The sequence below is a fragment of the Asterias rubens genome, chromosome 6 (genome assembly GCF_902459465.1).
Source record: "Asterias rubens chromosome 6, eAstRub1.3, whole genome shotgun sequence".
NCBI classification, from domain to species: Eukaryota; Metazoa; Echinodermata; class Asteroidea; order Forcipulatida; family Asteriidae; genus Asterias; species Asterias rubens.
Genome location: NC_047067.1, coordinates 10,095,235 through 10,222,173, shown reverse-complemented (window position 1 = coordinate 10,222,173; position 126,939 = coordinate 10,095,235). Strand labels below are relative to the sequence as shown.

Here is a 126,939-nt window from a genome sequence, read left to right as displayed (position 1 = left end):
ATGTGTAGCGCCACCCCTTACTAATGTCAATACCTAGCAAGGTACTATAATTTAATTTGAGTGCAAAGTTGCTGCACCGCAGCACCCATTCCCAAACGACAGCGTAGCAACACGAAAGCAAATCTTCACCTCTAATGTAATGAATGAGACGACACGCTACCGCATGACGTGATCGCAAAAAGCCAACCAATTTAGAGTGGAATTGTTCCATGTGTGAGGTGCATGCCGGCCAAATTGTCGGACAACCTTAAAACGGTCTAGCGCAACCTGAAATTAAATTACATGTTCATACAAAAGTCTCACAAGAATAGCTACTGTGACGTAACCATGAGGCGATATTGACGTAACGCTGCCGAAGACTCACCTAGTTTTAATGAAGAACAGAAATAGATTCTTTTAAAGAAATTGACTTGCACTTTGGGGGTTTCAATTAAAGTTTTAGTTGAAATATCACGCAGTTCATTCTATACAGCAGTTGCAATTTAGGTTCTTTTGTCAATGTTTCCCATTGAAGGAGAACTCAGAGAGAATTGAGAATTAGACCTTGAAATTCCCATCGGGAGATAAAGGGTCTTTGAAAAGGGACTTATAACTGACTAGAATTGCATGTTACATCGAGTAGAACCTTAAGTAATTCAACATTGTCCGTATAAACCTCGTAGTTAAGTCCTTTATTTCGACGAGGGATCACAATTTATCCCTATCTCTAAGTAATTACTAGGTAACCCTGCTCCCGGATCAATTTAGGTACCCTCGTAAAGCTACTGGGAGGCTGAAACAATGAAATCACAAAAGACTGGATAAAAGATAATATATACAGAATAGCAGATTTTTTTTTTTTGAAGTTAAACATGAAACAAAAAATATGTATATTTATAAACAATTTATTACAAATTAATAAAAGTTGAGACACTGTTTTATAATTCGACAAGCTGTAAAAATGAAAAAAATGTAATTTTATAAAAGAAATATTGATAATAGTCTAATTATTAATAGTTACAATGTTAAAGATAAATGTCAAAATTATACACTAAAAATGAAAAAGGCTTAATAAAAATACTTGATTATCTTATAGTATTAATGCCTGTAATATTTCACGATCAAGGCCAAATTTCATGGCTCTGCTTACCGTAAGCACAGAATCAGCGCTTATGGAAACAGGGAATTCTGTGCTTACGGCAAGCGTATTTCACGGGTTAGCGGCGAATTTTGGGCTTCTGCACGTGCGTACTCCACGTTACTAGGCATTTTGCGCTTACAAGACTAGCGCAGAAATTTGGCACTTGCACGTAAGCGGGGAATCGTGATTGTAAGCGCGGAATTCGGCGGTAAGCAGAGCCATGAAATTGGGCCCAGGTGGTGATACAATGTCAAACCGTTTTTAGAGAGACTATCTGGTGGGAACCTGGAGGATCAGGGAGAAACGAACGGCCTGCGAAAATATGCCACCTGTTGCCAACGGCTACCTCAGAAGCCAAGAGTTTCTTGAATTGAACCGATAAACAAGTTCTAGGTATATAGTTAACCAGATGCAATACTTAACATTTCCTAATTAAATGCGTTCGATTGTTGTCTGAGAAGCTTGTTTGTGCACTCTTGCCCCTCTTCGTCGATTGCCCCTGTCCAGCCAACCTTATGGCGGTATCGAAGCCATCCAAACCAAAGCCTCTGGTATTTTCTTTACCCAGGATAGTGAACCATGAAGTCCTCCTGTTGAGGCTAACCCTTGTTTTGAGACTCACCAGCGATTTTGAAGTGTTGGGAAGAAAGTCTCCAAGAACCCAATCGTTTAATTTCACGCCAAAAGTCACCCTCCCGGGTTCAGTTCTAAATATAGAATCGGTCAATGAAAAGCCATTCCTTTGTGAATATTCTTATCATAAGTAGGCCTACATCCACTTGGGAAGGCAAATGGGTCCTTATGTAAAACACCTGTCAATGTTTAACAAAAATGTTAACTTCAACTCACTGCTTATGAGACAGCACTTTTTTCTTCCTAGTTGAAATCTTTGCATATTTATTTTAATGAAATTGATGTCATATCTCAGAATTGAAAAACAAAAAATCATACTCGGAAAAAAGTGCAACCAATTCTTGAAATGGGAAGAACTAAGGTCAACCCCCAAGATTACCCTCGTGATCCAAGATCGATTACTTATTTGGTTAACTAATTGAAACTGGAAGCCGGCTCCATTTACCCGAAAACAAAAAAAATTGTGGGAAACCAACCCACCGCATGCTAACCGTTTTACTTAAGATATTGTTTGGGCGCGTGGATGACGTCACGATAAAGTCCAGAGGGGGGAACGCTCCTTATTGGTTCATTTGTTATTTGACGTCATTGCTTCTGTCAATTTAGCATAGGGACGCCAATGTGCCAATGGAGAGAGGAAAACGTCTTGTTATTGGTAGCGTATTTGAGCGGAAACTCTGGTTTGTCGTACTAATCGATTTAAGTCGATTCAGATGACAGGCCTGAAGCGTAATGTAGATGTGGATGACGTGTGGAATCAACTGCGTGTAACTGTTGAGCCGCGCCGTGTACTACAGGCTGGCATTATTGGCACAGGGATAGATTTCAATCCGATGAGTGGCTAATTTAGATTGACACCTGTAGAACGTTCTTGCACTTGAATGGAAACAACCGGGTACTCCATAAAACTTTTAACATTGAAACGTTTTTGATTTAAACAATTATGGAGAAAAAACTTTGATTTGTAACATTCCCGTCTTTTTAATTACAGATTATGTATCATAGTGGCTGGAGAAGATAGATTCGAAAGCTAAAAGGTTTACGTCTATCTGAGAAACAATCACTATTTGCTGAAGGCCTATGTACGTGTACAACCATTTTAACAAGCCCCTTGGAATAAAATGTGTCTGATTTGTTATGCTGAGCATTAAAATCAATTGCTGCGGGGCGACACCTTCGTTATAATCGTTATGCCACATGATTGCCTGATTATTTTTTGTATAATAGGTAAAAAACACTAGACACGGGATGTTTTGCGGGATGATATGAACTGCGTTAGCACTTTACCCTAAGCTTTCCAGCTAATTTAAACTGATAGTGTTAAAAACATAATGTGATCTATATGATGTATAGTCCTTATTCAACACCTTGTCGCATGCCAATATTGGATAATAAACACCGCTGGTTAAAAAAAAAGATTAAGATGAATAAAGAGAGACCATTTCTGATTATAGCTTCTGGGGTATGCAAACACTTTATGAATAGTAAATACTGCTGTTGTTATTCGAGTGGCTGTGCTTTACCAAAGACGTCCTGTGGGCGATCATGCTGACGTATATTGCTTCTGAATTGTATTAAAACCGTTTGAGGAAGAAAAGCACAGCATCGCAGGCCGCAGGTTTTAGAGGAACCATTTTTTGTTTATTAGAAATTTGTATTTATTTATTGATGAAGTGTTGTATTCCAGAAAGTGCCTGAAATAGATCAGGTGTTTGCTGCCTGGTTTGGTATAACAGAAAGAACTGACAGGCAAGGGTATCGGATGTGTAGTGCTTTGTAATTAAACAGCTCTTGTGAATAAAGATCTTGTACAGGTAAATTAGACGTGGGAGTTTCCAGTCTGATATCATTTTTTCATCTTTTCGATTTCAAGAACTTAGATCTGTGACTGGGTATTATTCCCAAACAGGGGAATATCCGCCTGAAATGATCAGTGTGTGGTTTATGTGTATTTGCAGAAGGCTGTATATTTAGACATAATTGTACATCTCTCAAAGGGGTCTGAAGATCCTTGTAATAGGACAAACTCGACATACAATTCTCGCGGTAGCTTGTGGGGGTGGGGCGTGTATGGGGAATTTTCCCCAACTGCGACTGAAAAGAAAACCCCACCGAAGTTCTGAGGAAGGTGGCGACCCAATAGAGGAAAACTTTTTTTTACAAATCTTGAAAGTGGAAGGGTGAACTCAGATGACATTTTGTTAGCCAGTTTGTGTTGTTTTGATTATTGGTTGCTAATTTTGTTTTTCCCAACCGGTATCATATTTTTTATGCAGCCCCCCCCCCCCCCCCCACACTCTTTCCCTGTTCACAACAACTGCAACTCATCAACAAAACACGATCCTGTTGTCATATAAAATGTTTTTATTTTCGAAAGGGTGACAGAGACACGTAATCAGGGCAATCTCCAACAAAAATTGCTTTCATTAGAAGTGCGCAATAGCATATTAACTTGGGCACGATAAGTGCATCCTCTTCCCCTAGTTGAGCGCAAGAGTCCGTGGGTGGACACTGCGTAGAGAGCGGTCGTGTTCTCGTTTACTCGGAGACCTGGCGCTTCCATACCGTGTCCAAATCACTGTTTACCTCGTACATTTGGGTTAAACCAGTGTCACTATCTGGGACACATCAAATTCAATTTTTCAGACCGTACTGCTTGTACTTGTAATGCTCTTGTTTTTCTTGTGAGTGGACTCTGACTCACAACAAATTCAGGGTTGCCTTGAGTTATTACGCGACTGTAAAGTTCAATGTCGGTCCCTGTTATAGTGATTCTATATATAGGGATGATATAGTAGTTGACGCTTCTTACATCTACTGTGATTTCAACATACAGAGCCCTTATTGAACCCTATAATTAAAATATCAAGGGTATACACTACAAGGATGCCTGTTGGTGTGAATCTGTATGTTACATACATCCTTACATCAGAGGCGATAACATTGCAGTTAACCTAATAATGTAATAAGATGATAACGTAAAAATGCATGTTTGTTATTATACGGGCTAAGGAAGTATATACCTATCTTAAATTGAAACTCCAGGATGAGGATTAGACTGACCCAGAATGTACTGACCTAAACACTGACCTAGCAATCCTGGTTAATCCGACCCACGGGTCAAGGTTAGACTATAATTGTATTGACCCCGTATTTCAGATGGAATTGAGCCAGACTCTAGGTCAAACGCAACCTCGGACTGACTCCACAGTTAGGGTCAGAATCGCCCAAAAGTGCAGGTTAGACTGAATCAATCAGAAGAAAGACCAATTTGTCTTGAAGTCGGTGTTAGATTGAATCCAGGTTAGACCATGGAGGTAGAAATAGACTGATCCCGTAATCCAGGTTAGACTGGTTTCGGAATCAAGGTTAGACTGATCCCGGAATCCTGGTAAGACTTATCCCGGAATCTGTTTCAAAACCAGGTTAGACTGATCCAATCAAAAGAAAGATGAATTTGTCTTGACATCCGTGGTAGATTCAGATCCCGGAACCCTGGTCCCAAATTCCGGGTAGAATAATCCTGACATCCATGTTAGACTGAACCCGGAATCCAGGTTTGACTGATCCCGGAATCCAGGTAAGACCGGATCCCGGAATCCAGGTTAGACTGATCCCAGAATCCAAGTTTGACTGATCCCAGAATCCAGGTTAGACTGATCCCGGAATCCAGGTAAGACTGATCCAATCCTGGTTAGACTGATCCCAGAATCCAGGTTAGACTGATCCCAGAATCCAGGTAAGACTGATCCAATCCAGATTAGACTGATCCCGGAATCCTGGTTTGACTGATCCCAGAATCCAGGTTAGACTGATCCCGGAATCCAGGTAAGACTGATCCAATCCAGGTTAGACTGATCCCAGAATCCAGGTTAGACTGATCCTGGAATCCAGGTTAGACTGATCCCGGAATCCTGGTTAGACTGATCCCAGAATCCAGGTTAGACTGATCCCAGAATCCAGGTAAGACTGATCCAATCCAGATTAGACTGATCCCGGAACCCTGGTTAGACTGATCCCAGAATCCAGGTTAGACTGATCCCGGAATCCAGGTAAGACTGATCCAATCCAGGTTAGAATGATCCCGGAATCCAGGTTAGACTGATACCGGAATCCCTGTTAGACTGATCCAATCCAGATTAGACTGATTCTGGAATCCAGGTTACACTGATCCCGGAATCCAGGTTAGACTGGTCCCGGAATCCAGTAAGACCATGGAGCTCCATGGTAAGACTGATTCCGGAATCCTGGTTAGATCGATCCCGGAACTCAGGTCAGGCTGACCAGAATACAGTTGTTTGACTGAACTTCGAATCCAGATTCACAGATTCCAGCTTAAACCGACCCTTCGGAATCTATACTAGACTTGACCAGTATCAAGGTCAGACCGACCCCAGATTCCCAGAATGTCATCGTTCCCCTATACGCGTGTTGTATACCAGCTTCCCCGCAGCTAAACGAAGGCAAACTTTTCAGAGAATGTATTTTAAAAGAAAACCATGAAAACTTTCAACGTTTATAACTCAGTGCGAGAGCTAAATAATTTCTGTGACGTAGGTGTAAGACATACACACGTACAAGGTCGAACCTATAATAAATTAACCTATAATAAAAGTACATGTGAGTAAATACCTCGATACAAATCGAGCCCGTTATCAATGTCACATTGATGGTTATCGAATTGTTACAACTCAGTACAATGACCCAAACTGTAATAAACAACCCCCTAGTGCGAGATGAACTTTACCTTCTCTTGATGAGAAACATTGACTCATACAAGAAGACGCTGTGGATGGAGAAGCAAGATGTAATACTAAAGCAAAAACAACGTCATTTGTTGTATCATCCTCAAACTAGAGATTCATTTGCAGTCTCTATCCTGTTTATCCCTTAATACACGCAGACAATTCTAGTGTGACTCATATTATTTGTGTCTTCTGTCTCCCTCAAGAAAAACCTCTTTAGCCGTAATTAATTGGGATGACTAGTTCCTGTCGTAGTTAATGTCAGCCAAATGATTGATTCCTTTTTGAAATATGCATGATAAGTCATAGAATGGTGTAGTACACAAGTTGTATTGTCTGATATGGGAAGAGGGATCGGATAATAACAGCTTCTTGGGACTTGTGTTAGATCCAAATGTTGTACAAGCACCCCTCCCCCACATAATCCACCTGTTGTGGCAATAGACTCGCAGCCCCCCCCCCGTAACTTACTCTCTTTGCATCCATTGTCTCAGCTCATAAAAACAGAATGTACCTCAAGACAATACCACAATGGATATTTATAGGCCCTCTCAAGTTGTTTATAATGTTCGTCTTGTTTTACATTGCCACCATGACAAAATGACGTAGGAATTGAGATGAACAAATACTAATTTTAAGAATCATACGTGGGTATAGGCGAAGAATTGTCATCATTAAAATCATCATCATAAAAACGTATTCTGAGGGACTCTGTAAACTTCTTATTTTTATCCCATCGTCTTTATTTCGTAAGGGCTGTTTCCTTGAATTTAGTCGAAACCCGTGCCCACTCGGCAGACTGAACAAAAGTTACAACCTCTGTACGATAGCAATTGTGCTAATGGTTCTCGAACATTGTTAGAACAAGTTTGATCTTTGGAAGTTTTCTTCCGGGAGTAGATCGCCTCGTTTGGTTCATGAGGGGGCGATTGAGACGCACTGTCATCTCTTCTTCTGTCTCCCGAGGACTAGTCCATTCTCATAGCTATAGGTCAGCCCATACAGCCTTTCAAAGACCGGTCATGTAAACGTGGGCTATATGTACACCAATCGGGACACGCACTTGGGAGGTTCATTTAATAGTGTGTGCGCTTTCTGCCCATTTTCCTGCCTGTTGATTTTGCAAAAGAGAAACAGTACTCATTGAAGTTCTTATAAGGTTCCCAAATTTGCGATGGTTTGGGCAGGCGGGGTGTCTCAAGTCCCCCTCAACCAACTCAAACCCTGACATAGCCTTTATCCATACTATCATGCCTTTTAAGAGTTCTAAAGGGAGTCATTGCTTCGTCCTTCGAATGGGACGTAAAGCCGTTGGTCCCATGTGTTGTGCAACGCATGTAAAATAACCCAGTGCATTTATCGAAAAGAGCCTTACCTTACAAAGTGCTACATAATTGGGTCTCAGAATTTATCACTGCATCTTTCTGAAAGTTTGTTAATAAAAATATACTCAGCACCTTGAGTACCTTGTTGGGTAGATACGTGTGCAATGTAGGACTTCGATTTTATTATTATTATTTGTCTTCATATTTAATACTACTGTTCAATTAGTCATAACAAAGGGTATACAGATCGAGATCGGAATTCCGCGCAAATCTCTCTAGGTCAATGTGGTGTCTTGCCCCTTTAACACAATCAGGACATTGGTCAAACCACACACATCACCATGTTACCGCATAAAACGCATATTTTCGTGACAATGGTCTGAAGACGATAAGGTTCGTGCTCGCATGAAAGGATGCGTTCATCCTACATCCCTCTTTCTTGAAGTATAAAGACAACAATAGTTGGGTATGATAGCCGTGTAGAGTAAAGCTCTGCATCCTCCTCAAGACATGACCGTGCCATTGATACTAAGATGGTCGAGAGCCCTTGAACTTTACATTCACGACTCTACCGCGCTAATGATTGAAAATAGTCTGAGGGACAATCGAGTATCCCATTGACATCCCCCGTGTATACCCAGTGATCCATTCAACCTCGTTGTATTGCACGAGTGTGTTTGGATGCCATTTTGGAGCTTAGGAGACTTCGTGGGTCCAAGTACGGTACCCAGTGAAGTGGGTGATTAATGAGAAGGTTTGCATTGTGTCGATTTCCGCAAAATAAGGCGTTGAATGCACATCGCCCTTTCAGATAAAAAAGAATATTACAAAAATTGGCTCTGATAAACGGCTTGATCTACCTACGGCTTGGTATACCTAGCGATCCATCCAACCTCAGGGCAGCTTGCTCTATAGGTACAACCTCGTTGTAAGGCACAAGTGTGTTTGGATGCCACTTAAGCCTCGGAGAATTCATTTACGGTACCCAGTCAAGTGGGTGAAATGAGAAGGTTTGCATTGTGTCGATTTCCGTAAAGTAAGTCGTTGAATGCGCAATGCCCTTTGCATTTTTTTTTACAAGAACCGATAACAGGCTCTGAGATTGTTTAAATGGTCTTTCAGCGATATATCTTTCAACTCATCTCATTGCTTTATTTAGTAATTAAACATTGCCGGATTGATTGATTTAACCCTAATCATTTTTACAACACCCTTATTTAAAGGGCGGTAGGCAGCTTGCTTTAGTATCAAAATACTGTGCCAATGACCTTTGGTCTTATAGTCGGATCAAATTAACCCGGATCACGGGCCTCTGAGGGTCTGATAAAATTTAAGGTCAGGCTGACTCAAAACCGTGTCAAGCTGACCCGAAACTGTGTCAAACTTATCCGAAACTGGGTCAAACCGACCCGAAACTGAGTCAACCTGACTAAAAACTGGGTCAAACTGACCCAAATCTGGGTCAAACTGACCCGAAATAATCTAATTAACCTAACTTTTAAAACTAGTTTCTGAGTTAGGATCCGAGTAAATTCTGGACCAGTAGTTTTTAGATGGTATTTTGCATGCATTGGTTCGAATCTCGATGCTGTCCACGTGCCCGAATTGGACAAAACGCGTGATAACTGCACAGTGAGGCGACTTTGAGCGTAGTTTAGAATATTACAGCACTGAGCCAACCTGATCCCTCGTCATGGTGTGGTTTTACATTCGTTCGTCAACTCGACCTTTCTTAACAGAGCCCGCAAAACAACTGTATGAAATTAACTCTATGGGCCATATAGTCAAACTTTAAGAGACGAGATCATTGTTGCCCTTAAACCCAGCCTGACTAAGAAATGGGTGAAATTGACATCAAACGCTAACAAGCCAAAGCAAATGTCACCACCAGTGGTTGTCATTAGATTTTTCCAACCTACTTTCTCGTAATAAATAACTTTCCCGCGCATTTCGTCTGCATGCGGTGATCAGTGTGAGTGCAATTAACACACTTTGTACAACGGCTTGGAATCACAATTTACCAAAGAGACACCATTGTGTACGAAAGGTCAAGAATATTCAAGTTGAACATTAAAAGGTCCATGTGTCTTTAATAGTAAAGGATTACACGAGGTGTCACTAATGGGCGCTCTTCGCAAGGTGGTGGGTCCAAGTTCTTCGATTGTCAAGCTCCCTTTTCTTTCTCTCTTACTATCTGAGCTGGCTTGACATTTGAAGAGGGGGGACTTTCTGTACCGGTCCTCAATCTTCGACTTCCTCAATCAGCCGTAAGCCAAGCAACCTGAATGGGTGGATACTCAACCCCGATATCATAGCAGTACTCGGGAGAACGTGGGTGGCTTGAAGAACGTGGCGCCACAAACGTCTTCTCTATTTAATATAAACATATTCCTTTTCAAAAAAATCGCTCCATTTCTGTTTCTTGGGCGAGATGAAATTAATTCCGCCACTGACACATACAGCATGCGCAGAATTGGCACGGCGAGAATATTGAATGTGACGTCATCCTCTCCAGTCTATTTTTAGCCATCACTCCGTTTCTAATATTAAAACAGTCACGATAATTTGGTTGTATATAAACGGCTGGCATACGGCGGGCAGCGCTACAGTTGATCATTGAATGCAATCAGCATCGTCCAACTCACTCATTCATACACCGTGCGATTAAACCCTCTGTCGATACACAAATCTTGTCATTGGGGGAAAAAGAGCCACACACCACATGTCTACTCTCTGTTTGAAGCCACACGTCGCCAAGGTACAACTGATGCGTCGTTATGGCAACGTTATCAGCCAATAATATTGCTGTTCCTTTCCTTTTTGTTTTGTTGCTTAAGACAAGTCGGTGATGGACTTTGCTGGTATGCTTGGTGGTGTTGGATCTGCTCCTTTAATAGAGTGCTTCAGCCAGAGTGGTATCTCCCGTAGAAAAGAAGTACACCCTCACTTCAAGCTGTGAATTGTACGTGAGGTAGACGAGATGGCTCCGTGTCGCCACATACGACTGGCTGACTTGATGGGGGAGACTGGCCAACAGGTGAGCAAACTTTACTCAATCTATAGTCCTAATCTAGTCCGTGTAAATAGTACCATTTTAACCAATACGCATACTGCTCAGTTCAAACGTATTGAGAGAAAAACAGGGGGGCAGTATGAGTAGAGGAAAAACAGTTCACTGTACTTGTCCTATTTGAAAGAAGAAACAAAACCTGAATTCATTTCGTATTGCTTGCGGGGAAATTCGTGTGAAGACGGACATATCCTATAAGTTGCCTGCTTTCAACAAGTCTGACAAACATTGTCAGGGTCGGCCAAGTTTTTGATCTTGATATTCATTTTATACATACACTGGCTGTTGATGAATCTGATGTACACATGTTACACATAGTAATAATGATCATGATGATGTTCGTAATATAGCGTGTGACACTAGTCACGCTTGGGGGAAAACAAGTTATATATTACAATCGACAGATTATGACGAGGGCTTCCTTTTCAGTTAAACATCTGGGCTTGGCTGGTGAGTAGTGAGACGGTTTAGATATTACTGATTGAAACGTTGTCAAATTCAAGGACACTGTGATTCCCCTATCCCCTTACTACTGCAAGAGGCTCAGCCTGTATGGGATGTATCTGGAACAGCTCATCCCTATAATTTACATTTTCTCTGCACGACCAGTCATTGTTTTTTATATTTATGATATAGAACTGTAATTGAAAACCGAACAAATCCATACCACAAGAACTGCTTTTTTTTTGTTGCACCAGGGGTTGAAACTGGGTAGGGAATAGACTTGTGGACAAGTCGTACCGCGGCATGCAGGACATTCACGACTTGTCTACAAGTCTAGGTATAAGGGAACAATAATTGACTTGTTAACTGTACGATAATGCAATTTGTTTTACCCTTAAACCGATTTGTATTAAGCACTGTAAACTCAGCACTTCCGAGTGTGAAACAAACACAGGCAAGTCACTCGGGTGGGTTTCGAACCTACGACCTTTGCATTGCTAGAGCAGTTGTCTTACCACTAGACCACCTGGTGGCTAGATGATAATGCACGACCAGAAGCGAAACAGACAGAGCGTGAACAGAAATATACGTTGTCGTTCGTCAATGCCTAACCACACATGTTTTAACGATCATTTTCACAAGTCAACACGTGTTATAAGATTGCATTTATTGGATACATCTGCAACCGACTTCACGAAATGCAAGAATTGATTCTATCTCGAGTTAAGACGAGTAACCCATCTTAAATTTAGGATGGGTTCAATGCGTCCCAACATTTTCGGATACGGAACTGATCTCGTCCTAAGTTAGGCAGAGCTTGGTGAAATCGACGGCAATAGCGATTGAACTTTTGTGTATGTATCTTCTTTCCTTGACGCGATATCCCCTTTAGTACCCCCTGAATCACCCCCTGATTCTCTATTATACGAGCCCCCAGTGTTGAACCAAAATCACTCCCCAGAGTACAAGTAGTTATCTAAATTGTACATAATATATCTCAGTTTCATCACTCATGTTGCGTGCAGAAACAGGATGGATCTTGCCCCAAGTTGCTTTCTGCACATAGGTCAAAGCGATGACTTCAAATTGATAGCTTGGGGGTAAGGGCCGGAAGGGGACGGGTGTGTGTGTGTTTTCCACTAGAGAGTTGTAGGACAGAAGTATAGCAAATTCACGGTTGACACACAAAATCAAGATAACAAGTGTTCTCTGTAACCTTAACGCAAAATACCAAGTTATACCCTTAGAAGTCAACTCGTTTTTCAGGAAACATTTCCGACAGGCCTAAATCGCTTTAGTTTAATGTCTTGATCAGTAAAACACTTTAATCTCTTATCCATGGCCGACGGAACATCCCCCCACCCCCGTGTTTGACATTGAAGCGTTTAGTTTCGAACGAATAGAACAGCCTCGTTCGATATAATCGCACTTCAGTTCAGTGTCTGTGCTTGAGGCTCGTTTAATAAATCAAATGGTACTTTACTGCAATCAAAGTGGCCTGTCGCATGGAAACTAGAATGAAACTTACAATATTTATAATATGTTTAACATTCGTTATTAGGAACAATTTACGTTTATGGGTTCAGTTTTGTTTTCTTCGTTGCATGTCTTTATTAGGACTGTTATTTCATGATAGCAGTTCAGTCAAAATGTTGTTATGTATGCATTCGAATTGCTTTTCATATTTTCATTTCTTTTTCAATAACTATCTTTCTTGACCGGCTCTTGACTGATTAGACTTAAATAACTGTAATAGTTTATAATTATCCCTTTTTATTGAAACAAATAATATTGATGTTGATTGATTTGAATTGAGTTTGAAGTGCTCCAAATGCGATTTTAAGTGGAAATGGAGTTTAAATACAAGTGTATTGATTATAAAATAAAATCTTATAACAGCAAAATATTGAGCTTTTGAGAAAGAACTATGATTATAAGAATTGGCGATGTGCTTGATCTCTTACTTGCACCATGCAGACATTGTTCAAAATACTTGGTTAATTTGTTTGGTCCGGAAAAGGGTCAACAAACTCGTACATTCTGTGTTTAGGCGGGAACGTGTCAAGGGCTTCCGGGTCTTCAGTGGAAACCAAATTGTTGTTTTCGAACCCCACCCTCCTGCCTGACGCGTTGACAGCATATCCTATTAGGCTTTAGGTAACACGGGATAGTGTCTGTCTACACCCTGGTCTGCACCCGCTTCTTAGAATCCCTAGTGTAACTTACCCTCATGTGAATACACCCTAAAAAGTTGAACAGGCCCTGTTTTGCAGTCACTGTTTGGGCATTCCTTTGTGCCATATACCCGAGGAAAATCATATTTACCAACACAGCAAATCACACTGTGTGGACGTGTTTAAGTCCACATATTGTATCAAAAATCCCTACATTATACGACTTTTGTTCTGTTCTCAAGTTCACACTTCGTATGTAATGCTTGCATGGACTAAACCGTAGTCAGAAATGAGCACGTAATGACGTGCGGTGTGTAGTGGGCTTACGTGAAGGCCCTTGTTGGGTATTTCTGTGCAGTTGAACAATGGACTTCACAAAGTGTTTCTTTGCTCAACTTGGACCACACTGAGTAATTCTTTAGAACAGGGAATAATCGAACAACCCTAGCAGGACCCTACGATCCAAACTGCAAGGTTGTGTAGGCATATCACATCGAGGTCTGTAACAAAAGGAATCCGGGACAACAGGTGCATATAGAGGACGTCCTCGCTTTGCTTTTCCCGTACAAAATCAAAGGAGACGTCGCTGAGAAAAAGCAGCTAGAACAAAGGAATGTCCGGAGTTTACACCATAAAAAACCCTATGTGTGCATGTTGGTGAGCGGGGGGGGGGGGGGGGCAATCCATTGTTAACCTATGATTCCCTTTTCTAATGAATTTCTTTCTGTAGGGTGCAAGTTGAACACAAAAAACCTTCTGTGAAGTATTGTTTTACTGTGTGAATGACCCCACACCTGTACACATTATCAGGTTACTTAGACACAATGGGAGCAGTGTCCAGGAATTCCAATGGCACTGGTATGTACTACACACAGGGGAATTCCTAAAGAATGTTGATGACAATAGAGGAACATTCAAGGGGACCTCATATAAATGATGTGGATATATATGAGTTTTGGTTGACGATTCGATATGAACAAAATGGATCCCTTTGTTTTGAGCTACCGAGAACGTACTCGGAGCTCGAAACCAATGAGGACGTCGCTAAACTGTCTTAACAAAGAGAGAACAAAGAACAGTCCTGAACTTAACGGAGCTGCAAGCATGTGTCTAATAGGAGGGTTGCTGTGTGAGTTTTGCGTATTTTTGTTTGTTACTAGGTTGTTTGTTTGTTGGTTGTATGTTTGTTAATAACAAACTATTAGCTATGTGATGTTCTGAGTGTCATAACTTAAACACATGCTGATGTTTAGAATAAAGTTTTTACAACCAAATTAATTGTGAAAAGTGGATATTTTACTGAAAAACAAACATATGAGGAAAAACACAGCAACTTATGGGGCAAGCACTATCATCAAACACAATTTAACTCGCACTGATGTGAAGAACAAACATAGTGTTTTCCTCCTTTTTTTTTTACTAACCAATTACTGATGTCTCATATCAATAAGTGATCCCTTATAATGCGCAATGGTAAAAGTTATAATCTAAATAATAAATGAAATGAAGTGGGCTATACGCTAATATAAATTAATGGTCTTGAACGACACACGAAACAAGGGCATACCTATAGAGGAGTCTCAACCAATATGAAAATGCAATTTGCCTTCCGTTCTTCCACACAAGCGATATTTGTTTAAAGTCAACAATCGCGATGCCCTGGAGACAAGCTCCTGAATGAAAAGGAGGAACAAAAGCTATCCAAAGAAAAGAAGGTTTCAATTGGTGCAATAGAATCGATGGCAGGCAACCTTTAGTAAGTGCAATTAAGGGTAATTGGACGTTGTTGCTATTTGTGTCGCTACTGATTATACCTCCACATTTTCCCCACCAGTCTACTGCCGTCTGTTGCATGCTTCCCTGTATACGACTCCGTTATGCACAGAAATGTAATGTCAATTACAAACATGCACTAATTTTATTTCGCATGTCGTATCACTGTGTATCAATAATTTATTCACAAACATTGTTTAGTCACGTGCGTGTGGCCGAGTACCAGCTAGGCCAAGTTCACCAAGGAAACCAGTGTTGAAGATGGCAGGGATGCAGCCATGTTGGTCTTGTTCCCCGAATTCCTACCTAAATAGCAGTAATAAATGGCAAACTGCTCTTATTCATTGCACAAGAAAGGAACCAGACTTGTTTTCTTTTCTAGCCTCCATTTAGGTTTCAATTATTTGAATGGAGGATATTCAAGATGGCAACACTATGACACAGGTCTATAATTTGTGCCAAACAATTGCAATTTAAAGGTGTCGAAACCTTTATTGAATAGTATCTATTTCAAGACCACCAAACATACACACCTGTTTTATATCCGGGTCCAAAACGGTGTACCACGACATTCACTGAACGTTGTAAGGGCGAAATTGGAAGACCTGCCAAGCTTCCTATTTTTATACGCATAACTGTGACGGTGACTTAGTTATCTTAGACCAGGTCAGATCAGCTTGTAAACGGTTTACGCTTATAATGAGTAGACACATTTAAACAATGTAGGTGAATGCTTGGTGGATAACTATGGTTTGAAAAGTACTGTCTTCAATTACAGAAAGTATCAAGTAACATGTCTACATAGGGGAGTTTCGGTTGTATATACCAGGGTATCCAATAGAAAAGCAGTTCGATTTAATATTATATTATATACCTTTAAGTAGTTCGGTTTCTCTTATTGATGATATAAAAGGGCATGTGTTACACACACCTTTAATTTAATAATTTCATTTGATTTCTCGTAATATTGCTGTTTTTCCAATGTAACTGTCGAAAAGTTTAAATAGGACCGTTTGAAAGAAACATTTTTGAATAAACAAAACCAAGCATGGACGCCAAAGCGCTAGCCGTGCTCTAGTTCGTTTACATTTTACGCTTGTACAGTTCGGGGAATCTTCGAGAGCCAACAGGTATCTACCAGTAGCGTGGGATGATCCATGCAGCCCCCGGCCCGAAAATGTAAACCCACAATGCGTGTGCATCCTGGTCATTACATCATAACACACTCTCAGGTATCGACCCCTTTTTCATCTTGAAAGGTCGTGGAGAATTAGGAATTGCTATAAGGCGCTTGTGTCGATGTGGAAGACGTTTTTGAAGAAACATGACCATATGCCATATTAATTGAATCAATTGAATTGTAAAGTATACTCTCGCTAGAAATGGACTCGCAAGGGAAGTTTCAAATGTGGTTGAGGTTTATGCAAACGGGCCTTGGCGCGTAGGTGGGTGCTGGATGTTCAACCGTAATTAGCAGACAAATGTTGTTTTGTTTCCTCTCAGGTATAAAAGCCCCGGTTCATCCTGCGACTGCCAATGCGAAAATGTGCAGCAGTTGAACTATCAACTCCTGTGAAACATGTTTTAGTATAAAACGAAAGTGTAAATGCCGCCAGGATTATCGTCACACCAAACATTTTTAAGCACACGCCAGTGACGCCACACTAAACCAATATAATCTCCACGTGTGAACATGCTACGCACTCATCCCACCAAACTTTTCAAACACACACCGCACTCCCCATACATGTACGTACAACTCGCCAAATCAAACCTTTCAAATCACGCGCCACACCAAAGTTCCCGAGCCAACGTACTCGCCACGTATACGCTGGCAAAATCCTTGCCACTGACTACCTGTGCATTACGTTACAACCACCGTACCAAACTTTCCATACCAAACAGGTTGAAACTTATAGAATCTAGCAGTTTACTGGCTGTTGAACCTGTCAGGTACTCAAGTATTGAACCGCCGATAGTGTAGGCTTCGCAGGGGCCATGTGGGGGCGTAGCCTTTCCCCCAACGGGGACCTACTCAAAGCTCATCCAAGTGAAATACAAGGGGGCGTAGAACCAGGTGGATTGTTTGGGTCGTCCTTTACGGGCCTCCCTAAAGGGGATGCGACCCCAAATTTTTTAAATCAACATCAATATTGTCCGGGATTTCTGATGTTGATAAATTGCACCATGCTTTTTAAGTGTTTGCCAAGGGAAAGAAAAGCGTTTTAGGTGCTTTAGCGTGGGCTTAAAGGAACGTTACAGAATTGGTAAGAAACAAAAAACGTGAAGATCACAGATTTACATAAAACTAACACGGTCTAATGATGATGATAGTAGAAAACATCCCTTGAAATATTTCTGTCTGAAATTTTATATTTGATGAGAAATTAACAACCTAATTTCGCGTTTGGCGTTTATCGCTCAGTGAGCGTTTTATTCGTTTTTGTAATCGGCTTTTCACTATTCTCTCGTGAACCAGATGGCCGATCTATCTCAAGCTTCTACAGGTTTGTCAGTTTATGTATACAGTGGATTACATAAAAAAGCTTACACTGCCAGCAACGTTTTTGCTTGAAAAACCAATTCTGTAATGTTCCTCTAAGCTTAAGTACATTTTTGTTTTGCATTTGTGTTGAAAAACCTTTTCTCAACAAAGACTGCTGTAGGCTACAAAAATCAAACTAGCCATCAGTGGGTTCCTGAATACGGAATTCACTCCTACTTTCATTTGGACCATGAAATATTTCGTTTTCTTCTGACACCGTCTTTTCCGGATCTAGTGCGAATTATTTCAGGTCCTTCAAAGATCCAATATTTACCATAAAATTAAATAATCACCCCCCCCCCCCCCCCCCCCAAACCGGAAACTCCGTACCAACTCTCAAGTGTTCTCTTGTCATTCAGCAACCACCTTTGGTATTTTCTGATCGGCTTGTACCCGCCTCTCGCGGCTCGGCAAGCAAGGAAACCGCGAGACACTCTAGGGTTCTATTTATAGCCTGTATTATTGATCTCGCCGTCAATGTGACATTCGCACACAATCTTGCCGTGTTGGTTTATGACGCAAGGATCAGATCCGTGTATGATTTTTGATGAAACCCCTCCAAGCCTCTTGTGTCCAAATGTCACCGGGCGGGGTTACCGTCAGTCATTTCCGTATCACGGGGAAGCACACAGAGAGTCAACCGCGGTGACCATACCACTGGCGTTTAATCTTTCAGTCAGTGCCAGGCTATCCCCGCTATATACTTCCTGCGTAACGACAGCCACTCTTTTTTATTTCATTTTATAAACTACAGCTCGTCTGAACAGATAGGGCAAATTATTGCCTCATTGATACCGATGCCTTTATTGGTTTCTAAGTGGTGTGTGTAGCCGACTAATGAATCCTGGCAGTTATTACGTAGATGCCCCGCGCAAAAAATAGATACAGAAGAATTCATAGTGCAACAAAATGACATCGCAACCTAGTCCGGAAACGCACCCACGCACGTGCAGCAGGAACGCACAAAACACCCATCGCCCCAGGGTTCATCAGGCAACAATATGCCCAATATTTGCGGGAATTACCTTTTCCATACTGGCTTCTAGTTGAGGGTTGTGTAATTGTACATGGCAAGTAATATTCGGAAACAATCAAGGCATGCATCCATTCGCTTCGAAAGATATACCCATAGGTCACGTACCGCAACGCTGCATCTCATGTAGTTCATCAACGCATTGTGCTATCTTCTATAGTAGAAAGTGACAGGAACAGTTTATCAAATCGGGCGCAAACGCTGAAGTGCTCGTCGTTTTAAACGATCTTACAATCACTAGGAGCTGTAGTCTTTACTTCAGTCATCCTCATAATGAAATCTTAAATGAAACTCATGTTTCTATATTGAACTAACGTTACTGATCAAGAAACGTAAAGCGGAAAAAACGAAACAAAGGAACGAATGAGTTAGATAAATTAATCATGGAGCAAAAAGAAAGCGTCGTCCGGAGAAGAATAAGATATACAAAAATCAAGTGCAGATGTCACCGAGTTTTGTTTGCTGAAGAGGGAGATGAAAGGTTAGAGTTGCTTTGTGAGACTTAGTTGCCCTTTCCTTAGGGGGGAAAACCACACAATCCCTTTATCACGTGTTAAGTTCGACACTAAACGGAAAACTTTGTCTTAAGCAGAAATTTTGGAGCAATACGTGAACCTCATGTGCGGTTTGCTAACCTGCTAGTGAAAAGTCATTGAACTGAAGAGAAGAGGACATTGGTAAACAAATGACATTTGCAAAATTTAATTCAACCTTTGTGTCTAATCAGCCATGATTTATGCCTGATAATTTTACGCATTGTTAACTCGAAAGGTGTGTATCGGAAGTACCGGCGTGTTTTGTACACGTGCCTCCTGTTGCACTTAATACACGCGTAGGCGACGAGTCAATAAACGCAACACCCAACACCCTATAGTTGTAAAAAGCCCTTGTTCTATCAATGTAATAACCAATATTAATGACTGGGGGTGTCGCACTGAGCAGAGACGCAAGTACCGTGAAATCAAGGGCTGTGATTAGCCGCTTGGACTGGGAGTGATGATCAATTTGTGCCAAACTGTTGGCTATTATTCACTTACTTCCCAAATCAAGTACTTCGATCTACATTGTGATTATTGATCCAAACACTCTCCTCCTTTCGTAACCCGACGGACGGTATCTGTTTATCCGCTGTGACAGACTCCCGGTAACATCTAGGTGGCGCCCTTGTGATTTATCGCTGCTCATCGGGTTCTCTTGCCTCCCGTCAGATAGTTCATGTAGTGTGATCATTGTTGATGTGAACAGATCATAGAAAAAGCCGGCATGGTCAGATGCAATTAGGGGGCAATTTATACCTGGAGCATGTAAGACACAACGAAAAAACATATATTTTTTGAATAAAATTGATAAGTTAACGCAATACTCTTTAGGGAAGTAAAGACCTGCTTGAACGAAAATGTCAAGTCGTGAACTTTGCTGAATTCCATTTAAAATGTTTTCAATGAATAAGGAAATCGAGTCATATGATTATAAATAGATTTTGATTGTGTAAAAAAACAATCATTTTGAATACCCTTATCCAGTGCTTTTCTGAGAGATTTGCGAAAAGCCCCGTTACGTAATCACTCTTAAAACGTCATAGTTGGGAGCTCCAATTTGTAAAGCCGCTTTGTTGCAGCGTGGAGGTATAACAAAGCAAACTCCCACAAATGACGTCAGCGGCATTGTCCTTTGGCGCGCGCTCTCAACGACAGAAGTGTTTTTAGTTTTTCAAAACCTTTAGGTTGGGGCCTGATTTGTTAATCGATAATTACGAAAAACTCAGAAGTGTAAACATATCAAAATTACATTAAAATGGTCAACAAGTGCATTATAAACAAGTCTAAATACCATTTCCGTTAAAAACCTTCCGCTCAGGTAGCTGTTTAAACCTTTGGTTAGAAGCCTACATCATACAGTTTGAATCTGAGAAGAATAACTGCAGTAATGCTTCTCAGTTAGTGTATTGCTATATTCTACTCAAAAGGGGTGGTAAACCTTAGTTTGGTAATTACTCCAGAAATAAAATATAAATACCATTGGTAACAAGCACTTGGGAGCTGTTGGTGTTACAAAACATTGTGAGAAACGATGGAAATTTAGAGCTCTCGAGAGATTAATTTTTTACCCCAAACTTTGAATAAAAGAAAGGCTTCGGGCGTGCAGCCTTTCTCTTGCGTCCGAAAGCACACCATTTTATGCAACGAGGGTGTGTTTTTCTTTCATTATTATTTTTCTTGCAACTTCGATGACCAATTGGGCCAAACCTGGCACAGGCTGGTTTGTTATTTTTACAGTGAGGACACTGATATTTGACAAATACCCAAAGTACGCTACGACTTTAAGACTCCACAATAGTCTTATTGTGTGAAAGGGCACTGTGGCCACCAATTATGGTTGAATGATCTTTTATATTAAGAATTGTGTACGTGCAGAAAACGATATCACCCTGATTGCCTGTGCTATCATCGCTGCTATGGCCTCATGTAATGATTTTGGAGTGGCAAATATCTTTTCAATAAAATTAAAAAACCACCGCCCCAACCACTACTCCAGTCAAAAGAGGGACACAACTCTCCGCGGGCTTGAGAATTAATTGCTGATAAAACACCGAGCATATCAAGTTAAGCAAACAGAGATGATGGAAGAAGAATCGACGAATACACCCACGCCCCAATCAACAAGGAGGATATTATGCTCCGAGACGGCTCGGCCACTTTTTCTTGTTGGTGAAAAGGTCAGGCAATCTTGGAGTTAAATGTAAAACGCTTGGATATTGGTAGTAATCCGTGGGACGTCTTAACTAAAGGCGATCGTTGACTCGACGGCTCGGTGTAAGACGGATATTGCCGTTTTAGAATTTCAATTAAGAGTTTGTATTGGTTCTTTGTTCAGCTCCCTAGACGCCCACCAGTGGAAGTTTGTATTCGAAACGGCCCAGAAAACGAAGCTGAAACAATAATGTTCTTCTGGCTGTATACATGAATTTGTCTTTTAAAGGTTAGGTTGGTTTTATGTAACACCAAGTCACTGACCTCGGCTACATCTACGTTGCTTTGTCTCCAAAAAATCCAAGCCCGTACCAGTCACAGTTGCTTCAGAGTCTCTGATGTAGGCCTCGTAACCGTTCATCTTGTTGTATCATTGGTTATTCAAGAGGTAATCGTGTGAAATTGACTGGAATCCATACGAATGCAACACACAACAAAACGGAAGTACATTATAAAGAAATAGTCGGATCTAAATCGCCTCAGTTCATTCTGGTATCCAAGCTATACCCTTCCAGGGTTGTAGTAGTATTAATGAAGAAAGAAACACAATCCTCTTATACAGAATTCACTGTGCATTCATTGGATTAAATGAGGTACAATTTGCGGTGGAAACATGGTTGTGTTTTCTGGGGCGGAATAATTCGAGGTTGACTTCGGGAAGGGACTGGTCACCAGCAGTGTGGGTGATAATGCTGGGCTAGAGGCAGAGAGTGGAGTACAGTGATAAAGACATGGGGGTCAGTGACTTAAAAGCATCCAGGCACGGGGTATAATTTGGGGTTGATGTATGAAGCTATAGCGAGGATTTGGGATGAGACAAATCGAATAATCTTGCGGTACGTGCTCAGTGTAATTAATCACAGTCGGTATATCCTAGGTTTACAGCTCTCGTAATGCTTGCTTCGTCATCAAACCATCTTATGCAGGTATAATACAAATGAAATCATAATTGCTCACTGTTTTATCATAACGGGATGGTGAACAATCACATTCGGATAATGCAGGATTTGTGACAAGTGCAGGGAAGTGAAGATATCATATTGGGCATGGTCATGTTGGATCTGTTTTTAAAAAGTAGTGAAATGTATCACCTCGAGCTGGAAGTGGTTTCGTGTGCAAATAATTTCAAAAGTTCTGTCATAACTTATGCAAATCAATTCCCATAAATGGCAACTAGCCAGACCTCTTGGTTTTTTTTCCCGCTGACCTAAATAAATGCACGCCTCTTTTATGGTTATGGATTTCGGAAACTCAAATACTGCTACTGGCTGGTGGCAGTGGCGAGTATTGGATTTCTATGCGGGGGTTGGTGGTGAGTTGGTGGTTTTCTAAACAAATGATGCACTATTTTGTCTGGTTCCCCATGTTAGCAATAGTTGTAGTCAATTATACCAACTTAAAAGAACCAGACTATTCTCAAGTCAGCCTTGGATAAAATCCAAGTGTTCTGTGCTCCGTGTGGTACGGATTCCAAATTAGTCAATTGAAAACTTGCCGCCAGTACAGCTAATTAATATTGCTGCTGAAGAAAGGGTATAATATTTTAAGAGTGGATTCTGGTCCAGATGCCTTAACTTAAATGTAGTACTGGCCGTGTACGAGTTGTCGGCTACGTCTATGCATGCAGCAACGTCGTCATGCATTTAAGTATAGGACAACCTATAGTAACACCCTTAGCGACAGTCGAAGCTGTTTAGATTAATAATTGAAGGCTAACTTTACTTGGTAACAAGTGGTGTCCAGTGCCTTTAAATACCGAGTTGGCTGATGACGTGGGCAGGTGCACAGGAAGTAGTGGACAATATTCACAAGAATTATAATAGACAGTTTCTCAAATACCCATTGCGCAAGCGCTAACTGTTAAATGAGGTGCATGCTGGTCTAGCTAGCGATCAAAGTTGATCGCTAGCTAATCCAGCATGCACCTCATTCAACGCATACAGCGCACGTACGGAGGATTTGCGATAAGGTCTATGGTAGATAGAAAGACTCGATTCCCAATACAACCGATATTTTTATAAATAAATTGAATGTATGAACACAATAAACACAATAACAAAACAAACTATAAAGGAATGGGTCTAAATATATATATTCAAGTATTTTCGATATAAGAAAAAACCAAAGGCAGCCAAGTTAGCCCAGAATTATTACCGTTTCCATGTTTAAAGCCAGTGGACACTGTTGGTAATTGTCAAAGACTAGCCTTCACAGTTGGTGTATCTCAACATATGCATAAAATAACAAACCTGTGAAGATTTGAGCTCAATCGGTCATCGAACTTGCGAGATAATAATGAAAGAAAGAACATCCTTGTCACACGAAGTTCTGTGCGTTTAGATGGTTGATTTCGAGACCTCAAGTTCTAAACTTGAGGTCTTGAAATCAAACTCGCGGAAAATTACTTCTTTCTCGAAAACTATGGCACTTCAGAGGGAGCTGTTTATCACAATGTTTTATACCCTCAACCTTTCCCCATTACTCGTCACCAAGAAAGGTTTTATGCTAATAATTATTTTGAGTAATTACCAATAGTGTCCACTGCCTTTAAATTGATATTATTCTAAAAATGTATTCAAACCGCCACAAATTCGATCCAATTTAAAATGAAAGATGTATTCACCATTTTGAATCAGCTGTATCCCCCGCCCCACCCCCTCGGGGGAATCTGTTTCTGTGACTAACTTTAAGTTTCCCTTCAAATAAAGCACGGTTTCTGTTTGCAGAAAGATTTGGCAAATACATTGATTCTCCTTAGATTAAACCTACCTCCATGATTAAACAGCCGTGCGCTATACATGTATTGTTGACCATGTCATACCGAGTTGCTGAAAGTACAAGTACCCATATATACAGTGAAGGCCCTACAGGCTTCTATAGCGGCCTCTGCACACGTAAAACTATCACATATCGCGTGATTCTGTAAATAGTAAATCGACTCTCACAAGTCTAAACCCCCGTGAACTAATGAGGACATGACCTCATAAGAAGGTCACGTAAGACCCTTTAGTGGCAGGGGTGGAGTGAGCGTATGTTTCCCTGGATGTCTGGTGGGCACATAACTTTTTTTGACCGGCGATGATTTTTTCAATTTGTATGTCAACCCTCCCTATGGAGCGATGACAGCTCTATACGTGGCGTAACTATAGGTATGAGATATCGTTTATTATGCATTTCAGATGAATTTTCTCAGCGTGTATTTGTCTTCTTCTTTATATTGTATGAAGATGATTACCCAATTAATAATGGGCAAATGATGTGCCATCAAGATAGCGCACTGTATGTGAACCAGAAGTAAAATATGAACAGAGGTAGAGCGTTATGATTTTATGGGGGCTAATGTTTTTATTTGGTTTGTGAATTATAAAATTAGTTAGCACATGAAGATTCTTGTTTTGCACAATTGAACTGCGTTATGATGGGTTCATTTATAAGGAGAACTGCTCGAATGCTTAGAATCGAATACCTCCTTTCAATAAACAATCCTGGAGCAGCTCTTTGAAAACGTGTGGTAGATCTCACACCTTCCTTTTAACAAATAAATGAGTCAATTATGAACCAAATGCTCGGTAAACTTCAGTTTTTATAAGTCCGAGGACCTTCACCGGCTGTAGAGGAAAAGACAACCCATTCAACCTCATCCCACAAGTGCATGTTTAACCTTCAGCGTCAATTCATCTAAAAATGAATCAGAAAATAAGCCTTTGTTGTGGCTGTGCTACAAAACACAATGCATCTTTAAAGGGAGACCTATTTAAAGTTATTCATCCAACTTCCTTGTATGTTTTGTACTGAATTGCCTTCGGGACCAACGCAGGGCCAAGCTTCCCCTAACTGGGATACCCGGTTGTAAAGTTGACACACACGGGACCTGCACACCCATTTTTGTGGCACGAGCCATCGTAAACGCTTCCCACATTCGACGTGCCCGCCGAGCAGGCTAAAAATAACCCAAGCTCAAGTCATGGAGACGGCGAGCGATAGAATGTTATAGAAAGCTTTGTTGACAAACGAACAATAGTTGCGAGCGAACTTTTGGACAGGTCTCCAACTAACGAACTATAAGCCGGGACTGGCTCATGTGTTTTCAATATCGGCTTCTAAACTGTCTGGTGCATATTTGATATTGGGTACCAGCATTTATTGTCGTCGCTTAGGCTGTCAGGTTGGCAATGTGTGTTGTGATAAGATTGAACTGACATTAAACTTAGAATAGAAGTTCGCTTAATACAATAATAAGTGAAGAATTCCTGTATGGGAAAAATAAACATTTAAACTATAGGAGAACAAGTTTACTAGTCTAGAGAACTTCCATGTTGGATTTTTATGATGGACGTCTGTTGTTGCGGTCTTCGGTTTGTTCTTGTGGTTTAATTCCCCACGGTAATTTTAGCGGGTTGTGGTGCGAGGAGGCTTTCGTGATTGCAGTAGCCCATTCCGTGTTTCTGGCGAGTTTCAGTAACTATTCCTCCCAGCAGTGAGTCCATGTTGGGGATGAATGAACCCAGCAGGGTTTCCAGCAACAGTTCGTCCTCTCTGAACCTTCAATTACGTGCTTGTCAGTAGCAACTCGTCCTTGTCTTGCGTGCTTTCTATTCAGTGTGGTTGACCAACGAAGGGCTTTGGTAACAAACGTGGAATTTGTTTTTTTACACAAGACAAAAACTGCACGGGGCAGAATGGAAACGGTTCAAAGGATCACCGGTAATCCAAGTCATTGCAGCCTCAGAAAAGGGACAAATTAGTGCTGTTAAAAATCCTCACCATACGGTGACAACACGTGCTGGGTCTCTTGCTAAACTAATTTACGACCAGAATTCTTGGGATGACGATAGCTGGCCGGCGCGGTGCTATTCAATGGTGGCTGAAGAACACACATCATATGGGATGTTGGTAATCTGAAGTATTCCCGGTGCATTGCATACTGGACTATTCAAGCCTGTGTACTCGCCAGACATCACTCATTGACTCATAAACGATGGGGAATTCTCATTGAATAGCGCAACGCAGACGGGATTTTGACACACTGCCCTGCTGAGCTATAAGTTGAACTGTCATTCACTTAGCTATAACATTTTTGTCACCAAATCTGGGATGTTTCAAAACTATGTGATCAATTTTTCTGACACCAACGGCTTGTATGTAGTCGACATTACTGCACTCGGATACAATTTATTATTGCTGAGTTAAATCCATGTGACAGTCTACTACGTTGTAATGGATAGTTTGGAATGTTGTTTGACGATGGAGAGGAGGCATCTGCAAACTCGTGGACAACACATTGACTCGGTATGTAAATTGGAATATAAGCTAAATTATTAAGATGGTTCCAGTTATACTTCATTACCTTTGATATGTTTGTTGAGTTAGACGCTGTTATTAATCACATTTATATTTTGCACCATATTTATATCTTGCACCAATTGGAGAATGCCTTTCATTGCTTACATAACCAGGAGGCTATTTACTATAAACAGCAATGTTATAATGCTTGACATTGATCATGCAATGGAATCTGACACGTGTTGTATAAGCTAATGGTAACCGAAGGTAACTTGGCGGGTAATTCGAACTAAAATCAGTCTCCCCAGCCGTCACATGGCAACATTCCTCTCATGATAACAACCCCCTTGTTCATCGTAGAGGTATTATTGTCAAGGACATTCAAGGGCAATGTGGTCAAAATAAACGTAATTCAGGGGAAGTATTGGCGCTGAAATGCAACCAAACATACTCGTTACATTCCTTCAGTCTTCCCCTGTGAGCATGCTGTGGAATTTGAAGTGGTCCTTACCGCATGCCCCAATATCATGGTTACATCAGTATACCAAACTCAGACAAGTTCGTCCTTCCTTGCATGAAATCGACCATAAATCGAAGGGGACCCTCCTCGAATGTTTGGACTTGGAGACCTTTTTGGAGGGCCCAGTATAAGTATTATTACAGTTTGACTGAACGTAGACTTCGACCCTATGAACCGGCTGATGACATATGTATGTTTAATGATAAATGACCGGGTATAGACAACGGGCATGCCTCTCTCAACTTGTAAAATCAAGTTAAAGGTGTACATTCGTTCTATATTTTGAACTCTTTAAGAATGCACCACCTGGGAATATGTTAGAAATTCAGGCCTGGCAGCCACAGTAGCACCTATCATTGACGTTCATAAATAAAGATGCCAAGTCACAAGTGTTCACAAATTAATAACGTCATCAATGTATTTCTCGGCTGTCCGAATGTCTCTTAGTGAACTTTGGTCTTGTAGATTTTTTTTTAGTCAAGAAAGCCAAATTTAAACTGCTGCAAAATGGGTGTGCCGGTGACCGTAAATCAGAGCAGTGTGCAATGTGGCGAGGTATTTTGTTTTCAACCAGCTTCGTATTAATAGTTTGACAACTTCATGTGTCAGAGTGAAGTTTTGTACTTGCCACCAATACCGATGCCGGTTATAGCTGTATGTTTTTTCTTTGACCAGGATATCGCTATGTGGTTCTTGTTTAAAATTTATTTTTAAGTACAATAATTATTTTGTTTTCATTGCTACATTTTAAAGGAAATTTACTGGATTGATTATTAGTAGCGAAAAGGGGAATTGATCTGTGTTTAGTAAGCATGGATTTCCTGTGAGGTGGATTTCACAAAAAGTTAGGGCTAGTCTAACTTAGGACTAGTTTTCTCGTCCTCACTATAAGGACTTGCCTTGAAGATGCTATTTCTGATTTTTCGCCTATTTGACCCAAACATTTTGATTTAAAATTCAATAGGTATTTAGATGGGAGTCGAGAAAGTTACATGCTTTCATTTGAGCCATTGCTCGAAAAAGTCCGCCAATTATTAGTAGCAGTGAATTTGAAGTGCTCAAAATTATTTTTTTGTCGGGATCCCGAAATATATATCACGTGACCAATTCTTATGTGTTTTATAAGAAACGTTAAAAAAATTTGTCATGGTTCCTGACCATTTAAAGTAAAAGTTAAACTGTTTTCGTTAGAGCGGGTGGTACTCTTTGAAATACCATTCACTCAGAAAAGTCTATTTTTTTTAATGTTTGGGGCCAACAATCTTACAAAGCATCTTTAAATCGTTATACTCCTAAAGAGTCCTAAGACTAGTCGAATTCCTTGTGTGAAATTGACCCTTGAAAGGTTACTGATTACGAAGTTTAAACTACTCTTAAAACTTCCTGGTCATAATTGAGCCGGAACCCTTGTCTCAGGGGGCTTGACCCATTTCCAGGCCAGTCTGATCTGGAAACTGTTTAACAATGGGGAATTTTCATTCAGATTCTGCTTAAGTTTAAAACCTGGATTCGGGTCAGTTTGACGTAGATTACGGGTCATACCCAAAACGGGTCAGGTCCCTGTGGAACTGGAGTCAGGGTCAAACTCCGGAGAGGGAGTTTTAGTTTTAAGTGTTAACCTGTTTCAAACAAAACAAAATCACTTTGAATAGGGCTACTAAAATAGATCATAAAAACACCGTCTCATGTTTCGATTATGAATAGCACATTATCACATTAAACAATATATATTTCTTCTCATTTTGACTAAAACCTGTTCAACAATTTGATGACATTTTGATGTTGTTATTTACTTTTAACTGGTGTTTTCTATAGGTTTTTGTGGACATGGCAGTTTCAGACCGTGTTTATAACACGAAGAGTGAAAGGAGAAGAAAAAATAGTCTTGTGAGCAGAATTTCTAAGTTACTGTGACAAAAACGATCCACTAACCGTACAATCATTCTAACTCCTCTTGGGAAAATGTTAGGAAATTAATACTTACTTTTCGGAAATGATCTCTAATTCCCCACAAAGGTCAACAGAAAATGATACAATCAAATAGTCAAAAAAACAAACCACCACATTACGATCGAAACTGTTTAAACGTGTAGCCTTTAAAGGAAGGTTTCCCAGGTTAATTTTCGGCCAAATTGTAGCCTATTTCACTTTCATCACTCTCGATTTTGAGGCCTAAGATTCAATACAGCAAATCAACCTATACAGTGTACTTTTTAGCCATGCGGCGCTGATTTTGGTGGCCTTCGGTGTAACAGTATTTAAGACGATGTGTCGATAAAACAAGTGAACCCCAAATTGTAAAAAAAAACCTCAACAATCTTAAAACTTATTCCTGTGGTTGGGTTGGCATTGTGGTGTCTTTCCTCGCCTTCCACCTGCGGGACCCCGGTTCAAATCACGCAGGGGCACTACGTGATGGATTGGGTTTTCAGTCCCTACCTGACTGCGTGGGTTTTACCTGAAACTCTCTGGGGGGTTTCCTCCCACAAAAACTTAACCTTCCTTCCTTCCTTCCTTGTCTTCATCCAGTTATTGACTCAGTGACTAAGTTCGCTTTCCTGGGAGTCATTGGCTTCACAACCAGAGTCAATGATATCTGTACCTATCTAAACTATTGACAGATTCTTATTCAACGTTAGAAATACCGGTTGACAGCCATCCTTAAACAACTCTGTCATGTTAAATATTTTACTAATATAAACATGCCCACTGAGCACACAATATAAATACAAATATTTTGTAAGATTCATTGATTCCGCATCGCGTTGGCCTTTTCCAAGTAAAAGGGACCTTTAACTATCCCAGTCTGTTTGTGGGTTCAAGGTGGGTTTGGGTGGACAGGAATTTAATAAATAAATAAACTTGAATAATTTAGAAACAATCATTAGGTCAGCCATCAGTCATTTTCTGAGTCCTACAACGATAGCCCTGTACCTACCCTAAATGAATGCGTGGGTTGGGCGTCAGTCTATCTACACGCAATAATTATTTTATATATATTAAGCAATTATGTATTAGATCTTCATCAAGATATTATGAGATTACCAAGTTAACGATATATACCCAAACTCTGCCGTAGAATGGAGACTTTGAACCTGTATGAAATCGCTGATTTTATTGTGATTGCCACTTGCCAGTCACAATATTATGTTGATCATAAGTCCCTGGTAGGTTATGAATATGCATACAGTTCTACGAATGGTGCACTGGAACATCACTGGTTATCGAAAGACCAGCCTTTTTTTATTCAATCCTCAGTTTTTAGGATAATTCAATGAAACGATGCCTTAATTTTGTTTAGCCCCAAATTGATTCTTCTCAAAGCGATACCCAGTGTACGACACGAGATTGGTTAGAAAAAAAAAATGTTTTTAAAGACATCACACTAACAAATTGAATTCCACACAGAATGTATATGCTTCGGATGCTTTCCTATCAGTATCTGACACTATCTCTAGAATTTTGTAAAATCTTTCAAAACTCACTTGTTTAGGCCTAATCGTTGACTCACTCTTGTATTTTGCTGATTTCTGTATACAGTGTTATGGCCATGTTAATCCTTGTTGCTTGTTGTTTAATTTGTGTTAAGTGGTCTGTTACTTTATCTGGTTCATAGTTAGAGTGCTATACAAGTGCTCTGTACTGATGGCAGCGTTATACTCTTTGAATTATGAACAAATTTTTGTTTTGTATATTCCCATCTAAACATAAAATTATAACATAGCTTCCCATGCAGCTCGACTGGTCGGCTACGTCTTACTTCTCTGTTTATTCATAAAACAAAAATGAACGAACCTCGTCTACTCTGTCGTTTACATTTCAGCAATCTCGTTTCCCACGAAGAATGGTGCACCGTTTACGACATAAAACAAAAATAACATGCATTTCACGTGTGAGTAACCCCAACGGTAACCGCAGACCTATTTTATTCAACACGAACTCCTTTACTTAGAGAGAACTGATGGGAGCATCATTCGTGGAAAGGGAAACGTGGCACTCAGGTCTCAAAAGGGTCCTAATATTAAAGTCAAAGTCAGTGTTTATAGTATAAGATGTACAAAGATCCCTGTCTTCTTTGAGCATACAATCTTCAAAGAAAAAAAGACAGTATAACGGAACATTGACGAAATAAACTTTTATTATTATTTGTAAGCTTGCCTGAGAGAGAACACAAACAAAGTACACTATTTCAATGTGAGGTTGGAAACTGTCATTATAAGGACTCTATATGGGCCCAATTTCATAAGGCTGCTTAAGCACAAAATTTGCTTCAGCTAAAAAATAAGTCTTGCCTAATAAAATTAAATTATAGGCCAAGACGTCACTCAATTGTTATGCTAGGTAAACAGCAGCTAAATACTAGGCTAGCCACAAGCAACGTATTTATGGCATGAAACTGTGGCCAGTAACATGTGAAAAAAAGAATGCTATTTTCGCAAATTGTGTGCTTAAGCAGCTTTAATTGGGCCAGGTTAGAAAATGAGTGAATCACAAAACTTAATTGACCTTGGAGTCCCGCTTACGGCAACATCATTCGATTCGCACATTCACTTGACTCATGCAAGCGAACATATCGGGGGGGGAACCCTCGCATATTATGCCTTGTGCCATGTGATCAAAATGTGTCACCCAATATGTGGCTCTAGTATAATAACGTCTCTCAATGTTCTGTGATTCCTCCCCCCCCCCCATCCCCCACCCACCACCTCGGCTGCATATTGTGACCTAGCTGTATAATGGCTTCAATTCAGCATAAATATAATTCTGATGGAATAGACCTTTAATGTTACTGTCAATTATTATTAAAGCCCCCAGCAGGAGAATTTACTCATGGTCGTTCAAAAACAAGTCCTCGTTTTGGCAGCTCAGTGTATTGTGTTTATTATTGTGGTGGGTCACTCGATAATTGTTTTCAAGAAAGAAAAAGGGTGATATAACTAGGTACTCCCACGTGAACCTGTCGGGATTTTGATCTTTGTGCTCCTAAAGAAGTGACTGTACTTAAAAATTCAACAGGGCTGATTGATGAAGGATGTCTAACCACCCACAATAAAACCCTACTATATGTATTTTTTTTTTTACTTAAGATGTTCAAAACTATTAGTGAAGTTTCTGTTTTCTTAGAAGACACCCCTGTTTTTTCCTTCTATACGTTGCGGGGTGACGGGCCTTGTTGATGATCGTGAACTTTTAGTGCATTCATTTTATGCCACAGTCGGAATGTGGACAAAACGTGCAGTTATTTTACCGTGGCTCTCACAATCATTGCAACTGACATTTATCTTGCCGAAAGTGATCATTCAAACTAAAAGGTATACATAGGAGGGAAAAACTTTGGAATATTTCTAATTCTTCCGATCCAACATTCAATAAATAATAATTGCCAATGAAAACATGTTTATGGGCAAACTCCAAAAGTACACTGTGTGTACTGGTTAACAACAAGGCATAAATATTGATTATCAATGGTAATGGTTTTTTGTTCGTCTTTAATAGTTTTTCCCGGTTCATGCTGTGTACTTTGTTTGTAAAGATCTATGGACGCAGCGGTTCCTCTATTTAGTATCAGCTCCTTCATAATGAAAGGGCCATGGGTGGGCCAAACACACGCTCAGAGTACTTAAGGTTTGTGATTTTAAACATTTTTGATAAGTCGACCTTTGGGTGCTTTGAGTGTGGTAACTGCTCGCAGCGATTGCGTTCAACTGTCTGATTTGCTTATACTTGAAGGCCCGTTTAATTGTTTGACTGGGTTAGGCGACGGTTACATTCTGTTGCCGATATTTCGGAAAATAAATCGCGTTTTTTTTATTTTTTTATAGAGTAGAGGATCAGAAAACATGACTAATTTATTGTAATCTTGTATGTGACATTGTTTGTTTGTTGCTTTTGTTTGTTTTCGCTGTAATTTCTTTTGTTTTGTATTTGTAAAACGAGACTTTTTATAAATTTCCCCATATTGGTTTGCTCCGTATCCATTACATTATACAATTTTCATTTCATTCAATCCTCGATTGCCTTTGACGTACTTAATTTTACTTAATTTGTTATTATTCTCCAAACTTCACCAATATGAATATAAATGTTGATTGATTTGAAATTGGATTGAATACTAAAAAAAATGGCTTGTGTTCAAATCGGCCACTCTGTGACGCTCATGGCGCTCGATATTTATTTGTGGTGACCTGGTCACTGGGCCATGTATTTGATTCCCCAGACCAGTCCATATTAGGGAGTATTACAGCCTGTGTTGCCAAGTATACAGCACACCGAGCTAAATCAATTGCAAGAACCATATCTGCCTTCTTTTTATACTCCTTGGTGAAGAGAAGTACACATGCATATAGTCCCTTCCTGGGACACAAGTGTCACAACCGGGGTTCGAACCCTGACAATGATGACTTGAGTCAGATGCACTAAACTGCGCATGCTCATCCAGCCACAACATACCGTGTCTAACTTAGAGCAAGTTCGAGTGCGCACATTAGTCCACCAGTGGTCAACCCCAGACTAGCAATGCACATGCGCAATGACGTACTCACCCGAACGACTCGGAGCAAGTCTAGTCAACCTTCCACCTTTTCTCCAAAGTGTCACTGGTTCCCCTCTGCGCTTAACACATGTTAAAATGGAACATGCGGTTGGGACCAGTGAAGAAACCATGGTCTCGAGGCTGGTTCCAAATGGTCGACCACAGTAGTCAACCAATGGTCGACCAGCCTTGGTTCGAGTCAAAATGGTTAACCATTGTGCACACTCGAACTTGCTCCATAATATTTGCTGTATCACGCAGACTTTCAGTACATATAAAACCCTCGTATGAGTTCTGCTAAAAAAAATCATCCAACCCAGTGGGCCAATCATGACTACCAACCAATATGGCCTAATCGTCACAGAAGACACTTTATAAAACAAATTTAAAATCGTCTAATCATTATAGCTCTTTATTATTGTATTTTGTGATGTATGTTGTTTGTTTCACTTCAAATTCCACCATAAGTGCCAACTTCTCGTTGATGTGATAATCGTTACCCTTTCACTCCCTAATGCAGTCTCTCCAATGCATCACTTTATTTATTTGTAGACTAGAAGGTGTTTCTGTAGTAAATCAATCAATGAGGTTTGTAAATCAGTCCCAACGTGTTATTCTAAAGTCTTGACCAACAACAAACTCGGTGTGTTTTAGCAAAGTTTGGCCACGTTATTAAACTGATGAAGTTCAAAGAGTGAGAAATTGATAGCTGAGACTCATTCTCCCGGGGATCACAGAACAACATGGAGCTTATTATTATACGCGCCGTATATTGCAATTGATACGGCATGGTTACGAGTGCTTTGACGCGGAGACGTCTTGTGGTGTGAAAGGCGGTTGATTGATGTAAATACATCTAATCTGATCATCAGTGTATAGATGATCTGAAGCAACTGTAGATTTATTGCATAAAGTCTCGATGTCGTTTGAACTTAAAGTCACATTGGAGTGACAGTTTATCCTTCCTAAAACCCAAAGTAATATAAATTATCTAAATCTATAAGTAAAATCTTAATAGAAATTAAAAAGCGCTTAAAGCGCAATCTCGGTTGATCAAAATTAAGGATTTGTTCACAATAGTGTGAGCCTTTCGCATCGCGACTTTGCTAAGCTTCAGCCCCAGCCGTGGTTTAATACCGAGTCCAACACCTGGTTAAGCTGGGGCTGCATACTCTATATAAGCAGGGATTCTAGAATGTCAAGCAAGGCCTATGCTAGAATTGGACCAGAGCTTTGGTTGCGGTAGGCACATGCTGACCATCAGGCTTCGGGCTTTGTCTTGAGTTACTTCATAATTGTTTTGGGGGCAATAGACTTTATAAATAGGCCTTTATCTTTCACTAAGACCAGAAACTGTATGGGAAGGAGGTATATTACAGAACATTGTTTGCTTTGTATCTAACCACTGATCAATTGTTTAGCACAGATTCCTTGGAGAAAGTGATGTGAGAGCTAAATAGTAAACTGTTCTTTCTCTTTTGTCTTCCGCAGTTGTGCTTACGGCGCCTAATTACCCTTGCAATCTTCCTATTACCTTGGGCCATCTGTAACGCAGCCCCCTGGCAACTATCAGACTACAAAAAGGGGCACTGGACCAACGACACTCAGACGGGAACAGTGTCACGTAAAAGACAATACAATAGTTATCATGTGGAGGGAAGTACACGAGGCTGCAAACGAGAGCATAGTACCAACAGCCGCCGACACCATCGCCACCACAATCGGCACAAGAGCAAAGACAACGAAGTGTTCCCAGCAGTCAGGTCTAGCAACATCCTAAATGAAATACCGACCTATGTGTCAGACTTAGTGGCATTTTCGCCAGTCAAACCCGTCAAACCTCCCTGGTCACCGGAGGCTGTTTTGAGCGCAGATATGAATGAGGTGACGGGGCGGCATCACCGTGAGAAGCGAAGCACCACTGGGAGGGGTGAACCATACCAAGCTGCCTGCGAACGGGACGCAAGCTGGGTGGAGAAGAGCTGGGCCTACGACCTCTTCGGTAACAACGTCACTGTAGTCAATGAGATCACAACCTCGGACGGTAAGCAAATGAAACAGTGGTTTTACCAGACAACTTGCAAGAGAACTCCTGAACTGGCTCGAGCACCCAGTCCTTGTGCTGGGATCGATGCGCAGGTATACGAGTCCGAGTGTGAAGAAAAACTATCCTTCGTTTACGCCGTAGTGCGTACACCAAAAGGAGAGCAGGGATGGAACTGGGTGACTATCAGTACGTCATGTAACTGTGCGTTCAGACAAAGGGCAAGCCCAATGAGAAGAACGCCATTGACCGCCTATTCCTCAAGCGACTCTCGCACACAACCAACTTTATCGAGAGAGCGATGAACAACTCAAGCTACAGTGCAGGCTTTTAAACTGAAACCGTAAAACCAAGCCAAACTTGCAGGGACTTTGGAAAGAAAGTGTTGTCCAGAAGATACTTTTGACCTCGCCATGTATTGAATAAAGTTGTATAATGTACCTTTCAGTGTAGCCGCCGTGTTAACGCCTACTGTCGATCTATCACGAAGTCTGTCATGCAAGAAATCAAGCCAGAAAGTATTGCGTACACCTGCCCTATGACGACTTGGAAGCTAGTATCCTTCAGTCTTCAATCTTCAGTCTTCAACATAAAAGGGACTAAAAAAAAAGTCAGAAAAAAATAACACAAAACAGCAGAAATCCCATGATAACAGGTCTTGCTAATAAAGATCCCACTTCTGCAACCACTTCTGCTCCCTGAGTTCGCACCTTTCAAAATTGTCATGTCCAAGACCTCCATTCTGTGTACTTTGCTTTACTCTTTTGTGTGAACTAGACCTTTGTGTGTGAACTTCTCTAATATTTTATAGCAACTTTCTGTGACGGTGTTGAAGATTGAAGCAAAATATTCATAGCGAGAAGCAATTTTTGTGATTGACAAGTGTATCTCAACAGCACAATAGTTTGCTATGATCAGTCATAAGCTATAAATCCAGTTGGGTTTGTATGATATGCGATATGGATCACAGAAATGCCTTGCTCAATCACGTCCCTAAAGTTCATTAGGCCACAAGCATTCCAGAAAACCAGCTTTCAGCTTGGCGAGTACCCTTATGCTGAACTATTTAGCAAAATGATGCACATTGTTATTGCCCTTTCATCCCCAAACAAAAGTCCCTATCGTCAAAATGGCTAAAAATAACTTTCGTGTCTTGCGTAGAAGACAAAAATAGGCCTACCTTGACGGAGGGCCGAGGCCACCATACTATGAGACAAGTGCACTAAATATTCTGGGTCACACGAAAAAACATCACAAGCAATTTTTTTTTTTTTATATAGAAATATCAACACTCGGCATCATTTCCCCCTTTTTTGACAGGAATTTTGCTTGTGAAAATGCAAGTTGCCATCAAGACGCTTGCGATTCTATAAAAACTCACGCACCAGCATTGGTTTGGAATAACTTGGCATGCATGTATGGTTCCTTGCAGGCATAATGAATACAAAGTCCAGTAAGTTGTAAACACAGTTGTATCTGTCTGCCCATGGTCGACAGCTGAAAGTTGGGACTTCGTCTCCCGGTATCTAAAAAATCTCGCCCGATTTGAGAGTCATCATTCGTTTGCTACGTACTGCTGAGGTATGCCACAGAAACGAACGATCTATGGACCTATGTGTAGTAAGGGGATGGAATATTTAAGCCGAACGAGCAATGATCTTGATGGCAAATTGACCTGTGTGTATGCACTTTTAAACCATGGCATTACTTTATAATCCATAGGCAGATCACGGCAAGGTTTTGCAGGCTGTGTGGCAAACAGCAATGAAAAGAACCTCTGTTTAGGAAATAGTTGAAATTCATCAGTACTGAAGAGTGTATTTATAGAGTGATGATATGTGTTGAAAAAAAGAAACATTTGCGATAGGTTTAAAATAATGACTTATGCAAATGTTTATTTAAAAGAAAAAATGTCGCCGCATTTGGAAATATCTTCAAACTGGAAATACTACAGATAAATCGGAAGAACAGGTTAACACACTGTAGTTTCTCGAGAAATTAGAAATCGGGATGGAAAACTGTCGACATCAATTTCAAACAACCATTATTGTGTGAAGCTTGTAAATGGAGGTGACTTCTATACCGAACGTTATAATGTAATGTCCGACAATGTGGTGTTTTCTTTCAAATAGGTATTGGAGTCCTCGGTTGGGAACATAGCTTTATGTTTCCGTGTGTTTTTGTGAAAATTGGTTTAGTAATTTTATTGATATGCTACCCGTACCATCTGAGTGTCCTTTGGTATTACTTTCGGGTAATGTAACACAGGAACCCTGGGAAGTGACTGTAGCACTGCGCTCTAAACACTTCCGAGTGACCAGGATCAAGGTCTCGTTGGGCCTAGACTTGATTCAAGTCCCGTTCGTTTTCGGAAGATCCCTAGGCATACCCGCCGTCGTAAATGTAGCTATTGCGGAACAGGTTGGGGAATGCAGAGCAACACTTTGGCACGGGATTGGGACTTGAGTCAAGTCTACGTTGGGCCTGACCCTTTTCTGGGTCAGTACAAACCAGAATGTGCGTCAACATATCCAGAAATGGTTCAAACTAAACCCAAAGTCCAAAAGTCCCATGTTTTTACTCAGAGGATCCGTGACCCATCCGGATCATTTTGGGGTCAGGTATGACCCGGAGGCTGATTAAAAATGGGATTGTCTTCGGATTATTTGCGTCAAATTTACAATTTGACATATATTCTGAGTCATTTTTTTTGTTTACCCATGTATGGGTCAGGCACCGGATAAGCGTCAATTTTGACTCGGCTGTTTTTAGAGTGAAGGCAGCTTGGTAGAAAGACGGGGCCGTTCTGGTAGGGGTAGAATGAGAAATAACATGGGTTGAGTTCAAAACAGGCCACTTATTTTTGTAAACGGCCATAATATTGTTTATCACTGAATGTGTTGTTCGTTTGCGGTAGGCCTACAGTATAAAGTATGATACATCTAATGACTTTATCATGAAACTGTGGAAAATGTAAGAAGTATTGACTGACCGCAGCATCAAAGGTCGGAAAACACTTGATACAAGCAAGAGCAAAGCTTGCTCTATGATACAAGCTGTTAGTGTTGTAATGTGTTACGTGACACTTTGACTGTTGAAACTATTGTGAGTTATGAGAAATTGATAACTCGTTGTGTATAATTTAAGGCATGTCATTATAATCTATGAGGGTCCCACTTATTTCAATGACAACTATTTCATGGTCAACCCCAACTTTGCCAAACCCTACCTTACATGGCCCCATATAACAAGCCCAACTATCGACGAGAACAGATGGGGCAGTAGGGCAGATGGGGTAAATCATTGGGCCAATAAGTACATTTGATGATACGAGCAGGGTTAGTTCATGGGAAGAATGTTAGAAGAATATTAAGAATTTGCTCCATGGTGTGTAGTTTTGAATCATTTGAGATAATAGGTGGTACAGTGTCTGTTTTCAAATTCAAGATGGCTGCCATTGCTCCTTGTTCTACATACTAGTATTTTTCAAAAGGATCGGATCTGTAAAGGCCGGATAACAAATCCTTTTCATGACATAAAAGTAAACTACCTGAGTGTCAAATTACATGCCTGTATCATTAAAGGCACAATGATTACCAACCTGCCAAGCTTGACTCTAGCGGGCTAAGGATCTGGCCTTGAGTCAAAGATTGGAACAACCGTATAACTTACTGTGTGATTGGAACTTATTTTGCAAAACCCCCAAAACAAATCTTTTTCACATAAAAAAACGCTGGAGGTCTGGCACACACCACGGGTACAGTTTTTCTGACTCTGGGGCCTATTCAGTGATCAGGCTTTTACACGAGTGAGACTACTTGCCATTGTTTACTGGTGCCCCTTCACTCTAACATTCCGGGTGGAAATTGACCTTGATCCGGGTCCCATGTGGCCTGACCCAGGGTCAATATGAGTCAGTTTGACCCGGAATCTATGTCAAAATGACCCCCGAAACGGTACTGACGCAGAATCAGTTAAAATCCTAAGTTGTTAATCACTTTCAAGGTCAGCTTGATCCTAAAAAAGGCCGAGCCCCGGGGATCCAGAATATAGGTCAGTTCTAAGGTTTTAGAGAGTAGGCCCAGGCTTTGTTGATCTCTCTCTCTTGTATATGCACACAAAGTGCGACGAGTAAGGCAAGTATAATGCGAATGAATCTAGTCTCAACATGGCCTCGTGGCATCCAGGGCCTAATTTTCATAGAGCTGCTTAGCACAAAAAAATTGCTAAGTGTGAAATTTCTTCCTTGATAAAAACAGAATTACCAACCAAAATTACCATTTGTTGCATTTAGCGTGTTACTGGTATTCATCTGTTGTTTGCTTATCCTGAAAATCACGTAGGAATTTGGTTGGTAATCCTGTTTTTGTTTTTTTTTTCAAGGAAGAAATTTCATGCTAAGCAAATTATGGTGCTTATCAGCTCTATGAAATTGGGCCCATGTATACAGAAACCGTTTAGTGGCAGCGATGTTTATTGTTACAGGAGTTTGGTATTTCTCGAATGGACATTATTTTTGTATGTGTTAACGTCTGTTGTATCAAATTTTTCGTGCACTTTAGTTCTGTGGTGAACGCTGCTCGCCGACAGTGTGATTTAAACTTAATTAAGAGGATCCACAAATTGCATGACAGAGAGCCCAGCCATTTGATCAAAATCGTTGGTATTATTGTTCAAATTGGGGTAGTTCATATTACACGGGATATATTTGGGTAAGAATATGAGCCGACTCACTGCGTATGATTAGCCTACTGGCCTAAACCCCAGTTGTCGTTTTAGATTATTGTTATACTCGATAATGGTGAAATAAATGTATGTCAACATTATGCGTTTACCATTGTAGGAATATATAATTACAGTAAATTTAACCTTGTACTACTCTTTAAATATTGCATAATAACTTAAGATACAAGATGTAAATGTTGTGCATTTATGATATTAATGTTTACTTAGATCGTTTGCTGTAGTCCAATTCATTGGTATTTTTATGCTGTACATAATATTATGAAGCGCCTGTCATTATTTATTGGTGTAAATAAACAAAATAAATAACATATTTTATATTATCGTTTTATGGACAACAAACACTACCAGCGTGCTTGGCTAGAAGTAGAAAATGACGAGGATTTCACGAGAATTGGAAATTGTTACATGAGAAGAACAAATAATAATGACCATTGTTAATACTTTATTTAAAGACATGAATCAGATTTGTCCATAGAGGGCGCTATTACATTGTTGTACGACTGATACTCTATGAATGTAGTAATGAAAAAAATAAACTTAAATCATTAAACCAACGAGAATTTGTCACGTGGTGTATTTCTTATTTTCATGGCGCTTTATCTGATTGCAGAGGATACACAGCGAGCACCGACGATAATTCGTGACTGAATGCCGGCGTTTTTATATGGGGGTGTGAATTTAAAAAACAAATGTTTAAAAGGGAATGCGGGTTGCAACGAGTTCTTCCATGGCCGTTTAGAACCGGCAGGGTCTTACGACAACGACCCTGCAATCCCCGGTTTAAAGTTGTACAGTCTTTTTTAAAGCTTTGGTTGTTGTTGTTTAGTATCCCAAGTAATTCTTCGTCGCTGTGACCTCGTACATTCTTTGGCTAGTCGGGCGGGCAAGATACTGCACTGGTTATAAGGTGACATTAATTGTGTCATAATCTCCAGATAAATCCAAGAGTTATGAAAGCTGGACAAGTTTTGAGATGTGCCCCCTTTCGTCATATTAACAGTTAATGAGAATTGGACAGTGCAATCTCCATAAAATAAAAGATTTACTTCAATTAGGCTGTCATGCCTGCAGGAAGTCCAGGCTCGGTGGCTCTTTTTGAAAACATGCGCGATGTCACAGGTCACATTGTCTATTGTGTGTATTAATCAGTCAACTTTCAGATTGAAGTGTCCTTTTTATTGTTTTGAAAATGCCTAGTATAAAATTAAATGTTGTGTAAATGATGTGTATGATGTTTTGTGATCTTGTTTTAATGATTTATTTCTTTGCGTAGAGGCCTGTATTTTGAATGTTTGAAGAAACATTTTCGTTTATATAATTTAGTTAAGTTGTAAATCCTTGGTATACGTAGATTCTTCATTTTTTTTCTAATAACAGACTCCCGCTCTAAGTCGAGTCGGTCAGAAGAGTAGGGTTGTTTTTACTACATGTATCATTTTCTTATAATTATTGAAAGTTTGTAAAATATTATTTTTTCTGAATGCGCCGTATTTTTGACCGCGTGAGGGCGCTCTCAAAATTTTTTCTATCACTTCCGGGGGTTTAATGCGACTATCGTCTGCTCGCGTGCTCTCTGTGTACAGTTTTAACATCGGCTGGCGTTCTATCATCACTATGACACTTTCAGGGGTAGTATTTGAAGCAGCCTTCATGCATACTCTTTGTTTGTGGAGAACATGGTATTGTAGACCATGCAGTTGCTAGCGTGAATGGGATTGTGTCTGAACTTTGCGTGTGACAAGAACACATCCCACCCAGAACCAACGTAGTGAGCTGAATAACTATACTGCAGTGGGTCATCAAGTTGTGCACCTGGGCTGTCTTTTTGTCTCAGAATTTTATAGACGGAAAGTGGCAAGACTCCTCACCACGTCAGGCTGCCGTCCCGATCCCAGCAGGTAAGTTTCAAATTTCTAACCGGTCACACACCAGTCCAGTAAAAACTATACCGCACACAGTAAAAGTGATGACACTACCCCTCGCAGCCCCACTTTCTATATTGGCCATAATCTACAATTCTCTAAAAGCATTAGCCAACAATCCCCACATTGTGCAGAACCAGCTCATAATTTTTATGTGTTTACCACAACCGTCTATTAAAGGGACACACCGGCTCACCATTTACGCAATTTAGGGTGTAGAATCATAAATATCGCTTTTATAGATGGTTGATACGGATCAGGCAAATCCTTCGACGATGGAGGTAGACCTTCGTGCTTCGACGTACATCCAAAGATCGTCACGAAGAACACAAATAAACTAACCCAGAATATGATGGGACAATGACAAGTAAATAAACCTTTCACGGCACCAATAAACTAGGCCTACACGTGGAGTTACGTGCTCCCGACGTGCCAGGGCCCAATTTCATAATGCCTTCTAGTGGCACAACAATTTGCTTAGCACAAAATAGTAGGCCTATTGCATAGCAGAAACTGATTACCAGTCAAATTTTAAGTAAATTTGAAAACTTGTGGCTGGTGCCCGACTAAATTTTTAAATAGTAAAGAAATGTTGTAAGCAATATTCTCTGCTAAACAGATGAAACTGATAAAACTGAAACTGTTTTTCAAGGTAATTTTTTTTTTTATCTCGGGGGGGAAGGGAATCTTAAAGGATTCAAAAGCGTCCTTGTGAGAATGTATTTTGAAACGTAAGCGTAGCTGCAAATCTTGAAACGTAAGCCTAGCTTGACTCGGGATTGAAAGCACCTTTTGATTATACTATAGCGTAACTGGAACTTATACGTATATTGGATTGTATACGCATAGCTGCGTAGCTTGGAACGGAACCATATTTTTCAGAACGTAACCATATTTTTGGAACGTAAGCATATCTTGGACATAAACGTAGCTGCGTATGGAACGTAAGCATAACTTGACTCAGGATTCAAAGCATACCTTTTGTTATTATAGCGTAACTTGAAGGAACGTAATCAAAACTTGGAATGTAAACGTAGCTTGAGTAGCTGTGTAGCTTAGAACGTAACCTTATCTTTTGGAACGTAAGCATATCTTGGAACGTAAGCGTAGCTGGGTTTCTTGGAACATAAACGTAGCTGCGTATGGAACGTAAGCGTAACTTGACGCAGGATTGAAAGCGTACCGTTTGTAATTATAGCGTAACTTGAAGGAACGTAAGCAAAACTTGGAATGTAAGCGTATCTTGGAACCTAAGCATATCTTGGAAGGTAAGCGTAGCTGGGTATCTTGGAACGTAAACGTAGCTGCGTATGGAACGAAAGCGTAGCTTGACTCGGGGTTGAAAATATACCTGTTGATATTATAGCGTAATATAAGCGTAGCTGAGTATCTACGTAGCTTGGAACGTAACCAAATCAAGGGCGTCGAATGGGGGGGGGGGAGCGGGGGGATATGTCCTCCCCCACTTTTTAGACTGGGGGACAGCATATCAGATGCCCCCCCCCCCCCACTTTTTGATTGACTGTTTCATTAGAAATATGGCATAAAATGTTAAAATATACACCACACATGACATGTTTCAAACGATCAAGTATTACAACTTACGTAAGCGACCGTTGAATTTCGCCTGCTATAGGCCTACCTTAGGTCTTCAAATGTGTAAATTAAAAACAAAAACAAGGCGCTAACAATCAAAATATGTTGTCAAAAAAAAAGTAAAGACGTGACACCCCCCCCCCCCCTCGTAATAAACCCTTTGCTTTGCTCTGCTAAACTTTTACAAACACGGGATATAACAATAACGATAAACAAGGGGGGGGGTATGAATCCAGGGTTAGATTTCGCAAACCAAGATTAGATTTGGTTTGTCGATAAAGTCGATAATGTATTTTTTCTGATTGGCAGTGATTGTGACATCACTTTGCTTAGCAGTTAAGATCAATTCGCACTTGAGCTCAATCTTGGCTCTTTGTGAATTCTGTGTGCGTAGATAAACAATTCCAGATACAATGACTGCTAGTGTTAAAGCAACTGACACGTTATATCGTTTTGAAAATGTCATTTTTGGATAATGATTTTGAAATGAAGAAGTCAGGCCATCTTTGTTTCATTTATACTAGGCATATCATTGAAACGATTATAAAATCCACAACTAAGACACAATTATGAACAGCCTTATAGTGTAAAAGGTAGGCCTACATTGATTTAAAATGAATTAACAAGGGAAGACAAATAAAACTCTTTTAAAGTCTTTAAAAATGTATTCGACCGTATTGTGAGTGATAAATGAAATAAATTATCTTACGATAGGGCCTTAGAAATGAGCTTTTTTTTCTGGCCAATCCGCTGCGCGTAAAAAAAACTTGAAGCGTTTCATGCTTTAAAAGATTTATTCGTATTATGAGTGATAAATTAAAATTTCAAACAAAATATCTTACAATAGGGCCTTCGCAATGAGCTTCTTCTTTGGCCAATCCGCCGCACGCAAACAAAAAAACATATTTAAGCGGGTTTTTTGGGGGGCTGAATGACGTCAGTGCAAAGGTTTGTGCGAAAACCTCAACTTTGAAATTAAAAGATCATGAAAGACTGAATGCATTTTATATTCATGCCGTTTATTATAACCCCTTTTACTCGCCTCCTGGTCAAACAAAAAATAGTGAGCAAGTGTAACACAGAAATTAAATGTAAAAGAAATGGTATGGGGTACCAATAATGTAAGGTTTTTATTAAAGACTTGCTCGCCCGGCCTCCTCACTTTTCAGTAGCGATCGACACCCTTGAACCAAATAATACCTCAACAATCTCAAAAATAACACTTCATTCACAGAATAAAAAAAAAAAAAATTGTTACAAAATAATGCTTTGAGGGAATTTTGTTTTATCATTATTTTTGTTTCAACCTTTTACAAAATTATTATTAACGTCTATATTATTCACCTGTTCATTTTACGATCGGGGGCTCCGTTTTTTTTCTCTCCTTATTTTCTTCTTCATAAAACATTTTTTAAGCTACTCACACAATAACACTGTCAATATAGCAAAATGCGGTAGTCCTACGTTTTGACATCATCAATCTTTTTTAATTACCTGAAAACTCTTAACAAAACAGAGCATTATATTAGATCATAAGAAATAACGGAATCGACACGAGGTGTACCGACTGACAAACCCACAATTACAAACACGTACTTTAATGTCTGGCTCCCAACCCCTCCCAAGCTCACGGCGAGACCCGCAAGCTGGGAGTTCATATAGCGCCCTGGGATGGGTTACACCTCCAGCATCCCCCACGAGACACGGCATGCCCCGGGCGCGCTTACGTTCCGATGTGGGGCCATATTATAACAAGCTACACGGACTCTTTAGATGCGAATCTTACGTTAGATTTTTCACTGTTACATGTATTTACATTTTGTAGGGATAATTTGAATGCATGATCTTTTTTGTCAATAATTACTCGTTAATAATTTTGTAAAACAAAAAGATTTAAATTTGGTTTGGTAAGTTACTTTTAGACGGCTGGAAGTAAAACTATCCCGGAAGGTTACGTGATTGTTTGTACCACTTTTTGGTTAGAAAAATCACGCGACCTTCGTTTTCGTCTTAAAATGCTCAAAAACGGCTAAATTTGATGATTTTTCTTAGGGACTATTCTTCTTCATTTCTGGAAGACCGTTGAATTTATATCAATAGTCTATTTTTGTAGCCCAAATAGCCCAATTCAGCCGGTGTGTCCCTTTAACCATTCACTCAGTTAATACTTCTTTTATGTATTCAACAGATCCTTTACTTAAAGGCACTGGACACTATTGGTAATGACTCAAAATAATTATTAGCATAAAACCTTACTTGGTGACGAGTATTGGGGAGAGGTTGATGGTATAAAACATTGTGAGAAACGGCCCCCTCTGAAGTGCCATAGTTTTCGAGAAAGAAGTAATTTTCCACGAATTTGATTTCGAGACCTCAGATTTAGAACTTGAGGTCTCAAAATCAACCATCTAAACGCACACAACTTCGTGTGACAAGGGCGTTTTCTTCTTTCATTATTATCTCGCAAGTTTGATGACCGATTGAGCTCAAATTTTCACGGGTTAGTTATTTTATGCATATGTTGAGATACACCAACTATGAAGGCTAGTCTTTGACAATTACCAATTGTGTCCACTGCCTTGTATAATATAATAATAAGACTTGTAATACTCATGTATTATCGACCCTGCTGGGTGTTTAAGGCGCAGCCAATATTCCTGTATTTTTTGTTTATTAGAACAATTGGAGAAAAAAAAAAAAAAAAAAAAAAAAAAACCAACATTGGACAACAGTCAACTTTTTAAATAATGGTTCACACAGCACAAACAACATTGCGTTTTCTTCACTTTCATTTATTCACCCTGCTTTGGTTCAACATCACTTGATAATACACTGAAGTATCCAGAATTCCACTGAAATATTAATTTGTAGTCTTGGATAGTTGGGCCAAAAACTGCGTAATGGAACGTTTTATTTTGAGACAATGAGATAGTCCTTGTAAAAATATTCATATGAATTTATTGATGGACTTGTATTTTCACCAGGCCTAATAAAACAAATCAGGTACTATAAGTGTAATCCCATCATTACCAAAAACAATGTTCTTGATTCTTTACAAAATATCCCTAAGAGTGGTCAGGTTAACGCCTCTTCCTGATATTAACATGATTTTTGGAATAGTTTGGAGGGCATCTGAATGAGAAAGTGTCCATTGAATGGATGGATCCTCAAGAAGCAGGTTAATACACCTGTTGTGGCCTTCCCATGGTGCTCTTGATGTAAAGAGAGCGTACATTCTGCCAGTTCTTCTTCAGGAGAGACACAAGGAAGTTGATACCCAGAGCGATGTTGCTGACCAGGTCGTCATCGGACATGGAGACATTACCGATGGCAACGGCAAGGCACAAGACCTATAGAGGGGGTAACAGAATCAGTCGATTTATATAGGTGAAGGGTTTACATAGTGATACAATTATTGGGTCGACTCATATTGTAGTGCAGGATTTACAAATTTGCATCAACAATAATGAATATCTTTCAACGTGTTCTTTCAGTTTGAACAAATTTGTTCCTTCAATTTTATGAATCAATGCTAACGGAAAGTCAGGAACTACGCCAGGCCAAACAGCCTCTGCCATGGCCTTTGCCTTGATTCAGCTTAGAATGTTCTAATAGTTCAAATTTTCCAACAGAAGTACCCTCTGTTCAGTACATACTTGGCCTTGCTGTCAAGAATTGACTGGCAAAGTTTGCATATTCCAAAATGTTAAGCTTCTTCACATGGTTCTTTCAGCATACCTTCTTCATCTGGAACTTGATGGTTGCCTTTACTTCCTCCACCTTGGTGACCAGTTGGTCAGAGTGGGTGACCAGCGTGGGGAATTTGCCGGCCTTGTTGAGCCCAGGACCAAGAAGACGAGGGATCTGCTTGATGAGTGCCTCGGAGGCCAGAAAAGCGTCATACTTCTTGGCTGTCAACAAAAAATGAAACGGTTAATCAATTACCTTTCATTTTCTAGAGAAAATAGAGACCTTACATCAACCACATTCTGTTTGACAACAAGTTTTATTAATATTTGCACTTTTGTTGATTCTTCAACATACAACTCGACAGGAAAAAAAGAGGAAACTGCTGTGAATGGAAATGTTTGTCAACCTTTTATACTGTAAGTGGGCATTAGTTGATCAGCTAAAAAGTTACTGTGTGGGCCATTGATAACTCCAGAGACTCCTAACGGCAACGCAAGATAGGGAGACAGACCAGATTTCTGATAAATGTGGAAGTCAGGAATACAAGTTACCTAGTTTCTTGACGAGCTTCTTGTTCTTGTTCAGTTTCTTCAGAGCCTCTGTGTCCATGCAAGGAATGTTGTTGGCCTTGGCTTCATCACAATGCTGCTGATCTCCCAAGACGCATACTTTGTACTTGGGACGAGGGATGGACCTCAACCTAAACAAAACAAATCATTATCAAGTTAGGAGACCAGAGTAGGATTTCTGTTCTAACTTCATCTTCCTGCCAAATACCCAAATGATTTAAATTGTTGTTTGCCACATTTACTTAGCCTTTAACAAATAATCTCATATTCTGTTGCATTAAGCAGAGTGCCTAGAAAACATTCAAGGAGATTTAAGGTTCACCCAGGTTCAGAAGTGAGAATAAAGTACTGGAGTTGAACTCACTAAAATGCGATAATGGCAAGTACGGACCGTCAGAACAAGTACTTAATAAGTCAGAGCAATAATTTTTAGCAGATCTCAGAGTAGATAAAAAGTGTTTTCAACATGATTTTTATGGTAATACATGCAATACTTCATACTCATCATTGATCTTGCAAGTTGCAGCATTGAAAAACAAAAGTCACTAGCGACATCAAATGTGCAAAAGATGGCTATTTCTGAACTAAAAAACGATGATGCAATTAGTTCATTGATTTGTAATCCCCAAAAAACAAAACGAGTTCAGTCACAAGAAAGCTGGAAATTAACTTAGTTTCTTACTTCAACTGAAGTTTTAAGTCTGTCTCAATTAATACATCACTTTTTCGGCATTTAACTGCCTCCCCAGTTCTTTTTAAAGACCCTGGGTTTGGGTCTTGGTGAGGTGGGGCTTCGCTCGTTTTAATTTTCGACAGCGAACTGTCTCCCCAGTTGTTTTAAGACCCTGGGTGGAGGTCTGGTTAGAAGAGTCATACTGATTTCTCAGCATGACCCCGAACTCTCTGATCGTGACGTCAAACGCAGCAAATTCAGATGAGTTGATGGGTCAAAGGTCAGTGTAGAACGCCATACTTGACAGTGCCGGAGAAACGCTTGTCCTTCTGTGGATCGTAGTTCTTCAGGTTGATCTGCAGCTCAACGGTCTCGAGGAAACCTCTCTTGCTGGCCTTGCTCCCTTTGACGACTTTGTCAACAGCCTCGTAAAGGGCCTCGCGTGTCACTTTACTGTAAAAATAAAACAAAAAACATAAGTGTACTGTGAGTGTGATCAAAATCGAGTACACAAATATAAGCCGAGTTTACACTTCACCTGAGAATCTGTCCACAGTTTTCAAAATACGATTGTGGTGCAAGGAAATTGCTTTCAAAAATATGAACTTGGCTAAATGCCTTCAAAGTTCAACTTCTTTTTGAAGATGTAGGCTGTACCAAATTTATAGGGGATTTCCGAGCTATATTTCATCATCCCATAAGGAATGGATGCAATTTCTATTTCCAATAATAATAATTCATGTCAAAAATATTTGGGGCAGTGGAGTTTTTATTTTGCTTTTTTGGAAGCAGTTACTAATTTTTCGGTGTAGACCCTATTTTATATACACGGAAAATCATAGCAAATCGCCGAAACACGGGGAAGACAGTCCGACACGATTTCCGTATCCCTTTTTACCCATTTCTATCAATAGTAATATCTTATTTCCAGTCCTACCAAAGAAGATAAGTAGACTAGGCAGACACGTAGTACGCAGCTAACGGTATGGCATGTGTGTGAAGAATAACGAGAAAAACCAAGCCAACACGAAAGCTTCACAGATGAACATTATTGTCTTCCAAACATTTAACAAAATACATTTTAGCATTAATAACACAAACAAACTATTATCTCAATAAATATATACTTTTATGGAAGTATTTAGGCAATATGAAGAGGATTAGAGCAGATTTAAATGACATAAATTTTAGTAACCTCATGATGGATGATTAAGATCTTGCGCAAAAGACCGAGTACGAAAGGCTCTGTCAACAATATTATTATTCTGTGCATTAATTGTTTTAGAAAGATTTAAAACTAAGTCAAATTATTTTATTTCATAAATTATTTTCTCAATAGTTATTTTAAATATTGCGAATTAACGATTCATTTTATTAAATAAAAGCACGTTTTTATTTAAGTAAAACTAATTGTAGAATCAGAAGACTAATTGAAGTTTTCACGCCCAAATGGGCGCTTAGATAAATTTAAAGCAGCGATAAACCAGCACCACTACAGCGTGTTGCTTGGGCTACTTGTGAGTCATTTTGCTGCGCGCTGCACATATCATACGGGAATCACCTTCGTCATACTTCATGCGTGCTAGACGCACCATTTCCGGGGTGAACATTTTGGAAGTCTAAAAATATTCATGATTGATACTTGTAAAGCGAAATGGTTCCGGTAAATAAGCAGATTGTCCCTTCAGAGGTAGGTAGAAAACACTGGACACATAGTTATTGAAGGTTTTATTTTATTTTAGTTTGCTTTCATGTCTGTCACGACACTGTCGTGCGGTGGCACTTCTGTCTGACTGAGCTGCTGTCGGTATTTTTTTTTATGTTTAACTTTTTTTGGTTCGATGACACATAGAAAAGAACAAACGCACTATCATGCAAATAGCCGTACAATTGCCTTACAAAATTTCAAGCTTTTGTATTGGTTTATAACTGTACATAAACATGGTCATGGATGAGCCCACCCACACGGCTTCAAAACCAACTTTGAACTTGGTGCTTCAAAGACAAAACCAACTTGGCTTATTTAGTGATGCGTGTACTGTAACTGGGTGTCAATATGCTCTATTATTTATTAAGTATTATAAGGTTTATCGCGATTCAGAACCGCAGTGCATTGTGGGAAGGAATATGGGGCAGTTTCTATGCAGTTCCTACGACTCGGGCACGCAATACCTTACCTTTGGGTTCAACAGCGCCCTCTCTTGATATTTTGCTATTCGCGATAAACCTTATGGGATGCTCATGAGTGAGTCTCATCTTTATCCATGTTATACAATCCAAGACTGCAGCAGTGCAGAGACAACAATCAACATGACAAAAAGTTACTTTGGAGTTTGGGTCCTTAATTAATATTCATAAATACCTCCGAGTCTGACAGTATCGCTATTCCTATGGATCGATCCGGCCTATCAATCAAACTGTGCGCGTTCACCCATTTGACCAATCACAGCAATGATTGTGGTCGGACAAACCCGGTCATGCGTGCGCGTATGTTTGGCACGCGCGACAGAATCGTGCAGAATGTCATTGGGAGTGTTCGTACACGTGTCTTGCTCACGTGCGCGGTGGGCGGAGCTTAGTGGAAAGCCGGAATGGTCCATTGGTGGCGAGCACGTCACGTGGGTGTGTATAAACCTTTGTTTATGACCGGTAAAAAGTGTTGAAACATGGGCGTGACAGGCCTGCTTGCACCTTTGCTTATAAGGTCGAGCGCTACGGCCGGGACAGTTGTGTGCCACATCACGCGATACGCGCAACGCCCACAGCATTCCCTTGTAAGGAGTTGTTTACCCGAGTGTCACCACTATCCCCAATATTATATAAAAGAACTAATGAGTGATGACCCCGAGTAATAAACTAAATAAAACACACAAAGAAATGACTACATGAGACCATGTTAAATTTAGATAATATATTTACAACAAAAATTATTTACAATTATGTACAACATTGGGTAAATCGGTGTAATCATTAGTTAAACCCACAGTCAATTAAATCACTTATTATCGATTGGCCAAAGCAATCTTCTATCAATTAATGAATAAAAATCACAGATACTTGTACTTCAAAGTTACGGTAGCTCGTCTCTATAGTCTTTAGTCTCCCTGTACGTTCACGTACGATGAATGGCGATTGGCACGCAGTCTAGTATGACATCATACAGGTGACGTTAAGTTTAGTCTCCACTTCAGGAGTTCACAGCGGCCCTCGTCTTTCAGTTCATCTCAAGTAGGGAGTCTCATGGACGGGCGGCCGAGAGACTTACCATTTCATAGCTGGAGGGGTGTTGTGTTGAGAATTTTTTTTTGAAAAAATGACAAAAACTTACCAGATCCCGGAGCGAAACAGTCAAAAATTTTCCAGGTTGAGAATTTGGACCTGTGTTGCATATCGTATGTTTTTTGACTTCCCGATATGTTCAACGCTTAATGTTTTGGTCACCAAGCGCTGAACTGCATGGACCTGCCGAGCCGCGGCCAAGTTGGACTAAACCATTCTGTTAAAGGGGTGTTACAAGGCAGTGCGACTGAGCGTGCGCGCTATACATAATATGAGCGAACGGCGGCAGGGCTGTATGCTTCGTTTTTGAAAGGGCAAGGGCACCAAGGCATTTTCTCTTTGGCAAAGGGCACCCTATGAGGAAATTGTAAATTTCTACTGGAGCATTTCAAGGGCACCAAGGCAATGACAAGGGGCAACGGAGGCAATCGCCTCCGTTGCCTCCGTGAAGTATCAGGCCTGCGGCGGGCATTGTAAACGGACAGCGCACACATACTGTCACACTGCCTTGTACATGTAACACCCCTTTTGACAAAATAAGGCTATGCATATTTAAATTCTATTCTTATATAATAAGTTTTATACAAAACTAATAGTAAGGCCAAATAAAAGAAAATACCAGTTGATCGTCCGGATTTTCGAAAAAAAGGAGGATGAGGGCCTTTTTGTTTTTTATTTTAACAAGCCACCAATTCTTCAGCTTGAATCCACCACAAACTTAACTTCATGAGGACCCGGGTTTAACAGGGTCAGATTATTCCATTAGTATTTTAAAAAGATTTGCTGGGTGGTAGGCATTTATGAAACAGACAGTTAGATGGGTTCAAGAGCATCCAGCTACATCCCCTGGGCCAGTCCTTTTGATAGGATGGATTCAACAATTTTTTTTATTATTTTAATTTTTTTTATTGAATAGTAACAAAACCAGATGCGACCCCCAAAAAGGATGCAGGCGGGGATGCTCAACTGGCATTTTTATTTGCCCTAAAATATTATTAAAACTAGTAAAAGACAAAAATGTAAGGTGTTTATTAAATTTACAGACACAGGGTTTTTCCGTCCACATTTCGATAGCTGGGAGGAAAGTGAAAAAGTGGCTGTTGGATACAGAAATGTGAAAACAAATCTAACATTGTAACTGGGGCACTACTGATAACTGATGTGTACTCCTTCAACAAATATTTTGACATCTTCTTTCATACAAGTTCTTGTCAATTTACCAAAGTTGTCAACAAGAATTGTTTTTGGGGCCATCAGTTTCTTTTCAACTTTAAAAAACCCGGGCCTTTTCATGCCTGTATCACTATCGCCGATGGGACAACTGTGCTGAGAAAAACAACACTTTTTAAGGCATGAAATATGCGTAGGTGTCCTGTGCCTCAGGTTTATCAGTACGGCTTTATACACTTCATTGTTATTGTTTGCAAACTACATGTACACAATGTATGCATCGAAGTAACTTTTTAACCTGCCCACCCCAATTTTTTATCAGTCACCCCTTTAATCTTCCCAATTGATGGGATTGGTAAGTTTGAAAGTTCAATGAAAACAAGCTGAAGACAATAAGACATTGCTTTTGGTGGTATGAGACATCCAGGCATAATAGTCCCGAGTCACTGTGAAGGATAAAGAAGGACAGGTGAAACGTGATGACGCTGTATGAGTAGTCGCTTGGGTCTGATGTAGTATTGACATAGAGGGGCAAGTGATAAGACATAACAATTACATGCTGGCTGTAATTCTCTACACAGAAAAAAAAAACACCCTGAAACAAACCAATTGCTTTGAAAGTTGCTTTTAATATCTCTTTCTAAAGGGTAAGCCTACAGCAGAGCACAGAGTTACAAAATTATAAGTTTATTATGTGACTACATGTATGTGCAGGTGAATAACAATTTGCAGGACTTATCTTTGAACACGTAAGGGCATTTGACCAAATTTACTTGAATGCAAAACAAGTAAGCTGAACTGAGTTTTTCTTTCAGTTTCATTATTATTATAAGAAAATAAGATAGGCATACAGACATGCATTTAAAACAAGATAAAACTGTTATTGTGATTAACTGATTTAAAAAGATAAGCTGTTTTTTATTTTTTTTTATTTTTTATGCAAGTCGCCAGACACACAAGGCCTGAAGGCCACTTCAAGGTGTGGGCTACAATTATTTTATTCGAGAGGCCATTGCCACCTACTCCTAGGGCTAAAACAGGGTTACCCCCTTTACAGTCCGTATGGATGTAGGCTTGGGTATCATCAATCCGAAGCCTGGCTGGTAGAGCAGAAAGCACTACCTCCCCAGTTTTACGTAGCAAGTGTCACGACCGGGACTCGAACCCAAACTCTGCTGATCAAACACCAGAGCTTGAATCCGGTGCTTTTAACCGCTTGGCCATGACACATGTTATTTTGATACAAGGAAATGTAGGTTTGTAGCCATGAGAATGAAAAAATCTGTTTATGTTTCGCCACAGGTTCTTACAACTGACTACATTTATGTCAGTTGTGTGGTGTCAAATAAAACAAGTAGTTGGTTAATTTTAAGCGCACAATTTTTGCATGCTCAAATTTAGCTTATTTGATTTCTACGAATACAATCCAATTAAAAAACATGTTTTCTTTATCGTATATACGTTGTACAGTGACTACAGTTATTCATTAAACAAACAAGGTTATTTGTTAGGTTCTTCTTTGGTACATCTGGCCGACCGCAATTTCGAGGCAAATTTGTGTGGATCATTGTATTCTACATTTAAAACATCTTTCCAACCATGCATTTTATAAAAAACAGTTACAAACGCTTTTTAAGGACCAACTCGTCCAACATGCTTTTAAATAGCCTTTACCTTGGGTTGGGTCCCTCCTATTTCAGGGTTACCTGACTGAGCCCTGTGTCTAATGATGACTTTTCATTCTCTACTTCAGGACCACAGTTCTGCTGACAGCCAACTGGTACTCTGTATAGTGCGTGATATCACAAATCCCCAGTGGAACCGATGTAAGATTACCATCAATCTACAGGAACATGTATCTGTCCAGGAGCTGTGTGAAGAGATAGCACGGCAGGCCAACTATGAACCTGACACATTTAATCTGGTCTGGCAGAAGGGTGGAAATGATGGCCAGGAGGTAATGTCCGTTGATTTCAGGTTTTTTAATTATCGATATAACGAAAGTTCAATATCGAGTATACTCGATATATCAAGTGCAAGGATGAAGCCTGAAAACAGTGCTTGGTATACAGAAGACGGACAGTTTAATAGGATAGCATGATAACGGTTTTACTTTACTGTTTCTTTGTCTGAACAATATTAAACAATGCGCCGTCCCTCCCGCATGTTTTTGGAAGACAAGAAATGCCAAAGACAATTGCAATTGCCTTTTCTTTCTTAATTTCTCGACCTCTTCACTCGCTTAACCCTCACCCTTTCTTAAATCCTTAAAAAAAAAAAAATCCTCAAAATATTTTTTTGTGGTAAATAATTTCATCCTACTGGGTACTTCCATCTTGGCGATCTAATTTCAATATTTTCTGAATTTTGTCTTTATTTGGCAGATTATAATGAACAAGCTCAGCCTCCTTACACTCAGGGATGCTGGTCTTTTACCTGGTAACAAGAGGAACTTCTTTCAGATCCAAGACAAGGATGGAATCCAACCGATACCTATTAATGTAAGTATTGCACGTATGATAACAAGTGAGATTGTTCCAAGTCAACCCACAGGCTTTGAAACAACTCACGGGACCCACAGCAATGGTAGACTTTTGGACAGTCCTTTTTCACAGTTCTCACTAGTAGTGCGCGTGCTCAGACCTGAGTGCGCAATACTGAGCATGTGCATGCACGCTCAGAGCTGCAAAAAAATACTGTTACGTCTGCTGCTGCCATCGTTTCAAAAGTCTCCCATTGCTGTGGTTGCACTATGCTATGGCTGTGGGTCCCTTTGCAAAATTAAAAACGCACTGTGCTTTTGCTTAGGGTCCCTTGCAAAATTAAAAACGCAATTTTACATTTTCCCCATAGAAGTGCCCCTTACCGGAGGGAAATTGCTGTGCCCCTTCAAGATCAAAGTTCAAGGCCTGAACTCACCATTGTTAAATATGACTTACTCGGAATTGAAGAGATTCTTCATCAAACATGAAAGTGTGAATCATGATTTCATTTTTGATAAGTGACCCTCCTAACTTTGTCTGATTCCAACACCAATGATTGACACTGATAGTCTTTGTATACTGTTTCCAGGCTGGTGCTACTGGGATCACAGTAACCGATGGTGATGATAACATAGCCGCTATGGCAGCCGCAGCAGCATGTAATGAAGACAGTGACAACCAGCCGCTGATCAAAGCACCTACTGTAGATACATGCGCATCGTTTACTGACTATAATTATAGTTACGCATCATCGGTCACATCCAAGTCAGAGTCAGGTAATCTTACATCTGGTACATTCTTATTTAAGTTATATTGGTGGCTACGGAGTAAATAAATGTACTCCAAATGTCACTCCTTCGTTCTCTTCTCTTCAAGACAAATATTGTACAGAATCACATAAAATTTGCTAGAGTACAGGAGCTAGCCTCTCATAGTACAGCCCTTTTCTGAATTAGCAGCTATGGCTAAAGCTTCGGCTGGATTGTTGCTTCATGTGTTTAAGTATATGATGTCCTTAGCAACACTCTTCGCAACAGTCTTTATAGCAGTAGTAGTAGCTGCCAATTCTGATATGGCCTCAGTGATCGGGTTACTGTTTCCTAGGCCGTTTGTGAATCATAGCTTCAGCTTGAGCTCAGATTTGAAATCCGAGGTTGACAGAGTTGAAGATCAAGCGGAAGCTGCGGTTGCGAAAAGAGCCGTTGAGCTGTGTAAGAACTAAACTTTGCAAACCATGGACAAATGCTGGCTTCACAAACAGGTTACATGCCAAAATGTCACAGTTAACCATGTTAAGTTTGTAACCAAGTCCTAGGCTTGATTTCACAATGAGCTAACATTGATCTTAAAAAGAGTTGTCAGTTATATTATAGTGATTTGTATTGTGACACCCCACTTTGCTTTGCAAATTAGATTGATACATGGGGTGTACATGGCTTAAAATCAGGAATGAACAAAAGATGCTAGTTATTGGCAGCCGCACTTTCAAATCGCCTATGAATATTCATGTTGTTACACTTTGTAATGTGCAGGTTATGTTGGACTGATCAACCAAGCCATGACATGTTACCTCAACAGTCTCTTGCAGACTCTCTATATGACACCAGAATTCAGAAATGCCTTATACAGGTCAGTTATCTCCTTATTTAGTTAAAGACACTGGACAGTATTGGTAATTGTCTAAGACCAGTCTTCTCACTTGGTGTATCTCAACATAAGCACAGAATAACAAACCTATGAAAAAATTTGAACTCAATTGGTCGTCAAAGTTGCAAGATAATAATGGAAGAAAAATACCCTTGTCACACAAATTTGTGTGCTTTCAGATGCTTGATTTTTGGACCTCAAAATCAAATTTTGAGGTCTCGAAATCAAATTAAAATATTTGAGCGAAAAATTACTTCAGAGGGAGCCGTTTCTCCCAATGTCTTATACCTGTATACAGCTCTCCATTGCTTGTTACCAAGTAAGTTTTTATGCTAACAATGATTTTGATTAATTACCAATAGTGTTCAGTGCCTTTACACATGTTATATCAGAATTTAGAATTGGTTATGATACCTTGTCAAATCTTTCTAACCATTGAGCAACTATATTCTGACCTTTGAGCTTTGCCCTCACACCGTGCAATGTTTATCTCCTGTTTCTTAAGATGGTGCTTTGATGACTCCATTGAAGATGCAACTAAGAGCATCCCGTATCAACTTCAAAGATTGTTTGTTCAACTTCAGACGAGTACCAAACGATCCATTGAGACTTATGATGTCACAAGGAGCTTCGGGTGGGATAGTAATGAAGGTATGTTATGCTGCAGATTATGATTAAGATCGTGTTTATATTTTTTCCTGTGAAATTGAAATTATATATTTTAAAGTGAAATTTGGGGACACTCAATTATTAGATGTTTGATTTAAATTGGGATTAAGAATACTATTCTGTGCTGTCCTTTCGTCGAGGTGTAATAAGCTCTGTTAACTTAATCCTTTCCCAAGTTCTGTGAAAAAAAAACTCCACAGGCATATCACTCTGGTGGGGTTAGAACCAATTACCTTTGCCATGCTATAGAACAGATGTCTGTATACTCGAACACATGGGTGTAAGGGCAAAAACCAGATAAGACACTAAATTATTAACGGGCATTTGTTTTGGCCTTTAGTCATATTAGTTATTGGGAAAGCTCATTACTCCACTGGTTCATGTATGACATCTGCACCTCAGAAGGTTGAATACTAACCGCTAGCTAGTGTTACTCTGTTTTATCTATAGAGTTGAAAGCTTTTTGTGAAAATATAGACATTGGGAAAACGAGAAAATTTTAAGAAGAGAAACAGTGCTTATAAAATTTGTAAAACCTCTTTCTCAAAATGGAGTATACCAATTTTTATGTACAGTATGTTGAATGTTTTTCACGAAGGGAACAATTAATGAACATGATAATGATTTGATATTTTTGATTGTTTGTGCAGCATGGCATCAGCATGACGTACAGGAGCTTTGTCGTGTGATGTTTGATGCCCTGGAAACAAAGTTCAAGAATACGGAGAATGAAGACCTGATCAATCGACTCTACCAGGGTCAAATGAAGGATTATGTCAAATGTCTGGAGGTAATACATGAATGTTAGTTTGTTTGTTTGTTTGTTTGTTAAGGTTATCTTCCTGTTTAGGGAACTCGGCAAACTCCACCAAGAGGATATGAACACCAAGCTGACAACAGCCAATCTATCATATATTGGGGGGCTTAGAGCTATTACATTGTATTATTAAGTAAAAAACCACAAGGGAATCTGACTTGGTAAATTTTAATTTTTTTTGTGGGCTGAACAAAGAAAAATGTACTGGAGTCTGCGACCCCCAGCTCTCCTGTTTTTAAAAGGGAATGTTTGGTTATGTGTTATTATGGTTTGGTTACTGATTGATAATGAAAATCTTTCTCTTTTATAGTGTGGAAATGAGAGTGCAAGGAAGGATAGCTTCTTAGATATCCCCTTGGTGATTAGACCGTTTGGATCTACAAAAACAAATAGTAGTGTGGTAAGTTGCTTTGATTTTCTTTCTTATTTTATCTAAGTTAAGTTTCCTCCATTCAAGATTACAAAGTGTATACAAAATCTGCAAAATCTTCAACCATGTGTGTCAGCCTCAAAAATATGATTGAATCCAATTTTATTTCTTAAATTTTGCATGGCAAGAGAAATAGGCATTTTGTACTGTATTAATACTGTAAAGCTTTTGTCCTGCTGGTAAAGTGTGATGTAAAGCCACTGTAAGCCAACTTTAAACAAACTGCCTCCAGTTTTTCAATTTTGTTCATCAGAACATGGAAAGATTGGGTTGTTCAGGGAATTTTCTGTAGAATCGGGGAGAGTTGACAGCTCAATACTTTCTCTAAGCAGTTCTAATCACAGAGTTTGCAACTTCACAAAATGCTAGTAAATTAAAGGCAGTGGACAGTATTGGTAATTACCTCAAATTAATTATAAGCACAAAATCTTACTTGGTAAACAGTAATGGGGAGAGGTTGTAAAACATTGTGAGAAACGGCTCCCTCTGAAGTGAGGTAGTTTTTGAGAAAGAAGTAATTTTCAACCGAATTTGATTTTGAGACCTCAGATTTAGAATTTGAGGTCTCGAAATCAAGCATCTGAAAGCGCACAACTGTGTGGCAAGGGTGTTTTTTTTCTCATTATCTCCCAACTTTGACGACCAATTGAGCTCAAATTTTCACAGGTTTTTTATTTTATGCATATGTTGAGATACAGCAAATGAGAAGACTGGTCTTTGACAACTACCAATAGTGTCCAGTGTCTTTAAACTTTAAAATTAACATCAAATGAACATTGCTTATTTCTAAGAATGTCTGTTATTTTAAGTGTTATATTATTTGCATTTTATTCCTTTGGTTTGTTAGCAAGAAGCTCTACAAGCCTTCATCTCACCAGAGACACTCAACGATACCAATCAGTATTTCTGTGAGCGTTGTGACAAGAAGTGCGATGCTCACAAGGGGCTCAAGTTCCAATCCTTCCCCTATGTCTTAACCTTACAACTCAAGAGATTTGACTTTGACTACTCAACGTACACCAGACTCAAGCTCAATGACAAGTAAGTGAAGAGTAGATTATTATTATTATTTGTTCAGCAGAAACATTCCCGAATGTTGTAAATGTGTAAGAATTTAGAGATAACTAGACTTCTTCAAAACTTGTATTCTTAAAATTTATCTGATTTTCTTTTTTGAAGTCGGGCCAATGTTCCGATTGGAATAAGTAGAAACAGCTAATTAAGTCGCAAGTTCGGTTTAACCTTTTAGGAAAGTAAGACAAGTAGTAGCTGATGACAATTGTATTTTAAAAAATGTAAATTTTTGTCGACAGAGTGAGCTTTCCTGAAATTTTGAACATGAACAAACTCCTGGAAGATGAAGAGGAAGAAGGAGATGAGGTATGCTTGTCAAGTTTAGGGAATAGGGTATTGGTTAGTAAAAAAAACACCATCTTTTCAAAGAATAAAATTGGTGTGAAATATTTTTCAGTGTTGAGTTTGCCAGGGTACTGAAATGATTTTTATTTCCCTTTTTAAAGTTTGAATGTTAACATTCATCATTTTGTGGGAAAATGATTCTTAACAAATAACCTTTAACTTTGAGAATCTTTCAAACCATGTCAACCTCTTCTTTGACCACCGCACTAAAAAGGAAGACAATATTATTGGCGATTGTCAAAAACTAGCTTGACCCAACAAACATACACGAAATAATAACCCTGTGAAAGTTTAAACTCAATCAAGAAAATAGTGAAAAACCAAATGTTTCAAAGTTTTGGTTTTGTACTCACAAGATCAAAACTCAAAAACTTTTCTAATTCAGACGAATGTTGCATCGGATACACAGAGTGATGAACACAATCTGGAGAACCTCAACAACCTGACAAACGCTCGACGGCGGAGTGAAAGTCCGGATGATACGATAGATGAAGGGATCGACGTGGAGCAAGCAGCATCGGTATCAACGCCGGAAGAGACGCAGACCAACGGTCCGTATCTGTACGAGTTATTCTCCATCATGGTGCACTCTGGCACGGCTAATGGAGGACATTACTATGCATATATTAAGTAAGTCAACTTGTTAACATTTGGGGTAGGGTAAATGCAGGGTTAAGAAGGATTTGAAAACTTTGCATGGTGGGAGTATAATTAGGTGAGGTTTGCGAGGGTGCCATGTGTAATTTTCTTTTGAATATACATGTAGTGTATTTTGAATATACCGGTAGTTGACAGCTCCAAGTTTCTATCAGTATGCTCTGATTGTCTTAAGGAGAGTTCTGGACTCTTTTGCTAGATGCTGATTAATGCTAGATGGTGCATAAAAAGTACTGCCCGGGAGATTAAACTTGGAGGGTTCATCTTGTTACAGGTTTTATTAACTGAAATAATCTTGTCTTTATCCTGTTATTAATATTAAATCTCTGCAATACCCGCTGCTAAAATATAGGACTTGAGCTGCCGCTAGCTACCGAGCAATCTCTGTGGTCTAGTTGGTAAGACACTGCTCCAGAATTGCAAGGGTCGTGGGTTCGTAGTAATATGCCTAGTGATTTTTCCACAGAACTTTGGAAATTACTTAGTACACAGTGCTTTACACATTGGAAAGTACTGAGTAATAACACACATCGGTGTAAGGGTATAAATTAAAATTGACAAATCTAAAGTCGCTTCACCGCTGTATTTGATTGACTCCTTCTAAGGTCTTTCACTGACGGTAGATGGTACTGCTTCAATGACACGAGTGTAACACATGCAACGAAAGAAGACATTAGGCGTACATATGGTATTGAAGCTCTACCAGGGAGATGTGCACCTACTAGCACTCTGCCCAATGCGTACATGTTGATGTACAGACAGATAGAAACAACAAAGAATGCAGGCAAGTACATGAGGTGTCATAATAATGCTTTCAAAACTGTTGTTTTGTTTAGTTTGTTCGTTTTGTTTTTGTTTTGTTATGGGTGGGGGGGGGGGGTGAGTATGAGACATACCATTTGTAGTGGCAACATAACAGGGTGGTGCAAGTAGAAGCAAACTGTGCCACAAACAAGGCAAAGTATGTACATGGTAAGTGTACTAGTTTTTTTTTTCTAGACGTGTGTTTCACAACACTTGGTACCCCAGGGAGCTGAAAGAGAAATTGACCCAGTGTCCAGTGCACTAACATAAAGTGCATTGAAATGGTTATTATAAGTTATGATACAAACGTGAGTGGAATACGAACAAATAAAGCGCTTCTCGGCCCATATCCAACGAGGCCGAAGGCAGAGTTGGATATGGGATGCAGACGCGCTATATTTTTTCGTATTTCACGAGCGCGCATGTGATAACGAATTAATCTTCCAGTCTCACTTGAAATGCGCAAAATTTGAAATTTCAGAGCGTTTTTTTCACGCGCACAAAGTTTAGAATGTAATTTTTGTACTGTCCGTATACGGAGCGTGACAAAATGACATTTCACAATACACACTGTGTAATAAAAACAGAGGAAGTAGGATATAAAACAGAGGTCGTAGCGTATATGTTTTTATCCCCCTAGTAGTTCAAGCTTCTGATTGGTGGATTAGCGCGTACTGGAAGATAATGCTATATAAAAAAAACTACTTGTTATTATTTAGTAGTAGCAGGGGGTTCAGCCAGTAATCAGCCGGTGGGTCGGGTTAAATGCTTTAATTTTTTTGATATTTTTTTTTGCCTCTTTGGCTTTACATTTTTGGAATCGCTGACATAAAGTTCAGTGGAATTACAGAATGATGAGGCTAGAAAATGGAAGTTGAAACCATGGTCTTGTGATCGTGTCTCCCCTGCAGGTTTTACCACTGTTGAAGAATTCCCCTCGCACATCAAGGAGCTAATGGTGAGACTACAGAATGAAGAAGAGGAAGAGAGAAGGCAGAGGGAGATTGATAGAAACACCTGCAAGGTGAGCCGAAAAAAGGGGCCCATAAAAGCCACAGTAATAATAATAATAATAGTGGCTTCTTATATTGCATTCAATTTTGTCAATCAGTGACACTCAAGGTGCTTCAACATTCACCATTTTCCTGCATGGTATTGTGGAGTATGAGACCAATTCCTCTACATAGCACAAGGTGATGTGGCGCAAAATATTGTGACCATTAATTTCGAACACTGGCATCAAGTAGTAAAATCAGTAACCCTATTTGATTACTCTAGACAAAGACAAGTGACTCGGGAAATCAATTCCATTGGCTCCATGACCACAAAGCGTGCCCATAGTACATTGTAGCTTTGAATGGATCTCTTATTGTTTCTCTGTATAGATCAAACTGTTTGGTGTGCACCCAATGACAGGGAAGCCTGTTGAAGCTAGGCTGGAAGTCCACAAAGACAAGACACTCAGCGAAGCAACGGAAATAGCCCACAAGGTCTGTATAACCTACCTGGTGTTAGATTAGACCAAATCCAGGCCAGGAGTTCATATTGTTTTCTTGATGACTCCACCAGCTGTGGCCTCTTTCCATTTGACTTTGTGCATCAGAGCAGGAGCTAGTGAATCATTTTTTATTGTGGTCGCCCAAGAAGATGTTGAAAAATAACAATAATCACAACACATTGAGTCAGGATTTATTTTGCAATATTTACATTTCAAATCTTAGTTACAGAAATGTCAGTTACTAATGTTCAACCCTCCCCTGGCTAGCTCAGATGTAAATTAGACTTGCTTAGAGAACACTTCACTGTATTCTGCATACAGGGCTAATGACTCTTATGTAAAATGTAGCAGTCAGATGTCGCAAATGAATGATGTTATTTTGTCTTGTGATTTCTGTGTATATACCAGCGTTGGACAAGCACACATCATTTCATATGAATGATGTTGTTTTGTCTTGCAATTTCTATGTAGTTACGAGCATTTGACAAACACAAACACAAACTGTTGCATTTGAATAAATGATCTAGTTTTATCTTGTGATATCTCTGTATTTACTAGAGTTTGACAAGCACACACCATTGCAAATAAGTGATGTTGTTTTTCTTGTGATATCTGTGTAGTTACTAGCGTTAGACAAGCACACACCATTGCAAATGAGTGATGTTTTTTTTTCTTGTGATGTCTGTGTAGTTACTAGCGTTTGACAAGCACACACCATTGCAAATGAGTGATGTTTTTCTTTTCTTGTGATGTCTGTATAGTTACTAGCTTTTGACAAGCACACACCATTGCAAATGAGTGATGTTTTTTCTTTTCTTGTGATGTCTGTGTAGTTACTAGCTTTTGACAAGCACACACCATTGCAAATGAGTGATGTTGTTTTTTTCTTGTGATGTCTGTGTAGTTGCTAGCTTTTGACAAGCACACACCATTGCAAATGAGTGATGTTTTTTCTTTTCTTGTGATGTCTGTGTAGTTACTAGCTTTTGACAAGCACACACCATTGCAAATGAGTGATGTTGTTTTTTTCTTGTGATGTCTGTGTAGTTGCTAGCTTTTGACAAGCACACACCATTGCAAATGAGTGATGTTGTTTTTTTCTTGTGATGTCTGTGTAGTTACTAGCTTTTGACAAGCACACACCATTGCAAATGAGTGATGTAGTTTTTTTCTTGTGATGTCTGTGTAGTTGCTAGCTTTTGACAAGCACACACCATTGCAAATGAGTGATGTTGTTTTTTTCTTGTGATGTCTGTGTAGTTGCTAGCTTTTGACAAGCACACACCATTGCAAATGAGTGATGTTGTTTTTTTCTTGTGATGTCTGTGTAGTTACTAGCTTTTGACAAGCACACACCATTGCAAATGAGTGATGTTGTTTTTTTCTTGTGATGTCTGTGTAGTTGCTAGCTTTTGACAAGCACACACCATTGCAAATGAGTGATGTTGTTTTTTTCTTGTGATGTCTGTGTAGTTACTAGCTTTTGACAAGCACACACCATTGCAAATGAGTGATGTTGTTTTTTTCTTGTGATGTCTGTGTAGTTGCTAGCTTTTGACAAGCACACACCATTGCAAATGAGTGATGTTGTTTTTTTCTTGTGATGTCTGTGTAGTTGCTAGCTTTTGACAAGCACACACCGCTGGTTCAGTGCCGTCTGGTGAAGTATGATGAGTTCCATGAGTCTCTGGAAAGATCATTTGAAGGAGATGAAAGCACTCTGATGGGGACGTTACTGTCTGGTGTCAAGACGTCTTATATCTTTGATCTGCTCCTTGAGACGAGGAAAGCAGATCAGGAGTTTGCAGTCTACAAGGCTGGAGGTAAGTCTAAGATTCTCGTTAATCTAAGATTCTCATATTGTTAGGATTCTCTCATCAGATCCAAATGAGACTTATCCCTAAATTTCTCAGGTTCAAAAAGATGATGTGTTTAAAGGCGCTGGGCACTGTTGGTAATTACTCTAAATAATTGTTAGCATAAAAACTTTCTTGGTAGCAAGCAATGGAGAACACACAACTTCTGGGACGAGCGAAGTTTTTTCTTCCATTATTCTCTTGCAACTTTGATGACCAATTGAGTTAAAATTTTCACAGTTTAATTTTTTATGCGTATGTTGAGATACACTAAGTGAGAAGACTGGTCTTTGACAATTACCAGTTGTCCAGTGCCTTTAAGGTGTTCAACATATTTTTGTTTTTATATATTACAGTCGGCTTTTGATCCTAGCTGAGTCCTGATACAATTGTTTTCGTTTTTCCTTTAGGAGTGACAAACAAATTGTTTGTTGTTGATCTGGAAACAGAAAGCATTTCCAATCCAATCAGTATGAGGTCATATCTGACAACAACGGTCCACGATTTCAAAGTCCAGATTGCACAGGTGAGATATGAAAAACAGGCCCAAACACATGTTTTTAAACACATGTTTTTCAAACTAAAATGCTCATGGTGGCAGGTTTGGTTTTACTTTTTAGAAATTTTAATATGTCCCATGTGAACGTACGTTTAATGTGTTACTTATTCGTGCGAGATTTGAATGATTTTTTTTAAGAATGGAGTGTTGTAAGACAAATGTTGATTGTTTTAAATAGTGCTATTATTAAAACTATGACTCCCTTAGACTATTCCTGTTTTTGTTCGCTTCGCCTCGGGGGAAAATAAAGTGGCCTGTGATTCAATTTGTGAGTCGTAATTTTAACCATATCACTCAAAGCAGTTGTTATATTTATACTATTGGATTTTTCAGGCATGATAATCATGGTAAATTGATGTATTGACGGGTTGAATTTATGTTACTCTTTGCAGACGACGGGTCTTTGTTTAGAAACGATGCGGGTCGTTTTGGAACCGTTGGTAAAGCCCCTAGTGAAGCCACTGGTTAATGGACAGAAAACCCTGAAGAATGAAGGATTTTTAAAGAGCAATAAGGTGGGTGTCAACTGACGTTTTGTAAGCTTAATTTTGGCTGAACAAATGTTATAGTTTAAATATAACTCTTTCAATTTTGTTGTTTTTGTATGTTGCTTAATTCCTTGTAAATGCTTTTCAGCTAGGTTTTGTTTGTTTCACCGAGATTCTGCTGTTATAGACTGCTTGTTGACATAATCAAATTGTTTTCGTAATGTGAACTTTTAATTGTATGCCCTGTGCTTTTGTATTACCATGACTCAATACATTACACCATTAACTTTGACTCTGGATGATTAAATAACGGCATTAATTTGTTCTTCCTTTAGGTTTTTGTTGAGAGCAGCAACACTGAAGACAGTCAGGTACCCTTTCCTGAATCCAAACTGTATCAACTGCTTGATAGATATGCAAACACAATAAGGTTACAGGTTACCCTACCACTCTTCGATCAAGGTAGGTTAATGACTGGGCATATTGTTTAATGAAGTTGACTCTTTACTAATTACTTAGAATTTACAAAGCACACTGGAGGTTGCTGTCTTTGTTTTGTTCCCTTATTGGATTTAGTAGTCATCAATATACATTTCCATCTTACAAATAAGTAGCTAGACTATTTTCCATGACATGGATAGTGCCAAGGGTTAATTGGCAGCTGTGGCTGATGCTAAGGGTGTTACTAAAGCCCAGTTCATACTTCCTGCGAATGCGATTCAAATTTTGACTTCACAAATTCGCAACAAATAATTCGCATCAGTCGACTTGGGCTCAACTCTTGCGAAACATTCGCTACAAATAACAGCCATGTGACGTAAAAACTCACTTGGCATTCGCATTCGCAGGAAGTATGACCCAGGCTTAGGAGTAGCCTATGGTTGAAGGCAAGTCAACAATTTTGCACTCCAGCACAAGGTTCTAGCAGTCCAGTATTTCAGGCATGCCTATGGTAATGTTCCTTTGCATCTAGACTTCTGAGACACTTCAAAAGTAACCTGGTCTTCTCTTTGTGTATCTGAATGATGTAGATGAGTTTAAGCCACCAAAGAGCAGCAGTACATCGCCTTGTCCGTCATCAACATCCTCAAACACAGAAGACAAATACAACGATCTACAGCTGGAGACGGAGATTGCCTTGAGTAAAGCACCCACCCCAAGCCCCACTGGTAGCTCCTCAACGCTCAGTGACGACCACCCTCTGGACAAAAATGGTCTCAACCTCCTTGGCAGTGAGACGGACAGTGGCGTTGTGTCTCTCAACGATGCCAGGATCACTGACGACCTGGCTGGTGACAGCGACGGTAATCTCGCCGACCTCCGCGGCAGCCCGGACGGCGCCGATGATGGAGAACCAGATATGCTAATGAGGTCGGAGGTCGGTGAGGACGTAGACATTCCAGGTGGCGAAGTGCAATCAGGGGATGCAGGGATCACAACAGACAGTGCGTGTTGGTGTCAGAGTGGCTGCGGGGACTGTAGCAAGCTACAGAGAGTGAACTCCGAGCAGAGCTCCACTGGAGCCGTATCGTCCCCCGTTTCATCGCATTCTTCCCTCAGCTCTCCTGTGACGGGTTTAGTGGACCACCAATCCAGCAGTATACCCATTGAGCCAGACCCCAGTGCTGGGGGTGAGACTAAAGGGACTTTGGCGTCATATGATGACCCCAATGAAGACTCTGAAGATGAGATTTATGAAAATACAAGGCATGCCAAAATGTTGAATGGATACTTCAAAGCTGAACCTGTGCAGATTATTGATAACGCAAGATGTAAGTAGAAGGCTGCTTCTTAATATCAAGTTTTTTGTATCAATATTTAGACCATTCAATAAATCTTTGCCTGTATTGGCCAATGAGCCAAATTACATAGAGTTTTGAAAGGGTTGCGAACTAAAACGGTGGGCCATTTTGTGGAGTCAAAAGATTTACTCCACAAATTGGCTTGGGGTGTTAGTTCATGACGTAAAAGGAAAACCATGCAATTTCATAACAAACGGTTTCAAACGCTTTTCATAGACCAACTTGCCTGATCCAAAGCAATGTGTCCCTAAAGCACATTAAGCTTACCAGACTAAGGTTACCAGTCAAAACACCATATCACATGTATAATCTGTGACTGGTATTCTGCTCATTCTTGCTAAGCAGCATATTTTGTTTTTAAGCAGCTCTCTAAAATTGGGCAACTACTTGCTAAAATTCTGATACAATATGTCAACAAGCAGATGCAAGTAAAAATAGCTGCATTGTGCATTCCCTTGCGTGTCACACTGTTTGAGCTTGATGGTTAATGAGCAGGGATGGTCATTTGCCTTTGGTCCAATTTCATAAAGCTGTAAAAGCAGAAAATACTGCTTGATAAAGTTCTTTGCTAAGCAATAATTTAGCGGGACACCAGTCACAACAATGTAAACCTAATGTAATTTGACGCTAACCCGTTTCAGTAAGCGATATTTGTATGTGCTTAGCAAGTTTTAGTGTTTTCAGGCTGTATGAAATGGGGTCCAGGCCTTTTACACAATTATACATGTAAGTTCATAAGGACCTATGAAATTGTATACTTGCTGTTGAGCGTGTAATTAATGAAAGTTGACCGGTGTTTTACGATTAAAGTATTAGCAGTGCATGTGGATAAGAGAATGACCCTAGCAGTCTTCAAGAAGTCACTGGAGACCTACGTTGGCAGGGAATCACAACACTTCAAGGTATTGTAGTACTTTTTTATAATATCATCACCGTTTTAACAAAGTGGCAAGTCTGCACCACAGCCGAAATTCAGTGCTTGTAGAATACTGCATGGGTTAAAACTATTTTTCTAACTGCTTTCTCTTTTTAATTTTACTAAAAAAATAAAGCTGACTTTTTCATACAGAACTTAAGTCAATATGTTTGTTTAGTCTTGCAACTATTTTGACATTTTATCAGTTTCTAAACACATTCGCCAGTTTGTGAAAATGAACAACAAAATTTGTACGAATTTATTTTACAAAACTTTGTGATTATGACACAATTATCGATTTGGCAACCAATGAGGATATTGTTAGGAAATACATCCCTGCTCTCTACAGATGTAAAAGTGCGCAAGCAATGGAAAGCCCAAACCATATTTGTGACCCGCTATGTGAAAATGAGTCAGATGTTGACAATTTCAAGAATTGAGTTGTATGCATGGCTGGAAAGAACACACCGGCAGCAGTAATTTGGTATATGTCTAAGCTTTGGGGAGTGTTGCATTGATGAGTTACTCCCGTTTGAAATTAGCCAATACATCATTTTTTCTAAAAAACGAATTACAAGTAAAGTGATGTTTTAAACTACCATTGCGCGCGAAAGGATACAAATTAGACATAAGTACGATCACGAAATTGTTGTATTAAAAGCTTTATAGCCTAAAGTTAGTGTTCTCAAGGTTAACCATGCAAATAAAGATCTTAAAAAGTAAAAAAAAAAAAATAATAGTTTTTTTTTTTCTTTTTCTTTTTCACATTAAACTTAATAATGCATTGGGCGACATCTGACTCATTTTCACGTAGCGGGTCACATTTGTGCAAAAGAAAAGTACTTTTTCGTTTATTGGTTTCCCTTTTTGTATTCCTATTTGTACTTAAACAAAGGTTCTAATTATCTTATGGACAGGTTTATAGGGTGTATGCTAATAGTCAAGAGTTTGAGAGCATCCGACTCACAGAGACTCTGCAGTCATACAGTGAAGACAGCAAAGTCATCATTAAACTCGGCCGAGCACTCAAGAAGGGGGAGTACAGAGTAAAGATCTATCAACTAACAGCAAATAGTCCAGAGGTATGTGAAGGATTATTCACAAATAATCATGACAATTTATAAAGCATTCATCCATGAAACATGCTCCTTACAGTTTGAAAACCTCAGAAAAAAATACAGTTTAAAGCCATTGGACACTTTCGGTAAACAGTATTGTCCAATCACAACTTATGTATAAAATAACAAACCTGTGAAAATATAGGCTCAATTGGTCATCGGAGTATGGAGAAAATAACGGGAAATCCCACCCTGTTTCCACACGTTTCGCAGTGTCATGACATGTGTTTAAAATTAATCCGTAATTCTCGATATCGAAAATTGATATTGTTTTAATGTTTTCTAAAAAAGTAAAGCATTTCATGGAATAATATTTCAAGAGAAGTCTTTCACCATTACCGTCTGTAAGCCCTGTAAGTTATTTGTAAATCTGTGTACTTTTGATTTTTTTTCTGTTCCGAAGGTGTCCAATGGCTTTAAAAATGTTAAAACAACCCTGTGTCAAATGTAGGCTCTGCCCCTATTCATGATCGTGGTCAATATGTAGCTGCTTTTCGTGTCATAACTTAGTGGTCTAGCGCATCAAGCGCAAGCAAGTGTGGTTTGAATCCTAGTCGTGACACTTGTGGTCCTGCAAGACACTTAAGTATGTTGAAAATGGATACCTGTGATAGTGGATATTGTTGGTGTGAACGACCTTGCTGTTTTTAAACGAATTTTCAAGACCCTGAGTACCCCTCGTTTGCTCCCATGGTGCTACCGCAAAACTCACCTGATTATACTCCCACCATGCAAAGTTTCAGATCATCTTCCTCACTGAATCCGTTTGTTTCCCCCAGCCTTGCAAGTACCTCTTTGACTGTGTCTTTGCGAAAGGGATGTCAGTTATACAATCCAAGACGGAGCTCGTCCCAGAGCTGAGAGAGAAATGTGGCCTGGAGATTCCCCTGAAGAGGTTGAGACTACGAAAGAAGGCTTGGAAGAACCCTGGAGCCATCTACATTGACAGCCAGCTGTATGAAGATGACATCCCGATATTCACCAACTGGGAAGTCTTTGTGGAGATCTTGGAACGTAAGTGGTTTTTATGGGTACTCTTGGGGCTTGAATTTTGGGAGAAAATCCACAATTCCGAAGGACTTCTTTACTGAAATGGAATTTTATTTACAAGACGAGAATCAAAACATAGAATTAGGCTTGTGATTCGTCAAGATTTTTTTTTCTGATTTCAAGATTATTCATTAAACATCCTTGGCCTCCAGATCTTTTTTAAACACATGAAACTGCCATTACACATAAAAGAATGTCAGCCCTTGTATGTGACTTAACCTTTGTATTTGTATATTAATTTAAAAGGATGTTCAGTGTAGAGAGAGTTTGTAAACCTTGAAAATCTAAAATCTTGTAAAGTAAGTAAGCTTTGCCACATCAAGAGAAACCTATCATGTTCAGGATTTTTCTTATGCATACAATCTCACCCCTATACTGAAGAACATTTTGAAAGTGTATCTAATAAACTGACATTTTATATCGTTTTAATTTGAGGGTATAGATGTGCTTAAAAATACTAAATTTGATCGAAGAGCCCAACTTTCAAGCAAACTGTTGCTGGTCTTGACTAATTACACTAACTTTGTTTTTTTTTCAGGTGATGAACCTTTGGTTGATCCGACCCATCTGGTTTTGTTTGTCAGAAGGTGGCGCCCTTCAGAGTTCAAATTAGATCCATTTGAAGAGGTCCTACTGTCTGACTGCACTGTTGCAGAACTCAAGAAGAGGGTACGTCAGAATCATTAGTTTTTATAGAGATTTTTGTTTTCTTGTCATTTTAGCATCAGCGGGAACTTGAAAAAATAAAATAAAAGTAATTATGAGAGATCGCTCTACTTTTACAACATCTTTCTACCCATGTGCATTTTATAACAAATGGTTACAAACGCTTTTCAAAGACCAACTCGACCGATCCAAGGCAATGTGTTCCTTTAACTGATTTGGGCTTTTGACCCAAATCATCCATCAGCCACCTACACGTACTCCTAGTGCCACACTCCGTCATCCGTAAGGATGCTGACTTGGGTATCATCAATCTATAGGAACCTGGCTGGAACCTGGCTTGTTATACTGAAGTGAATTGATAACAGATCGTTTTCAATCATTCACAGATCATTCTGCAAATACTTATTATTAACTTTTGTATATACATACATTCTGCAGTTATCAGCATTGAGTGACATCAGTCCTGAGAACATAGACTTTGCTAAGGGGAAGGGGACGTTTCCATGTGAGGTGTCCTTACTAGAGATGCAGTCAGACCTGGAATGGAATCCTCAAGTAACTTCTCTTAATTCTTGGCCGTTGTACATCAGTGATGATGGAGCTGTCATCTACTATTGGTAAGATCACAAACCATGCTGCAATTTGTTTCTTTTTGTATTTGTCTGTGTGTGTAATGCACATCATTATTCCCACATACAACCAGGGCCCAATTTTATAGGGCTGCTTAACGGTAAGCAAATTTGCGTGCTTACTGTAGCAGAAAAGTTTGCTTAGGTTAGCAGAAAAATTGGGCGGCCATGTTGCCTGTTTACCGTGGATTTGCATTGTGACGTCATTTATTTCCGTGCGGTAAGCACCAGAAGGTTAGCATGCCTTTTCATGTGCTTACGGTTAGCAGCGCTATGAAATAGAAATTGCACAGTAAGCACAAAATCGACTGCTAAACAGCGCTATGAAATTAGGCCCTGGACATCTCGATTCAGGTAAAGCCCTGTTCCATGTTTTATCACAAAATTGTTGTGGAAATCAGGGAAATAGGACCTGGCTGCTCTACTTGGATGCAAACCACAAAAATAAATGAAGATAAATAAACAAGTTGAAGCAGGGTATTTGCAGTTTGAGCACCAAATACTTGTCAACTTTTTTTCCCTCGATACACTGTGAATTTGTTCTCTCCTGCTTAAACTGTTGATTTTGGCCTTGGCCCAAACTCACTGAGGTGCCCAACGACAAATGTTGAGCTGATTGTTTGATTTTTCGTTTCATAACCATAATTATACTAAAATGCATGTAAAACCTTTCGGTAGTTACTGTATAAAAAAGGAATGACGTAATGATGCAAATCCATAGTGATATGCCAGCTGGCAGCCTAATTTTCTTGATATAGTTAGAAAATTCTAAATAAATATTTGTTTATTATTATGGTTATTGATTGGTTTATTTCACAAATGAAAGCTTCACAGCCTTAAGGAGGCTGAATTGAGTTTTATTTTTACAACATTAAGAAAAGTTAAAAATTTAAATATTTTTTAGTATAAAATGTACAACAATGGGACAACATTTAAAATTGTTTTAAAATCCAAAATACGTGGATACAGCAACATTTAACAACAAAGGCAACCAACTCAGACATGGACAACAGTGACAGCAACAGACATGGACAACAATGACATCAACTCAACAAAAGAAACAAAGACAGCAACTCAACCATGGACAACAATGACAACAACCCAGACATGGACAACAATGACAACAACAAATACAAAAATTGTTTACCAGTTAGCAGTTCTATGAAATGGCCCCCTTGTTTAAGTTATTTTCATACAGTTATTACCTGCAGTAGTGACCAAACAGAAAAAAGAACCGTGTGAAATTATGTCATTTTTTATCTTCTTCTTTTTTCTGCTTCCTTCAGTGACCGATCAGAACCCATCAAAGAGCTGACCGAGGAAGAAAAACAAGAAATCCAAAAGAAGGAGAATTCACGTTTAGCCAAGACCACCACGAAACCAAATTACCCATCGCCTCGCAAAGAACGTGCCCTCAAGATCTACACAGATAGTACATCGTCATCGTCGACATGAAAAGGCCAAATTGCATAATTGTCAAGGCAAGAATATATTTCACTACCCATAGACTCGTTTATAGTATACACCTATCAGCGTTACAGAGAGTAGAAGGTCAACATGGTTTAAAAATTGCTGAAAGTTATGTTGCTTTGCCTAGAGTGTGCCCGTAGGTTGAACACAGAGTCACAGCCAGTACAGGGCCAATGTGAAAAGCAAACTAGTATACATGTAATACTCCAAGGCATGAGGAACTCTGATCAGTCATCGCTACTTGGTGAGTTTGACCTCAAGATCCAGACAGACTGCAGGATCAAAGTGGAGATCAATATATTACAGCATTGGCAAGGCAAGCCAAGGCGTAGAACTACACACTTTATACCCTGGTGATATACATGTACATACAGGGACAGTGCAAGGTCAACTCGACTAAGGAAATTTTAACAAGTTCAGCAGAAGCTTGGTATAGCATGCTCAACAAAGCCAAGCATCAACGTTGTTGGTCTTACATTATAGTAAAAAATGAAGAACTGCTATGTACTGCAGCATTTTAAAACTCGAAAGAGGCTCAATGCTTGATGCCCTGTAACTTTTGAAGAGTGTTTGAAGAACCATCATGGAAAAACATGTTTGTTGCCCGAACCTTCTTTATAATCACTGCTTAGGATACCATTGACTCTACAATGACTACTTAAACCCTTGTGTCTTCTGCGCGTAAGATTCAACATGTTCAAGGACTACACTGCAAACCTCAATAATCAGGATAGATGAGAAACGGTAATAATGATATGCATTTATTATGCGTTTTTTTTAAACATTGTATACAATGGCTTACACTATTACTACCCCTGTTCCTCCCTGAAACCATCTGTATTCCTTTGGAGCATGCAGCTCGTGGCCAAATGGGCGCAAAGGTTGGTAATTATTCGCATCAACAATCACTTCCCTCACAGGTACCCAGTTACTATTGGGTGTTAAGAAGCAATTATAGTTAAGGATCTTGCCCGAGAGCACGGGTGTCTCAAGTAAGATTTGACCCACACTTAGATGACTCGGCCATCACAACTTGAGTTTGATGCTCTAGACCAAATATGTGCAGACATTTTGTTTTGTGACCCCAACCACCATGGATAAAGCTGGAAAGTCAAAAAGTCAGCAGCTCAAGGTTCTGTGCAAACAGACATGGTAAACTGTTGTCTTTTTAAAAATCTTTTTTAGTGTCTTCCTCAACGATTTTCTATGATTTTGAATGACATAGTGATTGATTGACATAGTGATGTAAAACAAACTTTAAAATACTGACAACTAATTCGAAAGTGACTACTGAAATTCTATCAAAAAAATCAAGTTGATGAAACTTATTTTAAATCCAATCATGCAGTTTCTGTATCACTTACACTCGCCAATAGACTGTCTGTCGATTTCAGATTTCAGTTGCAATGTTTATGGTTAGTGTTCTTTATCGTTGCATCATGCTGTCTTGCCAGAGAAGTTGTAAGTTGTTGAGGAAGACACTTTAATCCGATAAAAAAAGAAAAAGATTTTCCCTTTTCTTTCGTTAGAAAATTTTACGCTGCCAATGTCACAGGAATGGCAACGCATCATGCGGTACTAAAACTTATGGATTGGTCTTTAAAGCCTAACCAAGCGCGCAACTCACAGACAATTATAAATGTTTGTTGGTTATGAAATACTTAAAAACAATGAAACATGTTTTACTTCTTCTTTTTCTGGGATGGAAGTTTTGTAATTATAGTTGTACAGTAACATTTGTACCGAAAGAAACCTGTGCATGTAGCTCTAGCACTTCATCTCTCAGATCAACCCAATTGAAATCATACCTTCTCGACCATGGTGACCATTAGAGATGTGTATACAACGCCAAAACCAAGCGCGCAACTCACAGACAATTATAAATGTTTGTTGGTTATTAAATACTTAAAAACAATGAAACATGTTTTACTTCTTCTTTTTCTGGGATGGAAGTTTTGTAATTATAGTTGTACAGTAACATTTGTACCGAAAGAAACCTGTGCATGTAGCTCTAGCACTTCATCTCTCAGATCAACCCAATTGAAATCATACCTTCTCGACCATGGTGACCATTAGAGATGTGTATACAACGCCAAAACCAGGCAATTCTCGGAAATGTTCAAGTTTCATTAAAAGTCAGTGTGAAGACAATCAAAACATCAGCATTAATATGAGAATTACTTACCTTATTTGCTCATCATCATTTGTTTTATTTTTTTCTGTAAATTATTACTTTGGTTGAAGTTTATTGTTGTGTTTTTGAGATTTCTTAGAGATCCAGTAATGAACCAAAAGGGAAACTTACTTGGTCCATATAAGTAAACTATGGGTACAATGTACCGTAACAAGTTTGAACCTCTCACCTCCGGATTTTATGTGCCATAGTTACACCAACTTTCCCTTGTGGTTTTTGACTTTATGTTTATGACTTTAAAATGTACTGCCCCGTCTCAAGTTATATCATAACCCATGCATGGTCTCAGGCCATACCGCACTTTATGTTTATATGACTTTTATGTTGACATTAACTGGTTGTGAATGAAAATAGACCGTATTGAATATGACGTCACGCGGCTCAAATGTCTGACCTACAAGATGGCGTCTGTGCGTGTGCGTGCGTGTGTGCGTGCATGTGCCATAGAAATCAAACAGGGAATGTTGCATGCTGTGGCTTCAATGATTTACGCGTTTGGACGCGCATACGGTTTGCCCTACAAGATGGCGACTTTTCATAGCAAAAAGGAGTTACTCAATACGGTCTATTGTGGAAACTTAACAATCATGGTGCTGGTTTACGCATTTCCCTGTGTATTGGTAATAGTGTTGAGGTCGAGACATGATATAGTCAAGACCTGATAGTCGGAGACCGAGACCAAGACCTGGGCCAATTATCATACAGCTGCTTTATAATCAGAAAATATTGCTTAACGGTTTGGATAGTAACCATATTCTGGTAAGCAGTATTTTGTTTGTGCTTTGCTACTTTTTTGTGCTTCAGCAGCTCTACCCTGATTGTCAAGGGGGAGATGGGACCGGTCTTAGAGACACTGGACACTATTGGTTATTTTCATAACAAACCTGTGGAAATTTGAGCTCAATTGGTCGTTGAAGTTGCAAGATAACATTGACAGAAAAAACACCCTTGTCACACGAAGTTGGGTGCTTTTAGATGCTTGATTTCAAGACCTCAAATTATAATTCTGAGGTCTCAAAATCAAATTCGTGGAAAATTACTTCTTGCTCATCACATCAGAGGGAGCCGTTTCTCACATGGTTTTAGGTTTTATTTTGAGTAACTACCAATAGTGTCCACTGCCTTTGAGACGACGCTGATCGATAACTCCCTTATCTGCATTCAAGCGTGAAGAGCTTCTGTTTTATTTGCTTACTTTATGTAGAACAATCCAAAATAAAATGCCATTTTTGTCCTGGCAATGAATTAGTCACACAAATTAATGTCCTGGAATGAGATGCAACAATTTGTTTTAATTATCAACATATTATGATAGGCCTACTGTTAGGAAATGCTACCGGTAATGTAATGTATTGTGCATTCACTAAAAACACAAACAGTTTGTATAACAAATTTAATTTTAGTTTTTAAAGACACTGGACACCTTTGGTAATTGTCAAAGACGGTCTTCTCACTTGGTATATCTCAACATGTGAAAGTTTGAACCCAATTGGTCATCGAAGATGAGAGATAATAATGGAAGAAAAAACACCCTTGTCACACGAAGTTGTGTGCATTCAGATGCTTGATTTTGGGAACTCAAATTCTAATTCTGAGGTTCTGAAATCAAATTCAAATATTTTAGTGGAAAATTACTTCTTTCTCGAAAACTACGTTGTTTCAGAGGGAGCTGTTTCTCACAATGTTTTATACTACCAACAGCTCTCCATTGCTTGTTACCAAGTAAGTTTTTATGCTAACGATTATATGAGTAATTACCAATAGTGTCCAGTGCCTTTAAAAGAACAAGGAAATGCACACTTGATGAAATTCATGGGATATAAACAGATAGCTTTATTGTTGTTTGTAATATAATAAATTAAAATATTAAATACATGAAATATGGAGACTTTTCTTTGGTGCAAGTGTTGATTAAGGATGTACCAGTATGTACATTATAATTAACATAAACATTATCAAGTTATAAATATTGTCTTATATATCTGAACAATTACTAAGAAGGCCGCCTTATGTAGCATGATTTTACTTGGAAATAGAACCCAGAAAAGAATAAGTTGGTTTATACTTAGATTTATTTTTGTCACTGGCCTTTTTAGTCAAGGCACTCCTGACTTCCAAAGGTTCTCACTGGTAAGGACCTTTTTGCACACAGGCCTGAAGCCCAGTTCATACCTGGGCAAAAGCGAATGTGAATTTTGGTGGTTCAATAATAGGAGACTTTTGAGAGTCTGGCAGCAATAGACATAACGATCCTTTTCTGCGGCTCTGAGCAAGCGTGCATAGTTCTGAGCACGCGCACTGCTGTGAAAAAAAGACCGTCTAAAGTCTCGTCACACGAAGTTGTGTGCTTTCAGATGCTTGAAATCAGGACCTCAAAGTCTAATAGGAGACTTTCCAACGCTAGGTGGCAGCAGACATACCGGGTAAATTTCCATTGTTTACGTAGTTCTGAACATGCGCATAATTCTGAGAACAATGGATTTACCCGGTAAGTCTGCTGCCCTCTATCGTCCCAGAAAGTCTCCCATTGTGAGGTCTCAAAATCAAATTCAAATATTTTAGTGGAAATGAAGCCCCTGGCTATTCAATGTTTTCTGTTTTAAATATTGTTTAAAAGCCCAAATTGAAGGAAACAATTGAACTGTAATAATGTCAAGTTTCAAATAAATGTTGAAGGACTGATGTATTTCCATATTTTATAGAATGAATATGCAACGATTGTACTGAATATTTCAAAGGTTGGTTGGTGGAAATTTTTTGTATTATAGAACCATAGTATGGCAAACTTAAGCTGTTGTGAAATGATAACAAAAGATGGCACAACCTTTTGTTACTGTTTTGGCCAGCTGGCATCAACTTGAACTTAAACATAACTTTTTTTTCTGGGGTTGCACCCACCCGAATGGGGGAGGGGGATAAAGAATCAAGTTATTATCGTGGAGTAGTTGACTGGATATCGGCTGGTTGACACGTATAGGGAGAATCAAGAAGACACTTTGAGTCAGCTATTTTTTTTATAAATAAAAGTATGTATCAAAAAGATGTTTGTGTATAAGCATTGGTTGGGAAGAAAAGAATCTAAATGATAAATTGATGATGGGTAGAATGTGTCGTAATATCCTTGCCCTGGTAGGATGCTTGTCTCAGCTGCGATTTACTGCGAGTTCATCAACCTGGACTATATATTAATAACCATAATTTTTTGGAAATCTTGAAAGGTCAACATGGTCAGTGTACATTTTTGTATATTAATGAAAGGGCCTCCGTGAAGAACGGTTCATTGACAAATGATGGGGCTATCCCTGGTTAAATAATTAGACAAAATAAATGAATAAATCAGATTCACGTTTCATATCTTTTTAGCTTGTGAAAGTTAGGGTCAAAACGCGGGCCATTAACCATTTTTTTCACAATTTTGCATTAATGGTAATTAATTTTTTCCCTAGATGTTTTGTCAAAATTAAATGTAAAGGTGCATTTCTCTTAATAAAGCATAGATGCAATAAAAATGACTAAATTAGGACGATAAAGGATCGCATTAAAAATGTGTTTAATCTTCTTCTGAACCTTATTGGACAATTCTCTTTTTGTTCATTTATTGTGATTTGGCAATGTTTGTTCCACTGAAATGTTCAATATTTGCTGATTGATTGAAAGTAAATATGATTCTGAGTATCTTAGGCGCCCCAAATCACAATAACTTTGTACAGAAAGTAAACAACAACAACAACAATCTGCTTGTCATCTATCATTTTTTATTATGTGCGTTGCATAATATTTTTTGTGTGAATGAATAATATTGTAATATAAGATTAAATGTATGACGAACAAGGACAACTTTGCTCATTGGGTATTTTTTTGTTTTCTTGTTATGTTTTGTGTATTTATTTCTTAGTTTATTTAAAGGCAATGGACACAATTGGTTTTGTCAAAGACCAGTATTCTCTCTTGGTGCAACCCAACACATGCATACAATTTTTAAAAAAACGTGACAATTTTGACTCGATTGGTCGTCAAAGTTGCAAGAGAAAAATGAAGAAAAAAAAATGAAAAAAACTTGGTGCACAAATTTGTGTCTCACAGTTTAGAAATGCACCTAGAACTCTTTAACACAACAAAACATAATAATTTAAAATAATAAAGCGCCATCCATCAAGTTCTTGGTTCACATAATTGAATAAAAATATCAAGGTGGGTCTTTAAGATGTTCACAAAATAGTGAGATAAACTAACAGAAGTTCCAAAGTGAGTAAGAATTGCTCCAAATCACTTGTCAATCAAGCTACATTTTGACACAGAACTTTGTTTGCATATAGGGAAGTGATGTATGTTGACTGAAGAAAAAAAGAGAAAAAAATGGGTATGAAGTGATTTGGGTACGAAGCATACCGCTATATATATTGCTCTATGACTTGAGTCACTTCATACCCAAGTTGGGTGATTGGGTATGAAGTGACTTGGGTACAAAGTGACCAACGTTCAATTTTCCTCCATGTATACAAGGAGCCACACAGAACACGCCCTCTCCTTTGTAAAATGAAGCATGTTCAATCATGGAGTATACCTCCATGGTTCAATTGCCCTATCAAAGATGAATTTCAGCCTTTACTATTCTGACTCAAAGAATGATGAAAAATATATTGTGTTATATTTAATTGACCTTGTTTTTAACGTTTTATTTTCAAGGAGAAATATAATAGTGGGTCGGGGCTACTTCTAAGTTCTAGAAACTACCGTGATATGAGCCCTAACATTTTCTAGGTCGGGCGGTGATTACTGTTTTGTTCCATTGGAATTTCCATTGCTATCGCGCAGTGCATTTGATATGTGAGAATATTCTCGAAATGTTCCAAGCAACGGCTGTTGTATGTTGATATGTGGTTGAGGTAAAACGCACGTACACTTTACCATCGTTGTATGCTATTTCATGAAACGGTCGTCTTAGCACAGTCAGAACACAAAAGACGTGCTAAAAAGTGGAAGTGCTCAAACTGTGCAAAGATGGTGGACTACAGCAAATGGGATAATATTGAGGTAAGAAATCATGTTTGTTTATTGAGAGGGTTTACTATCTATTTTCTTTTCTTTTTAGGAAGCATGTTATGTTGTGAGATACAAGAAAAAACATTGTTAGAACGCATTGTACAATTAAATAACAAAGGAAAGCCATGTGTCCAATTCACGGACATCGAACGAATCACATGAATGAAGTTATGAACAAACGAAACGGTGACTGCTCTGTATCATCCCTAATGTTCCAACACCCCTATCTATGTTTCGACACCGCTATGTTCCGACAACTCAACCTATATTCTGACACCCCTATGATGTAATGTTCTGTTCCGACACCCTTACATAGGCCTTGACACCCCTATAATATTCCGACATTAATTTTAATACCTTATTTCAACGACCCGAACAACCTGCACCAATATTTTGTGTTCTGGTCGGAATATAGGGGTATCAGAAACATAGGGATGTCGGAATATAGGCTGAGTTGTCGTAACATAACATAGGGGTGTTGGAACATAGGGGTGTCGGAATATAGGTGTGTAACCGAACAAACGAATGTCAGAGCATGGAAGAATAAATTTCCTCCATGGTCAGAGTCAGACAACTCGTCCGTCGGACAAATTGTCCGACGATAGTTGCGATAATGTAACCCTCCTCCCGACGGCTGCCAGGCCGGAGGGTTACGAGATTCTTTCGAGCGGCAAAAAAAGACAATCTGGTCCAACAAGTAAAATTTATATTTTCTCTCTAATGTAGACATATTATTGATTACGTTTATTAGAATTGATTACAGTCTGCAGTTAATAAAAAATAATGTTTCTTAGACTCATTTGATTGTTGGCATAATAATGCACTAGTGATTTATACCAACTCTTTGACCATTTTATAAACATGTGAGCATAAACTACGACAGGAAACTTTATTCTCAGTATGATTAAGCCTGACGAAAATACAGACCGTGAGTAAACAGCAGAGCTTCTGTCGCTGGTGGAGCTTGCACAGTCTCGCAGTAAACTGGAATCAAAGTTGGGGAAACATATGAGGGTCGATAACCCTCCTGCATTCCTCCCGGCGGTGGAGACGGAGGGTTACGAGCCAAATTTGAATGTACATGTACATTAATGGCCGAAATGGTCTAGTCCACAGATTTGCTAAATTTTTACCACTTTAAAAAAATCATGACACACATTCTAGGAACACAAACTTGGTAACGAACATTGACTTGGTAACGAGCATTGGAAACAACCTCCTCTGAAGCAACGTAGTTTTTGAGAAAGAGGTAACTTCTCACTAAAATAATAAAAGACTTTTAGCTGTCTTTTATTCCTATCTGAAAGCACACAAATTCTTCCAACTAGGGTGTTTTTTCATTCATCATTTTCTTGCAACTTCGATGACCGATTGAGCCCAAATTTTCACAGGCTTGTTATTTTATGCTTATGATGGGATACACCAAGTGAGAAGACTGGTCTTTGACAATTCCCAAGCGTGTACCTTCCCTTTAATCCTTAATGTCTAAACTTGAGTGTAAGTCTAATGAATAACACTCAAAAACACAATTGAGAAAATATTTTGAAGAAAAAAGACAAAAACTTACCAGACCCTGGAGCGAAACCGTCACAAATTTTCCAGGTTGAAAATTTGGACCTCCCAATATGTTCAACGCTTTATGTTTTGGTCACCAAGCGCTGAACCGCAGGTAGCGCTGAACCGCAAGACCAGCCTATTGGATTGACGAACTGCCAAGCCACGGTCGAGTTGGACCATTCTGTTAAAGGGGTGTTACAAGGCAGTGCGTGTGCATTGTCCGTTTACAATGCCCGCCATTAGCTCATTTAGCGCATACGCTCAGCCGCACTGCCATGTAACATAGTCCCTGATCCGGTTTGTCTGATTTCTTCAGGTCTCTGATGATGAAGATGAAACACATCCAAACATAGACACGCCAAGTCTCTTCAGATGGCGGCATCAGGCTCGGATGGATCGAGAGGAAGAAGCCAGGAAGGAGAAGGAAAGTGTCGCCTGTCAGTCTTTGCAGTGAGTGCTATATCCACCTAATCTGAATTTGGAAAAAATGGTTGTGGCTGTCTTGGTTCTGGGAGTTGCACCCCCCTGGACCTCGGCTAAACGCCTTAAGTGCAAGAACTCCGGACCTCGCTTTGCTGCTTGCCTGAGGTTAGCCTTGCTCAAGGCAGTCGAATTATTCACTCCGAAAAAAGACCGCCGCTGTATAAAAACCCACCTGTATTCACTGTGCGTAACATCGCACGACACGATGCCCCCGTACACTATCCGCATGCGGAGGCCGTCAGGCCGACAGCCTTGTAGGGTCTGTGTTGAAGCCACTGACCTCATTACTATAATAAGCGAAGAGTTCCCACGGTCAGCTCATTACCATAATACCCGCGAAAGACGAGACATGTCTACATCACACACCACCAACACGGACGCTCAGCGAGCATAATAGGCGTGCTTGATTGGCAGCAAAATGAATAATTCATTTGCCTCACATCCTGTGTTGTCTGATAGGTCTGACGAAAGATATACATATTCATGGGCTGCATACTAGCATATATCCGAGAGCCCCTCCAATTTTTTCCACTTGTGGAAATTTTTCAATACAACACATTAAACCCGGAAGTTACAGACCCGACAAGGCTGTCGGCCTGACGGCCTCCGCATGCGGTTAGTGGTACGAGTGCGGATGACTTGTGTGCACAGTATTCGTACGATGTGACAGTCGTATACGGGTGGGTCATGCGGCGTGATTGCACGCACCACGCACGGGGTATACGGGTGGGTTTACAGCGGCGTCTTTTCGGAGCGAATAAAGCGACTGCCTTGAGCAAGACTAGCCTGAGGTGTAAAAATAATCGGTTTAAAAAAACCTCTGGTGACAACACTTCTTAGACAATTGGGGGCTAAGGGCACTCCCAGGCCTCCATTTAAAGAACCAACAAATCTTTCAGAACCACCACAACTCACGGAGACCAACTTTCATGCACACAGTGTTACTGAAAACCTCACTGCATTTTTTAATTATTGTCTTTTTATGAAGGTAGAATGTTAATTCACTCTTGCTTTGCGCTTTGTTGCTCCTCAGGGCCAAGGTGAAACTTGAACAGACAAAAAAACAACTGGAAGAGCTCAAGACATCTGGAGACACTGAACAGGTATAATGGACAACATAATACATACTTTATGTAAGGCATGTTGGATTAAAACTGCACAACAAGGGTGACTAGGAACAAAAGCCATTGTTCATATTCTCAAGATTTTACTGATTTTATGACAGACCTGGGGTCGATTTCACAAAGAGTTGGGACTAGTCCTAACTTGGGACTAGTCCTACATGTAGGAGATATTAAAAACTTAAGGCTAGTCCTAAGTTAGGACGAGTAACTCGTCTTAACTAGAGATAAGACAAGTCTTAACTCTTTGTTAAACCCACCCCCTGGGCCTAATTTCATAGAGCTGCACACATGCAAAACAAATTAGCTAAACTTAGCTAATTTTTGTACAATAAGATTATATAGGATTTGAGGCATTGCATGGTGAGGTATCAATGTATATTTGGTTTTCGGTAACACCATGTGTGTATCTACTTGCCAGGTAGAGTTTGTTCTTAGAGAACTGTCTTGCTTTATTCTACTGCCGCGGAGTAGATAATCAGAGGTTCGGGAGACTTCTCAGTTCTGAAAAGAACTGTCCTGCTTTTTAACTATTACCAGGGCGGATGGTACAGGTATAGAAAATAGACTGGACTACTACTTAAGCTTATAGGATCGTAATTAACTGTACTACCCCGGAGTCAGTTCTGAATTGGTCTCAACGTTTCGACTAGCTTGCTCTAGTCATCATCAAATATACAATAAGATTCTAGTTATCGTCAAAAATACAATAAGATTATGCTTATTAAGGGTACCTGCCAACACCATTCTGTGTACCATCTGGGCCCAATTTCATAGAGCTGCTAAGCACGAAAATTTGCTTAGCATGAAATTTCTTCCTTGATAACAACAGGATTACTAACCAAATTTCCATGTGATTTTTAGGATAAGCAAATAACAGCTGATTACTAGTAACAAGCAATAAGCAACAAATAGAAATGTTGTTGGTAATCCTGTTTTTATCAAGAAAGAAATTTCATGCTAAGCAAATTTTTGTGCTTAGCAGCTCTATGAAATTGGGCCCTGTTTACCACGAAAGTATCAAACCTTTCAGGTAAACGTGAGGTGCCCGAGGAAACCTCACGTTTTGTGTACGGTGGACTTGGCCTCCACTGTCACTCGTGGTATTGTATTGTACAGGCCGGTTGGGAAGAGAGTACTGGTAGCAATATAAATGATTTACACATTTCAATGAAGTACGATATTGATCTGTTGTGTGTTTTAATTCCAACAGGAAAAACTTGCCAAGATTCAGAGTGAACTCCAAGATCTTGAATTACAAAACAAAAAATGGAGGGAGAAGGAAGCGGAGTTAGAAAATAAAGAGAAGGTAGGTCTCACAAATATTTGACTTAATATATGCAGTCGTGATTTAAAAATCGCAGGCGTGTGGAAAAACACACAAACTATATGTAGCATGATTACGCCAAAACTGAATGGCAAGCCCAGGCGTGCATTTTCAGAAGATCGTGCGTGTGATTGTTCGCACTCATGTGACAGATTTTAAGCGTGCGATGGCGTACGGGTGCGATCGCACACCTCAATTCAGAATTACTGTATCTGTAAAGAGCTAAAAGAAAGTCACACTTAACACAACCCACTGTCATGATTTCTTCAGTTTTCTTCTGAACCATAGTTTTTTTCTGTTGATAGGAAAGAATCTACACTAACTAGGCTGTTATCGGAAGTAACATGCATTATTAGGAACGGAAACGGTGTCGTCATAATGATCTTCAACCACTTTGCTCCAGGAGTCCCCAATTTTTTTGAGCCCACCCCTATTATTAAGCTTCAGAACAAACAAAGTAAAGACAATCGACGTTATCATAAAATGCGGCGTTATTGTTCTCTTTCAGAAAATAATATTGCTGTTTACGGTTTATTTGTGCATACACATTTTACCTGGGCCCAATTTCATAGAGTTGCTTAAGCACAAACGTAGCTAAGCACAACAAATCTTATGCTTACCAGTACAGGGTTACTAGCCAAAACACCTGGACTGGTATATATCCTGCTCATTTCTGCTAAGCATAAAATCATTGAGCAATATTTTCTGCTGAAGCAGTTCCATGATATTGGGCCTCGATGCTCAGTGATAAAAATCATTGGAAAGGGGATTCCCTAACAAATAGTTGATATACATTCTCACAATATAAAGTGTATGTGAATGTTATCGCTGTTTTTTCCCCCCAAACTCTAGCTCACCCCATGGAATGTGGACACACTGAGTAAGGACGGCTTCAGCAAAACACGCATCAACAAAGACGCCCCCAAGGCTGAAGATCTAACTGAGGAAGAGAGGAGTGAGAGACAGGCCACCTTTGTCAAGAAGCACGAGAAGAACATTAAGAAGTACGGTATGCATAAGAAGTGGGATGACTCTGGGGCCTTCCTTCAGGATCACATGGAGCTTGTGTGTGAGGAAACGGCCAACTATCTTGTCATCTGGGCCATTGATCTTCAAGTTGAAGACGTAAGTTTTGGTGTTTGTTTTCTTTCTTCATTGATTGACTCCAGTAACTGGATCCCTTGACTGATCCCCTGTCTTTATCCGAAGGACAAGTATTGGTTTGTTTATATACTTGAACCTCAGATTTAACTGCAAATCTCAGGAAGGCCATGTGAAATGATGCAAGGTCATTGGTGACTATGTACGTGGGCTCAGCGGAACTGTGGCAAAATTCACGAGCCTCAAAGTGTGGCGTCAGATGTTTAGGCTATTGGATACCCTGCATAGTAATCCATGCACCAGATGTGTTTTTACCTTTTGTAGAGGAGATTTTTACGCAACTCCTTAATTTAGGAGAAGATGAAGAGAGCTAAACTGGGCCCAATTTGATAGAACTGCTTAAGCAGAAAACATTGCTATTAGCAATTGTCTGCTAAGCAGAAACGAGCAAGATACCAGTCACAAATTGTACACGCGACATTGTACATGTAGTTTGGCTGATAACCTCTGGTAACCATAGTTTTGTTGTGCTTAGCTATTTTGTGTGTTTAAGCAGTTCCAATTTCATACAGCTTCTTACAAGCACCAGAAGTAGCTAAGCACAACATAATTATGCAAAGTTACCAGCGAAAATATCAAGCCACATGAACAACGTGTGACTGGTCTTAATTCAACGCACTACCACCACAAACTCTATCTACATTCATGTATCCTTACTGAAACAGAAGTTCGTTTCTGCAATATTTATGTGTTTGGACCTCAAATGTTGGAATGAGTTAATTATAATAATCATAATAAAAATAATAATAATAACCCGTTTTTATATTGCACTTTTCACACCCGGAGGGCGTCCCAAAGCGCTTCACATTATTACACATTGTGTTGTTTTAAACTGCATTGCTTGAAATCTTTATTATGGTTGCTAAGCAAACATCAATAAGGAACCGAACAGCCATGGAATTATCCCTTGATTTTTCGTTTATGAGTTCTTCTAGTGATAATTAAAGGAAGCTTGTCCAAGAGAGACTGATAATCAGACAAGCCTGATAACATAATGCAGTTCTAACTGGCTTGTGTCATGTGTGAGATTATTTTCCTTGATCCATTAGGATTTGAGGCATTGCATGGTGAGGTATCAATGTATGTTTGGTTTGCGGTAACACCATGTGTGTATCTACTTGCCAGGTCGAGTTTGTTCATAGAGAACTGTGTTGCTTTAGTCTCCTGACGATGACTAGAGCAAGCTAGTTGAAACGTTGAGACCAATTTAAGAACTGACTCTGCGGTAGTACAGTTAATCACGATCCTATATAAGCTAAAGTAGCAGTCCCAGCCTATTTTCTATACCATCCATCCGGGTAATAGTTAAAAAAGCAGGACAGTTCTTTTCAGAACTGAGAAGTCTCCCAAACCCCTAACATCTACTCTGCGGTAGTAAAATAAAGCAAGACAGTTCTCTAAGAACAAACTCTACCTGACAAGTAGACCAAATATACATTGATCCATTAGGTTTATCACTCACTTGATCCCAGAGATTAACCAGGAATTATGGGATTGAAAAACAACCTCAGCAGGTTGATTTGGAAGGGCTCTACTTAAACTAGAAAGAAACATACGTTTAAGTCTCTAGTTTATAATTTAACACAGTAACCCTGAGCTATTCAATTATTCCGCACTGTCATGCACAGCTCAAGTTTCAAAAGCGCCTCCGTGTCGCTTCTAGATCAGGACGCTACACTGACAAAGAGATGGCCAAGATGAAACGGAAAGGAGAAAGGGTGATCATTTAGCATAAATAAGACTACTTTGAGTTCAAATTTACAGCAAATTAAATTTTGATATAATTTCGAAGAATAATTTTATGGAGACGTTTGGTATAAATTTACAACTTGTGTCTTCCTTTTTGCTGGTAACTGCTGTTTTTTATTTCATCCAATTAGTGCAAAATGTTGTATCTCCTAAAAAGCACTTACGTTAGTAATTTCTTTGAAATAGTCAAAACGTGTTTTTTTGCTGAAAATAGCCTGGATGTAACATACACACATAATCTTGTTGCACTGTCCACTTCTTTGTATTTGCTTCGCAAGTCATAAGAATCTGCAATGTGATTGGTGTCTTAGAATCAAAGAAGTCTCAGTGTTAAAAAAAAATAGTCTCTTGCCAACCATGTACTGGGAATTTTTTTTTGACCACCATGTTGCTGCACTGTCCACTGCTTTGTGCTTGCTTTGCAAGCCATAAAAGACTCTGCAAAATAATTGTCAAAGTCAAGAACGATTCCATGTAATACAAAATAGTCCCCTACTGTTTGACCAATCCGGTAAGGTACTTGAACAATACTTGCAATGCACTAAACAGGGACTTATATGTAGCAGTACCTGTATGGTTTTGCTGTCAATGAACTAAGTTAACACCAATGGAGGATGGATTTTTATCTTCACTGTAGTGGTATTTTGACTAACGATGCTTTTACTTTTTCTTTTGTCTCTACAGAAGACTGCTCTGATGGAGCAGGTAGCCCACCAGGTGATTGTCATGCAGTTCATATTAGAGCTGGCTAAAAGTCTCAAACGGGATCCAAGATCATGCATCAAGCCTTTCTTCACAAAGTGAGTCATCTGGAATTTTATCCAGCCCTGCAGTAGCATATATATATTGTGGTGTGTCGTTGACATAGAGTTATATATAAGAATTAGAGAGCTGTCTATATACGCGGCCTGGCATGCGCGCATGCGACTATTTTGAAGGTTGACAAGTCAGCATCGCACAGCATGTGTTTACGTGGCCCTGTGTGCGGCCATTTGTAAGTTGACAAACTCCAATGTGTACACAAACTCCATATGTACTTCATATTCAACGCGCATACAAAATGGCGCGCGCATCTCCCTTGCATTCCTGTCGTGTTTGTGCAAGCAGCATCACCAGTGCGCTTTTTAGTTCTTATAATATACATTGTGTAACTCTATGGTCGTGAATGAGTGGTTACGAGCACCTAACTCACGCTCTAGTGTTTCTGATCAGCAGAGTGTGGGGGGGAAATGACTTCAGCGTTGAGACTTGAATTGATTAATTTTCATTTTATGACAATGCATTTTGTTTAAAATAAATGTGGCAAAATCGATTCTTCAGCGACGATACAACTGCCGACGATCTTTTTGAGTGCTCTTGTCATAAGGTTGAACTTGAAATCTGCACCGATACGAAACACGTTGGTGCACCTACCTACAGGTATGTGCACACTCTGTGCATGTCACATCTACATCTATGTTCTTGTGTGTGCATCACAGGAGTGGGCTTACTTAGGAACATTATGTAACTTGTTTGTGACTTGACTTGATTTGAGCAAAAATGACTTGTGACCTGATTTGACTGGTTGAGCAAAGATGACTTCCAACTTGACTTGGCTGGAGAAACAATGACTTACAACACTGCCTTAAAGACCCTGAACACTATTGGTAATTGTCAAAGACCAGCCTTCTCACTTGGTGTACAGTGTATCTCAACATACGCATAAAATAACAAACCGTGCTTTCAGATGCTTGATTTCGAGACCTCAAATTCTATATATATGAGGTCTCGAAATCAAATTCGTGGCAAATTACTCCTTTCTCGAAAACTATGTCATTTCAGAGGGAGCCGTTTCTCACAATATTTTATATTATCAACCTCTCCCCATTGCTCGTTACCAAGAAAGGTTTTATGCTAATAATTATTTTGAGTAGTTACCAATAGTGTCCACTGCCTTTAAGGTATAACTTCATGTATGAAATGTTAATAATTATTCTTTTGACTTGATTCTTAACAACTCTAGGATTAAGAGTGCAGATAAACAGTATATGGAGTCATTTTATGAGGAGTTGAATCTATTTAAGGGACGGATCCGTAAGAAGGCTCAAGAGAGAATTGACCGAGCAATGAAAGAAGCTGATGAGGTAATTACCAGAACTACATTTTCACAGGAAACACTGCTTCCGGAAAAATGTTGCTACGCAAAAAAAACACCAAAAAACAAGATACCGTTCACAAATGTCGTGACATGATGTTTTGCCTTGTAAAGCTTAATTTTGTTGAAAAAGAATCTCCTTGGTAGCTGAATAATTAAGTGTGTGAAGATTATTGACTGGTTAAACATGTCGACAGTAGTCCGTTCTGTATCATTTAAAGCCATAAAATTACAAAATTTTTGACCCAAAAACTAAAAATTTTGACATTTTTTTCATTTTGTACCCAAAAGTCTAAACTCAGAAAATTCTCTTTAAATCTAAAAATTTTGGTTGTATAAGGCCTACCAAATCCGCACTGAGGAAATGTCTTCAGTAGTCAGTTATCTATCATTTGGAACCATAAAGTCACCCAAACAAATTCAGCTTAAATCTGAAAATTTGATCATGCCGGCATGGCAGATTTGTTTTCGGTTGGGGCCAAATACCCCAACTCACAAAATTCTCAATACATCTAAAAATTTTGATTGTTTACCCAGTCTCAACTGATAAAATGTCTTCAGTAGTCCGTCCTGTATCATTTAGAACCATAAAGTCATCAGAAATTTTTTGACCCCAAATCTGGAAATTTTGACCATACTGGTATGGTCGATTTTGTTCATTTTGGACCAAAAATCCAAACTCATAAAATTCTCTATAAATTTTAAAAAATTTGTTGTTTAGCCAGTCTCAGCTGATAAAATGTCTTCAGTAGTCCGTCCTGTATCATTTGGAACCATAAAGTCATCAGAAATTTTTTGACCCCAAATCTGGAAATTTTGACCATACCGATGGTCGATTTTGTTCATTTTGGACCAAAAATCCAAACTCACAAAATTGTCTATAAATCTAAAAATTTTGGTTGTTTACCCACTCTCAACTGATAAAATGTCTTCAGTATCATTTGGAACCATAAAATCATCGAAAATTTTTGACCCCAAATCTGAAAATTTTGACCATACCGGTATGGTAGATTTTTTTCATTTTGGACCAAAAATCCAAACTCAAAAAATTCTCTATAAATCAACAAAATTGGTTGTTTACTTAGTCTCAACTGATGAAATGGCTTCAGTAGCCCGTCCTTTATTGTTTGGAACCATAAAATCATCGGACAATTTTTGACCCCAAATCTGAACATTTTGACCATTACCGGTTGGTCGATTTTTTTTCATTTTGGACCAAAAATCCAAACTCATAAAATTCTCTATAAATCTAAAAATGTTGGTTGTTTACCCAGTCTCAACTGATAAAATGTCTTCAGTATCATTTGGAACCATAAAATCATTGGAAAGTGTTTGACCCAAAATCTGGAAATTTTGACCATACCGGTATGGTAGATTTTTTTCATTTTGGACCAAAAATCCAAACTCATAAAATTCACTACAAATCTAAAAATTTTGGTTGTTTACCCAGTCTCAACTGATAAAATGTCTTCAGTATCATTTGGAACCATAAAATCATTGGAAATTGTTTGACCCCAAATCTGGAAATTTTTACCATACCGTATGGTCGATTTTTTTCATTTTGGACCAAAAATCCAAACTCATAAAATCATAGGAAATTTTTTGACCCCAAATCTGAAAATTTTGACCATGCCGGCATAGAAGATTTGTTTTCATTTTGGACCAAAACTTCAAACGCACCAAATTCTCAATAAATCTTAACATTTTGGTTTCATACCCAGTTCGCACTGATCAATGTCTTCAGTAGTCCGTCCTGTATCATTTGGAACCATAAAATCAGTGGAAATTTGTTGACCCCAAATCTGAAAATTTTGACCATACCGGCCGGTATGGTCGATTTTTTTTCATTTTGCACCAAAAATCCAAACTCATAAAATTCACTACAAATCTAATAAATGTTGGTTGTTTACCCAGTCTCAACTGATAAAAATGTCTTCAGTATCATTTGGAACCATACAATCATTGGAAATTGTTTGACCCCAAATCTGAAAATTTTGACCATACCGGTATGGTTGATTTTTTTCATTTTGGACTAAAAATCCAAACTCATCAAATTCTCTATAAATCTAAAAAATTTGGTTGTTTACCCAGTCTCAACTGATGAAATGTCTTCAGTATCATTTGGAACCATAAAATCATTGGAAATTTTTTGACCCCAAATCTGGAAATTTTGACCGTACCGGTATGGTCGATTTTTTCATTTTGGACCAAAAATCCAAACTCATAAAATTCTCTATGAATCTAAAAATTTTGGTTGTTTACCCATTCTCAACTGATAAAATGTCTTCAGTAGTCCGTCCTGTATCATTTGGAACCATAAAATCATTGGAAATTGTTTGACCCCAAATCTGGAAATCGACCATACCGGTATGGTCGATTTTTTTCATTTTGGACCAAAAATCCAAACTCATAAATTTCACTACAAATCTAAAAAATTTTGTTGTTTACCCAGTCTCAACTGATAAAATGTCTTCAGTATCATTTGGAACCATAAAATCATTGGAAATTGTTTGACCCCAAATCTGAAAATTTTGACCATAACCGGTATGGTCGATTTTTTTCATTTTGGACCAAAAATCCAAACTCATAAATTTCACTACAAATCTAAAAAAATTTGTTGTTTACCCAGTCTCAACTGATAAAATGTCTTCAGTATCATTTGGAACCATAAAATCATTGGAAATTGTTTGACGCCAAATCTGGAAATTTTGACCATACCGGTATGGTCGATTTTTTCATTTTGGACCAAAAATACAAACTCACAAAATTCTCTATGAATCTAAAAATGTTGGTTGTTTACCCAGTCTCAACTGATAAAATGTCTTCAGTAGTCCGTCCTGTATCATTTGGAACCATAAAATCATCAGAATTTTTTTGACCCCAAATCTGAAAATTTTTACCATACCGGTATGGTCGATTTTTTTCATTTTGGACCAAAAACCAAAACTCATAAATTTCTCTATAAATCTAAAAATTTTAGTTGTTTACCCAGTCTCAATTGATAAAATGTCTTCAGTATCATTTGGAACCATAAAATCATTGGAAATTGTGTGACCCACAATCTGGAAATTTTGATCATATCGGTATGGTCGATTTTTTCATTTTGGACCAAAAATACAAACTCACAAAATTCTCTATGAATCTAAAAATGTTGGTTGTTTACCCAGTCTCAACTGATAAAATGTCTTCAGTAGTCCGTCCTGTATCATTTGGAACCATAAAATCATCAGAATTTTTTTGACCCCAAATCTGAAAATTTTTACCATACCGGTATGGTCGATTTTTTTCATTTTGGACCAAAAACCAAAACTCATAAATTTCTCTATAAATCTAAAAATTTTAGTTGTTTACCCAGTCTCAATTGATAAAATGTCTTCAGTATCATTTGGAACCATAAAATCATTGGAAATTGTGTGACCCACAATCTGGAAATTTTGATCATATCGGTATGGTCGATTTTTTCATTTTGGACCAAAAATACAAACTCACAAAATTCTCTATGAATCTAAAAATGTTGGTTGTTTACCCAGTCTCAACTGATAAAATGTCTTCAGTAGTCCGTCCTGTATCATTTGGAACCATAAAATCATCAGAATTTTTATGACCCCAAATCTGAAAATTTTGACCATAACTGGTATGGTCGATTTTTTTCATTTTGGACCAAAAATCCAAACTCATAAAATTCTCTATAAATCTAAAAATGATGGTTGTCTACCCAGTCTCAACTAATTAAAATGTCTTTAGTAGTCCGTCCTGTACCGTTTGGAACCATAAAATCATCGGAATTTTTTTTACCCCAAATCTGGAAGTTTTGACAATACTGGTATGGTCGATTTTTTTCATTTTGGACCAAAAATCCAAACTCACAAAATTCTCAATAAATCTTTAAAAACATTGTTTTTTTCCCAGTCCGCACTGATGAAATGTCTTCATTTTGGACCAAACATCTAAAATCATATCTTAAAAAATACATAAAATAACAAACCTGTGTCACACGAAGTTGTGTGCTTTCAGATGCTTGAATTTGAGACCTCAAATTCTAAATCAGAGGTCTCAAAATCAAATAACTTCTTTCTCGAAAACTACATTACTTCAGGAAAGCCGTTTCTAAAGATGTTTTATAACTATCAACCTCTCCCCTTTACTCATTACCAAAAAAGGTTTTATGCTGATAGTTATTTTGAGTAATTACCAATAGTGTCCACTGCCTTTAACAAATCAATGTTTGTGGTCTGGTTTGTAGGAGATGGAGAGAGAGAGGCAGGCTAGGCTTGGGCCTGGTGGGCTGGATCCAGTCGAGGTCTTTGAAACTCTTCCCAAGGTAAGGCCGTGTCCGAAACGACGACTTCGGCTACAACTACGTCTAAATCAGCGAGTCTACCAGTGTTGAAGAATAGGCAGACGCGCGCGATCTAGCCGTAGCTGTAGCCGAAGTCGCCGTTTCGGACACGGCCTAAGATAAGCAAACAAGGTTAACATTAGTGCCACAAACACAGGCAGGGCAGGGACATCTAAAAAAATAAAATTTCCCTGGCATGCTACAGTGTAGCCCACCCTAGTAATGCCTGTGGACTTTTCCCCCATTTTTTTTCTTAGTGGTTTTATATTTGTATTCTCTGTATTATGTGTTGCTTTTTACTTTACTGTATTCTGTTTTGTGTTAAGTGCTGTGAGGCCTAGCATAAGGCACTATATAATTGCCATTTTATTGTTATTGTTAGGACTCAGGGAAAGTACTCGGGGAGTGTACATTGCTTAAACACACACTGGTGTCAAGTAAAACACAAATAATAAACCTTATTACTGTTATGGATCTCAATCCCTTCCTTGGAGCATGCAAATTGAACCGACTTTGTCTTCACATGCTTCAATGTCACTTTGTACCTTTAGAAAATATAGACATGACCGGCGGGCAAATCGAAATGGCAGGCAGGTAACCTATCCACTAACAATGAGCAAGCACTACTTAGTTTAGAAAATAGTCCTAGGAACTGGCCATCAGGGTGAGTTATTATGGATACAAGGCAGGCTTGAATGACATGGCTGTGTAGATGTGTACAGTCATTCAAGTTTGCTTTTGTGTCCTGTAGGGCAGCTCAGTTTCCCACCGTCAGTTGAAAAATACAATCTAAGACAAGTTGTTACTTTCTTTAAAACCTACTCCCACTAATCGAGAGGAAACTTGAAATATATTTTCTGAACTTTGTATAAATTCTGGTTTGATGGATAAGCGTCTTTTATAGTTTGGCATCATAGTATTCCTTATTCATACTGTGGAAGTGCCGTGGCCGAGTGGTTAAGAGCACCGAATTCAAAATCTGGTGATTCAAATAATATTTTGCATTTCAAGCAAGGAACATTACAGAATTGGTTTTGCTGCAAAAAACTTGCTGGCAGTATAATATACACTTATGTAATCCACCATTACATAAACTGACCAACCTGTTGAAGTTCGAGATCGATCGGCCATCTGGGTCACGAGAGAATAGTGAAAAGCTGATTACAAATTTTGCATTGCATCGATGGCTTTAAGTGGTAAGCAAAATTGTTTTGTACTTGGCTTAATTTTGTGTTGAAGCAGCTCCAAGAAGTTAGACCCTCCTTAAATGACTTGGTTACTCTTAATATTTGGGAGAAGATTATAGTTACCAAATCCAGGTACCTGTGTATTAATTTGTTGTCTTTGTCCAATGTACAGGAACTTCAAGCATGTTTTGAAAGTAAAGACATCTCATTGCTCCAGAAGATGATTGGTGACATGGAACCTTCAGAAGCCGAACATCATATGAAACGCTGCGTTGATTCCGGGCTGTGGGTACCAGGGGGTGGAGCCAGTGAGGGCAAGGCAGGGGAACAGGAAAAGGGACCAGAGGGAGATGCAGGTGCAGCGAGCGAGGAACCGACGTATGAATCTGTATAAACTACACACATTACATCCACTGGATATCTACTGCGTTATGGTGTAAAAACACACACAATGACACAAGACTGAAACAGTAAGAAGGGGATTATTGAACTGAAGCCCCACTCGCGCTATACCAAGTTAGCATTGTCACCACGATTTATGAATAGTTAATATACCCCATATCGCACAACGGTGGTAGGAAATGGCAGTCAAAGTTGAAGTGTTAATACGCAAAGGCTGTTTCCAAGTCGAGCCTCCTTGAACCGCTGTGGCCAATGGGAAGCAAGGATCTCCAAGGATAAATTTCATTGGTTATGACCTTGTTAGTTTAAAACATGCCTGATACTTCACGGAGGCAACAAAGGCAATTGCCTCCATGCCTCCTGGTCATTGCCTTTGTTCCCTTGAAATGGTCCAGTAGAAAATTAAAAAGGAGAAAATGCCTTGGTGCCCCTTGCCTTTCAAAAGCGAAGCATACATGCCTGTTAAAACCAATACTGTTTTGTTATTAGAGTAGTTTGACGTACGTGATGTAATATAGATGTCTTCTAATGTATGTAACTTGTGCATGTTGACAAAGGTTAAGTGGCTTCTGACTGACCCCCTTGAACAAAGATATTGACAACAGTAGGGAGGCTGCCAAGCCTGTGGTTAGATAGCTCAGTTGTTTGAGCACTTGCACGTTATTCCAGAGGTCACAGCTTCAAATCCCTGGGGACATGGGTCGCCCATGGAATTTTTCAGCAGAACTCGAAAAAGCAGGAAATTGCAGGGTTTTCAATTTCAAAAGGCGTTCAACATAACCCATGTTTCTTTTTCTGACACTTTTACAATATTTTTTTTTTTTCTCAAAAACTCAACAGTAAAACCATGTCTGTACGCATGGTAATGGTTATGCGGAAATGAACGGTCTCTCAAAAGTAACATTTTGTTGATGTATCCGTGCAAATATGTTTGTTTTTTTAAACATACATATAGCTCTAAAAATCACTGATTTAGTATAACTGTTAAACCATTTCTTGTTTCTGTTTCTTTTGTAGTCAAATTCCTGTTTCAAGTCTTCTTATCCGTTAGAGTTTGACAGGCATTTACACTGGTATTGTTCTAATGATTTGTAAATACACTTTTGTTCATGTCAATAATTATGTTTTGAATACCATTTAAACAGAATGAATGTTTAACCAGTTAAAATCCTGATCTTGGCCTAATTTCATGGCTCTGCTTACCGTAAGCACAGAATCGGCGCTTACTGAAGCAGGGAATTCTGTGCTTATTTCACAGGTTAGCGGCGAAATTTGGCTGCAAGTGACTCTCACCTTACTAGGTATTCTACGCTTACAAGGCTAGTGCAGAAATTTGGCGCTTGCAGGTGGCCCTGATGGTATTGCACAGATGGTCACTGTTTAAACCTTGAATAAGCCTCGACAGTTACCGCTATTGTTACCCTACGTTAAGCAGAGACATGAAATTGGTCCTACCTCTGTATTGAATTCAATTAACTCTACAGTTTATGTCTTAATTAATAATTCACTCGCCTTGCTTGAAGCCAATGTAATTAATTAGTTAATGTTTTCACTCCAAACTAAAGCCCCTGAGGTTGTGCATAAAAACCAACACACATGTAACACTGACAATTTATAAATTAGACATGTAACTGTGCGCATTTTGTATAATAATAAATGAACCAAATTATTCCATCAATAAGAAAAATGGTTTTATCAAATTTCACCCTTTTTCTGACGCAAATCACAGTACACAAGCCTTGTTCACATTTTCAAGCAAATTTTGCTAAGTACACAACAAGGCCTTGTTCACATTTCAAGCAAAATTTGCTACCTACACAAGGCCTTGTTCACATTTCAAGCAAAATTTGCTAACTACACAAGGCCTTGTTCACATTGTGAACTTTTCGATGGAAAAAGTATAGCCTTGTGAACTTTTCGATGGAAAAAATACACAAGGCTTTTCCCTCAAAAAAGTGTACACGGCTATATATATAGCCTTGTGAAAGCATTTCACAAGGCTATATAGCCTTGTAAACATTACAAAAAAGTGTACAAGGCTATATATATAGCCTTGTGAAAGCATTTCACAAGGCTATATAGCCTTGTAAACATTTCACAAGGCAGCCTTGTAAACATTTCAAAAAAGTGTACAAGGCTATAAATATAGCCTTGTGAAAGTTTCACTCGAAAAAGTGTACAAGGCTATACATAGCCTTGTGTAAACATTTCACAAGCCTTGTAAACATTTCACAAGGCTATATAAGCCTTGTAAACACTTCGCAAGATTATGGCTTTAAGTGGTAAGCAAAATTGTTTTGTACTTGGCTTAATTTTGTGTTGAAGCAGCTCTAAGAAGTTAGACTGACTTGGTTACTCTTAATATTTGGGAGAAGATTATAGTTACCAAATCCAGGTAAACATTTCACAAGCCTTGTAAACATTTCACAAGGCTATATAAGCCTTGTAAACACTTCGCAAGGCTATAGCCTTGTAAACATTTCATTTAGCCTTATAAACATTTCACAAGGCTATACCCTTGTACACATTTCATAAGGCTATAGCCTTATAAACATTTCACAAGGCTATAAATAAGCCTTGTAAACACTTCGCAAGACTATAGCCTTGTAAACATTTCGCAAGACTATAGCCTTGTACACATATCATAGGGCTATAAGCCCTGTAAACATTTCATAACGCTATAACATTTCACAAGCCTTGTACACATTTTACAAGGCTATAGCTTTGTAAACATTTCACAAGGCTGTAGCTTTGTAAACATATCACAAGGCTATAGCCTTGTACACATTTCATTTCAAACATTTCACAAGGCTATAACATTTCACAAGCCTTGTAAACATTTCACAAGGCTAAGCCTTGTACAACTTTCATATGGCTATAGCCTTATAAACATTTCACAAGGCCTTGTAAACATTTCACAAGGCTATATAAGCCTTGTAAACACTTCGCAAGGCTATACCCTTGTACACATTTCATAAGGCTATAGCCTTCTAAACATTTCATAAGGCTATTAGCCCTGTAAACATTTCATAACGCTATATTATTTCACAAGTCTTGTACACATTTCACAAGGCTATAGCTTTGTAAACATTTCACAAGGCTGTAGCCTTGTAAACACTTCACAAGCCTGTAGCCTTGTGTAAACATTTCACAAGCCTTGTAAACATTTCACAAGGCTATATAAGCCTTGTAAACACTTCGCAAGATTATGGCTTTAAGTGGTAAGCAAAATTGTTTTGTACTTGGCTTAATTTTGTGTTGAAGCAGCTCTAAGAAGTTAGACTGACTTGGTTACTCTTAATATTTGGGAGAAGATTATAGTTACCAAATCCAGGTAAACATTTCACAAGCCTTGTAAACATTTCACAAGGCTATATAAGCCTTGTAAACACTTCGCAAGGCTATACCCTTGTACACATTTCATTTAGCCTTATAAACATTTTACAAGGCTATACCCTTGTACACATTTCATAAGGCTATAGCCTTATAAACATTTCACAAGGCTATAAATAAGCCTTGTAAACACTTCGCAAGACTATAGCCTTGTAAACATTTCGCAAGACTATAGCCTTGTACACATATCATAGGGCTATAAGCCCTGTATACATTTCATAACGCTATAACATTTCACAAGCCTCAAGTGTACACATTTCACAAGGCTATAGCTTTGTAAACATTTCACAAGGCTGTAGCTTTGTAAACATTTCACAAGGCTATAGCCTTGTACACATTTCATTTCAAACATTTCACATGGCTATAACATTTCACAAGCCTTGTAAACATTTCACAAGGCTATAGCCTTATAAACATTTCACAAGGCCTTGTAAACATTTCACAAGGCTTATAGCCTAAAAAAACCTTTACCATTTTTTTTATTCCCAAAACTTCAACATTATTGGAAAACATAGCTGAAAATTACCAAAAATTACTGGCAAGTATGTATAACAATCTCACTTGGGCTTGCACCTACCAAAAACAATTCAACTCAAAGACTTAAACCAAAAACTTTAACCTTTCCACTGAGCGCGGACGGCCGGATGGACGGACAGACAAAATCAGTATTACATAGGCCTTATACTGCTAAAGCAGCTCGCCAAAAATAGATGAATGAAATCACAATAACCTGGCAAAGTTGAAGATAAGGTTCTTTTAGCAGAACCATTATCAGTATACACATTGAATGGAACATTTGTAATAATAATACAGCATTTGTAAGGCTCACTGTTAACATTCAAAGGTGCCGGGTTAGTGCAAACTCAGATTAATAGTAATGTCAAATTTTTGGAGAAAGCAATTATGAACAAGTATGTGCATTTGTCTGAGGTCTTCCAGAGTCTTGGTGCTGTATATTCCCTGTAACTTGCCAAGCAATTTTACATCACAAAAAGGTCGCTACACATCGTCCGTTGTTCCCTTGAGTATGTGTTAGTCTATAGCCTTGTGAACTTTTCCCTCAAAAAAGTTACAAAGCCTTGTGAACTTTTCGCTCAAAAAAGTTACAAGGCCTTATGGACTTTTCCCTCAAAAAAGTGAACTTCGTCAAATTTTGCTCAAAATAAGTGTAGCCTTGTGAACTTTTTGTTCAAAATGTTTCGCTCAAAAAAGTTACAAGGCTATTGGAAGTGTCGTGGCCGAGCAGTTAAGAGCACCGAATTCAAACTCTGGTGTTTCTGATCTGATCAGCAGAGTGTGGGTTCGAATCCCCAGCCGTGACACTTGTGTCCTTAAGCAAGACACTTCACCATTGCTTCGTCCTTCGGATGGGACGTTAAGCCGTTGGTCCCATGTGTTATGTAACGCATGTAAAAGAACCCAGAGCACTTATCGAAAAGAGAAGGGGTTCGCCCCGGTGTTCCTGGTCCGATCGGCAGCAAATTGCGCCACAGCACCTTGTAAAACATTACATGGTGCTATCAGAATTAGGTCTCATAATTCAAAACATAGTCCCACATCTTGCAGGAAATACTGTATGTTACAGTGCAGGAGCGTCACTGAGTGACGGACATGTGTGCTATATAAAAAGCCACAATTATTATAATTATATTATTATTATTATATATAGACCAATCCGACGCGCACCGGGCGTGCAAGTGTTGAGCACCGGGCCCGCAAGTGTTAAGCACCGCGCGCCATTTGCTGCGGTGTCTTCAATGCCTAGATTGTGCACAAACAGACACCGCAGTTGGTAATTTTGTTTCGCTACCAAATTTGTTTCATCGGATCGTTCTATAGCCTTGTGAAATTTTGCTTTAAAATGTGAACAAGGCCTTGTGTACTTGGCCTTGTGTACTTGTACACAAGGCCTTGTTCACACTATAAAGCAAAATTTACTTAGTACACAAGGCTATATTACATGTATATAGCCTTGCGCACATTTTCAAGCAAAATTTGCTAAGTACACAAGACTTAGCCTTGTACATATTTTCGAGCAAAATTTGTACACACTTTTTTCGCGCAAAACTTGATTTAAGTGAATCATTACATGTATATTCTAAATCTTTCAAACCAAATAAGTTTATAAGCAAATGCTCTTAATAGCCCCAAGCACCTAATCTGAAGGGTCTGTGTACCTTTTGTGGGACACACAGCACAATGTCCACAGTTTGACATTGTTTTACTCATTTCCTAAATACGACAGCACCCCAGTAAGTAATATTTTATGGTAAGCTTTCTACCATGATTATCCTCAAACTGTGTAAGTTTAATGTCAATCTGTGGACATTGGGTTTTGTGTTACATAAAGTACCCAAATCCTTTATAAACACACATTGATGCAAGGTACCAGCCACAGTAAATACATATCACATGGTATTTGTTTCTATTCTTGCTTTTTATTGTGATTGGTAGGATCAATGATAAACAAACTCAAATTGCCTCTGGACAAAAAAAAACAGCGCAACATAAGGTCCGCAATATTGTGGAGATGAAATTTGGTCCTCAAAATGGCAGTGAATTTTTTTTTTACAAAAACGTCTCGGTGAGACAAAAAGAATGGAAAACATTGCTCTGTGATTTTTCCTTTTTTTTTCTCTAAAAACTTGAGGACTAAAGCCTGGTTCATACTTCCTGCGAATGTGATACGAATGTTGACGTCACAAATTCGCAACGAATAATTTGCAGCAGCTAAACACTTATTCAACTCACTTGCGAATATTGGTGCGAAAGGAGGGTTGTTAACGTCAATTCACGTCAAATTTGCTTCGCATTCGCATTCTCAGAAAATATTAACCGTGCTTTATGAAGCTGAAACTTCTACAGGTAAATTATATTACATGTACACCTTCATTCACAGTGAGTAGGGATTCATGTCATGGCCAAAACTTGATCTACAAAAGGTATCAAAACCCTGGTATTGCCTTACCCTTACAAGAATAAAGAATCACCTTTTGCCAAGTTTGCATTTGCATCACACCCACTTCTCTTTTTCAAGAAAAAAAAACCACAAAAAACTTTTGACTACATTTCAAATCTCAGCAGATTGTTCTCATGTATTTTTAGCAAACTGTTAATCAGTAAATATTACGTCATTCTATCATGAGATTTACATAAATACCCATTCAAATTTATGGAACTTGATTTTATGGACATGTGTCTGTAAAAAAACAAAAACAGAAAATAGGAAAGAAAACCTTAATTTGGTTCATGATTGCACTTTTAAAAAATATATGAATGAAGTCACAATAACCTGGCAAGTTCCAAGAAACTTCTACTGTATGTTGAAGATAAAGTACTTTTAGCAGAACCATTATCAGTATGCACGTTGAATGGAACGTTTGTAATAATAATAATACAGCATTTGTAAGGCTCACTGTTAACCTTCAAAGGTGCAGGGTTAGTGCAAACTCAGATAAATAGTACTGTCAAATTTTTGGTGAAAGCAAGCATTTGTCTGAGGTCTTCCAGAGTCTTGGTGCTATATTCCCTGTAACTTGCCAAGCAATTTTTAATCACAAAATAGACACTACACATCGTCTATCGTTCCCTTGAGTAGGTGTTAGTTTATATCAGTTAGTGTAATGCATTTTGAATACCAGGAACACTTAAACAAAAAAAAGTACAGATAGTCATGAGCCAATATGGCTCATTAGGTTTAGTGTTTATAACCAGTTGCATTGGCTGTAAACGACTGAAGCCCGGTTCATATTTCCTGCGATGAGAGTGCGATACAAATTTTGACATCACAAATTCGCAACAAAAAGTTTTTAGATATCAATACAAACCACAAGGGAAACTGACTGGATAAATTTGAAAGATTTTTTTGTCGAAGCAATGTTTGCAGCAAAAATCGAAGCTGTGACATTAAAATTCTTATTCAAATTCGCAGGAAGTCTGAACCAGGCTTGAGAATATTTCTATTCCCCCTAGACTGAATTGCCAGTAAATGAGTCCATCACCTGATCACAGTTTACTCCCAAGATTTGCAAGTACCTATTTGTACTCCTTGGTGGCGGGAAGCAATTACGATAAATCAAGGACACAAGTGTCATGGCGCACTATACAACATAAAAAATTGAAGACAAACTTGCCAATAACTGTCTAGGTATCAAACACCGATTCATCTTCGGAGTCTGTGCCCACGTGACCAAGAAGATGGAAATTGATTGGTTGCATCTGTCGCGCTTTCTGAAATCGTCTGCTTCGCTGGAAGTTTCTGCAGAGAGACACCACCATAACGAAAGCCACTAGAAACGCGAGGACTGTGAAAATAGCAAGAAGAGTCCAACCTGGAGTTGAAGGAAAAGATAAAGAAATGGGTAAGCGATATCACCACGAGCAGTAGCAGTGTCCAATATTTGAGAGCGAGGGGTCGATTCCACAAAGACTCCTAACTCGGGACTAGTTGAGATCCACCCCAGGTATTGTATACAGATTGCCAATTAATGGCAAAAAACTTACTCGGTTAGAAGAAGTACAGCAGATTTGGAAAGCATTTTGAGAAACGTTTTACTTCATGGAATTGCGGTTATGGATAAAGATATCACATTGTTATCCCCCAAAAATTTGAATCTGAGAAGCTTTACTGACAGTCACATTTCTCAGATTGGGTATTCCAATTGCAGATTATTCTTCCTGCGTGGACATATGGTGGGTTCAAATTACCAAATGTATACAAACCCTTTAAAAAAGGTAAAGTGCAGGTTCAAATAAGCTTTACTGCTGTCATTGTTTCTAGGATTGTTTTACTAAGGAGTTTCTAAAAAAGGAATAATTTAATACACCTCGGGTGCACAACACATGCTCAAATAATACAGGTCACTGCTGGGGTGTAGAGCTTTTATTCTAAGATCACATTACACAAGGCCTTGCTTCAAGTCTGGCTGTAGCTCATGGCTACTTTCTTTGACCTTTTAGAGTCCATTCATTTCTGTAAAATCATCACCATGCACCCAGATATGGTGGTGTTGATTTTTGGAAACAGTTTATTTTCTTGTTGATTTTTGGAAACAGTTTATTTTCTTGTAAACTGTCATAAATTTTCATGCCATAAAACATACATTTTTTTTTTTTTTTTGACACATACATGTAGATTCAGGTCATGACTTTTATTTTGATCTTTTGGGTCAGGTCGAAATAGGTCAGATCTTGCAGCTATTATGGGCATATATTTTTAGTAGGAGTTATGAAGGCGTTGTGCCGTTGTAACATCTCATCTAACAGAAACAATCTTGAAGTGTTTCGTTGTCCTTTACATGTTTAAAACCATTATACACTTATGGTAAAAAGTATTGTCCAAAGGCCCACACTTCGTGTATCACAACTTATATATAAAATAACAAACCTGTGAAAAATTAGGCTCATCAGTCATGGGCGTCAGAGAAAATAACGGGAAAACCCACCCTTGTTTCCGCACGTTTCGTCGTGTCATGACATGCGTTTAAGATAAATCCTTAATTCTCGATATCGAGAATTGATATTGTTTATGTTTTCTCTAAAAGTAAAGCATTTCATGGAATTATATTTCAAGAGGAGTCTTTCACCATTACCTTTTGTAAACCCTGTATGTAATTTGTAAATCTGTATACTTTTTGTTTTGTTTTCTGTACTGAAAGTTTCCAATGGCTTTAAGAACTTTCAAAAAATAATAGCACACAAGAACAAGAGCTGCAAAACTAAAGTTATAATACCTCAACCCCAACAAGTATTTCAGTTATAGTCTGCAGAAAAAAAAATTGCGTTGACATTTATCTACAATTTCACATGTACGCTAAGTTGAACAGTTCACCGATATGGGGGTTAGTAGCTAGCATGCTCAACATCGTGCTGTGAAGGTGTTAAAGGTGGGCGTTAAATAATTCAGTAGATCCTAGTAAAGCCCGGTTTAAACTTCCTGCAAATGTGAATGCGATACGAATCATGACGTCACAAATTCGCAACAAATAAATCGCAACAGTTGACTTGTGCTCAACTCCTGTGAAACATTCGCTCCAAAAATAGTCCTGTGACGTTAACATTCGCATCAAGTATAAACCGAACATTACAAATGTTTCAGAGGGCAAGTTGATGCACAAGTACAAACCAATGCAAAATCTTTTTCTCTCAATTCTCAATTAATAAGGAATGCATTATTAGTATGACAGGGAGGTACCCACCAGGGCTGCAGCTAGACCAATTTTGGTGGTCACCAATAAACCAAATTTGTTCAAAGCCAACTAGGGCAAGCGGATCAACAAAATTAGTCATGTTTAATTATGGGGCCATCATTGCTGAAGTGCAAGCTCCAGCCATGATGGCAGGTTTCCAAACTGTTCTTGTTATGGGGCCATGCATAAGTTGAATGGCATTTTGACAGTTTTTGTTCTCTGTGACATTTGATACTCGTTATCATTAGCTGTGTCTCAGAGTAATGCACAGTAGACAAACTATGATTTATCCTAGGGGAAATCTGTGCTGGGCGGCACAATGTATTTTGCTAAGAGTGCTGGACAAACATTGTGAGTTCTGGGCAGGTCCGCCAAAAGCACCGCCCACCATGGCTACAACACTGGTACCCACCCACCCCTGTTATATGGAAAGGGTTTTTAATATTATAGAAGAATCTCACATGAGTTGCTACACATCTGTGACCGACGTGAATCCACGAAGCTTGCAGTGGATACTTAGATTCTGAAGAATTTTCCCGACTTTCCGAAAACTTAGGAGGAGGGCTAGCATTGTGAGCGCAAAGATAAAAATGAACACCTGATGGCTACCAAAGACAGGCACGAGTCCTGCAAAGAAGGGATATACCTTGGGTCAATTCAGTCAGGAGAATCATGATGGTTGGGGTAACCTAGGCTAATTGATTTAAGGTTAAAAAAACAACTGATAGAGCTATGGTCCATTTTCGGTAGGTACAAGGAAATGGATTCCTGGTTCCATGCTTTCTGGAAAAAGGACAGGGTGCTAGGCAAAACAACTACGTCAAATATTTTGTATTGTTTCTATAAAGGATTTTTTTACTTATTTTTTTTATAGTTTGCCCAAACCGAGTATACATGTAGAGGAAAGTTGTGTCTTCTCTCATTGAGATGAAATTAAGTAGTCAAGACTGGTAACAAGTCTAGGGAAGTTGGGAAAAGGATGTCAGCAGTATTGCCTTTTATCACATACATGTAGTCACAATATCTGTCTGATTTCCTGTGCCTTGTTACAACGATAGTACTGATTAAAAGGGGCCCCGACTACAAGATGTCCTCAACAAGGGAAACCAGGATTTTGGCATTCAGCAACTAATGCCTGATGCCGTCTTCCGATATTAGATTCATACATGGCCTTACATTATAACAAAGTTTAAACAGAGTTATCTGAGATGGTTTCACAATGGGAGACTTTCTGGGACGATAGAGGGCAGCAGACTTACCGGGTAAATCCATTGTTCTCAGAATTATGCGCATGTTCAGAACTACGTAAACAATGGAAATTTACCCGGTATGTCTGCTGCCGCCTAGCGTTGGAAAGTCTCCTATTAGCTGAACATTTTCATTAGACAATTATTAAAGAGGGATGGTCATCATGATCATGGCCGTCGCATTGTAATATAATAATGACGGCACCTCTAGAGATGTGACAGCCATCAGTTTCACTTGTGGGTTACAGTTTATGATGCATAGCCACAGGTCTGCTCTGATCATGAGGACAGTCCCCCTTTTAAACCTATACACAATTTACCTGTATTCCATGTTTCAGGTAAGAAAGTTCCTCCACCGTGATCCTTTTTGGATTTGCATGCAGCCTTTACATCACTCAGTAATAGGTGCTCGGTGATCTTGTAAAAATGCTCTAGAGTACACGGCCCAGAGGAGCCTGGCATGTGTAGCTTCTCTGGCTCCTTATTGGAGGCATTTTTAAATAGTACATCAATTGTAAATGACCTGAAAAAAAAGTAGGAAGAAAGTTACTATAAGACAAACTGAAGTGGTGGGCTTAAAAAGAAATGCAGTTTCCAAAACTGGAAACTCGCCCAGAAACGTTGGGCACAGAAAGTGTTTGCACAATTTGGGAAGTTCGGCAAACGGTCAGATGAGATGCTATTGACAGGGCCCAACTTCATGGATCTGCTTAAGCACAAAAAGTAGCTTAGCACAACAAAATTATGCTCAACAGTCAATGTAAAATGTACAATTTGAGACTGGTATCATGCTCATCGTGCTAAGCAAAAAATTGTTAAGCGCTATTTTCTGCTTAAGCAACTTGCACTGGTTGTATCTAGGAATGAACCCTTGCTACACAGCATCGCTCCCTGAATATATTGAGAAAACAGGGAGACCTCTCATAGGGCTATATAGAGCACTGGGTAGAGCACTGGCATGTAAACCAGGACCTGCCAACTTCAGATCCCGCCCAAGTTAAGTTTTCTTTCACAACAAAATTGATTTTTAAGTACCCAATCAGTTTCCTATGTGGGTTTATTATAATTTGTGGAGTATGATTTGCAATCGTCTAATAAAAATAAAAAAATAAAAATAATAATAACACTTTGCTGTTTTGATTTTGTAGGTGAATTGAATTTCTCAAAGTCGAACAGGAAGTGCCAGTAAAATAATTAAGAATTTGTTGATTGCATTTCGTGAGTAACTTAAAGGCACTGGACACTATTGGTAATTACTCAAAATAAATATGAGCACAAAACCTTACTTGGTAAGCGAGCATTGGGGAGAGGTTGATAGTAGAAAACATTGTGAGAAATGGCTCCCTCTGAAGTGACGTAGTTTTCGAGAAAGAAGTAATTTTCATTGCTTTTGATTTTGAGACCTCATATTTAGAATTTTAGGTCTCGAAATCAAGCATCTGAAAGCACACAACTCCGTGTGACAAGGGTTTTTTCTTTCATTATTATCTCCCAACTTTGATGACCGTTTGAGCTCAAATTTTCACAGGTTTGTTGTTTTATGCATATGTTGAGATCCAGTAAGTGAGAAGACTGGTCTTTGATAATTACCAAAAGTTTCCAGTGTCTTTAAGTGATGTTTGAAGGTTTGTATGGAGTGAAGGATAATAATAAACTATAAATAGTAGTCAACTTGCAGGTATAACCATGTAATATTTCTTTTTGGGGGGGAGTGTTGGCTCTGAACGAGCCGGTAGTGGTCTCAACATTTAGAACAGTAGAATTGTCTTCAGGAGAAAAAAAAGTAAGGTACTTACTTGTTATCTTCTTGATACAGTTCAATGATCACACAACTGGCTGTTGGAGGCCAAAGGTCATTGAATACTTGTAAAGATGCTAAGAGGGACTCTACATTATCATCATGCTGTAAAGGAGCATTCATAGCTAGATAGTTTAGTTTTATTTACACTCACACTAACACTTTGTTTAGACTTTTTTTCTTTGTTTTCTTCTTCTAAAAATGCTAACTGGCAGGAGCAGAGCCAAGCATGAAATAAGAAAGCCAACAGGATTTAAACAGTGGAGGGGCTTCGTGGAAAACTTCGTGGAAAATAGATGGATTGCACATAGCGTCATCGACTGCCATATTGGAAAAGTGCGAGCATGTACAGACTGTGCACAACACTCAGCCAATGGTACCCGTTCAGGGGTGCACGTTTCATCAAAGATGGTGGTCAATGGCGTCATGTGCACTCCATCTATTTATATTCCTTTTGAAAGAGATTATTTGAATGTCATGGCCGAGTGGTCTGTCTGGGTCCAATGTCATAAAGCTGTTATAAGCAGATTTCTTGGCTAAGCAAGAAGTGAACAGGTTACAAGCCCCAACAATGGTAACTGTATGATATTCTGGCTGGTAAGGCCGAGTAAAAAAAAAAACATGTTTCACGTCCGGGTTTTTCAAAAAAAGGAGGAAGAGGGGCTTTTTATTTTTCATTTTTTATTTCAAGATGGCCGCCATTCTTTGTTAAAATGTCAAATATCCATTGTTTTTTCTACTGCTGAAATACAAAAAACATAAATGAAACAATTTAGTCGAGGCATTCAGACAAGACATTCAGATTGTTTTTGCTGAGATCATTTAAAATAACCCTATTTGAAAAAAAAAAAAAAAATGTGCATAAAAAAATAAAATAAAAAATAAAATAAAAAAGGAGGCGGCCTGTAAAAAGGAAGCAGGCGGGGATGCGAAACATGTTTTTTTTTTACTTGGCCTAACCTATTTTTGCTGTACAAAAACTGAGTGCCCTGACTGAGACCACAAAATCTGACAACATCTGAACTTGAGTATAACAATTATAGTCTGAACTTTCTGTGCAGCGGTTATCATCAAATATGGACGAAAAGGTTTTTACAAAAGACTATAAATCAAGTTTTTTACTTTTGACCAATGATTGTATACATTTGGTAATTTGGATCAATCAATCAATCAAACGTAATTTGTATAGCGCCTAAATCAAAAGTTTGCTCAAAGGCGCTGAGGCACAGAAGAAATAACAAGTCATTGATGGTAGGCCTCCTGAAACAAGTGGGCTTTAAGAAGTGCCTTGAATGTGTTGAGTGATGTTGTGTCCCTGATGTGATTGGGAAGTTTATTCCAGAGTTTGGGTCCATATACCGAGAAGGCTCTATCGGCAAAAGTGAAGGGACTTACAAACGGTATTCACAAAAATTCAATTCAAAATATTAAACAACTTACTGCACTGTACATGAACATTTTTCTAGTTTCTTTTCCTGCAGTTTTGTTCTTGAGATGACCAACAATTTCATGTAAAATTGGACCTTGAACGGGGGGAAACAGAAAAATAAATAAGCACAACAAATACTACCCGACAATTTGTATTTGGTTCGCGGTAACAACATGTGTACATCTACTTGCTGGGTAGGTAATGTTCTTTTGAGAACTTGTCTTGCTGTTTATTCTACCAATGCAGAGTAGATGCCACGGCAGTAGAATATAAAGCAAGACAAGTTCTCAAAAGAACATAATCTACCTGGCAAGTACACACATGGTATTACTGCAAACCAAATCTACATTGATACCTCACCATCCAAATAAAGCTTTTGTCACTAATATATGTGTTTTGATGAGTGGAATGTGAATAAACAGTTAACTAAGGTTTTAAAAAATCAGTTCTTATGTTATTTACAAATTTAAGAGAAGACCCCGACCCGAGAGGGCGCTGTTCATGACGTCAATCGAGGCAGACTTTGCCTGTAATGCGTAGAGTAAACACAATTGCAAAGTACATGTACGGACCAAGTCGTGAGTTTGTACGTTTAAAAAAAAAATTTTTTCCGGCAATGCCGACCAGTAGAATATAAAGCAAGACAAGTTCTCAAAAGAACATAATCTACCTGGCAAGTACACACATGGTATTACTGCAAACCAAATCTACATTGATACCTCACCATCCAAATAAAGCTTTTGTCACTAATATATGTGTTTTGATGAGTGGAATGTGAATAAACAGTTAACTAAGGTTTTAAAAAATCAGTTCTTATGTTATTTACAAATTTAAGAGAAGACCCCGACCCGAGAGGGCGCTGTTCATGACGTCAATCGAGGCAGACTTTGCCTGTAATGCGTAGAGTAAACACAATTGCAAAGTACATGTACGGACCAAGTCGTGAGTTTGTACGTTTAAAAAAAAAATTTTTTCCGGCAATGCCGACCAGGTGTATTGCTGCTGAATGCAGAAAAACACTTTTTGAAATGTACCAACTCACGACTTGGACGTACATGTACTTTGCACGTGTGTTTACTATACGCATTGCAGGCAAAGTCTGCCTCGATTGACGTCACAAAAGGGGTAGGCGGAGTCAGCCCCCAAACAACTTTATATATTTTTAAAACATATAAATCGTGACAAACAATTACTAAAAAAATTGTTTTATTGTTCGTAAGCATATACTCTTATGTTTAAAAGAAAAAAAATTATATTTCCAGGTGACTTTAAATTCCACGAACTGACAAAGAAATGTTTTGAGAAATTATGGCGGAGTGAGGATTATGAGACATTTAAACAACTGCCTTCCATTGTTTTTTCCATAGGAGGCAAGTCAGAGATTCTTGCTGTCCATGGCCGATTATCAGCTGTGGCTTACAGCAAAGGGGTTGGCCACATCATGGTGAACAAAAAACACAATTTCCCGAAAGCCGAATCCCACGGCCTTTTGTGAGAACATTTTTGTTTTGTCTTCACTAATACCATAGTCATGGTTTTCATTGTGACAATAATAATCGTCCAAAATAAAAAATTTGCTCCGAGCATTCTGAAAATTAACCCAGTGAGTTAGCCTGGGAAACCTTAGGTGAGGTTCGTGGTAGCACCATGTAAAAATCTCTCTCGAGTAGTGTTGCCTCTGAAAAAAACACAAGTGCTTTTCAGAACCAACACTACGTAAAAGAGATTTCCACAAACCTCACCGTATTATACTCCCACCATGTTTCAAATTCTACTGATGGTAAAACTTAGGACATGCTAGAGGGAGGTGGTTAAAATTAATTTTGTACTTTTGTACAAATAACTACCCACTTCCCCTATTATTTACCTGCTCCGAGCCTCAGAAACTCATCACCCATCTGCGATTCTATGGTGTAGTAAACATTTATTACATTGATAAGTTTCTGTATTACATCCGGAGTGGCCCAGTCTGGCAGCTTCCTTCCATCTTCCCTCTGGGGGTTAAAAAAAAACAGAAGGCAATCTCAAGAGTGACAAACAAACGGAAGGCAATATCAAGAACCATCATAGGATAGTAAATACATTGTACTTCACTAATGTTACAGGGAAGTTATTTGTTTGGTATTCACTTAAATCATTTAAGATTAAGGGCAAATAAAAACCTTTGGAAAGAAGCCTACAGCAGCTTTCATGGAACATTTGACTTCAAAGTTTCATGTATGTGGTTCTGTAACAAGATAAAAGTTTTGATGCCCTAAATTTGAATCTGAGAAGCATTTGTATTCCTATAAGGGGTTATTCTTCCTGCGTGGACATATTCGCTCCAGATAATCGGGACTATCTTAAAAAAACAACACTCTGCTGATCAAACACCAGAGCTTGAATCCAGTGCTCTTAACCGCTCGGCCATGACACGCAGAATATCAAGCTGGAGATTCCTCTACACACTTACCTCAAAAAAAGTTGTATCCGCGACTCTAGAGTAGTTTTTAAACGAGACAGGGTTTGAATCGAACCCGCAGTACTTTGCGATAGACTGGAGGAAACTCTGAAATGAGAAGAGATGTAGAAACATCAGTGTCATTATTGAGTATCTTCCTAGGCATGCCATCATTAACTCTTTCAGTGCATACTTTATTTGCCTTTTGAACACAAAATGCCCAGCTATTTTAGTTTTTTTCCTTCAAATTATGAACAAAAAAGAAACAAAAACGCTTAATATTGCGACTTATTGCACATTTCTGCTTCCCTCACATAATTGACTTGTAACTAAGTTTCCGTAAGGACCCCACAAAAAAAAATGGGGTTATATTCTTGGATATTGTTGTGCCGTGTTTTTATTTTGGTTTATCTTATTTCACTATCTTTTCTCCCGCTGTTGTGACATGTTTTTATCCGAATAAATTCAAATCAAATCAAATCAAATCAGGTCTGTACACTCAAGGATTTGCGCAGTCTATTGTAGTGATAAACAATCTCTGGGACCAATAGAAGAGATCTTGGTCCAATTTAATGGCTCTGTTTACCATGGTTGCGACAACGCATTTCTCTTGGGCCTGGAATTTCATCTTTGAAAAGGCAAGGCCCTTTTCATTTGGTAAAGGGAACTCCATTGGTAAAGGGAATTCCGTTGGAAAATCTTAAAGTTAATGGGAAAAGACCAGGGGCAACGAGAGCCATTTCCTCCTTGCCCTGCGCGTAATTCCAGGCGTGAAATAATACTCCATAGAATACTTACTTTATGTTTACTGAGGTAGTTATTCTTCTTAGTTGCCGCCTCTGCGAGAATTTCGTTATATCTTGGGCAGGGGGTGTGATCAATTGAAAGAAGCTAGGATAGAATAAACACATATGTTTTGGTTTAAATTGTCAATCTTGTTACCTTTCCACACAACTCTAGTGATATTTATTGATGCCTAATTTTGTTTTCAAATTAATGATGAAAACATGATTTAAATAATAGATAAGTGTAAGTGTCTCAACCCAATGAAATTAAACTCTGAAAAAAAAAGTCCATTAATGATAAGAGATGCTCCAACATTATTGCCCCTTGGTCACATGGCTATTTATTTCATTCCTTAAACCATCTCAGCTCCCTTGGTAGAAGTATACAGCCTGTACTGCAAACAATGAAGCACACCAAGCTAAATCAATCACAACAACCATCTCTGCCCCGACAGGTACCCATTAACCCCCCCTGGGTGAAGTGTCATGACTGGTGCACCACTAATCCAAGGGCTTGAATTTGGGGCGGAAATGTTTCTTACATATGATTTATTCACACGTGAACTAAACACATCAACAAAAGTAAGTCCCCCCCTAAACAGTTCGCCATAACATCGTTAGGTAAAATATTTTACCATTACAACTAATTAAAAAATAATTCTATGACATGTTTCCTAAGTGTTGTTTGACAATGAAAGATGTGCATGATTTCATGGCTGAGTGAGCTCAAATGGAAGACAATAACTGCCCTTCTCAAAAGTCACATTTGAAGGTTTATCAAATCTACAGGTCAGTAACACGTGTACCCGCCACGCCTGTCAATGACCGCCTGGCACCGTCATGGGCCCAATTTCACAGAGTTGCTAAGCACCAAAGTTTGCTTAGCGTGAAATTTCTTCCTTGATAAAAACAGGATTACCAACCAAATGTTCATTTGTTGCATATTGCTTATTACTGGTGATCAGCTGTTGTTTCCTTATCCTGAGAGTTACGTGGAAATTTGGCTGGTAATCCTCTTTTTTATCAAGGCAAACATTTCATGCTTAGCAAATTTTTGTGCTAAGCAGCTCTATGAAATTGGGCCATGGTGTTGATCAGTCTCGTGACATGCTGCTGTGGGATGGCATTCCACTGAACTTGCAGAAGATGGGACAGGTGAGCCAGGTTGCTGTTGGCCTTGATGTGGGGATATGCAGATCGCTTCAGCTAGTCCCACAGGGATGGGATTGAGGTTGGGCAAACTTGCCGGCCACACCATTCGCTCGATGCCTTCACCAGCCAGGAATGCAGTAGCTACTCTCCCTCTGTGTGGTCAGGCATTAATGTCATCCATGTACACAAATGCTCCACCATGGGCTGCAGCAAGTGGTGCAATATTTGGACGCAGCACTTCGTCAACATATCGTTGTGCTGTCAGGTTGCCAGCAATCTGCACATGTTTTCCTGGTAAGGCTTATACCACCCCACACCATGACACTCGATCCCACCACCATAGGCTGTAACTGGTTGAACACATCACTCTGCATGTTGCTCTCAAACTCGACGCCACACCCGTCTCCGGCCATCAATGTGACTCAGGCAACTTCTCGTCTCATCGGTGAACAACACAACGCAACCTTTGTGACTTTTGTGAAGAGCAGTTTTTGTCTTCCATTTGAGCTCATTCAGCCATGAACTCATGGACATCTTTCATTTTCAAACAACACTTAGGGAACATGTCATAGACTTATTTCTTAATTAGTTGTATTGGTAAAATGTTTTACCTTCTGATGTTATGACGAATTGTTGAGGGGGGACTTACTTTTGTTGATGTGTTTATACAAAGACTACAGGCCTGTGCGTTGCATGATGGGATTTTGCGCTGTGTACGACGTGTGTGATCGGAAGTTTGCCAGCGTTCAGCGGCACTTCGAGTGAATGTTTTCACGTTTTATCCAAACCTTGAGTGAACGTTTTTACGATTATTCAAACTTTAAAATAATAAATAAACAGTTCTGTAGTACCGCTGCAGATATTTTTTGACTGGTCAGCCGGACCACTTGGCAAGGTGTTTCAGCTGGTCCGCCGATGTTTCCACTGGCATTTGGCCAGCGGACCACCATTAAGATCGAACACTGAAGATTCACAAGACTGTAGCTTGTAGCTCGACCTCTTTACTGGACCAGAAATGATTTTTCAATACCAGAATCAAAATGAGTTGAACAAGCAATCAGAGAAGATCTATTTCATTTGTGATTACACCATGTGCGTGACACTTCAATACTCTTGAAAAAGAATTCAAAGATTGCTATCAAAATCACAGTCAACATTTATTCACAAAGATATTACACAATGAATTATTTCATTCAATTGAAAAACACAACAGCACCAGGCCTAAAACCACAGGCCTCAGGCCTGACGTTCAGTGTTACTTTGGAGCCTGAATCTGTGAATAAAATCTTAAGAAAATCAATTATTATCAGTTTAAGTTTCAACCTCAATTTGCAAAAATAACTTTTCATACTTACAAAGTCATCCTCCTTTGGTACAGAAAACACAGGAATGGGTTGCCATAGCAACTCTTTATTCCATATTTGTTTATTAGATGGTGGGTAGAGACCGGCTAAGTTACTCAGTGCAGACATGATGGTACGGTCATAAGCGGTACTACGCACAGAAATCTCTGTCCTCACATAAGATGAATTGAGAAATGTACCATAGCGTTTCCGGAACCATTGGCCGAGTTCATAGTGTTGCCTCATGCCTTTCTGTATACACAAATACAGGGGAGTAAATAGAAAGGTCCACAAACATTAAGCATACATGTAGGTCATATTCAGGCAATAACTGTGCGAGGACCGGTCATTCATTGTGTTGTAACAAACTCGGTTGGTGGCTGGGCCTATTACAAGTACTTTGGTAGGTAGTCAGCACCATCTCTCCGTGCCAAAATACAAAAAATCAACTATTGACCCCTTGCACGCACGTCACACGCAGTGACTGCACCACCATTTTAGTGGTCAATAGGTTTACGTGTTAACGTCGCTGAGCCTAAAATGCGCAGTTCACTGAATAAAGCAAAGTGACATTGACCACCATAATGGGGCATCCAAGATTATTCCGATGATGATGTCAGGTGAATTGGGTCAATATACACAAAGAGACAGTTATTGCTATACCACGCGGCATAATTATACGCCGACACCGAAACATTTTTTTGTATATTTTGGGGAAGTGCGGTTTATACACCGCGCGGTTTATAATCCGAAAATTACGGTAGTTTCCTACACAATAAGCACAGAAAAAAAAGAACTTATACACAACAATAATTTCGCTTATTTGGGGGCCATTTATTTGCATAGCTGGTCTTACATGTATCACATGTTTTATGCACCACCATGTTATCAGTCTTGGACCAATCAGAGTGTACAACAAAACTCTCTGAGGCGACTGATTATAAATTGATAGTATTGGGTACATATGAATCAAATGCTTCAGGGATTTGAGTTCGTGACCTGTGAATTTGCTGTACTTGTCAGCTCAGGCCGGGTGAGGAGAGACGTTGTCCAACTCCCTAAAGGCCAATTGAATTTAATTTGGCAGGGCAATGTGAGGATGTTTCCCCCAACTTGACAATCGCACCAACTACTGGGACTGGTCCAAACTTGAGTGTTCAAGTTGAGGCTTCCTTCTACAGATTCAGCAGAGCAAGCAGGGGAGTTTCCTGAATTTGAAGGGTTATGTGCATGGAGGTACATGTAGTGATTTTAACTCTGACCTCCATGTTCGGGGACAAGTGAAAAAGCTGACAGGGCAGTGAAATGAAACGCTGACCGTTCCTGCTGGCTGGTCACTGAAGAATTTGGGAGGGCAATGTGAGGATGCTACCAGGGGAGCTATTCGGGTTGGGGAGGAGACGAGCAATTGGTACCTGAGTGAGTTGTCCGAATCCCTGAGGCCAACTGTCTTCCTGATAAGGGTCTGCAGGATATGCTGCAATTGGAGAACGATTGCCATGTCGAAACAGCTGTGGGGATCAAGTAAATAGCAATAAATGCATGGGATAATTTACACTGCCTGGTCTCCTAACACTGGTCTCATTTGGACTGAAATCCTAATGGGCTAGACTAGAGCCTAACTAAAACTAAACATGTAGCATGCCATAAGAAGGAGCTATTCTTCAAAGTAAGATCAAATTTGAAGTAAAAATGGCTAATACTAAAAAATATTTAATAGTAACAAAGAAAGGACAGCGTATATCAGGCATCAAGACAGTATAGCAGGAGGAGATGTGCAGTAAACAATCGTCTTGGACTCTCGTCGTGGTCTTACGTACGGGGGCTGGTCATCTCGCCCCCTAGCAAGATCGCTCCCATCAAAGTCGCCCTCTGCAAAGTCGACTCACCAAGGGACTTGACAAAGTCGCTCCCTGACAATGTCACCCCCTGACAATGTCGCCCCCAGGCCCTACTAATGTCGCTCCCTACTAAAAGTCGCCCCCTGACAAAGTCGCCCCCTGACAAAGTCACCCCCTAGCAAAGTCACCCCCTAGCAAAGACGCCCCCAGATGTTATTCAGAAACCAATGAGAAGGTTTTCCATTTCCTTCCTCCATGCTGGGAGCAAACACAAAACGGAACAAACACATTGTAGATTTATAAAAAAATAATTAAAAATAATCTTAAAACCCAAGTATCTTTTGCATATTTGATTTTAATACTTTTACACTATTTTTGTATTAATTATCACTGTTATTTATTTTTTGAGTGACGTTAAGGGTTAAGGATGTGAATTTTAGACATTGAGGTGTTGACTCTGATCCGAGTTTCTTGTTGATGTTTTTTTACCCAAATTTCAAAAACAAACAAAACATAATTTATTAAGACTTTATTTTAAGCCTTGAATTTTTTTAATTTGACCCTTAAAAATCAATGATCCTTTTACTACATCAGTTAATCCACCTTTATAATTTTTCGAACTAAACAATATCTGGGGGAAACTTTGCTAAGGCTAGGGGGGGGGGGGGGCTAGAACTGTTTTGGTTTCGTCCAGCTATGAGACGATAGCCGGGCAGGATAACTTTCCGTATGGCGCCACCACTTTTTCACTCATTTTTACAAAAAGGGATATCTCATTGAGGTAAATTAGATACTATATTATTTCATATCGAATGAAAAAGTGGTGGCGCCATACGGAAACTTTTCCGCCGGGCATTTGTATTGTAGTACTACGTACAAGTAGGGGATAACTTTCCGTATGGGGATAAATTTCCATATGGCGCCACCACCTTTTCACTCATTTTTACAAAAAGGGATATCTCATTGAGGTTAATTAGATACTATATAGACCTTATGCATTGACGTCATCCAGCCGCCATCTTTGAGGTCAAACGGTGACGAAACAATCAAAACGCACATAGATTGACCAATGAACAATCTCCTTTTGACCTCAATGCGGGGGCGCCGTACTGAAATGACGTCATGTGCATTAAGGTCTATTTATTATTAATATTAATATTATTATTATTTCATATTGAATGAAAAAGTGGTGGCGCCATACGAAAACTTTTCCGAGCCATGCAGTGGCCGTGGGCAACTTTTTCAGGGGTGACTTTGTTGGGGGCGAGCTTGGTATGGTAGGGGCGAGATGTCCATCATCCCGTACGTACACTCGTGACCGTACGACGGTGCGTGGCACAACAACAACCCCGAACAAGTTAGAATTATTATATTTATGTAGGCAAATTTAAGGTTTAATTTTTGCCCAACATTTTTTCTTAAATAATACAAAAAATTACTTAACTGAAAAAGACAAGCATAGTTACCACATGTGTCATCTTAAGGGTCCTTTCTGTGCTGCAAAGACTGCATAATAATGAAAATACAATTAAAAGGCACCACATTGAAAGTTTAGAAAACGACTCATTGCAAGCAGCCATCTTTTGCAATAGCGCCCTCCGTTGTTGACAACTTTATTAGGCTTCGGACTACAGAGGGCGTAAAACGAAATTACTTCAGGAATTAATGAGTTTTTTTAACTCCTATAAATAATTATTATAAATTCTAACAATATTCAAAAATACCAAACAATGTTTAAATTCACAGCCTATTGAAATCAAACATACTTTCGGGCAACAGAATCATTATGAATCTCGAAAAAGTTTGTTTCCAAATGTAAGGCCTCGGGGCCTACTTGCTGACAGAATTCCATGAAGAACTAAGCTTCTTCCGTTCCCAAGCCAAATGGAGCCAACTTTTAAGCCATTAACTGTCAAAAGGTTGTGATAACACATTCTATCGCATGACCCCCCCCCCACCTCCTGAGGACTTTGAGATTAAATCTGATACAAACTAAATCACAAGAGGGCGGACTGCAACTTCAGTTGATCCGATCTCCGTGATGAGAGCACAACTTAACTTAATAGCTTTAAACAGCAACCGACGCTATGAATACTAAAACAGTTGAAAGGCCCTCGATCAACCCTTTTAAAACAACGCATTATATTATTTCTTTTCAATTTGTTATGAGGTTCATCTGGTAGTAAGCTTATGAGCTGAGCTCATCAAACTCTTAACATCCACGATCGCGTTGGCCAGACCGAGTCTTGGGATAAAACTCTACACATTTTTAGCGAAATAATTTATGGCAATTTTCAGAATGCCATTGACACCAAAAATAATACAATTTGAAATGAAACTTAAAACAAAACAAAAACAGCGGTTCAATATTGGACCACTTGTCAGCACCCTCAGTAAATCTTCGATTTACACCAACAAAATGTAGGTTTATGCCTACCAATTAAGCTCCGCGCATGATGAGTTTCTTTCCAGGTACTACCGCATGATGCACCCTAACCTTATCAGCGCATAGTATGTTCCTCTAGTCTGGTAGATAATACATTAATGTTGTATCCAAACATTTCCAGAAGACAACTTCTGACAGTGATGGAATGGTTGTCTTGTTCTTCTAGATTTCAATCGGGGAGAAAGATAATTGAATAAAGAGCTGTATCATCATCCCTTTGTATTTTTTGACGACGAGCCACGAATAATCACCGGCCATTCATTCATTCTTCAGGGTTTGACGCCCTACGTCTCTGTAGACCGGCTCGCCACTCAAGTGGAACTCCACAGGAATGCCAGAGAGGGCGCAGATAATTTCACCCTCGTGAAATATAATAGCTCAGGCAATAATATCTGGCACCAGTAACTCATAAATCTTCAGTTAATTGATTTACCTTATTGAAGAAATGAAATCTTATTGTCTTTATTTTGAAATTACACGAGGAGTATAAGTTAAGTCTTTCGTACTGGATATGGCTTCCTTCACGGTTTAGGTGAAAAGATGCGCAGAACTGAGGCATACCTGTGTGGAAGGTATGCCCATAGATGTAGAATGAAATATTCTACATCTATGGGTAATACGCCTCTCTTAATATTAATGCATGGCGTCATAATTCTTACCCAAAATGAGGTTATTATTGGGCGCACGTCCCCCATCACTTGCAGTGGCTGCGCCAATCGCCTCGTTTTGAGTTAGCATTGTGAAGTACCTCATGCATTAAATAATAAGAGAGGCGTATGCCCTATTCCACATCTAATTAGCAGTTAGCACTGTGAAGTACCTCATGCATTAAATAATAAGAGAGGCGTATGCCCTATTCCACATCTAATTAGCAGTTAGCACTGTGAAGTACCTCATGCATTAAATAATAAGAGAGGCGTATGCCCTATTCCACATCTAATTAGCACTCCCATTTTGCCCTTTTTTACAAAATTGGAAGCTATTGTTCCCTGTATCTGATAGGCACCACTAGCAGAGCAAATCAGAGGGGAACTTCATTTGCATGGTCATGCGCAGGCACATGCATTCCCCTGCTAAATTTATAGGAAGTACCAACGTTATTCCAAACAATGCGTTGGAGTGGTATTTCACGTGGGGCAATAAAGAAAGTACATGTACACAGTTTATTACGAATAATCGTTCAATTGTGTCTAAACCCATGGAGGAAGGAACCGTTATGCATAAAGCAGAAAACACTGCTTACCAAACTTTCTTTGCACACATTTTTTATGGAGCCTCAGTTGCAACAATGCAATTTTGGCTGGTAACCAGTTTCTGTTTCTAAGCAAGATTTGTATGTGCTTAAAACGTCTGTATGCTTACAGAGCGTTATAAAAATTGGAACTTGGTCTGAAGAATTCTACACAACATCCTCATTTTCATAATGGAAAACCTTTCCAGTCTCGACCGTAGCAGGCATTCATTTACTCCTGGGTGACGAGAAGCAATTTGTAGTTTAAGACTTTCACATGAACTATTTGAACACGGTCACTATGAATTGAAATTGTCAATAACGTTTACATTGATTTTGAATTGACTCCTGTGTGTGTCAGTTTGACTCACAGAATCCGGGTCAGTTTGACTCTGGAATGTAGTCATTGTGATCCGGAAATTGGTATGTTCCTCCAGGATCAGGATTCGGTTCAAGTTTGTCGCGGGAGTTTTTAAATTACCTGCGAGATTCGGGCACATGAGAGTCAAACCATAATGTCACATCCACCATTTTGTTTACATCAGCGCATTAGGATCAATACGATAACTATAAAATTTAGTTGGATAATACGAGAAGTATGCGAAATACTTGACCCATGACATGTGAAGATTTGAGTGGGTCCCACGCACTTCACAGTTAATTATCAAACCATACAATCCGGAGAAACTTTACATTAACTTGGGGTGGATTAGGTACAATTAGCTTCTTAATCATGATGATTGATATCGCATATCACAACAATTAAACCAAGGTATTTTTGTTTCTGCGTTAACACTTTTAATGAAAACTAATTCATTTTGATAGGTCTCGTCATCACATTCGCCAATGTGTTTTGTCAATTTAAGAAATGGTATTATAGACGATTGGTAGCTTTCACCTTTTCAATTCATTTGTCACTTTTTGTCAGTTCTCAAGGTTTGAACCGCTGTCCGTCCTCTCTGGTTGGAACATTTTTCATCTTAAATTAGCTGTATTTTGAAGAAAACGAATTGTTTTAAAAAGGCCAAGTATACCTTTGGTTTTTGGAACCGTTCGATTTATCAGCACAAAACCGCACTTGGTAACGAGTAATGGGGAGAGTTTGATAGTATAAAACATTGTGAGAAACAGCTCCCTCTGAAGAGGAGTAGTTTTCCAGAAAGAATTAATTTTCCACGAATTTGATTTCGAGACCTCAGATTTAAAATTTGAGGTCTCGAAATCAACCACCTAAAAGCTCACAACTTCGTGTGACCATGGTGCGACAAGGGTGTTTTTTCTTTCATTATTATCTCACAACTTCGACGCCCAGTTGGGCTCAAATTATCACACAGGTTCGTTATTTTATGCATAATTATGTTTAGATACACGGGAAGTGAGAAGACTGATCTTTGGCAATTACCAAAATAATAGTGTCCAGTGTCTTTAATCCTATAAGTGTAGATATTTAGACAATAAAACTATCATCTGTAAGTTTAATTTCAAAAGGTGGTCTCGTTTTATTGAGATATATCGCCGAAAAACCGGAGCGTTTGTCAATGCAGGAATAATTAATCCCTTAAAGGAATACACAATCTGTGAACCGTTACGTGGTAACGCTTTTCAAATTCAAAATGTGGGGCATAAAACTGTTATCTTTTTACACAGCTGTTATCTTTTTATCCAAAAGTTATTCATTCTTATTATGGAACATTATTATCAACAAAGTCCATTGTCAAACCAGCTCTATATGAATTGTCACATAGTTTTTGTTTTCGGTTTAAGTGGGAGTTTCGGTATAAGTACGGATGTTTAAATTTGTTGTCTATTATAAACCTGTCTAATTTCACAATAAATACATGTATGAAATGAGGGAAATACCGACTGGGGTAAGTATTCTGTGGATGTTATAATCAAATTTACAAATCTCAAAACAAAACTTAGATCGGTCGAGTTGGTCTTTTAAAAGCGTTTGTAACCGTTTGTTATAAAATGCATATGGTTAGAAAGATGTTGTAATGAGTAGAATACAACGATCCACACAAACATGCCTCGAAATTGCACGGTTTTCCTTTTACCTCGTCGACTAACACGGTCGGCCATTTATGGGAGTCAAACGTGTTAGTTCGCAAAGTAAAAGGAAAACCACGCAACTTCGAGGCAATTTTGTGTGGATCATTGTATTCTACTTTTAAAACATCTTTCCAATTATAATGCACTTTATAACAAACGGTTACAAACGCTTTTTATAGACCGACTCGTCCGATCCAAAGCAACGCGTTTCTTTAATATCATAGACGGAGATGAACTTTCTGGACGACACTGTTCTCAGTCTGGATTTTTCACGATGAGAGATCTTCCAATCTGAGAGGCTGAACCAGCCATCACTGTTACGTCCCTACCGGATTCCATCCCATAATCTTCCCACCGTCTACCTGCCCAACATATCCCCACAGTCTCTTCCCACGGTCGTTGATTGACAAATCCAACCTGACAGGGAAACTTTGTCGACGAGTCTTGTTTTCAAATTGCTGCAACTCGCCCAAATCCTCTCCGAAGGACGGCCATCGGGCTCTTATTCCCATTAGGGTCTGCCCGAGAGATCGCTTCGAAACGTCCCACTCGATTTCCGTCAAAGATTCCCTCTCTACAAAACTCACCCTCGTGCAAAATGGTAGCAAACAGAGCAACTCATTTACAGGTCTGTCATCACGCATTAAAATATTGAAGGTTATGATAAGAAAAAAATGTTTTGAAAAGAACAGTTTTACGACAAATTTGAAGAGGCTTTGAGAAAGTATGCGTTGTAGGCCTGTTTTGGTTACCATATACAAACATTATTTAACGAAAAATTAGTAGGAACAAAAAATTGTTTTACTGAACACTTTTTAAAGTGACAGCTTCCATAAAGAAGACTGAATGTACCAAACGTTAATGTTCGTTACTGAATCCCTATGGGGTGTGGACCCCATTAGATATGCCTGTTTTAGGACCCCTTCAACCAAACTTAAAAACACTCAAGCACCTGCCCAATTAGTACCCAATAAAAAAATCTAAATTAAAACTAGAAAACAACATTTTAGGCATAAATTGTCACCCAAGCCAATCTGACAAATGAATTAAACTGGGGAATGGGGGGGGGGGGGTGTACTTGAAATGATAAAATAGCATTCTGAGTTAATTTTGTCTCTATAATCTGCAGAACGAGAATTAAGGTTTATTTTGGCGTGGTATTAACGCGGAAAGCGACGCTATCCCCAAGGTCCCGTAGCTTCCTTCGCCAGATGCTAAACGGTTACTTTACAAGATGCTAAGGGATTGTCTGGTCATGGCCAAGGCTAAGGCGAAGGTAAAGACTGTAGTAGCTGAAAACCAGGACTTGAAGACGTAGCCCCGGATGAGGCAGCCATTGTTTGCTAATTACTCCCAGGAGCAGTGAATCACGTCCCACCGTCTAGAGGTTGCTGAGGGGACATTGTGGGCCGTGGTGGTGGTGGTGGTATCCCCATTAAGGTGACACCCCCGTATGGGACACGACGAGTGGGCGGTCCTTAATATAATAATTTATTTTTTATAAATTAATAAGTGAATTCTGTACTTCTGACAGGGCTAAACAGTTTTTAATCTCCTGTTTATAGCAGCAATTTTATGTTTCTAAAAATAATAACCCTGCTAATTGTCACAAATGACAAAAATGTATGGATACGTTTTGCTTTTCTTATGCAGAAACGGAGGTGGGGGGGTCAGGGTGGTTTAAGGCTTAAAAAAATTCTGGCTATAGCCAGAAAAAACATTGCAAAGACAACTACTGACAACTATAGTCAAGGTTCAACAACTATACTATAAACAGGTAACCTTTGTTTCCAAAAAAGAGTGTCTTTGTACATTCCAGTGCATTTACTGGCAGGCAAGATTACTCTGGACATACCAAGGAGGAAGGAATGATATATTATAACAGACGTTACAAATTGTGTCATAGTTTCTCATAGTTTCAAGAGTTATAAAAACAACGCCTAACTCTGAACAAGTTTGAAATTGGGCCCCTTTCGTCATAATTATAGTCAAAAGTTTGAAAACAAAATCCAACTGTGCAATCGCCATAAATCAGATTAAACTTTTCATCCATATTATGTGTGAAAATCGTTTTGCAGGAAGTCTGGGTTTCGGACATTGGCTCTTTTGTAAACATGTGATGTCATAGGTTACATGATCTATAGCCAGTGGGCTTGATTGTGAACTCTACCCTCTGTCCACAGAAGGAATTATAAATAAACCACCCAGTGAATAAAAACATTTCAAAAAATGCGAGGTATCAACAAGAGTGCAAAGTCATCAGCCGAAACAAGACGAGAAGTT

At 39.0% G+C, this 126,939-nt stretch overlaps 5 protein-coding genes across 9 annotated transcripts; 3 read left to right on the top strand and 2 right to left on the bottom strand.

Annotated features, from left to right (window-relative positions):
• Positions 1-10,420: 10,420 nt before the first annotated feature.
• Positions 10,421-37,429, top strand: LOC117291554 (neurotrophin-3-like). 2 transcript variants are annotated; one of them, XM_033773355.1, is made up of 2 exons: positions 10,421-10,860; positions 35,439-37,429. In XM_033773355.1, exons 1-2 carry the CDS (start codon positions 10,804-10,806, stop codon positions 36,294-36,296), a joined length of 915 nt encoding a protein of 304 aa, XP_033629246.1. In that variant the 5' UTR covers positions 10,421-10,803; the 3' UTR covers positions 36,297-37,429. The 2 variants fall into 2 exon arrangements, with proteins under 2 accessions (XP_033629246.1, XP_033629245.1); XM_033773354.1 differs by lacking the exon at positions 10,421-10,860 and adding an exon at positions 26,099-26,901.
• A 9,597-nt stretch (positions 37,430-47,026) lies between these two features.
• LOC117291446 (60S ribosomal protein L10a-like) lies at positions 47,027-50,434 on the bottom strand. The gene is made up of 5 exons (XM_033773134.1): positions 50,383-50,434; positions 49,488-49,640; positions 48,497-48,645; positions 47,994-48,166; positions 47,027-47,605 (listed from the first exon to the last, which is right to left on the bottom strand). Exons 1-5 carry the CDS (start codon positions 50,385-50,387, stop codon positions 47,435-47,437), a joined length of 651 nt encoding a protein of 216 aa, XP_033629025.1. The 5' UTR covers positions 50,388-50,434; the 3' UTR covers positions 47,027-47,434.
• A 329-nt stretch (positions 50,435-50,763) lies between these two features.
• LOC117291315 (ubiquitin carboxyl-terminal hydrolase 47-like) lies at positions 50,764-77,727 on the top strand. Of its 2 annotated transcripts, none has more exons than XM_033772955.1 (25): positions 50,764-50,877; positions 55,390-55,593; positions 56,021-56,137; positions 56,709-56,895; positions 57,652-57,748; positions 58,272-58,417; positions 59,086-59,225; positions 59,563-59,652; positions 60,530-60,723; positions 60,996-61,062; positions 61,511-61,731; positions 62,364-62,542; positions 63,474-63,586; positions 63,948-64,052; positions 65,676-65,883; positions 66,327-66,442; positions 66,868-66,990; positions 67,299-67,425; positions 67,995-68,735; positions 69,576-69,667; positions 70,599-70,763; positions 71,579-71,813; positions 72,388-72,518; positions 72,954-73,132; positions 74,431-77,727. In XM_033772955.1, the coding sequence occupies exons 1-25, from the start codon at positions 50,842-50,844 to the stop codon at positions 74,597-74,599; spliced, it is 4,182 nt and encodes a 1,393-aa protein (XP_033628846.1). In that variant the 5' UTR covers positions 50,764-50,841; the 3' UTR covers positions 74,600-77,727. The 2 variants fall into 2 exon arrangements, with proteins under 2 accessions (XP_033628846.1, XP_033628845.1); XM_033772954.1 differs by having other exon boundaries at positions 61,487-61,731.
• Positions 77,728-81,737: 4,010 nt separating this feature from the next.
• Positions 81,738-98,998, top strand: LOC117291506 (hsp90 co-chaperone Cdc37-like). Its single transcript, XM_033773252.1, has 9 exons — positions 81,738-81,842; positions 83,725-83,858; positions 84,925-84,994; positions 86,226-86,321; positions 87,192-87,464; positions 89,934-90,049; positions 91,252-91,372; positions 95,627-95,704; positions 97,082-98,998. Exons 1-9 carry the CDS (start codon positions 81,810-81,812, stop codon positions 97,301-97,303), a joined length of 1,143 nt encoding a protein of 380 aa, XP_033629143.1. The 5' UTR covers positions 81,738-81,809; the 3' UTR covers positions 97,304-98,998.
• Positions 98,999-104,496: 5,498 nt separating this feature from the next.
• Positions 104,497-120,508, bottom strand: LOC117291740 (prostatic acid phosphatase-like). Of its 3 annotated transcripts, XM_033773613.1 has the most exons (11): positions 120,394-120,508; positions 118,502-118,597; positions 117,099-117,338; positions 114,605-114,697; positions 113,819-113,914; positions 113,234-113,360; positions 111,378-111,460; positions 109,936-110,042; positions 108,460-108,662; positions 107,354-107,519; positions 104,955-105,035 (listed from the first exon to the last, which is right to left on the bottom strand). In XM_033773613.1, exons 1-10 carry the CDS (start codon positions 120,505-120,507, stop codon positions 107,362-107,364), a joined length of 1,317 nt encoding a protein of 438 aa, XP_033629504.1. In that variant the 5' UTR covers position 120,508; the 3' UTR covers positions 104,955-105,035; positions 107,354-107,361. The 3 variants fall into 3 exon arrangements, with proteins under 3 accessions (XP_033629503.1, XP_033629505.1, XP_033629504.1); XM_033773612.1 differs by lacking the exon at positions 107,354-107,519 and having other exon boundaries at positions 104,497-105,035; XM_033773614.1 differs by lacking the exon at positions 107,354-107,519 and having other exon boundaries at positions 104,497-105,035; positions 120,372-120,449.
• Between the last annotated feature and the right edge of the window lie 6,431 nt (positions 120,509-126,939).

Coding starts and splice junctions, on each gene's coding strand:
- LOC117291554 (XM_033773354.1), top strand. CDS start 26,830: ATGGATAGTTTGGAATGTTGTTTGACGATGGAGAGGAGGCATCTGCAA. Junction 26,902..35,438: donor GTGGACAACACATTGACTCG/GTATGTAAATTG, acceptor TGTCTTCCGCAG/TTGTGCTTACGGCGCCTAAT.
- LOC117291446 (XM_033773134.1), bottom strand. Junction 48,167..48,496: donor GAAGCTCGTCAAGAAACTAG/GTAACTTGTATT, acceptor TTTTGTTGACAG/CCAAGAAGTATGACGCTTTT. Junction 47,606..47,993: donor TCAAGTTCCAGATGAAGAAG/GTATGCTGAAAG, acceptor CCCCCTCTATAG/GTCTTGTGCCTTGCCGTTGC.
- LOC117291315 (XM_033772954.1), top strand. CDS start 50,842: ATGGTTCCGGTAAATAAGCAGATTGTCCCTTCAGAG. Junction 61,732..62,363: donor CATTACTATGCATATATTAA/GTAAGTCAACTT, acceptor ACTCCTTCTAAG/GTCTTTCACTGACGGTAGAT. Junction 64,053..65,675: donor CAACGGAAATAGCCCACAAG/GTCTGTATAACC, acceptor ATGTCTGTGTAG/TTGCTAGCTTTTGACAAGCA.
- LOC117291506 (XM_033773252.1), top strand. CDS start 81,810: ATGGTGGACTACAGCAAATGGGATAATATTGAG. Junction 84,995..86,225: donor CATCTGGAGACACTGAACAG/GTATAATGGACA, acceptor TAATTCCAACAG/GAAAAACTTGCCAAGATTCA. Junction 90,050..91,251: donor ATCAAGCCTTTCTTCACAAA/GTGAGTCATCTG, acceptor TAACAACTCTAG/GATTAAGAGTGCAGATAAAC.
- LOC117291740 (XM_033773612.1), bottom strand. CDS start 120,507: ATGGCTGCTTGCAATGAGTCGTTTTCTAAACTTTCAATGTGGTGCCTT. Junction 118,598..120,393: donor CCCTTAAGATGACACATGTG/GTAACTATGCTT, acceptor TGATCCCCACAG/CTGTTTCGACATGGCAATCG. Junction 113,361..113,818: donor CGGATACAACTTTTTTTGAG/GTAAGTGTGTAG, acceptor TTTAACCCCCAG/AGGGAAGATGGAAGGAAGCT.